Raw genomic sequence first — 144,179 nt, 5'->3', positions numbered from 1 at the left:
GGATATCAGTCTTACATAAACTCACCAACTAGAGAAAATTTGAATAACTCCACGACTCTAGATCACATATTTGTTAAATCACACAAACACTTTAAAACAACATCTTCAACTCTAATAACAAACATTACTGATCATTACCCAACATTTTACGGACACAACATCTTAACTGCAAATTCAAAAAAAAATTCTGAAACAGTTGAAAAAAATAATATTAATTACCTCACATTAAATAATCTACTTCTTTTGGAAAATTGGGATCAAATTCTATCAATTTCAAACCCATATTCAGCATTAGAATCGTTTTATAAAACTCTCCAAGAATATATTTCAAAAAGTACTAATAAAATTGTTATATCTAAGAGAAAATATAAAAAAATTAAACCTTGGATAACTGTAGGAATAATAGTCTCCATTAAACAAAGAGATAAACTATATAGAGAGATGCTAAATTATCAAAGAGCCTGTCAAAAAAACAATGTCAGAACAATGTCCTTCATGAAAACAAAATATTTACTGTATAGAAATTTACTAAATAGGTTAATAAGAAGTTGTAAAAAAAAATACTATGGTGAACAAATTGATAATGCAAATAATGATACCAAAAAAACGTGGAATATTATTAACGAAATAACGAATAAAAAAAGAATAGCATCAACTGAGGTTAAGGAGATTAAAATAAATAACAATATTATAACTGACAAATCTGACATTGCAAATAACTTTAACAACTTCTTCACAAATGTCGTAGACCAAGTACTTGAATCATCCAGTAATATTGCTAATACAGCGCCCGTTGACTCATCTCTGCTTTTGGTACCAACAAACAATTCAATTAACTCATTAGATTATTTTACACCTATCACAACTAATGAAATTGAAAAACACATTGACAGCCTAAAACCAACAAATTCTTCAGCAATTGATAATTTATCAGGTAATACACTAAAAAAAATAAAACAATATATTTTAACTCCTTTGCAACATATTTATAATATATCCCTAAAAGAAGGGTATTTCCCAGAACAATTTAAAATCTCCACTATAATACCAGTTCACAAATCGGGTGACACGCACATATTAGACAATTACAGACCTATCTCCTTAGTTTCAAACCTTTCAAAAATATTTGAAAAATGTATCAAAAATAGAGTTATGAAATACCTAGAACAAAACAATATTCTGTCCGAAAATCAATATGGCTTCAGAAGTAAATTAAGCACTGAAGATGCAATATTCGATCTGACAAAAAATTTATACACATCTGTTGATCAAAATAAAAAAAGTCTAGCTATATTTTTAGACTTAAGAAAAGCGTTTGATACTGTAAATCACAATCTACTCATAAAGAAAATTAATCAAATAGGTTTCAAAAAAGATGCACTAAAAATTCTCACTCACTATCTCAAAGACAGATTACAAAAAACAAAAATAGGGAACTTTTATAGCACAGAAACAGTGATAAAAAATGGAGTACCACAGGGGACTGTGCTTGGCCCAATTCTGTTTCTAATATATATTAATGATTTATGTAATGTTGTAATCCCTGGTAAAATTGTATCTTACGCTGATGATACAGCAATAATAGTAAATGGAAAATCCTGGCCTGAAACTTTTTTAAATGCAACAAAATGTATTTCATATGTCTTATCATGGCTAACTTGTAATAGACTTTTCTTAAACTATAGTAAAACATTTTACCTAACTTTTTATAAAAACAGTAAAAACAAACCTCCCAATAACCTTAAAATTAGACTACATAATGCTAACTGTAATAAAGTAATATGCACCTCTTGCTTTGAAATTGGAAAAATTGAAAAGATCAAATATTTGGGTATATATATTGACACAAATTTAAACTGGCAACCACAAATTAATAACACCGTTTCTAAATTAAGATATCTGACGTACATATTTTATAGACTTAAGGAAGTACTCAATGTTGACAAATTGAAAATGATTTATTTTTCTCTAGTGCAATCCTCAATTATGTACGGTATATTAGGATGGGGTGGCGCACTAGATACATTTATAAAACCACTACAAATAGTACAAAATCATATTATCAAGGTTATATATAATAAAAAGAGGACATTTTCGACTGATCAATTGTACAAGGAATCTCAACTATTCAATCTCCGTAAACTATTTTTACTTCAAAGCCTGAAATACGTCATGAAAAACCAAAATAAATTTCAAAAATATGAAACCAAAATCAACTTTAGAAGAAATCATGTATTTTATACCCCACAAACCAATACCAAACTAATGCAAACTCACAGTAGCTTTATTGGACCTCGCACTTTTAATCTACTACCAAAAAAAATTCAAATAACAACTAAACTAGCGCAATACCAAAAAGAATTAAAGTTGTGGCTGTACAATGCAAATGTTGAAGCATTATTCATTTAATTTTTTCTATTTTGTTTCTGTATAGTTATTATTATTTTATTTTGTGTTCTTTTAATTCATATATATTATCTTACAATCTTTATTTTTACTTTGATTTATTTTTAATATGCTCCTCTTGCACAATCTTTTAGAATAACTTTAATTATAATCCTACCGTTTTTCTTTATTATGCTTACTGTTTTTTATTTTATTTTTACTGTTATATATTTTTAGGTACAAAAATCTAATGTATTAAATTATATTACCCACGCACAGGCTGCGCCTTAGTGGGTTCCCTTTCATATTATTAAAAAACTTGTATTGTGAAATATGTAAATTGGGAAAAAATAAAGGAAATAAAAAAAAAAATAAATAAAAAAAAAATTATTTTAAAAAAAACTGTGTATCTAACTTAAAAGGTCACCTAACCAATATATTAAATCTATCATTAGCATCTGGCCTTTTCCCACACAAATGGAAGACCAGTTTCCTTAGTTCGATCTATAAAAAAGGCGATAAAACGGATGCTTCTAATTACAGACCTATTTGCATACAATCAGCAATACCTAAATTGTTTGAATACGTATTTCTATCAAAATTTATGTTGCAGGCTCGTAAAATCATTTCCCCTCACCAACATGGATTTATATCCGTTAGATCTACACTTACAAATTTAATTATATTCGAAAAATATATATCAGATAATCTAAATTCAAAATTGCAAACGGATGCAGTTTACACAGATTTCAGCAGAGCGTTCGATAAAGTTTCTATAAAAATCTTATAGAACAAACTAGAAGTATATGGAATAAAAGGAAATCTACTCAAATGGCTTGAGACCTATTTGACATCTAGAAAACTGTACGTTAAACTATCTAACCATATTTCACACGAAATTGAAGCTTCAAGTGGGGTGGCTCAAGGTTCTCATCTAGGTCCGATTCTTTTTTTGCTATTTATCAATGACATTGTTACAATATTTGAAGGTATCCATTTCCTATTGTTTGCTGATGACCTGAAAATTTACACTATTATAAGAAATTTAATGGACTGTCTTGTATTGCAAAAAAACTTGGATCGATTATATAACTGGTGTAACATAAATGATTTATTTTTAAACATTAACAAATGTCATTCTATTAGTTTTTCTCGAAATAAAAATCCAATACTCTTTCAATATCATATTAACAATGTGAATCTTTCTACAGTAACATTAATAAAAGATCTGGGTGTCGTTTTTGATAACAAGATGACATTCGTCCCCCACATCGATGCAATCACGAATAAAGCACTTAAATGTCTCGGATTTGTATTAAGAACGTCCAAAGATCTAATGTATACTAATACACTCAAAACATTGTACATTACACTTGTCAGAAGCATTCTTGAGTATAATTCCTCTCTCTGGTCGCCTCTATACAATGTACACTCACACAAAATTGAAAGAATACAACACAAATTTTTAAGGCATATAAATTACAAATTACATATTCTATTAGAAAATTTAAATTATAATTATTTAATGCACTTGCTTAAACTGCCTGAATTATCACAGCGAAAAAAATCTGTGATGCTTTATTATTATTTAAAATTATCAACGGTTATTTGGACAGCCCTGAACTAGTGAATATGATAAATTATCAAGTTCCCAATAAGTACAACACTAGACTTCATGCTCCATTCAATATAGTTGCTTCTCGCACTAATTTTATGTTCAACTCTTGTCTTCAGAGATTGCATCGTGTGGGGAATGAAACATGCTCTGTTGATATATTTTTTAATAAAAACATCGCTTCCTTTAAAAAGCGTATATGTATGCAGATATTAAGCCTCAGCATATGCTGTTTGGAATTGCGATTTGGGTAGCACCCACCTTTTTTAGTTTTCACAACTGCGCATAGGGTTTTGATTGTCGCTAAGATAGCAATTTTAGATATTTTACTTCTTGCGTTTGCTACATCTGTTGATATTATTGAGAACTAAAATTAATTTTACCAAAAGTTGGACATACTTTCCAAATTCGCCGTGCATTTAACGGCAACACGTAGTAAGGGTCGACAGGAGTCCGCCGATCGTTAGGTATTTGGTACTTGATAAACTTGATCACTTTTAACAATACTCTTGAACGAAGTGGTCGACTGTAAAATCGTTGTTAATTTAATGTTTATTTGGGCTTATAAAAGTGATCAATTCCACAAAAAGTTGTTGCGTAATTAATTATTTCACTTGTATATTGTACATCGTAAGTGATCGTGTGATTTCGTTGACTCTACAGAGTGCTACAATTCATTGTTTCATAACCTTGACAGTTCAGTACCTATTCATAATGTCTGTTCTACCTACTAAAGCGGGTACTAAGTCAAAACGTAATGTTGCCGTAGAGAGCCCCGCTGCTGAGGCTGGTTCAGAGCCAGACTTTGGTAATTTACTAATTTTGTTTAAGGACGAAATTAAAGAAGAAATTAATAAAGTGTTTATGCAATTAAAAACAATGAATGATGCGCTAAGAGAGTGTCACTCCAAAATTAATAACCTCGAAGTCAAAAACAATGAACTTCAAACTAATTATAATCTGGTATTGTCCAAATTAAACCGTCTTGAGCAAACCTCATTAAAAAATAACGTGGAAATTATTGGCATACCGGAAAAAAGAAATGAAAATTTAATAGATATCATAAAATTGCTAGGAGCCAAGGCAGGTGTTGATGTTCTCCCAAATGATATTGATGGAATCTCTCGTACAAGGGTCAAGGAATTACCCAGAGAAAATCCTAAATTTACTCGTCCAATTGTAGTAAAGTTCACAGCCAGCCGCAGTAGAGATAACTTTCTTGCTGCTATAAGGAAGAAAGGCAGTCTCAACTCAAGTGATTTGAAGCTTCCCGGGGACTCCAAAATTTATGTCAACGAGCATCTGACTGCTGCAATCCGTGCGCTCTTCAAGACAGTGAGAGACTTAAGCAAGGATAAAAACTTTAAATTCAGATGGATCAAATACGGAAAAATATTTATACGCAAAAATGAAACTAGTCCCATTATTCAGGTGACATTGGAATCTGACGTGACTCAGGTTTTTTGCTGATAATCTTCTTAGATTTAGCATCGTCTCGTGTGACTATAAGCTATTATCAATTTATTTTTCCTATATACCTTATCTTTTTTCCTACTTTAAAATATCATCCTTTGTACTGGTTTTTCTTTATTTGTATAATATTAACAACTAACTCTTTTAATACTACCAACTTTAATCCAAATCATCCTACAATTACTCTGCTTGCGTTACTACAACACCACTCTAATATTTATAATTTACTAGAACATGCTTACAACTATTTTATCAATCTTATATTTTATATATTTTATCAACTAAATGTACTAAAATGTTGAATGTATATTATCAAAATGTGACTGGACTGCGTTCTAAGACTGATAGATTTTATTTTAATGTTAACAATAACAACTATGATATTATTATGATAACTGAAACTTGGCTTGTAGACAGTATTGCTAGTGAAGAGCTATTTGACAACCGTTACCTAGTATTTAGGCGTGATCGCAATGAGCAAAAAAGAGGAGGTGGAGTAATGATTGCGTTGAAGAAGCACCTCATAGCTCATGAACGTAAGGATTTGAACACGAATGCTGAAGACATCTGGGTGACTGTTACGATTAATAATTTCATAAAAATTCATTTATGCTGTGTTTACATACCTCCAGGAGTCAATCACTCACAAAATAAAAATGAATTCATGGATAAATTATGTGAACTTCGAGGACTACATTACGATGATCATTTTGTCATATCGGGTGATTTCAACTTACCTCAAATTAACTGGTCTTTAAGTAATGGTAATAGTATGCAAATTACGAATGGCTCTATATCTGAAATTATTTCCAAACTATCTGACACCCTTTCATTTACTGATCTATCACAGTACTGCACCTTTCCAAATAATAATCATACATACCTAGACCTTGTTTTTAGCTCGATCCCTGTAATTGTATCAAATACTGACCAGTATCTCATCCCTGAATGTAAACATCATAAAAGCATTCTTGTTGACATTAACATATCTCTGGAAACTCCTATGGTGGACAACAAACGAACAATCAATCTTTTTAGGAAAGCTAACTATGAAACAATAAATAACGTCCTTAGTAGTATTGATTGGGATGCAGAATTTTTAAACCTATCAACCAATACTGCTATTGACCGCTTTTATACAATTTTATATGAAATCATTCGATTAAACGTCCCGTCAAAGGAAGTTCATATTCATAATTCTTATCCCTATTGGTTTAGTCCAGCCCTAATAAAACTGACTAAGGAAAAATATAAAGTGTTTAAAATGTGGAAAAGGTGGTCCAATCCTTTAGACTACCATGAATTCTGTATCCTTAGATCAAGGCAAAAGAAATTGTCTAGAGAATGTCTTAAACAATTTATAACAAACGCTGAACTTAATATATCTCGTGACCCTAAAAACTTTTGGTCTTATGTTAAAGGAAAAAGAAATAATTCTGGTTTGCCTCATGTTATGAAACTGGGCGAAGTGACTGCTGAAAATCCTTTCGCAATATGTAACCTGTTCTCACAGCATTTCGTCTCCACCTTTAATTACAACACTATTTCCGATGTACACTCTACCAACTATCATTTTGACAATCAAGTTAATATCTCCTCGGTATCAGTTTCAAAACAAAAAATAGAAAAAATAATCGATACTATTTCTAGCTCACTGGGTGCGGGTAGTGATAAAATTCCGGCTTTCTTTATCAAAATGTGTAGCAAGGTAATCTCGAAGCCCCTATTATTGCTCTTTCAATCCTCATTGAAAGAAGGTATCTTTCCTGATCTTTGGAAGAGTGCTCTCATCACACCTGTTTTTAAGTCTGGGGCTAAAAATGATGTCCAGAACTATCGACCGATATCTAAATTACCAATCTTTAGTAAAATTTTTGAAAAAATTGTTCATGAACAGCTATATAACTGCATCGAGTCTGTAATACTCGTGAACCAACATGGCTTTATGAAAAAAAGATCGGTTGTATCTAATCTTGCCATTTTCATTGAAAATATTACTAAATCAATGGATGATCAAATCCAAGTTGACGTAATCTATACAGACTTCTCAAAAGCGTTTGATAAAATTGACCACAGCCTTCTTTTGTCCAAATTACTAGCTTTGGGAATTCATGGGGATTTATATAGATGGTTAGTCTCCTATCTTAATGGGCGCACTCAGGGAGTAACAATAAATGGCTTCATCTCTGAGATTGTAAATATACCCTCAGGTGTGCCCCAAGGATCTCACCTGGGACCGTTACTGTTTACAATTTTCATCAACGACATTATAAAATGCTTTAATTATGCAAATGTTCTACTTTTCGCTGATGATATGAAAATATTCCTGCCTATTAATTCTATAATTGACTGCTTTAAACTACAAGAAGATCTGTATAGGCTTAATGATTATTGTATCCGCAATCGTCTCAACATGAACACTTCTAAATGTTATGTAATTACCTTCACTAGAAATAAAATTAAGTTTGACCATAATTATCATATAGCTGGCCAACTACTCAAAAAAGTTACACAAATTCGTGATCTAGGTGTTATACTTGACAGTAAACTTACATTTGAGGCTCATATTGATATGATTGTTAAGAAAGCCCTTAGAATGCTAGGATTCTTATTCCGTATTGGAAAAGAATTTAATAATATCATAACACTTAAAATATTGTATTTTTCTTATGTTCGCAGTCATCTTGAATTCGCTTCTCCCATATGGAATCCTCAATATAATATTTACATAAATCGCATTGAAGCCATCCAAAGAAAATTTGTCCATCATTTAAATTTCAAACTAAATTCAAACCTTGACATAAACAGCTCGATGGACCTTTATGGACTTAAGCCATTAAAAACTAGAAGAGACTCCGCAGATATAATATATCTCCATAAAATTATCAATGGCTTTATTGATTGTTCTCCCCTTCTGTCTGAAATTAATTTTAGAGTCCCGAGCGTTAGAACTAGAGAAAAATCACTTTTTCATCTCCATAAATGTTCTACTAATATAAGACAAAATGCGTTTATATTCAGAGCCTGTAGTATATTTAATAAGAATTTTAATGATATGGACATATTCTCAAGTAATTTAGGAACCTTTAAAAGATATGTAATAACTAACATTAAATAATTTTAAATATTCTACTTGAAGTTATCATGTTATTGCTTTGAATCCTTTCCAGTTACTTACCTTCCAATTTATACTCATGTGTTCAATTTAGTTGTAGGTATACATTTATTATATTGTTATTATTGCTATTGTGTAGTGCTTTTATTGATTGCTGCTGTGTTGAAATTTTACAATACATTTTGTTTTGAATTTTAGTTGGTTATTAGTATATCAGTTAAATTTAAATTTTTGAAATTTAGCTGGTTATTAGTATATTATTTGTGTTCCTAGATCTGTTATTATTTTTTATTTATTATTTACAATTTTGTATTTTTTGTAAATTTCTAAAAAAATAGTATTTTTTGTAAATTTCTAAAAAAGGCCACGGGTACAGAACCCTTAGTTTCTTGTTTTAATATTTTTTATTATTATTATAATTTTAAGTGAAAATCTGTTATTGGATTTTATCTTTATTATTTAGTTTATTCTTATATATGTAAATAATCTGTTGATTTTCCCAAATAAATAAAATAAAAAATAAAAATAAATAAACTTTTATATATTGAAGACAATATTAGTGATTTCTAAACGAAAATCTGAAACAGAAAAATCAGAAAAGGAAACGGTCACATCTGGGACTCGAACCCAGGACCCTTGTCTTTTCGGGACAGTGCTCTACCGACTGAGCTAATGGGACCCTATTCCCCTCGGTCACTTTTAACTGTATCATACTTCGAATAAGAACCACTAACATTGTCTTCATTTTTTCACCGCACATTTTTTATTGGCAACTATCTTTATGTACGATCGCAAGATTCAACCCGAACTAAATGCAATCCAGACAGCGTCTTTTTAGATAAACCTATCTTATTTTTTTATTTTTAATGTGCGACATCTGTTGACTTTTCTGCAAGTCTAGAATAAATATTTATTTTTCGGAATAACTTTATTGAGTAAAACCTCAAATTGTAATATTTAAATATTGAAGACAATATTAGTGATTTCTAAACGAAAATCTGAAACAGAAAAATCAGAAAAGGAAACGGTCACATCTGGGACTCGAACCCAGGACCCTTGTCTTTCCGGGACAGTGCTCTACCGACTGAGCTAATGGGACCCTATTCCCCTCGGTCACTTTGAACTGTATCATACTTCGAATAAGAACCACTAACATTGTCTTCATTTTTTCACCGCACATTTTTATTGGCAACTATCTTTATGTATGATCGCAAGATTCAACCCGAACTAAATGCAATCCAGACAGCGTGTTTTTAGATAAACCTATCTTATTTTTTTTATTTTTAATGTGCGACATCTGTTGACTTTTCTGCAAGTCTAGAATAAATATTTATTTTTCGGAATAACTTTATTGAGTAAAACCTCAAATTGTAATATTTAAATATTGAAGACAATATTCGAGTCCCAGAGTGACCGACCGAGTGACCGACCCAGATGTGACCGTTTCCTTTTCTGATTTTTCTGTTTCAGATTTTCGTTTAGAAATCACTAATATTGTCTTCAATATTTAAATATTACAATTTGAGGTTTTACTCAATAAAGTTATTCCGAAAAATAAATAAACTTTTATTTCGGTGGACAAATACTTTTTTTATTTTTTTATTTATTGATTTTATTTTAGTAATTTGTACATTTAAGTTTACAAATGACTAATTAATTGTTACATATAAATATACTGTGTTTTTTTTTCTTGCTTGATGTGGCTCCTACACAACATCTTGAACTTTTCAATTGGGGCAGACTTAAGGTTTTCCGGCAGCGCGTTATAGTATTTCATCCCTTTATATAATATACTATTCTGGGTATTCGCTTTGTCCTTCTTTGGTAGCCTGATTTCATTGCACGTCCTAGTTTTATGTTTGTGTACGTCCTTGTTGTATACAATTTTATTCGAAAAATATTTGGGTAGAAGGTTGTTTTCTATTTTGTGTAAAAATATCATCGTGTTCAAGGTCAACATCTGTTTCACCGTTAGCCAATTTAGTTCGTTTAATATTTTATTTACTTTTGAATATCTATTTCGTCTGAGTATTGTTCTCATAGCCCTATTTTGGAGAATTTGAAATTTATTTTGCTCTCGGTCGTTACACAGGAAAAAGATAGTTGAGCAGTAATTAAAATGTGGAGCAATAATGGAGTTATAAATGGTGATTGCAGTTTTTTCGGACAGTTTTTGGCGAATTCTTCCCAAAAAAGATATCTTTTTTCCAATTTTCTTTTGGGTATATTCAGCATGTTTGTTAAAGTTGAGTTTGGAATCTATTATAACTCCTAAGTATTTTACATCGGTAAAATTTTCAATAATTTCACCATCAATTTTGATTTTGCTTTCACTGGATGTCTTCTTATAACCAATTACTATACATTTTGTTTTTTTTTGTATTTAATTTAAGCTTATTTATTTTTAGCCATCTTGATACATTATCTAGTTCATTATTTAAAATATGTATCAGTTCTTCATAGTTTTCTCCAATTTTATATATAAGTGTGTCATCGGCAAATAGTCGTACTTTGCATTTTGAAAATATTTTCACCATGTCATTAATATAGAGTATGAACAATAGAGGTCCAAGTACTGATCCCTGTGGTACTCCTAATTTATTTTCCATTGGTTTTGAAAATTGATTATTAATTTTTCTTACCTGTATTCGGTCTTTCAAATACTCTTTTATTAATTTAATGGCTAGAGTTGAGAAACCAATTTCTTTAAGCTTTCTTATCAATATTTCTCGATCTATGGTTTCGAATGCCCTTTGAAAATCCAAGAATATTGCTAAGATAAATTTATTACTATTCATTCCTTCTTTCCATTCTTCAACGATTACATTTAACGCTGTTTCACAAGAATTATTACATATGAATCCCGATTGTTCTTGGTATAAAATATTGTGTTCATCTAAGTATTGTAACATTTGTTCTTTTATTATCACTTCAAGTATCTGTTCATATTTCGGTAAGGTGTTTATTGGTCGAAATTCTTCACATTTTCTGGTATTTTTAACCTTTGGTACCGGTATAATGGTAGATAGTTTCCATGACTGTGGAAATGTTCCCTCTTCAATTGTCTGATTAATAATATTTAATAGAGTAGATCCAATTGCTGGAAAAGCATCTTTTATCAGACTAATAGTTAATCCATCTGAACTATTTTTTGATTTAATTTTGTTTAAAGTGTTAAATAAATATTCTGCAGTTATTTTTCTGAAGACCAATAATTCTTTGTTTGAGTTGTTATTATCATTTGTGGGGTTGAAAACAATGTTAGGTATTAATTTGTTAATTTAAGTGATGCTTTCTATAAAATATTTATTAAAGCTATTAGCCATGTTTTCTTCGTTTATATCTTTTGGGAAGTTTACTATTTTTATGTCGTTTTTGTTATCGCCATGTACTAATTCTTTAATGCTTTTCCAATTTTTTTTGGGATCCCCTTCTTCCGAGTTTATTTTATTTTTTATGTACTCATTATGCGTTCTTTTTATGTCTTTAAAGTATTTATTTCTCATTTTTTTGTAGTTATTTCAATCCATAATACTATTAGTAAGGCGTGATCTCTTGTAAAATGTATCTCTATCGTGCTGCATTGTGCGTAGTTCTTTTGTGAACCATTTATTATTGTTTCATTTACGTATCTTCTGTTCTGGAACTACTTCATCAATGGATTTTTTAATGTTTAATATCATCTGGTCAGCTTTTTTGTTATATTCCATTTGATTTATTTCATTCCAATCAATAGTCTGTAAGGTCTGAATGAAGAGTTCTTTATTGTATCTTTTGTAATTTTTAAATGTTATTACTTGTGTTTCTTTACTGGAGTTGTAGTTTTCTCTGTCATTTATTAGAATTTGAATCATATTATGGTCGGTAATTTTAGGTTTATCTAATACATTAACACATAGGTTAAATTTATTTTAGCTAACCAGATCAATCAATATTTTAGAGGTATTAGTAATTCGTGTGAAATCTTTAACTAATTGTTTCATACCTGCAGTTTGAATAATAGATTTCAGTTTTTTTGTGTATATGTCTGCATTTGCTTTAACATTTATATTGAAATCTCCAACTATAATTTTAATATTTCCATCTTGCAAATTTTCCATGCTCCATCTTTGAAAATATGTTAACAAGTCGCATTTACTTGTGTTCGGTGATCTATGAATAACAGTATATACACCTTTCTTGATTCCTGATTTAATGCTGATGGCTAAAATCCAACATTGTTTTTCATGTTGGTGATTTGATATCACTTCATATGGAACTTTATTACTTAAGAGAATTATCACTCCTCCTGTATGTCTGCTATGCGAGTCACAACGGATGGTATTATAGTGATCAAATATAATTTCACTATCTTGGATATCTTCAGTCACATGTATTTCACTCATCATAAGCATAAAAGGTTTCTTCTCTTCTAAAAGTATTTTGACCTCTTCGTAATGTGCTATGATGCTTTGTATGTTTAAGTATATAATTTCATCTTTCTCGTAACTTTTGTGAAATTCTGTTACATTTTCGCTTCTAGTTTTCTTTTATAAATTGGGCATTCCTTACTCATGGCTGAGTGACTACAATTTAGTTTCAGTCCTAATCTTTTATTTGTCACTATACAATTGATGCACTGAATATCCTCATCCATGCAATCTTTTACGTCATGATTTTTTGCGCATTTTGGACAAGATTTTAGGTTTCTGCAATCTATAGCCTTGTGGTTGAACCCATTACATTTAAAACATCTCATGATATTTAAATTGTCAAAGACCCTGCATCTGTCCAATCCAATATTTATTTTTTCTGCATTTAATATTCTGTCGTAAGTCTTTCCGTCGACGTCGGTATATATAGTAAAAGTTGTTTGATTTCTTCGGTTTTTTAGTTCTTTCATATATGTCACCTTTATTTTTGAGCTTTGTTCACATATGGTCTCATTTTGAGTTTTTTTTTTCTCTGTATTTCTTCAAAACTGTATTTTTCAGATAAACCAATAATTTTGACGGATGGGTTTTTTGTTTGAGGAATTTTTACCTCATATTTATCTCCCAGTTTGGCTATCACCTAATCATGAACCTTGTTAATATCTGTGGCATTTTTAAATTCTACTATAACCCCTCCATCCTTAAAATTTCTCATGCCGGTAACTCCAAAATTTGCTGGGTCAATATTGTCTTTTATTTCACTCTTTGTTTCATTATTTTCCTGATCCTTCTTTTTTGGTTTTATGATAACAACTGGTTGGTGTTTTTTTTACCTTTTCTGCATAGGTTTCAGGTAAGATAATTTTTCTAATATCATGTTTAATGTTTTCTAAATTACTGATATATTTTCTGTCATTGTTGATTATATTTTCTTGTAATCTGATGATTTTGTCTTGTAATGTAAGATTTTCTGATTTAATTGCATCTTCTAACTTCGTTATTATGAGTTCTATAGTATTTTTTGTTTTTTAATCCTTGACTGTTTGAATTTTGGAAACTTCATTTTTAAGTTCATCTAGATAGTCCGCTACCGTCATCGTAGTATTTTTGTTTGCACGGTTTTGTAGAATTAAATCGGACGTATTGTGCACATTTCTCACTAGATGGCGTTATACGTTGAAAGTTAGCGAGTTGGTCGTCTTATTATAATTTAATAAAAAAATAATAATAATTGCTTTCACTGAGAAGCGAACTCAGCTCCTTGTGAACGGGCGACGCTATCGACTTTATTCTCCAGGCTACGGCCCACTTATCAGCGAGAGTGATAATGTTCGTATATTAAGTGCTACCAGCTTTTAAACTGACAGGTATAGTATTCTGTTAGTTATTTTGCGACAATAACTAGCATTGATCACTGCACAGATTTTAAAATCACTTAAAAAGAGTATTTCGAGAGCGTTTTAGATTAATTATAGTAGTAGAAAGTACACTACTCTTTTACATTTTTATATTATTCGATATCTTTGTGATTATTTCGATTTATAAACTATGAATTTAAAAGATTTTAGTGGAGCGATTTTTTGGCGTGAACACGTACAGTAATTTAACTTAACTAGAAAAAACTAGGTAACTTCGTAGACAAAAAAAATAATACTAGCGACGTTACTTGACCTGGACGCGCGCGGGACTTAAAACGCCTACAATTCTCAAACTAAGGATATTACAGATTTAATTAATTAATTCTTTTTTATATTAAATTATTACATATTTTTAAAATATTTTTTATTGTTTTAAGCTTTTTTATATCAACAGGGTTTGAACTCTAGGTTCCTCCTAAGGACTTGTAAAACAGAAAACTTTTTGTAATTATTTATTTATTCATTTAAACAGTACAATAATTTTAAATAATTATATACTATGTTTGCATTATAACATTATGAACTACAATCTACCATATTTTACCCCATTACGACGTATATGTGCTGACGGAAAATCGGCTCTACTCGGAAATAAAATCAACAGAACTTGGACTTAAGGCAAAGCTCAATTAATGCTAAATAGTGATTTTCCATTAATCTTTATAACGAATTTGTTTACATTATGAATACCAAATTAAATGCTTTATATAAATTGATGCTTTTCTTATCTTTTCCCTTGAGGATAATTCAAATAAAAAAATTATTTACTCCATATTAAATATAAATGTAAGCTACTAAAAAATGTATTTATTCAATAAAAATGTATGAATGCACAAATGAATCAACTTTTAAAAAATAACATATTATGGTTAAGATTATCTGTGACAGTTTCCTTTGATTATTTTTTTGCGTACTTATAAATTTTTGTACAAATTAAATAAAAAAACACTTTTGCGCATGAAATGGAGTGTTTCTTGACTCCATTTCCAAGCGATTTTAACGCCTATTACCTGTGTTTTTGTCACGAAATAAGGCAAACAAAGAATATACATATTTTCGGCTTGTAGCTTCCTCTTAAGACGCGGCATTCTGCATTTCGAATTGTAGATGGGCGACGCCCACCACTTTTACTTGTCATAGAGTTCGTATATAGGGTTACCAATCTATTGTGTTTTTTCCTATAGAACAATATTTTTCCATAGAAAAATATTTATTTATCCTTTAGTTTATTAACTTTCTTACCTGAAATCGACTTTAAAGCGTTGGAATTTCGAAAATTAACATCTTATTTTTTACTTGTATAATCACGCAGAATTACCTGCATCCTGTGTGGAGTTACGTAACAAAAACATCATCATCATTTAGGCCAATACAAAACAAACTTACTAGGTTTTTACAGTTATCAATGCATTAAATATGTCTTCAAATGGACGCAATCTAAAAAATAATATAAAGTATAAAATTATAAAAACAACTTGAAAAAGTTGAATATGTTTTGTAATACAGAGCTGTCCCTTGAGGATAATTTCTAATACTCGATTTTTTGCTTTACTTCACTTTTTTCTTTTTTAAATAAAAATTGAATTTCATAAAGATATTTTTAAATTTTATTAAAGTATACGTGATAGAAACATTTGAATTAAATATGTTATTTAAAGTTTTTTTTTTGTTTTAAACCACTTTATTTTGCTATATACGTCGACCGGTTTCGATTTCTAATGCTTCTAAATTATTAAGGCGTATTCCTATTTTATTTTTATTTATAATTTTGACTCCTGTATTTTTATTAAAAGTATAGTAAGTATTAATTAAATGTTCGGCAAAGTCTGAATAACCAGTATTTGTTAAACACCTGACATGTTTTACTCTCATATTTCCAGAGTGGCAAAAAACGACTGCGGAATTCATTCAAGAAATAATCTCACAGTTTTAGAAAAATCAGCTTCCATTGCCCTGTGGCAAAAGAATTTTTGGCGAATCGTAAAAAAATGGTATACTTTTGTACAGAAGCCACGGCCTTTGGAGATTTCATTTATGTTTGTTAATTATTTCTCATTTTTGAAAAACAATATTTTTTAACCGATAAATGAAATATTCACGTTAAATAAGATATTCAAATATTTGAAATTAAATATTATTTACAATAAATAACGTTTTTAATTAATAATTAATTAATTAATTAATAATTTAACATCTACACTCGAGACCTCCCTCACACTGAAGGCAGAAAATTTGCTTACGCAGATGACATCGCCGTCACAGCTCAAGCCAAAACCCTTAAAGCAGCAGAAGATATCCTCAATTCTGACCTAAAGGCTTTGGAAGAATATTTCCTCAATTGGCGACTAAAGCCAAATGGGTCGAAAACAGTTGCGACAGCTTTTCATCTTAGCAATTCACAAGCGGATGCCAAACTCTGTGTTCAGTTTGATGGAAAAAATATTTACCATGACCCCCACCCCCGCTATCTCGGAGTTACTTTGGACAGGAGCTTGAACTACCGGCAACACATGGAAACAGTGGGTAAAAAAACCAGGACAAGGCTTAACTTAGTTAATAAGCTAGCTGTAACTAGCTGGGGATGCGACGCCAACACGCTCAGAACAGCATCCATTGCCCTGGTTTTCTCAACGGCTGAATACTGTGCTCCAGTATGGGCTAGAAGCGCCCACACTTCTATGGTAGACGTTCAGCTTAATGCCACAATGCGAACCATCAGCGGGACTTTAAAATCTACTCCCCTCCCTTGGCTCCCCGTACTTGCAAACATAACCCCGCCAAACATCAGGCGAGAAATTGCAACACTGAGGGAATACAAGAAGGCGCTGCAAAAAAGCGCAATACCTCTACACGAAGATGTCGTCTCCCACCCGGCATGCCGCTTGAAGTCCCGAAAGCCCTTCTGGGCGGAAGGAGAGAGGCTCCTCCGACTACCTCTCACCCCAGAAGATAGGTGGAAACTTGAGTGGCAAACGGCCAACGTGGGAAATGCCCATCTCATACAGGACCCCACCGAGAGACAGCCTGGGTTCTCACTGCCTCGCAATAGGTGCTTCCATAGCCGCTGTGCCCACATGATGCACAGATGGGGCCTTAAAGAGTCGGCGATGTGTGAATGTGGTGCGGTGCAGACTACCGAACATGTGGTCAACGAATGCCCGCTCCATTCATTCCCCGGCGGGATTGATGAGGTCCACATGGCGACGCCTGAGGCCCTAAAATGGCTCGCAGATATAGATGTCCCCCTCTGACCCCCCACCATACGAAAGAAGAAGAAGAATAACGTAATTTTAGATGCCAAAAATTCTGACACACGTCCACTATGCCTGCCGACTGCGCGGGGACTGACGAATGTTTGAAATGGTCTTATTTAAATCCTAAAGCAGGGTACTCACCTAACCGTGTAACATGTAACGTAACTGATACTGTATCAAGTGAGTACGTAGGCGCGAGCCTACTGCGAGCCGCTCGCGGGTGGAGCGCAGTGTGTTTGCAGCGACCCGCCGACGGCGGTTTCACTGCGAGCACACTGCGAGCACTAAAGGCGGATCCGGGAGCTCTTAGCTGGATACGCGATTAGCGTGGACGAGCCGTACCCACTTGCAGATTGATACAGTATCAGTTACGTTACATGCTACACTCTTGGTGAGTACCCTGCTTAATGTTAGAGAGAGCGCGCTAATATTTAACGCGATTGAAATGAACAGACGTAAGCCACTGCTGTGAAAATATTTAATAAAACACGACACATTTAAAATAGAGCAAAAATCTCTCGTTATAGTTTTATTTGCATTTAAACATACACTCTAAATTTTTTTCATTCCTTTCACATATTAAATAACAGAAAAAACGTGTTTTTAATAAGTTTCGGAGCTTACTTTGAGATTTTTTTCTATCGAGGGAATTTCATATAGTTAACGTTTCGGCAAAACCAATGTATAGATATAATCTTCAAAAATAACATTTATTTTTTTGGAACTTCAAGACTTAAGGAGTTAGCGAGAAACTGCTTATAAATCGGTAGAAATTGAAAATGCCGGGTCTTAAGCAAAAATCCTGTTAATTGTTAACAATAACAAACTTAATACTCTGTAACTATTTTCATAATACCTAATTCTTTTTGTATGTAATTGTTGTGTACCTTTTATTTTTGTCTTAATAATAACAAACTTACGTACATAACAAATCATATAGGTATTTTAAATTACAAGAATATTACCTACTTTTATAAATCGCTAGAAAATGTTTTACACCACTGCCAACCGGTATGCTTCGAGTAATTATGTTTTGTGTAATATTGTGACAATTATAATTGCTGAATGTACTGTAGCCTGAACCCAAATAAGTATTTGCTTGTTGAACTCCTTTATACAGTAAACAATTTACTTATCGTATACTAATATCTACCTGTGTTGTGCCTACTTATGTCTTTCATGCTCAGCTTTTTATTTTATTTACTATGTTACACTTCTTATGATGCTATATACTTGTTATAATGCTCCTGTATGATTTACCTTGCATGTAAAAGCCGTCAAGGCGTGAACAAACAAATAAATAAATAAATAAATTTTGTCATGTATCACATTTAGCCATTCACATGTAATTTTGTAATTGTTGACATACCTACTAGTTTATTTATTTTTTATTGCAATGAATTAACTCTACCTTAACTTATCTATTCACCTACCTACCTTTCATATTATGTTTACTTTTATTTTTATTTTTATTTTTATAGTCTTCTTTTTCCATTTAAAAATGTTTCTGTATGTAAAAGCTTGTTATGTAAAAAACTTGTTATGTAAAAGCCCACCAGGGCGTTAAAATTAATAAAATTAAATTTAAAAAATCTCTTATCCGCGAAATAATTCAATATATACTAGTGTTTCATTCAACAATTACTGCTTGTTACATTTTTCATGTATCTTTTATCAGGAGATTTTTCAATGTGAATGCGTGTTTCAGGCTAATAATTATTTCTTACAAATAATTGTTACCCTTTGTGCTATGCATAAAAAATCTTGTCTTAAACATTAGTTTACCAAAAAAATAATAATTAAAATGTTTTATTATAGTTTAAGAAAAGTCTATTACAAGTTAGCTATGATAAGACATATGAAATACATTTTGTTCCATTTAAAAAAGTTTCAGGCCAGGATTTTCCATTTACTATTATTGCTGTATCATCAGCGTAAGATACAATTTTACCAGGGATTACAACATTACATAAATCATTAATATATATTAGAAACAGAATTGGGCCAAGCACAGTCCTTTGTGGTACTCCATTGTTTATCACTGTTTCTTTGCTATAAAAGTTCCCTATTTTTGTTTTTTGTAATCTGTCTTTGAGATAGTGAGTGAGAATTTTTAGTGCATCTTTTTTGAAACCTATTTGATTAATTTTGTTTATGAGTAGATTGTGATTTACAGTATCAAACGCTTTTCTTAGTCTAAAAATATAGCTAGACTTTTTTATTTTGATGAACAGATGTGTATAATTTTTTTGTCAGATCGAATATTGCATCTTCAGTGCTTAATTTACTTCTGAAGCTTTTCATTTTGTTGTATTCTAACATCTTTGGGAAGAGCTGAATTCTTTTAAGTACATCCTTTCATCGAATATACTAATAAATATATAACAGTCGAACAAAGGTGAACGATTTGGGTAATATTTTAGGTATTTATCATATATATTTATTTATTTAAATATTTTTATTTTTATTTACAAGCTTTAATGATTGTGGATACATTTTGTTTTTATTTATTTTTAAAAATAAGTTCTTTATTTTTGAATTTTATTATACATGGTGTCCGGAATATCGAAATATATTTTTTTATATTTGAGCTATCGTTTTCGTAAATCGAGCAAGGCTAAGATCCTGGGTTCAATTCTTAGTGTATTCCTTTCTTTTTCTAATTTTACTGTTTAAAATTTACGTTTGAGAATCGCGAATATTGTCTTCAATAATTAAATTTTAAAATTTAATGTTTTACTCATAAAGTTATTCAAACAAAATATACTCATCCTAGATTTACAGAAAAGTCAATAGATGTCGCACATTAAAATAAAAATAGATACATCTATTCTAGACACTATGAAGATTGCATTTAGTTTGTGAAGAATCTTGCGATTATACATAAAGATAGCAGCCAATAAAATGTGCGTTAAAAAATGAAGATGATGTTGGTAGTTTTTAGTCAAAGTATGATACAGTTAAATATGTGCAAAGTATATTGGGTCGGATTAATTATGTGGTAGAGCAGAGCCCCGGCAAGGCTAGAGTCCTAGGTTGAATTCCTAGATTCCCAAATTTTTGTTTGAGAATGGCTAATATTGTCTTCAACCATTAAACATTACAATTTGAGGTTTTACACATTAGGTTTTTTTTCCAAAAAATCATTGTAGGCTTCCAGAAAAGTCAATAGATGTCGCACATTAAAGTAAAAATGGATATATTTATCCAAGACACTATATAGATTGCATTTAGTTCGGGAAGAATCTTGCGATCATACATAAAGATAGCAGCCAATAAGTATCTGCGTTAAGAAAATGAAGATGATGTTTGTAGTTCTTAGTCAAAGTATGACAAAGTTATATATGAGCGATATATTTATGATATATTAATGATAGCATCCAATAAAAATACGTGTTAAGAAAATGAAAATAATGTTATAAAATAAAATACTTTTTTGTTTTAAAACAGTTATAATTTGTACCTACCCTGGAGATGCTTGAGAAAAGCGAAAGCGGTCGGTTCTAAAAATTATTAAAAACTCGTGGTTTTAAAACAAAAAGTATTTGTTTTATTAAATATGTCAAACACAAAGTGATTGCTGTCTACAATAATGTTGTTATTGCAAAAACATTATTAACGTCATTAGGGTCAATTAGCCCATCGACATAATAATAGGTTCAATTAGCCCATCGATATAATAATAACAATTCTATGGATTATTCCAAATTATTGTGGGCCCGATTTGATTTTGTCACATTTTTCGATACTCGGCTATTTCTTGGTATAGAATTTAAAATTTTAACTTACCTTTGCCATTGTTTTTTAAAAATGAAAATGTGTTTGTTGGATTTATACTGATATTCACTGATCTTTATTATTATTAATCCATAAAAACTAAATGCCTGTGTTGATTTCATATCTCGGTGGATTTTGTGAGATATTATGATAAAAAGAAAAGGTGCTTCTCAAAGGTGGATTCAGATTACGGCGTAGATTTCGAATATTTTTGATATTTTTTTTTGTTTTGTTAAGTGGCTCTAAAATAGTTTAAATAAAATAAGCATGGGAATTATAAGATTTACTACAGATTTTGAAAGCAGTTAACATGGTCAGAAATAAAGATTTCGTAAATTTTGTAATGCACAAACTCATATTTCTTTACTGGTGTATGTACAAAACAAGTTTTTATTCGGATCTATAGAACCGCTACTTTAAAATATTCACTTTTATTTTGATATCTGGAGGTAAAAATCCGGTTTTACCCGAACTTCAATATTCTTACCGCAATACAGCACAAGAATCCCAAGCTGTTCCTTACCGTGCGTGAGCCAGTGAGACTGTAGCATCTTCGATTGGGGTATGATGTGAGGCTAAAGGTAGATGGGAATGTGCCTGGCTACTACTAGACACTAGACCTGGTTACTAAACACGGCTAAAGTCATTTCAAGCAAATTTTCAATTCTGAATGGTGGCCTTTTACCAGGGTGATAATAAGATTATGAACACAAGGCATAATCAAAATACTTATCTTTATCTAAGAATAATTTTTTTCAAATTTTATCAATTTTTTTTAAATCTAAAAATTATCAAAAATATTCAAGAATTTTAGATTGAATAAAAAAACTTTAAACTTCCAAAAGAGTCGATATTTGTTATTTTTTAATTATTTCTTTTATTTATCCGTAAATCTTGCGAGTTTCTTATTTATTGTCTCATATTTTCATTAAAATATTTTCTACCTACTTATAAGACTTTTTTATTTATTATTAATACCCCAAACTAGACAAATGCCCGTATTATGGTGGTAAAAAATAAAATATAAACACAATGTCGTACAGCTATCGTAATTTATTATTTGAGCATGAATTCCCTCACTAAACACAAGAGCCTTGTCTCTTTATTGTGAGTATTATATTTTTTTGATACACTGTGTAAAAATAATTTCCTAAATTTAATATCATTTTTATATAAAATCAACATGAATAAAAAAATTATCATCAACATGCATATAAGACTATTTAAAATAATTCTAAAAAACCTTCAGTTTACTCGACTCGTGAATTATTTCAAGAATTTAAAGTTTTAAAATTAAACAGAATCTATCAAAAAAATGCATTACTTCAAATCCACAAAAATAAACTTATAATAGAGTCATTGAACCGAGAACCACAGGACAAATAATAATCCCTAAACTCAATACAACAACGGCACAACACCATTACACATACTCAGCAATTAAGAACGGGTTGTTTCGGAGAATTTGAACAATTCATCACATTTCAACGTTCATTTTCGGGATCTGTGAAAGTTCTATTCAAATTCTGATATTATATCATTATAAGCTAGTTGCTTGACAGAACTGAAATAAAAACTGAACTTGAAAAAATCCTTCACAGAACTTGAAAATCAACATTGAAATTTGATAAATTGTTCAAATTCTCCGAAACAACCCGACTAAATGTTTTAACAAACTCCCTAAAGAAATACAAGCAGAAAAAATATTATTAATTATATTGTATAGAAAAATCAGCGTTGAAAATATTTTTATACATATATACGGGAATTAAAAAAAATTTGTATATTATTATATTTTCTGTAAAATATTGTTATTTTTAATATATTTATTTTTGCAATATTTACGGTTATTTTTTTTTTTATTTTGTACAGAATGATTTTAAAGTTTATACGTATGGTAGTATTCCCAAAATGAAGATACTCCCTCCCTTAATACGAGTTATTCTCAATTAGGAAGTAAGGAGTTAGTTAGGAGAAGGTAGGAGTTAATTAAATTTAAATAAAATAAAAAAATAATAAACAAAAAATAAAAATCAACAAATATAAAAATAAAAATCAACGTAAAAAAATTTAAAAAAATTATGTTTCTTTGTTTTTACCTTATAGACCCAAAAACTACTGGCCTGATTTCGCTTAAAATGAAGTTTGTTCTTATTAGTTTGAGGAGTCTTTAGAGAGTGTTAGAATGATAGAAGAAGACGAGGACGCCCGGAGAACACTTGTCGCATCATCTCTGCAGAGGAATGAGATACGTGGTCTTATTAAAATCAATATAATATAATTATAATATAATTAACAATATAATTTAGATTCAGACTTTTCGTTTAAAAGTCAAATAAATAGGACTGTAAGCACCGGTTTTTTTCACCTAAGACAACTCAAGTCTGTCCGAAGAAACCTTCCTACAGAAGCAACAAAACTACTTATCAACTGTTACGTAGTCTCACGTCTCGATTACTGCAACGGCATTTATGCCAGCCTTCCAAAATATCAAATTGACAAACTTCAATCAGTGTTTAATGCAGCAGCACGGCTCATAACCGGGGTTTCAAAATATTCGCACATTTCAGAACACCTTCGTAACCTTCACTGGCTCAAGTGCCCTGAAAGAATCCAGTACAAATTGTGCTGGATGGTGTTTAAATCCATCAATGAAATGGCCCCACCCTACATCTCTGAACTATGCGTCCCGGAAAACACTGGTCTGAGGAAGTCAACTCTTAGATCAGAAACATCATCAGCTGTAGGCAGACTGATAGAACCTAGGCGCAAGCCAAATACTAAGTTTGGTTATCGCGCTTTCGGAGTATCTGGGCCGAAGGCTTGGAATAAACTCCCTCCGGAACTAAGATCCATAACAAGTCCAACAGAATTCAGGTCTAAACTAAAAACTTACCTTTTTAAGCTGTCGTACCCTTAAATTAAATATACCATTCCTAAGAGAAAGTCCAGTTATATTCAATTTTTCAATTAAGTCCTAAATCCTGTATCTAAATTTCGCCAATAAACAATCAGATAATGTTAATTAAGTGTTAATCTCAAGTGATCTACCAGGTAAGTATTGTTCTGTATATTTTCTCCATAAATAGTTAAGTTATAACATAGATCACTGTAGAAATGTATTATAAGTTTGTACAGCGCCCTTGAGGTGATTTTGCACAAAAACGGCGCTATAGAAGTCATCCAATTATTATTATTATTATGTAATTTGTTTAATAGTGGCAATATTGTGTACGTTAGTGAATAGTTGACAAATCCGGGGACACCCGAGGAAGGCTCAGCACGATCAAATAAATCAAAAACTTGTATGGTAAAATGTAGAGTATGTGATAAAGAACGAAAGGGGTGTGAGGAGAATGCAAAGCGTGAAAGGGAAAGATAGAAGTCGAGGACGCTCAAGGCAGTATAAATAGTAGGCTTATTATTGTTACCATAGTAAAATGCACCCAGTTTTCAGGTACACTAGAATTCACAACCTCAAAAATTTACTCCAAAACTTTCATATCCCCGAGCAACGCTGGGTACAGGCCAACTAGTATTAACTAAATAAAAGAAGAAGAAGAAAACGTATATTGTGGGAGACAAACAAAAAACTTTGAGAACCATATGGCAAATGAGAGATTATTTTAATCCACTCATTTGATTCCTATGACTTATCTTCTTACATGGGTTAATTTATTATCCTGATTAAATTTTGCCGTTGATAGTCTTACGTGACTTTTACTATTTCTTGGACGGTAGATAGTGAAAAAAATATATACAGGACGATTCTTATGCCAGGAAAAAACTTTATTACATCATAAAGTTAAATATGTAGAGGACGATTCTTATGCCAAGGAAAAAACTTTATTACATCTTAAATTCAAATACATATATACAGGACGATTCTTATGCCAAGGAAAAAACTTTATTACGCAATAAAGTTAAATATATGGAGGACGATTCTTATGCCAAGGAAAAACCTTTATTACATCTTAAATTCAAATATATACAGGACGATTCTTATGCCAAGGAAAAAACTTTATTACACAATAAAGTTAAATATATGGAGGACGGTTCTTATGCCAAGGAAAAACCTTTATTACATCTTAAATTCAAATATATACAGGACGATTCTTATGCCAAGGAAAAAAGTTTATTACATCATAAAGTTAAATATATGGAGGACGGTTCTTATGCCAAGGAAAAACCTTTATTACATCTTAAATTCAAATATATACAGGACGATTCTTATGCCAAGGAAAAAAGTTTATTACATCATAGAGTTAAATATACACAAAACGATTCTTATGCAAAGGATAAAAGTTTATTTCAATATAATGTTATATATAAACAGCACGATTCCGATAATTAATCTTTATAACGAATTGGTGTACATTATGAATACCAAAAAATATGCCTTAGATAAATTATTGAAGGTTTTCCTATCGTTTCGCTTGAGTAGAATACATATAAAAAAATATATTACTAAATAGAGTAGAGTAAAAGAAAAGTCAATAGATGTCGCACATTAAAATAAAAATAAGATATGTTTATCTAAAGACACTGTCTAGATTGCATTTAGTTCGGGTTGAATCTTGCGATCATAAATAAAGATAGGTTGCCAATAAAAATGTACGGTGAGAAAAATGAACACATTGTTGGTAGTTCTTATTCGAAGTACGATACGGTTAAATATGACCGAAGGAGATAGGGTCCCATTAGCTCAGTTGATAGAGCGGTGCCCCGGCAAGGCAAGGGTCCTGAGTTCGAGTCCTAGATGTGACCGTATTGATTTTACTGTTTTCAGATTTTTTGTTTAGGAATCGCTAATATTGTCTTCAATAATTAAATACAATTCTGGTTAGAATCACCGATACATGCATTTTCTGAGTCAAAAGTCTAGATGCTTCTGCCACCTTAACATTTCAAATCTGCATTTCTTCAGTTATAAACCAAGTCTCCTGATTTCATGTTTATCCGATTACCCTATTTTAAAGTGTAAACAATGCTATTTACTCGAAACCAGAATTTAGAAATCAACTCTTCTTCTAATTGTGATCCTTGGTTCCTTGGAATAACTGGTTCCTTGGCGAATTGTACCATTAAAATATTATCAAAATGTAAAAAATAAATGTCAAAAATCATAAACCATTAAAATTTCTCATGCGTTCTTATCTTCCAATTTTTTTTTACTTCATTAAAAGTACCTGCTAAATTGCCGAAGCAATTTGTCAGTCGGTCAATTTTGCAATACTAATTTTAACACTAAAGCACACACATAACGAGAAGCCACAATATAGAAAATAAATATATAAGAATAACATTTCAAGTGACTACAAAGTCATTCAAGTACATAGACAGATAGGTATATATCAAAGGTACAGGACGTACTTAAACACGCTTATAGGTGTAGTACTACAATAACGTTCATACAATCAATGGATACTAATGTATTTATAAAAAATATCGTTTTTTTTTTTGGAAAACCAATAGATTTAATCTTTATCTATAAATATTAAACTTATAACAATATAAATAAAATCTAGTGACATATTTTCACATAAACATCAAATTGTAACAAAAACTAAGGGTTCAGTACCCGTGGGCTAAAATATGTACAAAAATTCAAAATGGTAAATATTAGATAAATAATTAAATAAGAATACAAATAAATAACAATATATAAAAACAAATTATTCTTTCTCTACCAACAACAACAGTAATCACTAATATATATAATGAATAAATGTTTATAAATTGAATGGTATGTACCAGATCAGAATTCAGTCTGTCTGTTATTGTTTTTTTTTAGCTTTTTTAGAGTTCATTTATTACATATAGAAGATACCAGATAAGTGAGTACAAGATTCAAGATAGTAAGGAAACATTAAAATAACAAGGGTTATTTCTTGGAAGGGTGAAATGAATATTTTTTTATTAATTTTCGGGAAATCAACAGTTCACACTTATTTCAGTTTGTACATAAGTATTAAATAGCCAAAATAAAACCAATTATGGATTTCTTCCTTGTGACTTTACCTTTACTGAGACAACATAATATGGAATAAATCAATTAAATATGTAAGAAATGAATTCAAAAATTTACAAAACAAAACATTTATCAATACCCATAACCATGGAGAGAGGTTGTAGATATAAATCAAATCATAATAGAAATATAAACAATAGAGACATAACATTATTTACAAACCATCAGAGAAATATTATTTTATTGACCTCTTATATTTGGTAAGTTCGCAACTGAAAATATCCACCTTGGATAGTAAGCATTTGCAATCAATCCCTTTTTACCTATTTTAAATAGCTCTTTTAAATCTCAGTTGGTTTTATTGATACTAAAACAATTTTACTTTCATTTGCATCATTTGTTTGATCATTTTCTTCACACAATTTTTGGTCAAAATATCTTTTTTTTATACATCACTTATGTTTATATTCTCTTGCATATCAATTTAGATTAGTTTCATCTTTCAGAAGGATTAGTATAACATACTGATTAAAAATGTTTTTTGCCATCGAGATAAGATCAAAAATTCCAAAGCAGAAGAGTTTTAGTCTCGTCTGGTTCAAGTATGTTAAAGACGTGTTTTTGTGTTGATTTGAAATCCTTGAGTATTACATATTACTGCGCTGTTAAAGAAAGTGTCAGGTCTGAAATTTTACCAAAGTTCATTTGAACTGTCAATTCTTTCGGAAAAGTTCATGAAATCAACAGTAAAAATGTCTGTCTTTCAGAAGATTACTCTTATTTTTTTATTGGTTCTATCAGTGCAATTGATAAGTGGAGAAGGGATCAGTTATGAAGATAGAGTGATTACAGTGTTTAATAATGGTGTACTTGGGGCGATGGGTGGACGATGCCTTGAACTCGATTTATTGGCAGTTAAAAAATATGAAGACTTTTTAACGGTTTTTCAAAAACCCGATGGTGCAACAGATTTCTTCGCGACCTCCTTGGAGGATATTAATGAATACTGCATAGAAAGTCCTGGCCCTTTTCTCGCTTCTACTGATAATGAGGTTCGTGTATTAGTGTACACTAGCGGCATAGGAGATCCGAATATTTTCCGTTTGTCGGTAAATGACATAACTAACTCCGAGTGGTTGACAGATTTTGAAGAAGAGAAATATGATGATAATTGGACCTACGCAACAATCAAAATAAAACAGAATTCCAGTTATAAAGTAAGTGTTTGTTTGTTGAATTCATATATCATATTATAACATTCCAGCAATAGTTGACGAGTTTATTTTATCGCTGTGATTTATAAGGTCGTGTCGTTATGATATGAAAATACATCATACTAGCCAAATAATTGTTTTTTTGTAAATAATAGAATGTGTTTCTTTTTAAAAGAAGCGTCAACCAGGTATGCAATAAGAAATTCGATGAGAATATGACGTTTTTGTTAATGTTCAGTTACTATTTAGTTGCTAACATATCATTGTAGTTTATTTAAACATATAAAAAAGACAAAACTCAAGTTCAACATTGTGTAAAGGATTTCTACTGTTTATCTTTATTTTTCATAAAAATAACCTAAAATAATACAATAGGCCAAAAAACTGATGTAATTTTCGGTTTCTTACAGATTCGATTGGAATATACGAAAGTCAGTGAAGATGTTAATAATGTTTTTGCAATTGACAAATTTATATTAAGAACTCCAATATTGACCACAACGATAGATCCCACTGATAGCTCAACACCTACTGATGTAGCAACGACAGATACCACCGATAGCTCAACAGTTACTGATGCTCCATTGACAGATCCCAGTGATATCTCAACACCTACTGATGCAGCAACGACAGATACCACCGACAGTTCAACACCTACTGATGCAGCAACGACAGATACCACTGACAGTTCAACACCTACTGATGCAGCAACGACTGATACTGATGCTCCATTGACTGATCCCAGTGATATCTCAACACCTACTGATGCTCCATTGACTGATCCCAGTGATATCTCAACACCTACTGATGCTCCATTGACTGATCCCAGTGATATCTCAACACCTACTGATGCTCCAACGACAGATCCCAACGATAGTTCAACACCTACAGATGCACCCACGACAGATCCCAACAACCCAATAATCGTATTACCGCAAACAGATAAATGGAAGATCGTTTCCATAGTCGCCCTTACGGTCTGTTGTTGTTTTATAGTTTTCACAATTTTCCTGACTTATTTTTTCTTTTCCACGAGGTCAAAGTCATTCCAAAGTAACAAAAATATCATGGAACCGGTTGACCGCATTCCTAGAGCAGCCCAAAGAAAAACTGGGGCAAGATCAGATACTTCTGCAATATATGACATGCGACATGACTAAACTCCAGTTACAAATTCCAACAACAAATAAACTAAACAGAAAAATATATTAGATTATATAATATATTATATGGAACTTGCCTCCTCCTCGAGTCAGGCTTGTATTTATTTATTGTGGACAAAAAAACATTAGCTACAAATAATATATCCTACGCGTATTTTTAATGTTTCTTTCCAACTTTCTGTGGATAACTTAGTGTTGGGAGTGGAACACATTAATTAAACGCGATGTGACCTGATAACATAATTGAATGCATTCAATCCTTATTAAGTCTGAAATTTAATAGTTTACTGAAATTGGGGTTGCTAGGATCGTTAAAAAGTTTTAAATGGTAACATCAAGGTGGTTCATAGGAAAACTAGAGTAACTTTGTAAAAGCGCAATTGTACACGGAAAAAACATACCGATATAAAGTATTGCTAATTTATTAAAAATTAATTCAAATTGTTCGTGAGATCCTGTTAAAAACGGGACTGCAGGAACTTACCAAAATAATCAATAGGTTTCATATTAAACTTTTAGTGAAAAAGAAAGTATTAAAGCGACGTCGGAACACATGTTCAAAATCATAATATTTTTGCATTTAGTCAATATATATTAACAGGGCAAACGCAAGTGCATGAACACGTGTTCTGATGTATTCGGAAATAATCATTTTATTATGAAGCGACCTGCTGTCCCGTTTTTAACAGGATTTTGTACCATTACATTTTTTTGCTTTAACCAAACGTTTTGTAGGTATTTATAAATTAATGGCACTTTCTGAAAGGAGACGATTGTACTTCATATTCTAAGACTTAGGTATGTGCTTACCTTTTTTATTATTTAAGGCTTTGCAAAGAAGATTGAGAGGAGAGGAAAGATTTTTGGTGTCTCTGAAATTTCTGTATCATAACATCCATTTCTCAAAGACCAAAAATATTAATTTAAAAACGTGAAAACCAAGTTATATAGTTGTTGGGAAGTAAGACCTCCACAGATGCACTCATAGAGGGCAGTGCATAGAGCTTGCGTGGAACTCCGTAAGATGGCAGCAAGTGGCCAGTAGTCGTCAGGGCCAGTGAAAATGTTCCCAGACAAACTTACTGTTCTCAGATCTCAATTAGCCAGCTTCTAGTTAGGTCGACTATCGAGTCACCATTGTAATACGCGAAGTATTAATAAATCCCTGATTTATCCCAAAGAACCAATTATTTATAATCTCCTTCCACGACGAGTTGGAGAACTGTTTGTGGGAATACAACAATAGTTTTCCGTATTTGTTTAAAACTAACTGTCAAACACGAACGTGAAGAACAAATTTCAGAGACAAAGTGAGTAGCTTGATGTCGATATAGTTATGAAAAAAATTTTACTTACCAAATTTAATAAATACTTAGAATATTATGACAAGCTGTACCTATCTGTTTTATTTTACTATTATAAACTGGTGAAACGAATCTTAACTATCTTTGTATTCTATTTCAACTTTAAATAAACTTTAAAATATTGAAAATACATCAAAATAACAGTGAATTTTCTTCTTATCGAAACATTGTATGAAGCAAACAATTAGTATTATTCCTTGGGTGAAAAATGTTTATTCAAACATCAGTAAAAACATCGGTTTTCTGATTGAAATAAAATTGCACCGCAACTTTTGAAATCAATGATTCAATCCAATATTGTATTTTTACGCCTCTCTTGAAAAAAAATGTTTATACTGACAAAACTATTTAAACATATTTATTTTGCGTATGTATGCAATGGTGATTTTTTATAAAATAATTAAAATAACACCATATATGGAACATTGGGGTATTAAAAACTTAATATTTTAGTTCTAAATTTTAATTTAATATTGTACTAGTCTTAGTAAAAAAAATTGTCAATATAATACTAAATTATAGTAGATTTAGTTATGCATTGCACAAACTTAAGCTACGACTAAACATATTGATAAAGTGAGCAAATTTACACACGAAATAAAGATTTTGATATCTGATGAAAGTTGTCGAACAATAATGGCAAAAAAATTGTAAAGCACAAATACAAAATTGTGTCTCAACTTTCCATCTATCTTTTTATCTATGTTTATATTTTAATATTTTAAATTTAACATTTTAATCTCTACTCTTAATCTTATTATAAAACACACAAGGTGCTTTTTAGTAAGCCTTTATTTTACGTCGTATTTTATCACTAATTAATCGCTTTACTATCTAATTAATCTTATATAATATTGTATCTTTTTTTTTCTTTTTTTATTTTTTTTTTTATTTTTTGTTTATAATATTGATTACATTTTATGATTTTGACTGTCTAACTAGGAAGGATTTCCGTTTCAGGACAGTCAATATCTCTTTATATATTTTTCACAATACATGTAGTTTTTACAGTTAAATAATAAGAGGGAGTATGTGCCAGAACAAGGAAACAATTTTTTAACGTAAGCCAAAAATTTTCTATTTATTTAAGCTCTTTAAGTCTTTTGCATAATATTTATTTATTTATGTATATACGCCTAAAAAGGCTTTTGCATAAAAGTGATCCATGATGCAGTGTACATAGGAGAATATCTGTATTATACAGGAGATACTGACAGTAAATAGATGTAATCCATTGTAAAATAGGTACAAAATACACAATTGTAAAATTGTGATTACAAGTATAATGAGAAAATATGAAGCAATATTAGTAAAAAGTAAGAGTAACATAAAGTAAAAAAGAAATTACAACAACACTACATATAAGACAAATCATTAAAACTAATTTACCAACGCTACTCTAATTTGTAGGATTCGACAAAGTGTTGGTATATGATTTAAGATTTTCACGGCCAAAAGTATTTTTGTTATTTGTTTTTGGGGTATTATGCCGTGTTGCGCTAACTCCTTCTTTAGCCAACGTTTCGGACAGCATTGCAGTGTCCATCATCAGGGCAGATGTCTTATTTGAGGTTGTGTTAAAATGTGAGCTTAAGTATGAGGTTGTGATACCGTGTTGCCAGCTCCAACCCTCTGAGCTAACATTAACGTATCATTTTTTTTTATTTAAAGTGGTTTTCTTCGTTTAGCTCTGGTGTATCCGTCAATTACCGGATACCAAGAACTATTAAGCTTAGCTCCATCGTCTCTATTGATGTTTACGGGATTTTTATGAATTTCAATGGCCTCCGTAATCAGCCGTGCTCTATAAGTTTTCGGTCTCCCCAGGATTTCAGGAACAAATCCAAAGTAATGCCCGGTGTCAATCAAATGTTCGGCAATTGCCGATTTGTCAGGGTGGCTGAGTTTACAAGCTCTGAAGTGTTCCGAAATTCTTTTGGAGATAGTCCGCTCTGTCTGGCCTACATAGACCTTGTCACATCCGGAACAGCTGAGTTTATACACTCCATCTGTTTCCAGAGGAAACTTAGTCTTTGCAGACCTCAGTAAGTCCTGTATCTTTGTTGTTGTTCCGAAGACAGTCTTGATATTTTCCTTTCTCAAAAGCTTGGCAATTTTGTCTGTCACATTGTGCACATAAGGCAGGAAGGCACAGCCTTTCGACTCTTGTTCAACTCTGTCTTCGTTTGGTGCAGATTTGGCTCTTATGATTTGCCTTGTCTGACTTGCTGGGTAGCCGTTACGCTCCAGTGCATCGGTCAGCTTCGTAAGTTCCGCTCCGATTTTATGTTCTTCGCATATTCTGGTCGCTCGGGTCACCAATGTATGGATAAGTCCTCTCTTCTGCGCTGGGTGGTGGTGCGAATCAGCGTGTAAGTACCGATTCGTATGGGTTGGTTTCCTATATACAGTATGCCCTAGGCTACCATCGTGTTTCCGCATCACCTCCACATCTAGAAAGGGCAGGATTTTATCTTTGTTTTCCAGTTCCATTGTGAATTTAATTTTGGTGTGGAGAGAATTAAGATGGTCCAGGAATTCGTTTAGTTTCTCCGTTCCATGAGGCCAAATGGCGAAGACATCGTCGACGTAGCGCCACCATACCTTAGGGACAGCCGAAGCTGTGTCGAGTACCACTTCTTCAAACTTCTCCATAAAAAAGTTGGCTAGTACTGGCGATAACGGACTGCCCATCGCAACTCCCTCCAATTGCTCAAATAGTTCACCCTGAAATGCAAAGTATCCCGTTTTGAAAAACAAAACCGACCGATGCACTGGAGCGTAACGGCTACCCAGCAAGTCAGACAAGGCAAATCATAAGAGCCAAATCTGCACCAAACGAAGACAGAGTTGAACAAGAGTCGAAAGGCTGTGCCTTCCTGCCTTATGTGCACAATGTGACAGACAAAATTGCCAAGCTTTTGAGAAAGGAAAATATCAAGACTGTCTTCGGAACAACAACAAAGATACAGGACTTACTGAGGTCTGCAAAGACTAAGTTTCCTCTGGAAACAGATGGAGTGTATAAACTCAGCTGTTCCGGATGTGACAAGGTCTATGTAGGCCAGACAGAGCGGACTATCTCCAAAAGAATTTCGGAACACTTCAGAGCTTGTAAACTCGGCCACCCTGACAAATCGGCAATTGCCGAACATTTGATTGACACCGGGCATTACTTTGGATTTGTTCCTGAAATCCTGGGGAGACCGAAAACTTATAGAGCACGGCTGATTACGGAGGCCATTGAAATTCATAAAAATCCCGTAAACATCAATAGAGACGATGGAGCTAAGCTTAATAGTTCTTGGTATCCGGTAATTGACGGATACACCAGAGCTAAACGAAGAAAACCACTTTAAATAAAAAAAAAATGATACGTTAATGTTAGCTCAGAGGGTTGGAGCTGGCAACACGGTATCACAACCTCATACTTAAGCTCACATTTTAACACAACCTCAAATAAGACATCTGCCCTGATGATGGACACTGCAATGCTGTCCGAAACGTTGGCTAAAGAAGGAGTTAGCGCAACACGGCATAATACCCCAAAAACAAATAACAAAAAAAAAAAAGTGTTGGTATAGATTATGCTTAATTCTATAAATGGAGTCAATAAATAAATCAATAGCACCCCCATAATTGTTGCCCAGATCATGCATCCTATTGGTCAGTGAATGTGTCTGATAGTTGGTCGTGTATGTATTGCAGAAGAATTTTTTATTTTGTCTTGTATTCCTAGTCGGCACATGGAATTTAATAGTGGCAACGATAGCAGGACTATCAATTAAGTTGTTAATGACTCTGTGTAACACAACCAGGTCTGGAATAATTCTCCTGTCAGACAGTGTTATTAGATGCAATTGATACTAATAAATATAAATAATAAAGATACAATATTAAGTAAAATAAAAATATGAAGTGATGTAGTTTGTTCTCAGTCTTCCTCACTAGGTATTCCTGTTCCGAGGCGGACTGTAGGTTGTTGTATGTATGTTGATCATGATTTTCTCATCTTCTAATTTGTTGGTTCCCATAAAATATAAAATAAATTAAGCAAAAAGTATTTATGATTGTTGTCTGTAGGTTGCGTTGGGGTTTCTTCATAAATTTAATGATTTCCTCATCTTCATGGTTAGTTAGCCATAATTAGATGTCTTTTTAAATTTTTCTATATCCATGGTGTTTTTAATTTCAATAGGAAGGGCATTATATAACTTTATAGCATGGAAATAGTAGTTTTCCTGGCCGAAAGATGTATTTAATTTTGGAATTTTTAGTAGATTTGAGGATTTCGTCCTTGTAGCGTAGGTGTGTTGTTCAGCAAGGTACTCATATTTTTCTTTAAAATTGAGTAGTGCATTTTTTTAGTACAGTTTTATAATGCTGAACACGTTAAATTAAAAAAAAACTCTTTTGATGGAGTCCATATGGAGTGAACTTTATATAAAGGGGACCAAATAGGTGAATTATACTCTAATTGACTTCTGACTAATGAAATATAGAGGGTTAGGTTATTAATTTTTTTTTTTTTTTTGAATATCATTATTAATTTATTTCCTTTTCTGGCACTAACATCCTTTTGTATTCACGAAATTTTATTACGTATTTCAATATATATATTACTTATTATTAATTAATCGACGAAGGCGATAAACTGATAGACTATAAGGTTATTATTATAATCCTAACAAGATATAAGACTTGTGTATGCGAACAAAACGTAATTATGTTTTAGTTTTAAAATTAAATATGTTTAAAATTGCTAGCGAAATAAATAAATAAAAATAACGCTATATTATGAATAACTCCTACGAATGAAGGATTGTTTGTTTTTAATATACCATATATAATATAAAAAGTATTAAATAAACTACCAATATCCATAAATATTATTGTTTATTTTCACTGCCTAACTAAAGAGTAACTTTTTTTATTTTGTCGTTTTAAAATGTAGCATTTTTGATTTGTTACAAAATTTTTTGTTCGTGAATATGGCGGAGTTGACGTCACGCCGTCCGACGTTGGTAACAGCCATCTTACACGTCATGAAGATGTTGTAGCCAGTTTAAATCGTTTTTAGTAGCAATCAACGTTTATTTTATTATAATACATGGTATGGTAAAAAATATGTCCCGCAAATTTTTTACATTATTCATAGTTCAAGAAAATACTCAATTCCATTTATTTTTTACATATAATATAAGAATATACCCGTGTGTTGCTAATTTAAAATCACATTAAGACTTATAATTTATTTCTACCTCATGTATGTATCTATATCTTTTTGTATTAAAACTTTACACTAGTTGGATGTTTTTTTCCTTCGTAAAAGGTACACTTAATTGATAATTAATCTGCTCTTTCATAGATGGCGCTAATTTAATTATTTCAGAGAAGAACACTTTTGCAAGTTATGCTTTATAGTACTAACCCTTCAAGAGAATTAGTTCGCTTTTGGGAACAACTCGTTTGGTCTCAATAAAATCGTTGTGTCTTCCTTACTCTTTTGGTGATAAATATGATCTTAACGGTGTTAGAAAGAGAAAGTACCACGCTTTATATTCAAATCTAAAATTTGACCACAGAAAAAAATATGGACACCTCTACGAAACCAAAGATTCCGACCGCAATTTGATAAAAATTACGAAACTTTGTGATTTTTTTAAATATATTATTTTTACATGAAACCACAAAAAGCGAGGTAACAATTATGTTTATAAGTTTACGTTTGCCTTTCTAATTTTCTTTTAACTAACGCCATCTATGAACACTTAGAATTTAATGAACGTCACGTTTAACCTTAACATGATAATTTTACTCTAATGTACTACCAAATCTAGATATGTATTTAGATAATAGGTATGAATGTATCGAATATTTTCTCTATTTTCTGTTATCTTGAATGTAAATCTGTAACTGTTTTTATCATAAATATATTATTACAGATCATAAATTTATTATTACATAAATATGTACCATAATATATATTAAATATTGTCAATATGTAACTGCTGATAAACTACAAAAGATGATTGGCAATTTTGAAATGTAAATAAAGAAGGAAAAAAAATTGCGTTTCTTTTTTCACAGAAGATAGGTAGGCCCATAGAAAAATAAAGGATAAGTTGACTGAATGATGAAGAAATAAAATCCCTGAGGCGTATGCGTGGTAAAAATTGGAGATTCGCAAAGAATGCAAGGCTGTTGTAAGCATATTGGAAAGGGAAAAAAAAAAAAAAAATTAGATTGTTTGGGCATATACATAGAGCGAATGAACGAAGAAAGGAGTGTTAAGAAAATATATGTCCCAAACGTGAATGACAGAAGAAAACGGCGTGGTGATTAGTTAGTTAGATATGGAACTTTCCGACATTCGCCAAGCTACGACCAAACTGCACGGACTATTGAAGCAGAGCAGCCAATAATCCCACATTTTGTTTATTGAAGCAGAGCAGCCAATAATCCCACATTTTATTTATTGAAGCAGAGCAGCCAATAATCCCACATTTTATTTATTGAAGCAGCGCAGCCAATAATCCCACATTTTATCTATTGAAGCAGCGCAGCCAATAATCCCACATTTTATCTATTGAAGCAGCGCAGCCAATAATCCCACATTTTATTTATTTATGCTCTAGTGGGCGTTTACATGAGGTAAATATAAATGTCAGTAATACAGTTGTGCTAACAAGGTATTTTTTGTACATTGTCATAATGCTAAAGCAAGTACATGGTGTTAATTTATAATAGTTACAAAACGTTTAAGGTTGAAATGATATAGAAAACTCACTTCTTTAAAATGAGGAATAAGATTAACAAATCAAATAAAATAGTGCAAATTGAAACCAAATATAAAAGTATTTAAAAAATGAATATATAAAAATAAAAAAATATAGGAAAAGGTGTATTCAATACGTCTGTCTCGACACAGGTATCCTTGTGAGACAGATATCGAAAAAACTTTAAATGAATAATAATTTATTTTTTTAATTCTAGATAAAAGAAAATTACATTTTCACTTATTTAACTAGAAATAACATATATATTACACATAATTATTATTACACACTGATATTATTCATTTTCATTGTTTTGTTGATTGAGCATAAAACTGAACAATTTTTTTTTAAATGTACCTTTACTTTTTTCATTTTTAATTTCGTCTGGGAGGCAATTATATATGTTGCTTCCCTCGTAACCAATGGATTGCTTGCCATAATGAGTAGGTATATATTATGGTGTTTAAATGTATTTTATCGTGTTGCCGTGTAAAGTGTGTGTGTACTTGGGACGTTTTAATGAGTTCTGTATTTGTATGTGTGAGTTTATATTATTAAAATTTATTTATATTAAAAATAATATTCACCAAATATTGGTAAACTTGAACAATTCGGAAAAGTAATTATGAAGATTTCGTTTCATCACTAATACAGAATTTTTTAACAAGTCTGCAACATTCCCGAATTTATTAACAAAATTATGCAGTCGATTTATAGGTGACACTTTGTTTTAAAATTGTCACAGAAAGGGTAGCACTTGGAAGTCTTGTATTTCTGGTATGATATATAATTTTGTTTTGGTCAGAATTTTAGGGCTTTATATTTCATCTCTAAATTTTATAAAATAAAGTCTGTCTGTTTGTGCGCTTAGTTCAAAACTAGGCAACGGATTTTGGTAGAGTATTCACTATCATTCATAGAATTTATTCCGAAATGTTTATATATTTAATACATGCTTATCAGATTTTTAAAAAATGGAGTAAAATCGATGTGTTGTCATCAAGTCGTAAAAATACATTTTCTTACAATGCTAACGCTGTCTAAACTTTGGTAGATGCATAAAAATAATGTACTACCATAGACATATGAATATTAGTAGACCTGCCCTAAGTGATTAAAAGCGTATTATCCCCACTCCCCATACCGGTTCCATTGGAGCCGGCTGTGCTCGCGTATGGCCTCAAGTGAATTTTGTAAACGTGACGTCATCATTCTTGTGCGAACTATGGTCGAGGCATCATCGGTTCATTTTACGAAATAACACGGCAAAATGTTGACTTGTACTATGAAAACTTGTAAAAATAGATATGAAAAAGAGAATAAACCCAATTGTCGTATTACATTCCATATATAAGCATTATTTTACTTTATTTTAAGCATATTCACATCGTATAATATAGATCAGTTTTAGAAACATATACTATCACATCGAGAAACGTCTGGACGCGAAACACAAAGCTGGTTGGTTGCTGGGAAGTAAATTATGAACATTTATAAAAGTGTCTTAACTAAATACTTAAACGAAATATTCGACTCTGAAAATAGAACCGAATTTTTTTGCAGAATTTGGACTTCGCAAATTTGTTCATAACGTGGCGAGTAATTTGCGCTCCCATGTAAAAATGTCTATTCATTCAAAAGCAGATTTTACTTTTAAGAAGTAAATGGTGATATTATAATGCGAGATGCCTATTTACTGTCAGATTGATTTATTGACGAATCACAGTCAGCTTCACTCCCTTCGTTCTTCAACAGTTGATTTCTCGTCTATTAATTCCTATGTCTGTGTGTACTACGGAAAAGGCCCACATAAAAGTACATGGTAGTATATATCTATCTTCTAAGAATAACCATCAGCAACGCTGGGTACAAGCAAAACCTCCTAGATCATAAGGCCGGGACACTGAATCAAATCATCTTCCTAATTTGTATGGGAACCTTCAAAAAATGTCATTTTATTTATTTTTTTAAGTGAACGAAAACATTTTAAGATGTATTAATAAAGAAAAATAAATTGAAAAAAAATAGAAACGAATATTTTTGTAAAATACAATGTAAGTTAGGAGGCTGCTTTGAATGAGTGTCCCGGCCTTGTGATCTAGGAGGTTTGGGTACACGTCAGCTAGTATTTTAATAATTGTGTTTAAGGCGATGCACTACGTCGTGTAATGTTTTAAATTGAGCCGCTATCAATAACAGCCCTTAGGTAGATGGCGATAAGGTTTAAATTCCCACTTAACACCATCCGCCTGTTTTGATTTATACAAGAAAAAAACATGGCCAAAAAGGGCCTTTTATTTTATTTTGTGGATGTTCAGGCATAAATATTTAATTTTTTTTCGATCATTTTAGAAATAACTTAATTTGCCACATTATACAATAAAATCATAACCAAAAATAGGTAGGAGATTTTGAACTTTAAAGCAGTTTTCATAGGCCTTATACATTATTAAAAACACCCGATTATTTCAAAGGCCAAGATGTATTCTACTCGCAGTATTTAATTAAAGCATCTGAAACATTTCTAGGCGACCAAATTTTCAAACCAAAAACACATGATTTTGCATTACTACGTATGGCATCGCCTTGATAGTTCAAGATCAGAAATAATCGATCTGCAATTAGGCTTGTTAATTAATTAATGTTTAATTTGAGTTAAATGATGAAAGATCAGAACGATAGAGTAAATGTTTTGAATTGGAATATTCAGCTTTATGTTAATAAATCTAAGAAATTTGTGCTGTACCCTTTCTATATTGTTAGAATGCTTTTTTATAATATAGATCAAATACTCTATCTGACTTCTTACTAAAGAGGTGTATAGTGTTTTCAAGCATTCTAGTGACTTAAGTCTCTTGCAGTTCTGCATATGAAACCAATAATTTTAATTGCTTTATTGGTTATTATATTTACGTGTAGAATAAGTGTTAAATCGTCAACGTTACACTCAACTTCCTGATTTGAGTGACTGAGTGTGTAAATTTTACATTATTTAAAAATTACTTGTAAATTGATAATTACTTTGGATTAAAAACGAATCACTTAGCCTTAATATTCAAGAGCGTCAAGTGATTCGTTTTTTTTTTAAATCCAAAGTAATTAAAAATTACTTGTAAATTGGTAATTACTTTGGATGTAACAAAAACGAATCACTTGACGCTCTTAAATATTAAGGCGAAGCAATGCTAAATCACTATTTTGATTAATCTTTATAACGAATTGGTGTACATTATGAATACCAAAAAATAATATAGATAAATTGAAGGTTTTCCTATCGCGTCTCTTGATTAGATTACAAATAAAAAAAACATATAAATGTAAACTACTTGAAAAAAATATTTTTCAATAGAATGTATGAAACAACTTTTAAAAAATACAGTATTATATCTAAAATTATCTGTGACAGTTTCACTTGATTAACTTTTTTGCTTTCTTTTAAAATTATTTACAACATTTATAAAAACCAGTTTTGTGCTTGAAACCAAACGTTTCTAGACTCCGTTCGTCAAGCGATTTTAATTTCTATTACCTACAATATAAGGTAAATCAAGAATATACACATTTTTGGCTTATAGCTTCCTCTTAAGAAATAAAGAGTTAATAATACACCAACTGCAACTGCAACGATACAGTAAATCTTAATTAAATTTTAATATATTATAATCATCTACATCTAGCATCATTTTGAATATTTTCAAATCGTCAGCGAAGAGTAAAATTTCGTCATCTAAATACACCATCAGTGGCCTCGAAAATTTATGATTCTGCTGAAAAAAAATATATATATGTATCAAAAGTGACTTAAAACCAAGTGTTTTTGTTTAATTTGTTTACTAGCTCATTTCATTTCAGCATTTCCTCAGATTTAGTACAGTGCACTTTTGCTTCTTTAACAACCACTTCATTGCCAATATCGAAGGACCAGTCAATATTCGGTAGATTGTAATCGCCTACAATTATAAATTTACCTTTATAATATCGATCTAGTTATCATTAAAGTTCTTATTTATCATCTAGTTATCACTAAATATGAAACAATTTTAGTAAAGCTTAAGAGTAACACAAAATAAAATAGAAATTATAGCAACACATCATATAAGACAAAACATTAAAACTACGTTTCCAACGCTACTCTAATTTGTAGGATTTAACAAAGTGCTGGTGTGGATTATGCTTATTTCTATAAATTTAGTCAGTAAATATATCAATAGTAACCCCCATAGTTATTGCCCAGATCATGCATCCTATTGGTTAATGGGTGTGTCTGATAGTTGGTTGTGTATGCATTGCAGAAGAATGTTATATTTTGTTATATTTTGCGAGGCTAATGGCCGGAGACATCAGCTAGTAATTTATACATTACATCAACTAGTTTTGGATATATGGTATCCTTCGTCTGAACAGTATAAATAACCAGTCGAGTGCTCGCGTCAATAGCTGGAATATGAATTGAATGATTGGCGTTCGCATTGGAAATTTCTAACCCTCATTTAAAAAAATAAACATACCTCTGAATTTTAATACGGAGACGTATAAACTGATTACAGTGCTATATAGCCAATGAATTCATCAATCTTTTACCGTTAATCCTATATTTTTAGGATTGTTAAAAAATCGTAAAACGCGAATTCTGCCTGTCAATAATGGCATATTATGGCGTGCGATCACTCAAGACGTTTTTCAAACTCTGCATAAAATGCCGAAAATCGTACCTGGCATTGCCCGGGCTTTACGCAGAGTTTTTTAAAATCATAAATATTAAGTAATTTAACTCTTATTTTGATAGTCTTGGGTGCAAAATTTCATCATGTATCAATATTCTGGGTTAAGGGCTGAGGAAATCATCACTGTGGACAGTGACTTTCCTCTTGTTTTCAAAATTCAGCTTTAGAATAAAACTGTAAATTTGTGTAAAACACAAAGTCACACCGCCATATTGAAATTTCTTATTTAAGAGGTTGGAATATAACCTCGCGATTTACAAAACATCCTAATCATTGTTGCCGTCGAGATGTTGATTAAGACTCTCGAATTGCTGACGATGAATTTATTGCGGAGCTCGCGGTGTAACGACGGGGACAGTCAAAGATATTAGAAGAACCTTTGGGGGCAGTAGTCAGCTGCGTACTGCGTGGTTAGGATGCTAGATGCAGAATGAATTATGTTAGTCACGGTTATCCACCACTGTGTAGCAGTGATACCAGTGGTATAAAATATTGTCAAATTTATTTATTTATTTATTTATTGCATCTCACTATACATAAAACACTTTTTTTTCATAAAAATCAACCTCACTAGGACTAAGACTGTATCGAGGTTAACAATTTACATTACAGTGAAACAAACATAAGAGTAATCACAAACATAAATTAATTCTACACACAAACACAAAATATTTCAAAATTAAAGAAAAAATTAAGTATTACATGTGTTACCAGATGGGTAATTTGACAGTATATTGTAACAATATTTGAAGCATAACTAATCATTAATCATTATTCAAAAGAAGAAGCAAAGTAGACAGATAGGGTGACATTCAGTTTTTAGTAAATGGAACTTATATAAAATCTTATTATTTAAGAAAGGACAAGGATGAAAAAATATTAAGACAATTGTCTGTCAATATAAAAATCTTAATTAAATTTTTAAATTTAACTAAAGAATTGGTAGACTTAATATGATTTGGAAGAATATTAAACATAAGTGGTGCCTGATATAAATAATTTCTTTGACCAAAAGAAGTTTTAGTATGTACAGCCACAAAGTTCAATGTAGAGATAATTCTAGTTGTCCGCATTTTTTGTGTTCTTTCAGCAAATTTAATATTGATAAAAAATCGACAAAGTATTTGAGTGATATATAGCTGTTTTATACACATAACATTACATTCCTTATAAAGTAGGTTGGATGGATAACAGATTTTTTTTCAACATTGGACTTTAGACATGATCCCCAGCATACTATGTTATAAGAAAGTCGAGATTGGACTAAGGCAAAATAGACAGTTTTTAATTTCTCTTTGTCCAATATGTGTCGCAGTTCTTTAAAAATAAATGTAAGTATTCTGATATTTTTTGTTAACATATCGATATGGTCATTCCATTTTAAAAATTTATCAATCTTTACACCTAGATACATGATACAATCTAGCAGTCCTTCTACAATATTTTCCCTCAGGGCCTGAGTCCGCCTACGTCATCTTTGGGGATGTTGTGTGGAGTGTCTTTTTAAAGAGAGGAAGAAGAAAATATTAGTCTTGAAAAGACTCTAATTATATGAGGGAGGAAACACAGAGGCCGGCAAATCGTTCCACGGCTTTCATGTGACAAATATCAATCGTGTACATATGTTGGGCGCGGACTATAGTATATCTATGCTAGCTGAAGTTCCCGTTGTCCTTGTATGAAGTAATTAGCCTTCCTCTCGTTTTGAGGGTCAAGTGTGTGCAAAATTTCATCGGTCTCGGATTAAAACTGTAGATTTGAATAAAAGTGTTCAGTAAAATATTTTCTTACATTAGATACAATGAGGAGGTTCTGAGAAAAAAAAATCCCCCAGGGCCTATGTCAACGTTGAGGATGCTGTGTGTAGGGTATTTTTATGGAGAGGGATTAGGGAAAGTTCTTGGAAGGAAAAACGTATGATGGGTGTGTAAGAACCTTTGGGTCAATACGTCCAGGAGTAACAGACGTACGAATCGATCCCTCCAACTGTGGAGCAATGCGACGAGTCGAGAGAGTCCGGCTGGAGGGGTCAAGAGGTATCTCTCAACAGTATCTTTCGATAGGACCCGTCACGCAGCAGGTGGTCAAAAACCTAGACGAACCTCACCCCATGAACCCGGGCAACCCTGTTAAACCACCAAACATATCGAACCACTTGAAGTGACCTATGGCAGAGGTGTTGGTTATTCAAAAAATGGTTCCCGGGGCGGCAGTACTCACACCCGCCACTCAATTTTGATGTGAATTCACCAATTTACCGTTTGTACCACGAGTTTACGCGCCTCGTGTATATTTTTAAGTTATGTAAATTGTTGATGATTATTGTTTCCTCTGTCTTGTAATGTGATAAAGGTATCTTTTATATCTGTGTATAATATACAATAAGTGTGTAATTTTAAGAGATACCTCTAATATCTAGAATACGTGAGTAGATATTAGAGATACCTCTAATATCGATACACTTAGAACAACGTTATATATTAGAGATATCTTTTAACGTTTCTTTTAACAAATTGTATAATTCCTTATCTGAAAATATAAAAAAACATATGGTTTTTAATTTATTTATATATTTTTTGTTTCAATAAATGTAATTTTTAAATCTGGATCTAAAACTGGTGACCCCTAAGCCCAGAGTGAAGCAGATTACCGCACCTTTAACGCTGACGTAATTAAATGTTTTTGTTTTTGTTTTTATCAAAGACTTCAAGGTTCAAATTTTTGCAGATTTGAAGAATTGACGCAATAAAAGATAAGCAACCATAAATTTTATTTCAAATATAATTAATTACACTAGTTTAAGTACCAGGATTCACTGGGGAATTTTATGAACTGTCATCATTGTTGGAAATATGATTTTGCACTTTTGAAATTGGTTACATAGTCATGGAATGTGGTTTATTTGGGGCACGCTGCAGAGAAAAAGTCACTCTTGGGGGGTATTTCACTATGTCGGGCTAAATATCTGACTAGCTAGCCGTTGGCTGGCTTTAAAGATCAGAATGGCTTTGTTATTCAACGGCGACCGTTTCACCATTGTTGCCGAGCTTCCGGATAGATAACACTCGAAATAGTCTGGCAACATCGCAAAATGTTTGCAGTTACCCCATCTACTGCCACGCCTGTCATGTTTTGCCGCAATGTCTATGGAATGCTAGCGTCAACGCCAATTGATCTGTGGTCAACGCCGTCATCCAGTTTCCCGCCACAGTCCGCACACCGCAAAGTGTGCATTTTTTTGGTTACGTTATGTTGATTATCAGGTCATTTTAGATAAATTCGTGTCGAATTAATACACTTTTTCTTATTTTGAACACAATCAAATAATTCAGTTTGGATCATACAAGCATTCAAATTCATTCGAGCTCTTAAAACTCGCGGCCTTCGCATCGCCGCCCTTTCACCTGCTTCTGTAAATCAAAAACCTCGGTATCCATAATAATTCGCAACAAAATTCGACTCACTTCTCCGCTGTCAAACTCGGAATGTTTTGACGCCATCTTTGATTCGAGGAATAGTGCCTAACGTGAGGTTCGAGCACTGATTAGTCAAATAGAACTCCCGAGCGTTAGCGTTATTCAGATATAGTTAAAACGAAAAAATGACTAATCCGCGGATTAGTGCTTAGTCAGAACATAATCAGAGATAGTGAAATACCCCCTTAGTGTATCGCAATGATGAAAGGCCACAATCGAAACGTTGCTTTAAATGGCTTTATCCTTGTTTGGTGACCAGATCTGAGTAGTCGGGCATTTCGCAACCTTCACATTCTCCATCCCTTATCTAGTTCCGAACAATTGGCAGCAGTTGTAATTCTTCAAACAAATCTCATGATAACATTTTTGTTATTAATAATTATTATTATAATAAGTGCTTTTTTATCTTCTTTTTGTGACAAACAAAGATAATGATATCCTCACTGGAATCTCCCGTGCTAAGGTTTCATTACAATACTATTAAGTTTTACTAGTATGGACAGTATAATTTTTTTTTAATATTTATAGAAATATTAAATGGTGTTTTTTGTTCAGTTGTGTGGTTTCAGTCTGTATTTTGTGTCAGTATATTATCTATTTCTGATCTCCCTATGTTTTGTATCCAGCTTTTTATTTAAGATTGAAATGTTAAAATAATGTTATTAGTTTTGAATGAGAGTGGGATTTTATTGTTGATTTTAGTACCTTTTTCGCCCAAATATTGTATTTGTAGTTGCTTTTTGGACATATTTTTAACCCTGCGATCTCGTGTTTCTAATATATGTGTTAGTTGTTATGTCAATAATGCAAAGGAGTAATGTTTTAGAATAGAGTTGTTTAAATGGCATTGTTAATCTTCTGACCGAGATTCACAGATATTTATATTAAAGGTACACGGTTTGGTGCTGATTATGTTATATTGTAACAACGAATATTTTACAGAGTTTAGTATCTAACTAGAGCTGTGGACAAAGAGAGACAAACTACCTACAAAGGTGTTTCTACCTCCCTCATCTTCTGTCTCTCTCACATATACTACTGAAGTCAAAACAGACTCTAAAACCTTTCTCACATCCTGCCCTACTTAATTTAACTTCCTCTCCCTATCTACATATTTCATGTACAATCTTACAAGATTAAAATTACACAATATAACACACAATAATTTTTTCTTGAATGTCCTTTTCTCTTTCTTATCTTCTCCTCTCCTCTCCCTTCACCCCTTCCGGATCTGTGGAGAGCCGATCACCTCGGATGCAGACGTCCTTGTCATGGGTTGGATCTGAAACACGGAGAACAAGAATCAGAGACACTCATATTGCGTAAGATCCCTGAAAGGTTCAACTCGTCCGCTGACAGTGTTCCTGTATCAGACGCGTTAGAACTCGGGCATTTTTCTTCCTGCCAACAAAAATGCAATTTCTTTATTTGGTCTAAGTGTCTTTTCTAAACCATATCAGAATTATTAATCTTAATGAAATATATTTTGTTGCCCTTCTTATCAACAATTTTGCCAGGGACCCATAACCTTCTGACCTATGACAAAACCTAATTTTTTTCTACCTTTATATTGTTTTTTCTGATTGACTCGTATTGACATTTTTCAAGAAGACCTTTTCTTGGGAAGAACCGGAATTATTCTTCCCTTCCCCAATTTTCCTTGGAATTAAAGAGTCAAATACTGTTCTAATCTTTCTTCCCAATAATAATACTGATGGTTTGAACCCTGCTGTTGCCTGAACCGTGTATCTGTAATCTGTCAAAAAATCACCTAACTTTTCTTTGTAATCCGATGGAAGCTTATTCTGCAAACAAATTTTTTTTTTTTTTTTTTAAGAAAATTTTAAAATGTCTTTACAGCATTTTCTGCTTGACCGTTGCTACTAGGATGGTTTACTGGCGTAGTAATATGTTCAATTCCGTTTTTCTTACAAAATTCCTGAAATTCTTCAGAACAAAAACATGTACCATTATCACTAACTAAAGTTGCTGGAAACCCAAATTGACAAAACAACTTATGAAAAACCTCAATGCTTTCTTTTGAAGAGTGTTTACTTCGATACATTCGATCCATTTTGAAGAAGAATCTACAATCACCAAGAAATTCTTGTTATACAAACTACCATGGTCAATGTGGACTCTAAACCATACTTTAGGTTCATATGGCCACACTGTTAACAAACTTTGTGATTCTGGCTTTACTTCCAAACAAACTTTACAATTTGCTTTAAACGCTCTAAATTTTATTGTTATTTATAACACATCTGCCCTGATGATGGACACTGCAATGCTGTCCGAAAAGTTGGTTAAAGAAGGAGTTAGCGCAACACGGCATAACACCCCAAAAACAAATAACAATAATACTTTTGGCCGTGAAAATCTTAAATCATATTCGCTCTAAATCTTGATTAATTTTCGTCCACCAAACGCAACTTTTCGCGATGCCTTTGGTTTTAAAAACCCCTAAATGAGATCTATGTAACATTTTTAAAACTTCTTCTTTTAAAGACTCTGGCACAACAACTCTATGTTGATATAATATGGTTCCATGATAACTCAACACAGTGACAATTCAACACACTTTTAAAATGTGATATAAAGTCATTAGAAACGATGAAAAAAATTATTTTTTTTACCCAACCTAACTTAACCTACATAACCCAGTTAATAAAGTTTTTGTTTCATCACTTTTTATGACTTTATATAACTTTTTAAAGATGTGATGAATTATCATTGTGATGATTTATCCGGTTACCATATAATATACATCCATTTAATAACGATAATTCAAATCTCTTGGCCCAAAAAATCTTAAAACAATTACTGTTTTGTGCATTCCTTGCTGATGCTGGCAAACCTTCGATAAGATATTTCCTAATCTGACATAACATATTTTATTTTTCAGTCTCTATTATTATATTGGAGGTACTGCTAAAAACCAGCTGCATTCCCGTAGAGATCCGGAATGGAAAGCTGAGCAGTGACCTTTTATTCAATAGAATTTATTTTTAAATAAATGTAAAATTTATCTATTGGCAAATAAATGTTTTATTATTATTATTATTATTATTATAATCTTCGATATATCGATGCCCATAATGTGACGAATAAACACGACATGTCCGAGGGCTGATGCAATAGCTCAGTGGTAAGAGCGACACCCGGATAGAGAAAAGTACCGAACATCATAACCATTTCAGTGCATCTGCTAAATAGGTTGTACATCACTAGTCTAAAACATATGATTTGAATATAATTATTTTGATTAATTCATAAAATCTCCACTGATAAAATTGAGATAGATTATTCTGAGATAAACAAATTGCATAAACATTATATTTGTTTTTATCAGTGATGAATAACCTTTTTAGCAAGAATTTGAAAATGCACTTATCCAAATGGGCAGCATGCAACTCTTCAATATTGTGGGTATATAATAAGTGTTAAGGGAGTTACATGAACAAAAAGGTAAATAATAAATAAAAAAGTAAGATGTACCATTATTTTTAATATTACTATTTTTTTCATAATTCTTAATAGACTTGAAATCCAAGCATCATTTCGGCGAGCTGGAGAAAAATCACGTAACCATATTTTTGGCACCACTCATGGTTCAATCAAAACATTATCGAACCATAAGGTTAATAATATATGACATCAGTCGTACGTTTAACGCCGTAGATCTCACATTGAAATATCCAGACTCTGCGCAGAAAAGTAAAGTTCGCAACGGGATGCAGAGCAGTCCATTGTGAGACTTTTCTGCGCAGAATCGGAATGTTGGTAAAAACGGTTAAAAAACCGAACCGGCTTTAAACCGGGTTGCGTGAGGTGGGCAAATTAAATCACATAATTTTTAACAAAACATTCAGTTTTGAATACATGGGATTTGTAGTAAATTCCACGCATTTCGAATTTGTACCGATTAACGATTAGCGTACTTTTGAACACATCTTTACAAAGACAATATTTATACATTTGTAGAGCTGAAACGGTAATTACACAAAATTCCCTCGATACTCTGAAAACTATTATAAACACATGTTGTTATGTTATTTAATATGTTATAGGTATAAAAAAAACAGTGAATCTTTAAATGCAAACTAGGCATTTGTTGAGAGATTTTTGCTCTAGCTTAATTTGCCATTGGTGACGTAAGCTTCAGTGAGGCTGGCTTTACACTCATAAAGTAAAATATACGACTTATGTAAGTATTTGATAAGTTACTCTCGGGAGCGTTTACATATGCATCCAACTTATGGTAATTAATGCTTACGGAAGTTTAACTTCCGTAAGTGCTCACGACGACCGCTACACCCGCAATTTTATTTGCGGAAAGATGGTTTCCTGTAAACAACGATTTGCTGCTGTCAAATTTACGCGAATTCGTCAATAAAGACGAAAGTGCCCAAATAAAGTATTGGAATAGAAGTTGACCTGAAAGAAACAATTCTTAAATGGAATTCTTTAATTTTATACGAATGACAGCAACCGACTTAGAGTTTAAATACGTCATGGTATAAATAGCAACATTTAGATTAGATAAAATTGGACAGATTCATTAAAAAGAAGGATGCTTATTTTCAGAAAGTTTTTTTCCATCCTAAAAACAAATTATATCTCTTCGCTTTTTGGAATCAGTAAATTTTCTTTCCGTATACATTCGTTTTCGTGGGTAGCTTGTGCTTATTTGAGTTCCAAATAATGTTTTTTTTTATATTGTCTTCGGGAGGAAATAATGTACTTATCAACTTATTCTAATCAGGTTTTAGTTCGTACAATAAAAAAAACTAGTTATTATTAGAAAAAATAACAAGCCTTAATTTTTGACATATCATGTTGGCGCGTTTGGGTGCAATTTCTTACGGTAAGCGTCTCAATTTATCAAACTGATTTCATAGGATATTTTCTCAATCACTTCATGGTAGTATAACCTCTTATGCCGACGATGCAGTAATCATTGAAAGTGACAATACATGGGAATTAATAAAACTAAAAACAAGACATAAATACTGGTTTGACATAAACTTACCATATCTAAATAGCGAAAAAACTCATGTTATAACATTTGCAAAAAAATTAAATGACGTTCCACAAAATTTTGACATAATTATACATGTTAATTTAAAAAAACATAGTAAATAAGATGTGAGAAGGCTAGAAGTTCGCATGGACACGATTAGACCTGTCAAAAACTTACGTCTCTTACGACTTCTGTAACTTGCCATAATTTACGATAAGCGACTTATGGTGTCATTTACATTGGTAATTTTGCAATAAGTCACTTACGTAAGCAATGTACGAGAAAAAACTTACGAGTTTAAAGGCAGCCTTAGACCGGGTGGTTCGAAAATGTTGAATAACTTTTTTACCCGCTATCGAATTGAGTTGTGATTTCGTGAACTTTCCTCATTGCGCATTCCCCACCGTCAGACCACGGGTCTCGGAGTTTTGATATCAACCTGGTGCGTGACACCTGGGTCACTGCGTAAGTCATAGTTTAATTTTTTAAAAAATTATAAGTTTTTTTGTTTTTGGTTTAATGTTAATAGTAAGATTAAATCGTCACACTATCTTCGTTCTGCTTCCCATTCAATTACAGAGCCAGCATTCAACTGTTCTTTGCATCCGCGCATTATTGTACGAATAATCGCCGCCAGCGCCAGCTTTCACACCACATGAGAATTTGACGTATAAAGTGCTCCATTTTACATATCAAAAGTTGCATATCAGTAACTACTGATATAAAACGCCATAATCATCGCAAGTATTGATCGCCGTGTTTGTGCAGTGATTGTGTTAACATGATTAATGTTTTAAGTGTGACATTATCAAAATGCGGGCCCGACTTTCATCCACATACATAAAGATAATCAAACCTGCGGGTGAGTACAATCTTGCATTTTTTTACTCTGTGAGTGGTTTGGGGCAGCGCGATCCTATCGGGATCACAAATCTCATTAGGCAGAGAGAAGATAGAATCCTTTTTATCTGACCAACATTGACTTGCTAACATTGCAAGAAATATCTGTGTCTAGAGGACGTAATGCCAACATGCACTAGCTGCTTGGCTCTTGAAAAAGTCTAATTTTCCAGGAGAATTTAATATATTTTTGGTTCGAATGATAGCCTTTTTGCTTGTTGTTTGTAGTTCCTAGTATCATAAGACTGACAAAGGCTGATTTAGCTATAAAATAATAGCATAAAAACTTAATAATTTTCTTGTGTTTAGAACACAAAGTATATAAGTGTACCGATTTATAAACGAGATGTGATTTATGATGTATCTTTGTTTTATTGTCAAAAAGATATCTTTTTAATACAGGGTTTTCCAATAAAAGGATTTTTTTATTTTGATATTCAATCGTAAAAGATCAATGGTTTTGTTGCTTGTGTGGCACGTAGCGCCGTTTTGTTGAAATTAAACGTTGTCCAGATCAAAACCATCCAAGTCCGGCCATAAAAAATCATTAATCGTCTCTCGATAGCGCAATCCATTCACCGTAACTGTTGCTCCAACCTCATTTTCGAAAAAGTAAGGTTCAATGACTCCGCCAGACCATAAAGCGCACAAAACAGTCACACGTTGAGGATAGAGAGGCTTTTCAACAATAACTCTTAGGTTTTTCGAGCCCCAGATGCGACAATTTTGCTTGTTGACGAAGCCACCGAGGTGGAAATGGGCCTCGTCACTCAAGATGATTTGCATTTGATTCACTCAACTGAATTTTAATAATTTCAGTGCATTGTTGAAACGTGTATCGTTTCATTTTTATTAATGGCGTAGTTTCTACTTGTCAAATGTCAAAAAATGACAGATTCAAAAGTAACATCTACCGAAATAGCGGGCTATTCAAAATAACACTTCTTATTGGAAAACTCTGTATTTGACCAAGTAGCATAAAGAATTGCTAATTAGGAAAATCGTAGGTTGAAAAACCTGGTGCGCAGGACCGCCAAACGAAGTCGAATTCATGTCCCAAACGGCGCTTTAAAGGAGTCGTGTTTTATTTAATATTTATTATTAACAATTATTGAGGTTTTTAAATTGACGCCATACCTCTAACATTCGTATTTACATATCTCCCTTTCAAACCATATACTTTTCCTATTTGAATACTGACTACGAAAACTATTTTTTTGAATTTATGAATAATTCTGTGTGTATTTAGGAAGTATGTTTACGAGAAATGGGAAGGCTGACAGAGATATTGATAGAAGTGTAAATGCAGGTAATTGTCCAAAGAAGCGAAGTTAGCAGTCCACAATGGAGTGCTGGTACCTTCCCTAATGTATGGAAGTGAGGCAATGGAACTGGTAGAGAAAGGATGAAATTAGACTAAATGGTATTGAAATGAGATCCGTGAGGCGTATTTGTGGTAAAACCATGTATGATTGTGCGAGAAATGTAGATCCGCAAAGAGTGCAAGGCTGGTGTAAGCGTAATGAGTAAGATTAAGAAAGGGACGCTTTGATCGTTTTGGCATTTAGTGTATAAAGGAGTGTAAGGAGAATATATGATGCTAATATGAGTGGTAGCAGAAGTCGGGGACGCCCGAGGAAGATATGGCACGATCAAGTGAATCAGATACTCGAGTCGGGCCATGTCAAGAGTCACAATAACAGAGGAGTATGTATGAATGAGAATGAGGCAACAAGTGTGTGCCAAGACCGAGTTGTTTGGCGTTCCGTCCGCTCTTCCTATCACTGCTGAAAAAACGCCGTGATGGTTAGTTAGTTATTACTTTAATAAATGTGTATTCGTTTAGTTCAAATGCTTGACAGATGTTTAGATGAAGTAATAGAGTGAAGATACGTTACTGAGACAACTAGGTCCAATGGAAAAACTTTTGCGGCCCGTTCATATACATTTTTTTAATGGATATCCTTTTTCATAAGCAGTGCTACGTTTTTTTATTAGTATAAAATGACGTGTCTCATATTATTATAATGTAATTGGATAGAGGTCGTAATTTTTCATGCTTACCAACAATCGATATGTCAATTTCTTCCTTCGAAACGCAATTATCCTGTTTATTTTATATTAATACTTCACAAACCCTACAATTATAACATCTAATGATTTTTCACGAGTCTGCGCATGTCATTAATATTCGACGGCTTATACGGAAATCCGAAAAGGCTATTGTTAACAAAAAGGTTTTGGAAACAAAAAGGGTATTTGTAACAAAAGGGGTATTGGTAACAAAAAGGGTATAGGTATCAAAAAGGGTATTGTTAACACCAATAATTTTAAATTAAAGGCTTTTCATTACTCACAGGTAACAACAATAATAGATTTTTTTATACAGTTTTGTATAAATTTTTATATAATTTAATACAATTTTGTGCAGTAAATACAAGATGTCCGGGGGTACAGTGCACAAACTATTCTAAATGATGATATAAGTAAAAAAGATAAATAACTTACTAGCGAAATTCCACCAAAATAGTGCGTACCTAATTCGTATGGACACAATGGTTATAACGTTTCTTCTAGCCACGCGTGTAGTATCAGAAATACAAACATAAGAATGTATGGTTGACAGAAATGATTGGAAATTTTCGTCATCCAATACAACGAAAGCGAATTTTCATTTTTAATTAATTAAAAACTATAATGTTAAAATTTGAAATTTCCCAAGTGCAAATACTTGACTATTATTTTAATTAAGGTGAATCAAAAGTATTTCATTTCTAATAATAGTTCTAAGTGTGGCCAGCGATCCCGAATATTTACCAAAACCTTAAACTTTCCTTTGAAGAATATTACTTTAAAACTTCACTTTAAAATATTTAATTTTATAACTTACCGCAATAATGAGTTTAATTAAGTTTAAATAAATAATATCGTATAGATGATTGTTTCTATCATGAACTCATATTTAAATAAAGTCTTTGGAGTCTATTTTAATTAAGTGCAAATATATAATGTCGTATAGATGATTGTTTCTATCATGAACTCATCTTTAAATAAAGTCTTTGAGACTATTTTATTTAAGTGTAAATTAAAAATGTTGTATAGATGATTGTTTCTATCGTGAACTCATCTTTAAATAAAGTCTTTGGAGTCTATTTTAATTAGGTGCAAATATATAATGTCGTATAGATGATTGTTTCTTAATCACTCTGTAACATTTTACTTTGTAACTTTTCACTTTGCCTTAAAAATGATCACCTTATAACATTACTTTAAAAATCTTAATGTTATAAGTTTACATCATAATATACATGTCTAACAAATATGCATGTCTAAATTTTCGCTTAACTTCATTCACTTTGCAACCTTTTTAACTCAAAACTATTTTTACTTTTCACTATAAACTTTAAACATCGCTTTGAAAATTCTCACTTTGTAATTTGACTCTTAAACTTTAATTTTATAACTTTACATAATAATATACATGTCTAACTAATATGCACGTATAACTTTTTCACTTAACTTTATTCACTTTGCAACCTTTCACTTTAAAACCTCACTTTTTCACTTTTCACTATAAACTTTAAACTTCGCTTTGAAAATAATGAATTCCCTTAACAGATCATATACAGGGTTTTCCAATGAGAGGTGTTATTTTGAATAGCCCGCTATTTCGGTAGATGTTACTATTAAAGCTGTCATTTTTTGACATTTGACAACTAAAAACTACGTCATTAATTAAAATGGAACGATTCACGCTTCAACAACGCATTGAAATTATTAAAATTCACTTGAGTGAATCAAATGCAAATCATCTTGAGTGATGAGGCCCATTTCCACCTTGGTGGCTTCGTCAACAAGCAAAATTGTCACATCTGGGGCTCGGAAAACCCAAGAGTTATTGTTGAAAAGCCTCTCTATCCTCAACGTGTGACTTTTGGTGCGGTTTATGGTCCGGCGGAGTCAATGGACCTTACTTTTTTGAAAATGAGGCTGCAGCAACAGTTACCGTGAATGGATTACGCTATCGAGAGTTGATTTATGATTTTGTATGGCCAAAATTAGATGGTATTGATCTGGACAACGTTTACTTTTAACAAGACAACACACAAGCAACGAAACCATTGATCTTTAACGATTGAATATCAAAATAACACCTCTTATTGGAAAAGCCTGTAGTAGGAAGCTAGTTGCTGACACCTGTTTTAGAATAGCGGAATTGTTTCAGAAAAACATAGATAACAGATAGTTGAATTCCAGGATTATCAGCGTTTTCGTTATCTTTTGTCAACTTGGTGCGAGACTGATTTAAATACCTGTATTATTACACAGGTATTTACATCAATATAAATAAATATGTACTTTGTACGACTAAATTTAGAACACAGTCACGTATACTCATATACGTGCTAATTTAATAATTAATCACAAGGATGTTGTCAACGGGAGCTTAGTGAAATTAGTTATTTTTTTTAATTAATTAATAAATAATGCACATCAAAAAATAAAATAATATGTACGTAACAAGCCGTGGAAACAATCAATATTGACATAAATGTATAGATCCATTGGGACAAATACGACTTACGAAATACTTCAAATACTTTTTTACGACTCGTTTTTGTGTAAGTCGGCTCGTATGTGGAACGAGCTACCGGCATTTGTTTTTCCTCCCTCCTATAATCCGAGCCTCTTCAAGGCCCGCATTAACAAATCCCTTCCTACAGCCCCTACCTTATTCCGCCTCACAACGCCGCCCAGCCGGGTGGTGACATAGTTCCCCTGTCTGTACACTGCACAGGCAGGGACACTCTTGTGAGGTGTCACATAAAAAAAAAAAAAAAAAAAAAAACGACTACTCAAAGATACAACCCTTCAGGCGAATTTTTTCGCTTTTGTGAAAAATTCACATGATCTGACAGAAATCGTTGTGTCTTTCTTGATGTTGTGGTGAGAAATATGATCTAAACTGCGTTAGAAATATTAAGTTATATATAGAGTCTACATTCCGTGTAATATCAGTGTGGAATATTGTTGAAAGCAGGAACGGGGGTGTGGCGGCTGTCGGTGTCGCCCGAATCCTTCCGCCTGCGAACGAACTTAACGAACGATCTGAAGGTGACCGACAGCCGTGCAAATTTTATACAAGTTTTTAACATTAATAAGTCAATTCACACTCCTACTGATTATGTTAAAACCTTACTTACCGATGAGAGGTTATATTGCTTGCATTGCTTTCCCTATATTTTCCAGTACAGCTTGTACAATATCTCAGCCAAAACTGGCTCTATAATATATATAATAACTCAATAGTTAGAAAGAGAAAACACCACGCTTTATATTAAAATCTAGAATTTAACCACAATAGAAGTAAAATGGTCAACTTAATCAAACCATATGTTCCCACCGCAATATGAAAGTTATTTTTTTATTAATTATTTTTATATGAAACGACAAAAAATAAGTTACATTAACGGTTTTAGTACGTTTATTTCTAAAAATAAAATTTTAAGGCATTTTTTATCTCCTTTCAAAAACAGTTTTCAGTTTTGGGTAAGTTCAGAAATATTCCATTTATTTGGATTTTAAATGCTCGGACCTTCTGACAGAATATGTCCGAGACCAGAAGAGTTAATAAGTGTAGCTCAGAAGCAAAAATGCTACTTTTTAACACATATTGCACCAGGACGTACAGAACAATAACTTGTAGCAAATGATTTTTGGGTTGTCTAAAACGGATCATCAGTTATAGAAAACGCTCTAGTGATGGCAGCAGGACTATTGGCAGGGTCCCATTTACATAATAGAGTCAATTCCTTATGTCATTTTTTTTTCTGGTTCATTATTATTTTGTATTAATTTTCATAGAGTTACAATTAGAGGCGCTACTGCGTTCGAATATCTTGTCGAAACTTGTTCCACTATTAGAAAACGATAAGCAGTACGCGTAAACCCGATTTGGTAGTTTTAGAGCAATTGGAGAGTTGGAGGTAAAAAAGCGTAACCTAATGTTTCGCTTCGTGTCTCATCTAAATATAAGTTATTTATTATTATTTTTCTTATCTTGTATTCTATTTATTATATGGTACTCAAGGACTGCAATGATGTATTTTTTTCAAGAAAAAACATAGAAAATCAGTAGGAATTGAACAGATAAGCTAGATGAGAGTGGTTTGGCGGTTTTTCGACTGAGTTACCTGTGACACAAGTGAAGAAATTTTTTTTTTTTTATTGAAAAACTTATTAAAAAAAATAAAAAAAAGTAACCGGAATTTTTCATAAACATTTTTTACTCGAAAATAATCTCAGGAATCACTGATTAAATTAAGTCAAGTGCGTCTGTTTCACACCTGTGTAATATAATTCATTGAGCTAATAAAATAGATAAAGATTTTTACGTCATTTGATGATAGCATTGATTAATATTATTTGACCGATCGGTGACTTCGCGCGTCTTCATGGGTTTAGATTTTCATTTTCTAGATTCTTATATTCCATGAAGTGGTGAATCATTTAAATTTACTGAATAAGTTAATGTTCCTTATACAAGGGGTGACAAAAGTAATCACCTTATTGGAAAACGCTATAACTTTGAGAAATTGCGCCAAATGTCAAAACCGAATTGAAACAAACGCAGAACACAAATCGACAAAACATGTAAGGCAAAAGTAATCACCCTATTGAAAAAACGCTATTACTTTTGCAATTGGTGCCAAATGTCAATTCAGTTTTGACATTTGTGAAGTAAACAAACGCAGAATACAAATCGACAAGACGGTTTTATGCTAACTCAACACAGTGACTATTCATCACACCTTTAAAAAGTGATATAAAGACATTAAAAATGATGAAAACCTAAAATTTTTACCTAACCTAACCTAACCTACTTAACCCAGTTGATAATGTTTTTGTTTTATCACTTTTCATGACTTTATATTTTTTTTAAAGATGTGATGAAATATCATTTTGATGATTTATCCGGTGACTATCTGACAAGGCATGTGGAACAAAAGTAATCACCTTATTGTAAAATGCTATAACTTTTGCAAATTGCTCCGAATGTCATTTCGGTTTTGACATTTGTGAAGTAAACAAACGCAGAATACAAATCGATAAGACATGTGGGGCAAAAGTAATCACCTTATTGGAAAATACTATAACTTTTGCAAATGACGCCAAATGTCAATTTGGTTTTGACATTTATGAAGTTAACAAACGCAGAATACAAATCGACAATACATATAGCAGGATATTTTAAAATATTGTCAGGTTATTTATTTCCTTATTTTCACACGGAGAAAATTTCCTGATAAAAAAGAATGGTAATTTATTAAAAATATCTTCATATTCCGGTTAAAAACGGGATTGTAAGCTATTAAATAATTAATTGATAGGTGACTTAAAAAACTTTAAGTAAAAACCAATGTTATGTTCAACAGGTGATAAACACAGGTGTTAAACACAGGAGTTGGATTATCAGGAGGCGGCTTACAGTCCCGTTTTCAACAGGATGACTTATAATTTGAAGAGATTGTAAGACCACCATTCTGAATTTAAATTTTGCTTGAAATTACGTCTATGGTTAACTGTAGTGCTAAGATCTGAAATTTCCGCGTCCCTTATAAACTAGCCGAAAAATTAATAGGAGTTGTTTAAAGCCACAATAAATAGATTTAAATTAAAGTTTAAACCTTCTACGTTTTGTGGGATCAAAAGTTTTAGTTAAGATTTCAAAGTGTGAGTGATTTTTGCGCAAAAACTAATTAAAGTAAAAAAATATTAAATGTCAAGTTGAGTGACTTTGTCTATGCAATAAAACAAATATTAAATAGTGATTGCCACCATCAATTTTTCATCAAGCATAATTAAAGAGGGGCATTTGTGAACTTACTAAAATAGTGATGTCTAGCACACGTGGCAAAACCCCAATAATTTCGGAAGATAAATTGAACATGGATAAGATTATTGAATACATTGATAAAAAATTTGAAACCCTGAAAAAAGATATATTTACAAAAATTGATTTACAAACTACAGAAACTACAAAAAGTATTGATTTTATCAGTGCTCAATACGATGAGATGTTAAAAAAAATTGAGGTCTCAAATAATTTAAATCGAGCGATTCAAACAGATTTTGAAAATATAAAAAAAGACCAAATGGAAAAAAATATGATTATTAAAAAACTTGAAATCCGACTTTCTGATTTGGAAACGTTATCAAAATCTAATAGTTTGGAAATAGTAGGAATTCCACAACAAAACCGCGAACAACCTGTGGAAATTGTTAAAAAAGTTGCTGCCGCAGCAGGAATCCACCTCTTACACACTGATATAACTGACGTCACGAGAGTCTCAGACAGACGAAATGAAGCCCCTCCTAAACTTCTTGTGACCTTTTCCGATAAAAGAAAAAGAGATTCCCTCCTTGATAAGAAAAAGGAAATAAATTATAATGAAATCAAGGATCTGGCGACATCTCGAATCTTCATCGGGGAAGAATTAAGCCCGTATCATAAAGAAATCCTATGGAAAACAAAACAATTATCAAAAGAAAAAAATTACCAATATGTATGGTACAAACAGGGTAAAGTTATGATACGCAAAAAACAAGATGATAAAATTATCTACATTAAGCACCTTGATGATATGGTGAAAATAATTTAGTGAATAATATGAACAACATTACTTAATCCACTTAATAATTTAAATTGAGAAAATGAATAACGCACTAACAACAAACATACCAAACATATCATCCATAAACAATAATTTTAACATAATGCACCAGAATATTAGAAGTATCAATAAAAACTTTGATGAACTACAAATATTGATGAAAAGCTTAAATTTAAAATGGGATATTATTATTCTTACTGAATGTTGGCTAACTGATAAATACTACCCCCTACAAATTGGGAATTATGTCCCTTACTCTACAATAATGAACAACACAAAAAATGATGGTGTCATCGTATATATTAAAGAAGATATAGAAGCTGATGTCAGAGAGATCTGTATCAATAATGCAAACTGTCTAAGTATATCAATCGGTAATGACACAACAATACTCGCAATTTATAGATCTCCTTCTACACAAAATCTAGAACCATTCCTCAACTCCTTATCTAATCAACTAAGTCTACTAAAAAGAACTAAAGATGTATTTATCATCGGTGATATAAATATTGATATTCTTGAAAATGGCCATCCAAAAAAATTTGATTATATGCAAACACTAGCATACCATGGATATAAAAGCCTAATTGATGAACCAACACGTGTATATAATGAAAGCAAAACTTGCATTGATCATATCTTTTGTAAAACTAATAGAAAAACTCAAGCCATTATTTGTACTACCACACTGACAGACCATTATACAATAATTCTATCTATTACAAAAAAAAATACATATGTAAACCAAAAAAAGAAATCACTCCTAACGAAATCTGAAACAAATTGGGAAAACGTCAAATGCGAGTTAACAGTGAATGACTGGACAAGCCTTCTGGAAAAAGATGATACTGATACTGCTTGGAGTTATTTTATAGAAGTTTTACAGAACATTATCCTATCAAACACCAAAACCATAGAAAAAAAGTTATCTCATAAAAATTTACACATTAAACCTTGGATTAGTCAGAATATTATCAGAACTCAATCAGAAAAAGAGATGAACTGCACAAAAAAGTCAAAAACAACCCTTATGATATCCTAACACTTCGATTCTACAAAAGATATCGTAATACATGTAAAAATGTAATACGTTATGCTAAAGAAACATTCTATAAAAACAAGATTGATGAATGTAATAATGATTCACGTAAACTCTGGCAGATCATAAATGAAATAACTAATGCTAAAGCCTCACATAATGACAATAGCATTAAGGAATTAAACATTGATGAGATTCCCACATCTTTTACAGAACACCCGGACAAACTTCTTGACTTTATAAACAACTATTTTTGCAATATAGGCTCAGACTTAGCAAATAAAATTAAACAAAATTCAATTAGTACTATCGAAAATACAGTGAGGATTGACGATGTAAATCAAGAAAACAGCCTCAATATTGTCAAGATAACAAGTGATGAAATAAGAAATATTATAGCCTCCCTAAATATAAATACTTCATCGGGAAATGAACTGATATCAAGCAAATCAATTAAATATCTACAAAATGAGTTAATCCACCCACTGACGTATCTTATAAATCTGTCAATATCAAATGGTATTTTTCCTGCTTGTCTTAAAATTGCTACGATCATTCCAATATATAAAAACGGTCCCAAAAATGATGTATCAAACTATCGACCAATTAGTATTTTAACTACACTATCAAAAATATTAGAAAAAGTTATAAAAAAACAAATGCTTACATTTTTGGATTCTAATAAAATATTATCATCTACGCAGTATGGTTTTAGGGAAAACCTGGGTACTGGTGACGCTATAGCTAATGTAACAAATACAATTATTAGAAAATTGGATGAAGGCAAAAAATGCCTAGCAGTTTTCATTGATCTTCAAAAAGCTTTCGATACCATTGACCACGAAATACTGTATTTAAAACTAAAAAAAATGGAATAACCGAAACAACCCTAAACCTACTTAGAAGTTACTTAACGGGAAGAGAACAATTTGTACAAATTGGTAAAAGAAGGAGCAAAACTCTACCAATTAAGTACGGTGTCCCCCAGGGAAGCGTATTAGGACCTATACTATTTCTAATTTACATAAATGACCTTATGAATCTTCCCATCAAAGGAAACATAATGAGCTTTGCAGATGACACTGTAATTTTATTCCATGAACAAGATTGGACAAGCACATATAAGGAGGCTGAACATGGCCTAACTGTTCTTCAAAACTGGCTTAAAGCAAACTCCCTTACATTAAATGTGAATAAAACCAAATATTTAATTTTCTCCAAAAACAAAAGAGGACAACCAATGAATGAGCATATACTCAAACTACATGAATGTCAAAAAAAAATTCCTCAATGTTCCTGCTCGATTATAACTCAAACCAAAAGCATAAAATATCTTGGTATTGAAATTGACGATAAACTACACTGGGATTCACACATTGATCGTACTTCAAAAAAGTTAACTAAACTCATCTACTTCTTCAAAAAATTACGGAACATTTTGTCAGCTAGGGATTTAAAGAGAGTTTACTATGCTTTATGCCACTCCAAATTGGAATATGGAATAATAGGATGGGGCTCAGCAGTATCAAAACATATAAAACAGCTGAAGGTAACTCAGAATTGCATCATAAAGACCATACTAAAGGTTCCCATAAGGACATCAACAACAGAAATTTTTAAACAATTTGACGTTCCAAGCATACAGAAAATCTATGCCAAAAACATTTTGGTACAACACCTCAAAAATAATTCTCAGGAAAACACCTCACATACTCATAATACCAGAGCCAAACAAACAGAGATACTAACTATACCAAAGTGTAACTCTACCTTTGGACAAAGAAGCTCTGAATTTTTAGCAGTAAAGGTATATAACAAACTCCCACTTAGTATCAAACAAATCAAAACAAAAAACAACTGCATTAAGAACATTAAATCTTGGCTTAAGGAATTACCGGAAAAAGAACTTACTAGCATATTTAAAACATCGTCGTAGAAGTTTCTGGAAACCCTTACCCAAAACATGAAGTCGAACCATAGAAGTCGCTGAAAAATTATTCAAAACCTAGTCCCCCTCAGCACAGGATCTCCTAGTGAGGAGGACTATAAAAATCTATATCAATTAATCATATAAATATATATAATTCTTATAAAAATGTTTAAAAAAATGTAATATAGTAACTAAATAAAAAATAAATAAAAAAAAAAAAAAAAAAAAAATTGCTTTAGCCGTGTTTGGTGACCAGATCTGAATAGCCAGGTACTTTCCCACCTCCCCCACTCTATCTCCTTCCCCTCCCCATAACCACAATTGGGGATGCCATAGTCTTATAAAAATAAAAAAAAACCAAGAATGTTTGTCATACTTACAAATAAAAAAACTACAACTTCTAAATATAGCGACAAAAAAATTGGGGAATACTGACTTTGTGGATTATTTATAAGTACATCTAATTAGATTTCAGTTTTGTTTTCGTGAATAAATTAAGTGGAATCTTGTAAGTGGAAATTAACCTACTTCCCGAAATCCGATCGAGCTGAAACTCGGCAGATATACTCGTTGTCGAAGACAATGCATTCTATCATTTTTTTTATGTGACACCTTACAAGAGCGTCCCTGCATGTGCAGTGTACAGACAGGGGAACTATGTCACCACCCGGTTGGGCGGCGTTGTGAGGCGGAATAAGGTAGGGGCTGTAGAAAGGGATTTTTTAATACGGGCCTTGAAGAGGCTTGTATTATAGGAGGGAGGAAAAACAGATGCCGGTAGCTCGTTCCACATACGAGCCGACTTACACAAAAACGAGCCGTAAAAACGGCCCGTTCTCATGAAGCCAACGTCAACCGTGAACGAGTGTTCAGTTCGTGTCCGTCGAGTTTCGCGCACGTGCACCGGTGCATCAGGAATCAATGCTGCTAGCTCCTTGGAGCAGGCTCCATTCAAATACCTTTAGAGCATGCCTACATTGCGTCTATGCATTAGAGAAGGCAATCGGTCCGTTAAAAACGGATTGTCAATCAGGCGGATCGCTCTCCTTTGCACAGACTCAAGCAGGTTTATTAAGTATTTTGGGGCACCAGCCCAAAGGTGGCTCCCAAATTCAATAGTTGGGTGGACTTGAGACTTGTACAGGGTCAGCAGCTGGTCACTGTTGAAGAATCTCCTAGCCCTGTACAAGACGCCTAACTTCTTGGAGGCCTGATTTACTCGGGATTCTATGGATCCCCGATACTTGAGCCGGTCTGATATAGTAACTCCAAGCATTTCAATGGAGTCTTTATTGGGGAGAGTGCTCCCATCAAATTGCACAAGACAGTCATTGATCTCCCTCTTTGCCGAAATCAGACACGCTTGGGTTTTTGAGACGTTGAAACTGACCAAGTTGGCCTCACCCCAGGCACGAACCATCTCGAGGTGGTGGTCAATTTTTTGCTTCAAAACTTCCCGAGCTGTTCGGACATCATAGGTGGAAGGGGGCCTGTCAAAAAGATAACCCTCGTGAACGGTGCTGTTATCAGCGTAGCAGGGAATTGGTGCACATTCAACGAGATCGTTGATGTGCAATAAAAACAGCGTCGGAGACAGCACAGATCCTTGTGGCACCCCCGCATTGATTTGGTGCGGTGAGGAAGAAGAGCCGTCAACCATGGTTTGAATTGTTCTTCCCCTCAGAAAGTCCGCAATCCAACTATGCAGGGTTGGGTGGATCTCATACGATGGTAACTTCCCGATATGCGCCCGGTGCCAGACTCTGTCAAAGGCTTTGGAGATATCCAACCCAACGGTTTGAGTTTCACCAAAACGTTCCATGTACCGCCCCTAAATATGCGTCACATATCCGAGTAGATTGCCACACGATCGGTTTCGACGAAATCCACATTGCCAATCGCTTAGGATATTGTTATTCTCGAGATATGTGAGCAATTTTTTGTGAACCACCCTTTCTAATACCTTCGAAAGTATGGAAGTGATAGCTATGGGGCGGTAGTTAGAAGGGTTGGAGCGGTCCCCCTTTTTTGGGATTGGGTGGACGATTGCCTTTTTCCAAAGATCTGGCACCTTTCCACCTTTGAGAGAGATCCTAAATAATTTCGTGAGCACTGGAGTCATTTCAACACCTCTTGAGGACCAGTACAGGTATTCCGTCCGGCCCACTGGCTTTTTCGACTTTCAGCTCGTTCAAGACTCGGAGAACCTCTCTGTTCCGGATCTTCGGTTCCTCCATTTGAAAACCGCAGTGCGGAATGGAAGGGGGAGTCTCTCCGTTATCTTGAAGAGTTGAGTTTTCCGCGAAAATTTTGCCTAATAATTCAGCTTTCTCGCGGGCCGAGTTAGCAAGCCGACCATCAGGCTTGGTCAGAGGTGGCAAAGTAGTTCTGTAGAAATTTCTTCCGATCGAGCTAGCGAGTGACCAGAAAGCACGGCTACCAGTGGGGCAGTCAGCCAGCTTTTTTTACAATTCTGGTCGTGATCGCTCTTAGCTCTATTTAGAACTCTTTTACAATCCCTTGCCCGTTTTCGGTATTCCGAAAGGTTATTCATGGAGCTAATCTTCCAAAGTGCATTAAATGCGGTATTTTTTTAGTCTGACAGCCTCAGCACAGCGATGGTCAAACCACGGTTTTGTGCCCGCTCCAGAGGATTTGACGGAGAAGGGAATGTAGCAATCCATTGCTGATGTGATTAATTCTCCTACCTCGCGTGCACAAATTGATGGGTCCTCGGAGCTAAAGCATACAGTACTCCAAGGAAAGGCGCCCATTTTGCTGCCCTGTATTGTCATACCTTCCTCTTTACATGTTTGTCAGTTTGACGGTTCATTGAGGATGGGACAGAGTTGGTAATCAGGCAGTGGTCAGATGATCCTAAGGGCGCTGTCACCTCCACTCTGTACCCGAGTGGCTCACTAGTGAGAAACAGATCGAGTAGGTTGGCTCGATGTGATGGGATATCTGGTATTCTGGTCGGGGATTCTATGAGTTGGCTTAGTCCATGTATAAGAGCAAAGGATTCCGCTGATCTACCGGCAGAGTTCGTAGGGCCCGAGAACTTCAGCCATTGTTCATTATGAACATTGAAGTCCCCCAGGATTACAAACTCGGCCGATGGGTAACGGGGCACGAGAATATGTACAGTGTCACTCAAGTATTTAAACAACTCAACAGTGTCTGATTCGGCAAGGTTTGGTGAGCGATATAGGCACGCATAAATTCTCATCATACCGGTGAGATCCACACGTACCCATAACACTTCGTGTTTTGCGCTCTCGATATTTGCGAGACGAGCGCAGCTGATGTCAGCACGGTTGTCAAGGCAGACACCTCCTTTTGGCCTGAAAAGGCTTTCCAGAAATGGAAATATCATTTCGGTGGCAATCGCGTACAAAAACGCGGAGATATACTCATTTCACTGAAATCGGACGACAATAATATACGAAATAACCTATAACTAACCGATCGGCAATTGGCGAGGTTGTTAGCGCGGTTGACTTCAGTCTCTGAGAAAGAAGGTACAATCCTCAGTCAAACTACAAACAAATTTAGTAAAGAACCCTTTCAACCCCAGGATTAATTCAAATTAACAAGAATAATGTGATTTTTTTACCATAACTGTAGAGATTTACAAAAGTCCGATTTTAGTTTTCTTTTATTTTGCAGTCTTTTTTTTTCGCTAGGTTGCAATCCTTATACCCTTCACAAAAACGATCAATATTTTGACAGCTACAGATTTTAGATTCCATCGAATTTCTGCCGTCATCGATTACTTAATTTAAGGTGACATTTCAATATTTTCAACTACTCGCATTATATATATTTTAAGGCATAAAAATATGTTCTATAATAATAACATCAGTTAAATTCACTGTTCATAGTTATTTGCCAGAATTTCTTAATTTCTGAATGAATTTTCGTTACAAGCGTTTTTGTTTAAAACTTTAGAGATTATCATTACATTGTAAATATGATTTTGGACATTTGCGTAAAAAGTTTATTTTCCCTCACTATTTAAAAAATATCCTCTGACGTCCAACGTTAAGTTAAATTAACCTACATTATTTTGTGGAGAATTATTTTTTTCTAACTATTATCAAGCATTACATAATTTATATATGTGGAAACAATAATGCGGGTGTGAAAGGGTTAATGCCATAGAATTCAATCTTGAATGGACCAAAAAAACAATTTCATTATATTGTTGGCTCATGATGTATCATACAATAACCTTACCAGAACAACAAATTCCGAACGCAGTTCAAGATTACGTATCAATTCAGTGGAGCTCAATCATTTGAAACTTCTTTTTTGGGATTGTCTCACCTGCTCCAAATCAGTAGGATTATAATATTTCAAAGCAATTTTTGTTGATTCATTCAGGTACATAAATAATTATACAAAACATAAACAGTAACAAAAAAAAATCCCACAAAGGCGAAGCCTGTGCGTGGGCATTATTAGTTATGTATTCAAAACAGAAGTGGTTAAATAAAGAAAAAAATATAGTACCTATAGATAGATTAATATGATTTTACTGGAGTTTTTGCGTATTTAATAAAAAAATTAAGGTTGAAGTTAATTTTTGTTTTCTTTAAATGTAGACTGTAATGGCATATTTAAGGCATTACAAATTATAGAAAAAATTCTCTCACTTCCAGATTTTTTCTTACCCACCTTTTAACATTTATTTTATAAAAGTTTAGGTTTTGGCACATCTTGATGGAACTCGCAAGGAATTGAAAATTTTTGGGCCAATATAGTTAATGTGTCTTTGGGCTAGCCTAGTTTTGCAGTGAGGCACTGTGTACACGCTTATGTTGTGTCTCTGGCTAGAACGATTTGAGTTTTTACCGAAATTATATGGACGAGTGTAGATATATAAATTTAAGACATTGGACATAGTAGATCCGCCTTAGTTCCATAATGTCAGTTTCCTGAAACAATTGGTCGGTGGGATATGTCTTGGTCTTCTGGTGCATTATCTTAATGATAGACTTCTGAACAATTTCTAGAGGTTTCACATGATTATTATGTTCCACCCCATGCAATCGCATGGGTAGAAAATGGATGAAAGTACCAATGTATCATAAACAAACCTCATGGTTCTTATGTTAACAATATTGCTCATGCGTTTTAATATGTAAATTAGGTACCTCAGTTTATTGACAGTTTTTTCTATGTGATAAGTCCATTTGAGTTGACAGTCAATAGTTACTCCTGGGTATTTGATACAATTTCTTAATTTTACATCTTTTGCAGTTTAAGCATGTCGCAGGGATGCAATTAAAATTATGGACTTTCAGGTTAAGATTATATTTAGGGGATGACTTTTGGGTATTATAGAAGGGAATAAAAACGGTTTTATCATAATTTAGACCAAGAAGATTTATGTCTAGCCAATCTTTTACTGTTACAATGCATTTGTTGACTTTACTTATTGTATCTTCCCATTTTTTACCTTGTACTGTTATAACAGTATCATCGGCAAATGAGAGAATTTTACCTGGTATTACTATGTTACTTAGGTCATTGATTTGGATTAGGAAAAGTATTCTGTATGATGATCGATTTTAGAGGTTGTTTTTCAATATTGTTACAGGCAAATCATTTTAAAGAGGACCCTTTTCAATGCCTTTGTGAACAACGATCATCAAAAGTTTCAAAAATAATTTGGATACTCGCACAGGCCCCTTTTACTAATTCTCACAATACTGTGTGCGCAGCGACGTTCATAGATCATCATTTTAAATTTGGACTCACAGTTCAATTCGACATACCAGCAAAAACACATTGAGAAATTAAAACAGATTCAAAAAAAATCCTTAGAACTATTTATGAGAGTGCATTGAAAGTACCCGCGTTTCATGCATCACTAAGATTTGATCGATGAATCGCGCTAGAGGAGTGTGGCCTATAAGTCGATTATTACTACTAAAATCTGAAGGAGTCTTTCATCCGTTTCACACAATTATCATAATTCAGGTTTTAGATAGATTCTTTTTTCTATTGATACTACTATTACATTAAAATCATTTGCTTGTGGATGGAAGAGGAACGTACATTTGCGAAAAAATATTGACATTGTAATATAATGCATTATTTTGTAAAATAATAAACCTATTTTAAATTAATGATTAATTTATTTATTTATTTATTACACGCCCTAGTTTAATAAATAAATAATTTCTTTAAAAAAATACAAGCATTTTGTATCAGAGTAAACACTTAAAAATTAATACAATAAAGAAGAATGTGAACATAATGGCAAAAATGAATCCTCACGCATTTAATTGAGTTTAAAAGATTCGACAAAACAAAATAGTAGATGCGGAGAAGTTATATGGGTACATAGGTCTATTTGTGTCTAGAAGAATAAAAGTGATAGAATATACAACATTTGTACTGATTAGTTTTCAAATGAAATATATCACCCAGATCAGAATATTTGTTATTGAAGGGTGTTATTGAAGTAAAAAGGTAAGAAATGTCGGCATGATTTTTTGGGAACATGGATATTGATTGATACATTAAAGTAATTCGGGACAGTCAATTTTAAAATGTAGTATTCTTTGTAACAGTATTAAATCTGTGCTTATTCTTCTTTCTGAAAGTTTCAATAGAGACATTTTATCCAAGAGGTAATTGTAATTTATGTTTTGTATAGGAGTATGCAATTTATAATTTACAAACCTTAGAAACTTTCGTTGAATCTTTTCAATGTTAACTGAATGAATATTGAAAAATGGAGACCATAACGTAGAGTTATACTCAAGTTGGCATCTGACAAGGGTTTTATATAACATAATAAATGTTCCTAAATTATTGAAATCTTTTGCAGCTCTCAAAACAAAGCCAAGAGATTTTAGGGCCTTGTTGATAATATTATTAATATGACATACAAAGGTGAGTTTACTGTCGAACATAATGCCTAGATCAATAATTTTACGAACACAAATTAAATTTTCATCATTTAATGAATATTGAAAAAAAATAGGATTACTTATTTTGGAAAAATGAATGAACTGCCATTTATTTATGTTTAGTGCTAATTTGTTGATTAAGCACCATTCAAAAAGATATCTCAAGTTAGTTTGAAGTGTAATACAATCATTAATGTGGTTAATCTCTTTATAAAGTTTCATGTCATCGGCAAACAGTAGAACGTTTATATCAGTAAATACATCAACAATGTCGTTTATGAATACTATAAATACATTAATGTTTTTATTTTTTTATTTTATTTTATTGATTTATTGTGAAAAACAGTATAATCCATTTACATTTCACAAATAACAGTTTATAAATTACAGTTTATAAATTAAGTAAGTACATACATTTATTTGCATGGGTAAGTACATCAATACTATCTGATTAACCAGATTTGTTAAATAGTATGCCTATTGCCGTCTTAAATTCTCTTTGGTGGTGGAAGAAATGTGATTTAACAAAGTAGTTATTCTCCCCAAAGACATGATCATTGGTAGGTTGGTCCTGCCCCTTGGAAAAATAAATAATCTGTGCTGCCTAGCTCTGATGAAATTATCAGGGACGTAAAAAGAAATTCGTTCCAGAATATCTGGATTTCAAATGAGCCCATTGTGCGCCACTAACACCATTGCAATATTTCTCCTAACGTCTAGACGTTCTATCCCCAGCATTCCGGCAAGAAAAACAGAGGGATACAATAAGAGGTAATATCCGAACTCTCGCATGTAGAGGTATCGCATAAACACTAAGGTTATGTGTGGTACTCGGTACCTACCTACGGGCCGCGAGGTGCGGGGAGCACTTCGGCGGTAGTCTGTATTGCCATTCGGTATTCTGTAGTCTCACAGTTAACAAGCAATAAACGATCTCTGTAATTATTTAACCAGCCTTACGTATTATAATCAATCCTGAACCCTAGCCCTCTTTTAAGGTGAATCTACAGGATACTACAGTGGCGACGAGGAAACTAAGTCATTATTAAAACAGTGGCGAAGTTTAAAAGAATTTACGCGGCAAACGTGTTGTTAAAATTCAAGAAATTCGGAGAGTATTCACGTAATGGCGGTGCTTTTTTAAATGTGACGGACGGGGAGTCTCGCTACATTAATAGAACAGGATCGTTGAATCTTTGTAAGATAAGATTGAAAATAATTCAGCGGGGAGCTGAATTACGAAACCAGAATCAAATAAAAAAAAAAATTAAAAAAAGTTCCAGATAATCACGCGGGAGCGGAGTTATCGTGAAGAGCATAAATATTCAGCGGGGAGCTGTATATATATATTTCAAACCATAAGAAGCCGGGGGCTGAACAACAGCAGCACAGCTGGGAGCTGTATTGAAGCAAGGAGCAGCTGAGAGCGGATCCTTGGGAACTATCGGTCGAGAGCTATTCTTGGAGTACAGCCGAGGTTAAGAAGGAAGATCTGCAACAGGAGGGAGTAGATGACCAGAACCAGAGCTTCAACATCATTAGCCTTAAGTTAAGTCCATAGTTTAAGTTTTGTATTGATAATTTTTTTTTTAATATTGTTGTAATTTTGTTGTAAAATCATGGCTCAAATCAAACCATTAGAGACATTCAGTCACAAGTCAGATTGTTTCGGGGTTTTCAAAGCAAGATTGGAGAATTACTTCATATTATATGATGAGAAAATTTCTGCCGAAAAGAAACGAGCTATATTCTTGAACGCTTTGGAGGAGGAAACTTTTAAATTATTGATTGAGTTGGTTACTCCTAAAAAAATAAATGATGTCACAGTAGAAATTTTGTGTGAATTTTTGGGTAATTATTGTGAAAATGTTACTTCGTTGTTTGAAGAAAGATCAAAATTTTATAATGTAGTTAATGAATCAGGAGAAAGTATAAAAGAATTTGCGGCACGGTTAAAAAGTTTATCCATAAATTGTAAATTCGGTACTAGATTTGAAGATAATTTAAAAGATTTATTCATTTGTAAAGTAAGAAACCCTAGAATTAGAGAACGGTTATTCAGTGAGGGCGAAAAAAATTCGTTTGAGAAATTAATTTCAATCGCAGCGTGTTTAGAGGCTTCAGAAGCAAATTTTAAAGATGAAAAAGTGTGTTATCAAGTAGCTAGTTCACGTTCACGATCAAAAAGTCCGAAAAATAATCCATCAGTATCGAAACATCGAAGTGTTTATTTAAATTCGAGGCATAGTAGAAGTTCATCGCGCGATAGTAATAATTTTAAACCGAAATTGAAGCATCTAGATTCGGAACAGAAAAAGTGTTTTAATTGTAATAAATTCGGGCACTTTAAATCAGAGTGCAAGGTTGTGAATAATAAATTTTCGAAGTGTTTTAAATGCGGTCAAAAAGGTCACATTGCTAAATTTTGTAGAAATATTTCTTGCATTAAAAAAAAGATTTTTGTATCAAGTATTAATAAGAGGATTGAACCGTATGTAATTAAATTGAAAATAAATGATATTTCATTCGAGGCAATGATAGATTCAGGAGCGGGAATTAGTGCCATACCCGAACGTATCTATAAATTATATTTTAAACATGTTAATTTAATGCAATTTAATTTACACTTAGCGAGTTACGATAACAAGCCGCTAAAAGCGAGCGGTAAAATAAATTTATTTGTCACATGTAATAATAATCAACAAAATTTTGAATTTGTGGTTATTGAAAATGGGTCGGATTTAATTTTAGGTAGGGATTTTATGGAATTATTTGGGATTAGCATTAGTTTTTTGAATAATTGCACGGTAGTAAATAATTTTGGTGCTAATGAAGAAAGCAATTTAGATGTCGATAAGTTGAAAACACAATTTGGAGACGTATTAACGAATAAATTAGGGAAATTTAATAAATATAGCGTTGAGCTGGAATTAATAGAGGGATTTCAGTCAAAAATGTGCAATGCAAGGCAAATACCTTTAGCTATTAAAGATAAAGTCGAACATGAAATTAATAGACTAGTTTCAGAGGGAATATTACAATCAGTAGAAACGAGTAGATATGCATCTCCCATTGTTCCAATAATTAAGAAAGATGGATCAGTTAGGATCTGTGGAGATTATAAATTAACAGTTAATCCAGGTTTGGTTGTAAATAAATTTCCAGTACCCGTAATTACGGATTTATTGACACAAATCAGTGGAGCGGTAATGTTTTCTAAATTAGATTTAAAAATGGCATATTCACAATTACAGTTAAGTGAAGGTAGTAGAGATATAACTACCATAGCTACACATATAGGTTTATATAGATATACTCGACTGGTGTATGGTTTGAATGCAGCACCAGGTATATTTATGCGGGTTATGTTTAATTCATTGCAAGGTTTAAACGGAACAATTATATTTTACGATGATATTTTGATTACGGGCAAATCAGTTGCGGAACATAATAAAAATTTATTAGCAGTTTTGAATAGATTGAAACTTTGTGGTCTCACGGTAAATGAAGAAAAGTGTGAATTTTTCAAAACAAGTATTGAATACTTGGGGTACTTTATTTCGAAGGAAGGTTTTAGACCATTAGAAAGTAAAGTTAAAGCAATAATGGAGTCTAGTAGCCCATGTAATATTAACCAGTTAAGAAGTTTCTTAGGTTTAGTTAACTATTATAGAAATTTTATTCCGAATATATCTAGTTTGTTAGGACCTCTATATAAATTATTAAAAAAAGATTCGGAGTGGATTTGGTCAAAGGACTGTGAAAATGCAGTTTTAGAACTTAAAAGAGAAATTTCTTCTGATTGCGTGTTAGTACATTTTGATCCACGTTTACCAGTAAAATTAGTAACGGATGCATCCTTAGAGGGATTGGGTGCGACAATTTTACATACTTATTCAAATGGTAGTAGTAGACCTATAGCGTTTGCATCAAGGAAATTGACAGACACAGAGAGTAAATATAGTATTTTAGATTTAGAAGCAACAGCGATAGTGTTTGCATTAAAAAAATTCTTTGTATATTTATACGGTAGGAAATTCAAATTAGAATGCGACAATCAAGCGTTAGTACGAATTTTGTCAGAAAAGAAGGGCATTCCTGTATTGAGTGCTAATAGATTGCAACGTTACAGTTTAATTTTGGCGGGGTTTAACTATGAAATTGAATATGTAGCATCAGAAAAAAATTGTTCAGATTTTTTATCAAGATTACCAATAGAAGAGACAAATAAATCGGAGGATTTATATATTGAGAAGCTGAGTTCCATTAATTTTCAGGATATTGAAAAAGAGTTGTTATTTTATGTTAGTGATAACTCTCAGGTTCCATTAAATGTTGATAATTTAAAAGAAACCACTATTAAAGATGACGTATTATCATTGGTAAAACAATATTTAAGGCAGGGTTGGCCAAGGAAAATTCCAAAAGATAGTGAGTTATGGGCTTTTTGGAAAATTAGAGATGAGTTGTCTTTAGTAGAAGATTGTATTTTTTGGGGACATAAAGCCATCATTCCAAATTCTATGAGAGGGGAATTGTTAAATATGTTACATCGTTCACATTTAGGTATAGCTAAAACTAAAGGGTTAGCAAGAGGATATTTTTGGTGGCCAAAAATGGGCAAAGATATAGAAAATTTAGTTAGATCATGTAAAGAGTGTTTGGAAAATCAGGCGAATCCACCAAAAACGCCTTTACAACATTGGCCAATTGAGGAAAAGCCGTGGGCAAGGATACATATTGATTTTTTTGGTCCGATGGCTAATACAAATTTTTTAATTATAGTAGATGCAAGTACCAAGTGGATAGAATGCATTAATTTAAAACAAGCTAATACGGATAATACTTTAAGGGAATTAAAGAGGATGTTTGCTCAATTTGGTACTGTAGAAACTATTGTATCGGATAACGGGTCTGTTTTCTGTTCAGAAGAATTTAAGCGTTTTTGTAAAGATAGAAAAATCCAGCACATCACTTCTCCTGTGAATCATCCGCAGAGTAATGGGTTAGCTGAAAACGGAGTTAAAACGTGTAAAAATTTTTTAAAAAAGATTTTACATAATGGGGGGTTACCGAGAGACGTCGATGATAGGTTAACAAAATTCCTAATTGATTATAGGAATACCCCAAATATCACGACTGGTGTAGAACCAGCGGTGGCTATGTTAGGACGACGATTAAGGTCCGTGTTTGATTTCATTTCTCCAGTGATTGCGGAAAGGAGGGGGGAGAGATGTATGTCGGATAAAGTAAAGAGTAAAATATTAGTTAGTAGAGAAAATCAGAAAAAGAGTTATAAATCTAAGAAAAGAAATATGAATATATTTGTGGTGGGGAAAAAGGTGATGACTAAGGATTTTAGAGGAAAAAAAGGTTGGGTGGTAGGTATCATTAAAAAAAGAATTGGATTTAATACCTACTTAATTTTCATAAAAGACACAAGGCAAATCTGGAAAAGACATGAGGATCAACTGACACCAATGAGTGTAAGGTGGAATCCCAAAGAGTGTGAAAAAGTGTATAGTGACGATCTAGGCTCTGATATGAGAGTATCAGACCTAGACCTTTCCCATTATTTTCGGAAAGGGGCTAATGGGTCTTCTCCTCTGTTTCAGGAACCACCGTGGCAGTCTCCTTGGACTGGAAGGCTGCGGCATAGAAAAAACTAATGTGTACAACCTATAGATAATCTATTACTATTATTATTACTCTACCCGATATGATAACTCTATAAATATGTTGTAAACAGGCTCAGGTAAGATGTAAACCTGGTAGGAGTTCTCCTCTTAAGTGGGGGAGAATGTGGTACTCGGTACCTACCTACGGGCCGCGAGGTGCGGGGAGCACTTCGGCGGTAGTCTGTATTGCCATTCGGTATTCTGTAGTCTCACAGTTAACAAGCAATAAACGATCTCTGTAATTATTTAACCAGCCTTACGTATTATAATCAATCCTGAACCCTAGCCCTCTTTTAAGGTGAATCTACAGGATACTACATTATGGTTACAAAGTAAAAAATAAATACGAAATTCAAATCCATACAAATTGTTGTATTTGGAAAGAAGAAAAAAATATTATGGAGGATGAGGTGACCGGATAAATCATCACAATGATAATTCATCACATCTTTAAAAAGTTATAAAAAGTTATGGAAAGTGATGAAACAAAAACCATATTAACTGGGTTAATTAAGTAGGTTAGGTTAGTTAGATAAAAAAAATTCATCGTTTCTAATGACTTTATATCACTTTTTAAAAGTGTGTTGAATTGTCACTGTGTTGAGTTATCATGGAACCGAGAATTAGAAGTGACCAATATCGAGTTCAACGGTTGTTTATCCGCAGCAATTGGATAACGCCGTTCATTTTTCACATTGGAGAAAAGTAAATAATGATTTCTTTGTCACTCAATCACTGCGAAGCCACTCGCATCCGCTCAACCGGAAAACAGCAAGTATTACGCGTGACTTCAGAACCCCTCATCCCACTGATGGAAGCATGGCTTTGACCATGTGACGCTATCCAGCGAAGATAAAAACCATTCCCTGATGCTTTTCTCCATTACAATCAACGCGGTGTACATAATCAGTGATTTGTAGAATAGGCTATCTACCAAGACGGTCCATTTGTGAGTCATCTAATAACCCATTGTATTTTATGATCTATTGTAACTTTACTACCTTTGATAACAATGTTCTAACTGATTCAATATATATATATTTTTTTAATTTGCCGGTAACCCGGGCGTTTATTGACATCAATATTTGTTTACAAATTATGTGCGCTACCCGACTCACTAGACAATATCTGTTCTGAGCCGGGTAGCAGTATCTACCATTACATATATCAATAATAATAAAAGTGAATAAAAATACAAAGTAAATAAATAAAAATACAAAATACAGGAAAAAGAAACGTAATTAAAAAATAAAAGATTACCTAGATAAAATAATCTTAATATAAATTATTACATACATATGTAACAGTAATTGAACATTTTTTTTTTTAGTGTGAATCAAATAATCAAATAATTGAACATTTTTTGGTGTGAAAGTTACTATTATTTTTTTATTTTTTTTAATATGTCATATAAAAATTAGCATGGAAGGTTTGCAAGTAGCTTGTTAATGCAATTTCTTTTTTTGTTCATTAGCCACGTATTAAAGTATTTATATGTACATTTGCTGTTGATTTGAGTTGTATTTTGTGTTTCTTTTAAGAAAATATTGAATATGGAAGGTGCGAGGTAAGATTCATGTTTTTTAGCAAGAGTGGATTTAATTTTTGGCACTTGTAAATGATTGTTAGATTTAGCTCTAGTGTTCTGGGAGTGAGATATGTGTGAAGGTGACGATTTTATGCAATTTGTATGGATAATTTTTTTTATGAATAGCTTCCTGATATCAAGTATTTTATTTTTAATTAAAAGATTTTCATTGGGATAAAGATATGGTTTTTTGAACATAGTTCTAATAAGTGCTTTATGAGCTGTATTAAGTAGCTTGATGTATGTGTCTGCGGCACCACCCCATGCCGATATACCATAAATTAAAATGCTTTGACAAAGGGAAAAGTAGACATTTTTTAGTAGTTTAAGTGACATAATGTTTCTAATCGTTTTAAAAATGTATATTTGTTTCCGGATTCTCATTGCAAGTGAAATTATGTGAAGTTCCCATTTTAGTTTGCAATCCACTGTTAAACCAAGATACTTAATATTATCCGAATGTTCAATTTTTTCGCAGTCGCAGTTTTTGGTTTGTGATGTAGTCCATGGATACAGGTGTAAAAGCGGGACGGTTTTTGGTTGCCCAATATTTGTTTTACTGAATGTTAGAAATTTGGTTTTCGAGGTGTTTAGGGTAAGAAGATTTTTGTCGAGCCATTTTTTTATCTCCCTCATACCAAATTCGGCGCTCTTAAATGCCTTTTCCCAAGATTGCTCTTTAAAAAGAAGTACAGTGTCATCTGCGTAGCTGATCACATTATAGCAGAGTGTTGGAATTTTAATATCAGTGAGACCATTAATATAGATAAGAAAAAGAATAGGGCCTAAGACACTACCCTGAGGCACTCCGTACTTTATTTCTGCTGTGTCACTCAAGCATTTATTAAGTTCAACTATTTGTTTCCTATTTTTTGTATAACTGATGAACCATTTGAGCGGTTTTCCATTGATGCCAATATTTTTAAGTTTTTCGTATAGCATATCATGAGAGATGGTGTCAAAGGCTTTAGCCAGATCTAGAAAAACTCCAATTACTTTAGATCCCTTATCTACGTGTTTTACAATGAAGTTGGTTAATTCAGAAATTGCCTGTTCTGTGCCCATTTTTGCCCGAAAACCGAATTGATGACTTGATAGTAAGTTGTGTTTATCGAGGTAGGATAGCAGTCTTTTTTTCATTGCTTTTTCTAGGAGTTTTGATAGAGAGTTAAGTAGTGAAATAGGTCTGTGGTTGGAGATTAACGTTTTGTCTCCAGATTTATGGATCGGGGTAGTACTGGCAATTTTAAGTTTGTCAGGTACAACACATTGGAAGAAACTTTGATTAAATATATGTAGGAGAGGTATACCGATATATTCTCGTAGATTAATCAGGATTTGGTTAGATATGTTGTCCGGGCCAGGTGCACAATGAGTTTTGAGAGAAAGAATGAGTTCGTATTTTTTCCGCTAAAACTAAGCCAACGTTGGAAAAATGATAATTAATGTGATTTGCAATTTTTTTGGGTTCGTTTTGTGTTAAACAGATTTCCCCATCGACTAACAATTTATTAATAGAAGTACTGTTCTTAGGTTTTAAATAAGCGGCATCTTTGATAATTTTCCATATCTTTTTTGTGTCTCCTCCGGCATTATCTATTACTTTCCTGTAGAACTCATGTTTCGCCTGCTTTACTAGTCTATTACATAGGTTTCTATATAATAAATAATTGTGTTTTAGTTTACTGTCCATTGGGTTTTTGTTTACTCTTGCATGCATTATATTCCGTTTGTGTATACTTTTTACTAGCCCTGCTGTAATCCATGGTTTAATTTGAAGTGTTTTGTGAGTAGTTTTTTTACGTGTTTTTATTATAGTGTGTTTAGTGGTAAACGTATTCAGGGTTAATAGAAATTCATTTAGCGTTTTATTTGGATCCGTTTCTTTTAGAGTTGTAATCCAAGATTCGTGACTTATATCAGAGCTAAGTGCTTTGAAATCTATGATATGCTGTGACATATTTGTATATATTTTACGTTTTATTTCATTTTTTAATCGCATACCAAGTGTGGTGGTGAAATGGTCAGTAACGGTGGAATGAATAGTGGATGAGATGGTTTTATTTTTTGTTTTAACAAAAATATGATCAATACAGAATTTTGACTCTAGTGAGGTTCTTGTCGAAGAATTTATAGTTGACTGAAGGCCATAGTGAGGTAGTAGACTTAGATATTCGTTAGTTTTGGGTTTACAGTTAAGAAGGTTTATATTTATGTCTCCTGCTAAGATGAGTTGTTGAGTATTTTTATTGTTTTCCATGAGTTGTTGTAAAGAGTTTAGGAAAGGTGATATAATTTTGTAGCATGGGGGCCTATAAATAGCAAAAATAGATAAATCTGATCCTAGAGATATTTTGACGCAATTTGCTTCTGTTAATTTTATTTCCGATAGAGAAGAGTTCAGCGAGTCCTTAATAAAGATAACGATCCCATCATTTTGGTTCAGTTTAGTAGTTGTGTGGAAAGTCGTATATCCTAATATGTTAATGTCAGTGAAAGTTTCGTCTATCCAACATTCGCTTAAAATGATAATATCGAAATGAGTGTTAAGGTCTTGTAAAAATACTGCAAAATTGTCAAAGTTTTTTTGAATGCTTTTAATATTTTGAGAAATTTTGTTCAGGTAGTTATTTTCGGCGACGGTTGCTTTAAAATCTGTAGTATTGGTGAAAGTGTGTTCTACGTTACATGATATTTCAAAATCAATATTCAGTGTTGAAGCCATTTTAGAGGATGAATATTGCGTTCTATATGTATCCATTGTTTTCTTTACATGCATAATCGTACTGATAATAGTACGATTTGCTTAACCATGCCCACGCTCCGGGAATTCTGTTTGATTCCCTGCTTTTCACGGACATAATTTGGCAAGGAATTGCAGATTTTGGCGTAAAATCCATGGTAAGGCGAGAAATCTACTCCTTACTATAAGTCCATTCTACATTAGCACCCAAATATGAATCGATTTGAATCTACCTTATCAAGTTTACACGTATGTAAATGTTGTAAAATTATTGGGAAAAAATAAAGAATGAAATTAGTTGCTTCTATTTCTCAAAAATAAAACATATATTATTTAATCATCTTCTCTATAACAGTGTTCCAAAACCTTTTCTCACCTAAGACACACCAAAATTCTTCCTAGAGTTACGCGGCACACCAAAAACTAAAATATATAGGTATTAAATTGATACAATTTTTTTTGTTTTTTATTTGAAAAGTATACATACATATAACTATAGCATATTTATTAATTATAATAAAATAATAATAATTAACTAATGTGATACCTGCGCTTGTTTCAATGAACCGAAAGTTTTTTATTCGGCTCGATTTTTGACAGCACGACTTTTAAGCATGACCGCTTATCATTTTTAACAAACGTTGAAAAACTTTGCTCACATAAATATGTGGTTGAAAATGGAAGTAGTGTTAAAATTACTTTGTCCAAAATGCAAGGATATTCGTAAAAGATAACGTAAATCCAGAAAACATCTAATGGAACTTCGGAGAAGGCAGTGCTTCGGTAAAATTTGTTGCATTGGTTGCACAAGGATTTCGAATCCAATCGTATTGTTCCGTATTAACGTAATAAAAATACAGATCAAATTTCTGCTGAAGCATACTTGAATGTTGTTGGGCCAGATCCACAATTAATTGTTTGTATTCAATTGTACTTTGGTACATTTCCAAACATCCTTTTTGCGACTCTTTCTGCCAAACTCGATATTTTTTTTCAACCGTTGTAATTTGTATTTTGCATTTTTTTTATTAAATTCATTCAAATGCTCGAATATATGAGCCATGTATACAAGTTTAATCAATCAGTAATCATCATCGAGGCGCTGATATAGTTCGTGCATATTTTGATTTAAACTAAACTCAAACACCTCGTGTCGAAGTTCAAACAATCTAGCCAAAACTTTTCCTCGGGATAGCCAACAAATTTCAGTATAAAACAATAGGGATTCATATTCGGCTCCCATTTCAGCACAGAATATTACAAAAATTCTATACTACATTTTGAAAAGTATTTATAAAAAGTATTTAATACATAATGAAATATTGTAAAATGTGAAATACATCGAATTTTACCGCGGCACACTTGTATCCGGCTTACATACCGGTGTGCCACGGCACACCGGTTGCGGAGCACTGCTCTATAAGACTAATATAAGGTTGCTATCCGCGTCTGTCTGTGCGTATAGTTCTTCTAAACTGCGCAACGGATTTTTATAGGGTTTTCATTTTTTTTTTTAATTTTTTTTTTTTATGTGACACCTCACAAGAGTGTCCCTGCCTGCGCAGTGTACAGACAGGGGAACTATGTCACTACCCGGTTGGGCGGCGTTGTGAGGCGGAATAAGGTAGGGGCTGTAGGAAGGGATTTTTGTTAATTCGGGCCTTGAAGAGGCTCGGATTATAGGAGGGAGGAAAAACAAATGCCGGTAGCTCGTTCCACATACGAGCCGACTTACACAAAAACGAGTCGTAAAAACGGCCCGTTCTCATGAAGCCAACGTCAACCGTGAACGGGTGTTCAGTTCGTGTCCGTCGAGTTTTGCGCACGTGCACCGGTGCATCAGGAATCAATGCTGCTTGCTCCTTGGAGCAGGCTCCATTGAAATACCTGTAGAACAGACACAGCATGCCTACATTGCGTCTATGCATTAGAGAAGGCAATCGGTCTGTTAACAAAGGATTGTCAATCAGACGGATCGCTCTCCTTTGCACAGATTCAAGCAGGTTTATCAAGTATTCACCACAAATATCTGAAGATTTCTGTAACGAAAGCCTTGGTATGATCACTGTTTCGCCCTTAACGATATTAGTCAAGTGTAAGAATTCGAGAACCAATAAGGGATCAGGTCCTGATGGTATCCCGCCAATATTTTTGAAAATGTGCAGAGATGTTCTTGCCAGACCACTTAGCCTTCTTTATAACATATCAATTCACCAACATGAAAAACATTGTTGGATTTTAGCCATCAGCATTAAATCAGGAATCAAGAAAGGTGTATATACTGTTATTTATAGATCACCAAACACAAGTAAATGCGACTTCTTAACATATTTTCAAAGATGGAGCATGGAAAATTTGCAAGATGAAAATATTAACATTATAGTTGGATATTTCAATATAAATGTTAAAGCAAATGCAGACAAATACACAAAAAAACTGAAATCTATTATTCAAACTGCAGGTATGAAACAATTAATTAAAGATTTCACACAAATTACTAATATCTCTAAAACATTGATTGATCTGGTAATCTCAAATAAATTTAACCTATGTGTTAATGTATTAGATAAGCCTAAAATTACTGACCATAATATGATTCAAATTCTAATAAATGACAGAGAAAACTACAACTCCAGTAAAAAAACACAAGTAATAACATTTAAAAATTACAGAAGATACAATAAGGAACTCTTCATTCAGACCTTAGAGACAATTGATTGGAATGACATAAATCAAATGGAATATAACAAAAAAGCTGACCAGATGATATTAAACATTAAAAAATCCATTGATGAAGTAGTTCCAGAACAGAAGATACGCAAAGGAAACAATAATAAATGGTTCACAAAAGAACTACACACAATGCAGCACGATAGAGATACATTTTACAAGAGAGCACGCCTTACTAATAGTACTATGGATTGGAATAAGTAACAAAAAATTGAGAAATAAATACTCTAAAGACATAAAAAGAACGCATAATGAGAACATAAAAAATAAAATAAACTCGGAAGAAGGGGATCCCAAAAAAATTTGGAAAATCATTAAAGAATTAGTACATGGAGATAACAAAAACGACATAAAAATAGTAAACTTCCCAGAAGATATAAACGAAGAAAACATAACTAATAGCTTTAATAAATATTTCATAGAAAGCATCACTCAAATTAACAAATTAATACCTAACATTGTTTTCAACCCCACAAATGATAATAACAACTCAAACAAAGAATTATTGGTCTTCAGAAAAATAACTGCAGAATATTTATTTAACATTTTAAACAAAATTAAATCAAAAAATAGTTCAGATGGATTAACTATTAGTTTAATAAAAGATGCTTTTCCAGTAATTGGATCTACTCTATTAAATATTATTAATCAGACATTTGAAGAGGGAAAATTTCCACAGTCATGGAAACTATCTACTATTATACCGTTCCCAAAGGTTAAAAATACCTTACCGAAATATGAACAGATACTTGAAGTGATAATAAAAGAACAAATATTGCAATACTTAGATGAACACAATATTTTATACCAAGAACAATCGGGATTCAGATGTAAAAATTCTTGTGAAACAGCGTTAAATGTAATTGTTGAAGAGTGAAAAGAAGGAATGAATAATAATAAATTTATCTTAGCAATATTCTTGGATTTTCAAAGGGCATTCGAAACTATAGATCGAGAAATATTGATAAGAAAGCTTAAAGAAATTGGTTTCTCAACTGTAGCCATAAAATTAATAAAAAGAGTATTTGAAAGACCGAATACAGGTAACAAAAATTAATAATCAATTTTCAAAAGCAATGGAAAATAAATTAGGAGTACCACAGGCATCAGTCCTTGGACCTCTACTATTCATACTCTATATTAATGACATGGTGAAAATATTTTGAAAATGCAAAGTACGACTATTTGCCGATGATACACTAATATATATAATCGGAGAAAACTATGAAGAGCTAATAAATATTTTAAATAATGCACTAGATAATGTATCAAGATGGCTAAAAATAAATAAGCTTAAATTAAATACAAAAAAAAACAAAATGTATGGTAATTGGTTATAAGAAGACATCCAGTGAAAGCAAAATCAAAATTGATGGTGAAATTATTGAAAATTTTACCGATATAAAATACTTAGGAGTTGTAATAGATTCCAAACTCAACTTTAACAAACATGCTGAATATACCCAAAAGAAAATTGGAAAAAAGATATCTTTTTTGGGAAGAATTCGCCAAAAACTGTCCGAAAAAACTGCAATCACCATTTATAACTCCATTATTGCTCCACATTTTAATTACTGCTCAACTATCCTTTTTCTGTGTAACGACCGAGAACAAAATAAATTTCAAATTCTCCAAAATAGGGCAATGAGAATAATACTCATACGAAATAGATATTCAAAAGTAAATAAAATGTTAAACGAACTAAATTGGCTAACGGTGAAACAGATGTTGACCTTGAACACGATGATATTTGTACACAAAATAGTAAACAACCTGCTACCGAAATATTTTAAAAATAAAATTGTATACAACAAGGACATACACAAACATAAAACTAGGACGTGCAATGAAATCAGGCTACCAAAAAAGGACAAGGCGAATACACAGAACAGTATATTCTATAAAGGGATGAAATACTATAACGCGCTGCCGGAAAACCTAAAGACTGCCCCAATTGAAAAATTCAAGATGTTGTGTAGGAGCCACATAAAACAAGAAAAAACATAGAATATTAAAATGTAAAAATTAATTAGTCATTTGTAAACTTTAATGTAAAAATTACTATAATAAAATTAATAAATAAATAACAAATCATTACAAGATGGTGTTTTTCCAGTCAAATGGAAAACGGCTTTCTTAACACCTATATTTTAGAAAGATTGTAAGAGCGATATAAAAAATTATAGACCTATCTCTAAACTTGACTGCATAGGAAAGTTGTTTGATTCAATAATATATGACTGTCTATTAGCTCATGTAAGTAAATATATTATCATTGAGCAACACGGGTTTTTCCCTCGGCGTTCCACAACAACTAACCTTCTCGAATACTCCCAGTACATCCGCGATAGCATCGAAAAACGTTTACAAGTAGATACCATCTACACGGATTTTTGCAAAGCATTTGACCAGTTGAATCAATCATTACTCATCAAGAAGCTGGAAAAGTTTGGCATAAATGGAAATACTTTGAAATGGTTCGAAAGTTACATTACAGAAAGAAAACTGCAAGTGGTTGTAGGAGGGTACTCCGCGGATCTTTTTACTGCAACGTCGGGAATTCCACAGGGCTCGCATCTTGGACCTTCGCTATTTTTAATCTTTATAAACGACATATTTTTAAGAATAAAAACATCAAAATATCTCCTGTTTGCCGATAACCTTAAGTTGTGCAAAAAAATTACTTCATTAGAAGATTGCACCGATTTGCAAAAAGATTTATCATCACTTCATGAATGGTGTACACTGTGCACCAAATGATTTATATTTTAATGAAAACAAATGTGCCGTAATTTCATTCACAAAGAACATTAATAAATTCTCAAACACATATCACATTAACAATATCCCTTTACTAAACACAACTTCAATCAAAGACTTAGGCGTGACATTTGACTCGTCACTTAGCTTCAATAAACATGTAGATACAATTTCAAAAAGTGCATCACAAGTATTAGGATTAACGCCAAGAATCACAAATTGTTTTAAAAGTACAGAATTAACTTTGACATTATATAAATCAATTGTGCGAAGTATTCTCGAATATGAATCAATAATTTGGTCTCCCAATTATGAAATTCATAATTATAGGATTGAATCCATACAAAGGAAACTAACTCGTTGTAATTGCTTATCGTGAAGGTTTATCTGATCAATTTGGAACTTATAATGACCGAATTTTGCACTACAAACTACACTCACTGACGGTCAGACGTAAACTTTCTGACGTACTGCTCCTACACAAAATTAAACATGCATCAGTTGATACACCAAACATTTTATCCCAAATTAACATCAATGTTCCATCAAGAAAATCAACGAGGAGGATGAACGACATTTTCTATCTTAAAGCCTACCACACAAATACAGGATATTTTTCCCCTGTACCGCGAACATTAAGAAATTATAACATTATACATGGCTCTAATAATGTAATAGACATTTTTAATGACCAATTTAAACACTTCAAAAAAAATGTATTACCTTTAATCATATTAAGCTGATATTGTGATGAAACCCTTTATTTAATGAGAAGCAACATTGTACCTACCTAATCAGTGTCTCACCAGTACATGTGTGACAATAACAAATCGTTTATGAACATATTTGTATTTACCTTTTACCCATTCTTATTTGTTATTTACTTCTGCATATTTAGCTTATTCATTTTGTTACTATTTTTGTTGTTATTATGTATTTAAACATCCATGTATGTAAATTCTTGGGCATCATGCCTGTTTTATGTACTTACAGACCAGACAGTCATTGATCTCCCTCTTTGCCAAAATCAGACACGCTTGGGTTTTTGAGACGTTGCAACTGACCATTATCATTCAGAGAATTTTTTCCGGAAGGTTTATATATATAATACATGCATATTATATAGGTTTTTCCAATTAGAGGTGTTATTTTGATATTCAAAGAAAAATACATTTTTTTAATATAAATGCTCAAATGTTTATTTCATTATAAAGAAGAAAAATGACCACCACGACCACGCCTACAGAACCATATCCTTTTCGTGAAATTTTTCATAACCAAATCGCAAAGTGGCTGCCTTATGTCCTCGATAGCCTCACGAATTCCATCTTTGAGGTCTTGAATTGACGCTGGGCTGTTGGCGTAGACCTTTTCTTTCCCGTGGCCCCAAAGGAAGAAGTCGCAATGTGTTAAATCACAAGATCTCGGTGGCCAATTGTGACCACCTCTTCGAGAGATAACACGGTCCGGAAACTTTTCCCGTAAAAGATCAATGGTTTCGTTGCTTGTGTGGCACGTAGCGCCGTTTTGTTGAAAGTAAATGTTGTCCAGATCAATACCATCCAATTCCGGCCATAAAAAAACATTTTACGGCCGGAATTAAATACACATAACGCCTCTTATTGGAAAACCCTATACTTATATAAAGTAGAGAAAATTCAAGCAACGACAGGTACACGTCAGCTAGTTTATTTCTAAAGGTTTGAAAATGAGGTTCTTTGACGCTTATCGGATATGCTCTGTTTTATTATTCCTAAATGAATTAATTGATTTCAAATTTAATATCAATTATTTGAGATACGTAAATCAAATGCATTTGCGAAATATGGTTATCATTTTTTCATAGATTTATAGATATGATAATAATAATTTTCATATGAAACGACGGAAAAATTAATTTATTTTTATCAGCATGATAAGCTACCTAGGTAATTAATACACGAAGGTTTCAGTAGTGAATTTACTCGGTCTCTGGTGGAAAGAGTGTTCAATTAAAAAATAATAAAAGTTCTACCAGTTAATTTTGTGAATATTATTTAGTGTTAAAAAATATAAGTGCTTCATTAAAACTTAGATCTATTAATTGACACTTGAAATAATCGGAGTAATTCAAAATGAACGGGATAAAGTTAGTTTTTCTTACAACCTTTTTCATACTTCTATCGGCTCAATTGACTTGTGGAGTAGAGACAATAATTGCTAATTTTAATGGTGGAGGAATGTCTCCAATGAATTTGAAGTGTGAAGAAAGCTCAGTTTATTGGGATGTTGAATTATACAATGACCCAATTTTTGATAAATTTGACGGGAAATTTGAAGCACCCGAGGATGCAAACGAATACTTCATGACATTAACCGAGACGGAAAAAGATGAAAACTATTGTATTGGTAGTGCTGCTACTTATGAAGTTCCTGATGATGATTGTCTTCTGAAATTATTAGTGTACACCAGCAATGAAGATAAAGACACAAGCGTATTCAGTTGGGTAGCAATTGATACGGAAGATAACGAGTTGGAACCAGATGAAGATTTAATTGATGATGGCAAAACCTGGACCGACTCGGTCATAAAGTTGACAAAGGATTCCAAATATAACGTAAATAAATAATTTATTTTAAATAATATAGATGTATAGTATGTCACTCCCGGTTATAAAAACTAGCACAAACACGTGATGTATGAATTCTGCACAAATCAGTTAAAACTGTAAAAACGATTTTATATTTTTTTTGTTCATAAAATTACATTACAGTTATGCATTTTATGGCTTGTCTGAATTTTTCGCACAATCAGTTCTAATTTTGAAAATTAATCTTTTATTCGAAGCAAAATTTGAGTTAATTTAATACAAGTCCTTATTATTTCATATTCTAGCTTGGCGGATGAAATAATACAAAAAATTTATCCACTGTAAATATGCTTTTTTTAATGAATAAATATAAATTTAAAAAAGATTTACGCAGGACGCAGACAGCTGAAATTAGTATTTTTGTAGATATGATGATGATTTTTCTTTCAAAAAGTCCTATCTACCATATATTTTACGAGTTACAGTTACATGCACTGAAACATTGCTTTAAATGGCTTTGGCTATGTTTGGTGTTTGGTTATAGCCATATCTTCCTCTTCCTCGTCTCCCCCCCCCACTAGCCTAATAACATACCACAATTGGGGATGCCATAGTCTCACTGGTTCCATACGGTTTGGAGCAGTTGGGACTCTTCTGCGGATTCACATTTAAAAATATATAAATTTGCATGGAAATGACACCAAAAAAATGTATTGAATATAAAAATTGTTTTACTGTGAAAAAGAGTAAGCACATTTGTAAAGCTCATTACACACGGTGAAAACAATTTATATTTATATTAGGTACGCCATATCTCATGATATTGCTCACCCTGCAATTCCCTTATCCATCGGATCACAGTAATATATTACACATTTATATATTCACGGTAGTATAATATACCACCAGTTAAAAACCCGCTTTGCGTTATTATAATATACTATATTCACGGGGTTTTTGCTGCTAGGCCCTGCGGGCGTCACATATTTGGGCTTCGCTCAGTTTAAGTGATACTAACAACAGTAAACCTATAATAACCCAACCTAACCTAACCTAACCTATAATTTTATTTTACATATAAGTACATGTACATTTTATTACACATATAAGTGCATGTCAGATTAGAGATTTTTTGGCTAATTATACAATCCACGAAGCGTTTCTAGCTTCCGATTGTTTTTCATGTTTTTTTTATTGGGTTGGCAGTGCGTACACTTCCTACGAACAAACGCGTACTATGCGCGAGCTTTGTATCGGTGTTCTGTCAAAATGGTGCGAAATTATTATTTATTTAAATTATATTAAATATCAATATTTTTTAAAATTGTAAATGCAAAGAGTTGGTGTTTATTGTCATTAAGTTGAATCAAATGATTGTTTTATTTTCGTATTAAAATGTGTAGTTTGGTAGTTTGAATAGATGAAATTCGCTGTTATGCCGCCAGAGGTGCGCTCTGTCGGCCAATAGGGAAACTACGCCAGCGGCCGGTAAAGAAGGGATTGACATTTTCAAGGAACAAATGTGTGATAATTTGCGCGAACGCTATGCGGAATTTACCCGAAACATAAGATTTGAATTTGACCAATCAGAGGGCTGAAACCGTTCAGACGTTGGCGTATTAATACTATCAGATATTTGCATTTGGTCGTGGCCTATCAAGATTTGCACTCATTCATTACCGGATACAAAAAAGTTAAATTCAAATAGGTTTATTAAAAAAATAGCAATTAGTATTCGATTCCCGAAAAAACTAGGGTAAAAAGTAGCTCCCAACCTTTATACCCTACTTTCATCTATTCCTTCTTCCCGATCCTTGAAAAATATCATTATGTCTTTTATGACTAACTGACGTGGATTGGCCTATTTCAGCATTGGTAGTGTATGAGAGGTTTTAAATTGTTCCATGATATTTCATCAAAATTAAAATTCAATACACATTTAAAAAGTGATATAGAGTCATTAAAAGTGATGAAACAGAAACTAGGTTTAATAGTTATCTGTGTAACCTATTTAAAATAGTTTTTGTTTCATCACTTTTCATGACTTTATATCACTTTTTATAGGTGTGTTGAATTGTCATTTTGATGAGATACCCGGTCACCGTTTTAAATATATCGAAAAGTTCTGCATATATATTTTCAATTCGGTGAATTCGCGCTAGTAGGGTTTGATATGAATAGTTGGTGCTAACAGTTGAAGACAGTCCGTGTAGTTATTCAGTAAGTTTATAAGTATAAAAATATTACAGATATAAGTTTTAGATCAGGCATTAATGTTTTATATCAGATATCAATCACAGGTTGTCTTAACTTGTACAGAATATTATTGGTTTGATAAAAAATAAAGCAAATACATATAACATTCTTTGTGTGTAAAGTGCTTGAATGGGGTGACAAATTACGCTATAAGTTCAAAGCGATTTATATAACGTATTGCTCGCCATACAAACCTGTCCCACCTAAAAACATGGTGTGTTTTATGTATGGGTATGGCCACGATATGCGCTGTGATATGCTAGCCAGGCTATATTCGAAAATTATGCGACAATCTCTCCTACCTACGGCGGGAGAAGGGGTCGGAACAAATGACGGAGCGCCGTAATTACGCGGCTGTCATCTGTCAAAGTGACAGATCCCATACAAAGAAATGATATTCCGTGGCAGTCCCCCAATTGATATGAACCCCTCTCATGAGGATGATTATAGCGTAATGTGTCAGCCCAACATATAATATGCACGTCATGTCACGCCCACTTTATGCGCGCATAAAATAGCGTAATGTGTCAATGGTTTATTGGGAATGACAGGGAGGCCGTCTTCATAGAAATCTTAAATTTTGGGTTTTAAGCCTAAATACCTTATAAAAAAAATTTTTAATCCAAAGTATTGCAAGTATCTAGTACATTAGTTCTATTATAAAATATAGGCCATTAAAGAATTTCATTTGTCATGATTTACGGCAACTATTATTTGTGAGTTAATTAATGATGATTATTTAAAAAAATATACTTTGGTGCGTTTGCTTTACTTATATGATGAAATAAAAATGAATATGAATTTTTAAAAAAACATTTTGCTGGGCGTAAATTTAAATACACAAATAACCGATTTACGATGAAACACAATTTTTGGGATATAAATTAAAATGTCTACCCAAACAACACCATTTTTATCAAGTTATTTTTTAATTTTTTTTTCATTGCATTAACTCTGTAAATATCTAGGTATTATATTTTTTTAATAAATTAAATTAACTACTAAATTAAATTTCAATGTTGTATCTAAAATCACGCAAAATCAAATTCTTTAATGGCCTATATTTCAATATTTTAAATACAAATAATTAAAATAGCACGTAGTATTCATTTCCTAAATCTTTGGATAAAAACGAATATTTTTCAGTTTGCTTGGGTATAATGGCCTCAAATACAAAGTTTTGTATGAATAAGGCCACACAGCCGTTGCTCTTAATGCGTTGAAGTATTTTAAATGTTCCTACAAAATATCAGTTTTTGCCGACTGTTAGCTATGACGTATAATTATGCCGCCAGACGAAAGCCAATATAGATTTTTCTACTAAAATATTTACGAAACGCTAAAACGTCACGTAAAAAACAAAACAGAATTCATACCTAATAATATATAAGTGCCCAATAAACAACAAGTACAGACCATTTAAATGGTGACCGGATAACTCATCAAAATGATAATTCATCACATCTTTAAAAAGTTTTAAAAAGTCATGGAAAGTGATGAAACAAAAACTTTATTAACTGGGTTAATTAGGTTAGGTTTAATTTTTTTTTCAAAGTTTCTAATGATTTTATATCACTTTTCAAAAGTGTGTTGAATTGTCATTGTGTTGATTTATCATGGAACCATTAATAATACCTCCAACTTCTGACATTTCCCATACGTTCTGATGGCAACATCTTACACCAGCGCCTCCTAGCGTCGTGAGTTGTGAAAATACTTCACTGGAGTTGGACGCATAGTTCATTTTATAGAGTATTTAATATAACTGATATGTTTCTGTATCATGTTTGTGAAACATTAAGTTTTTATCGAACTGATGTTATTATTGGTATGTTATTTACATATGTATATTGTATGTAAATTTATTCTGATTTTTCTGTTTCAAATTTTCGATGTCCCTGCATACCCAATTTCTACCGATTTATAACAAGTTTCTCATTAACTCTTTATTTTTTCAAATGCCAAAATATATATTTATCTTATTTTTTAAGATAGAATCTATACATATGTTATGCCGAAACGTTACTTATATGAAATTCCCTCGATAGAAAAAAAATCGCAAATTAGGCTCCGAAAATTATTAAAAACAGGATTTTTGCTCTATTTCAAAAGAGTCGTTTTTTATTAAATATTTTCGCCATTTTAGCTGAATTACTATCGTTTTTTTTTTAATATTAGCGCGCTCCCTCTAACATTCGTATTTATATATCTCCCTTTGAAACCATCTTTGAACGCTTACTACGGGGCCCTAAGTGCAGTTTTAACATAAAATAATTACGTTGTTTATATTAAGATTAATCACTTTGTAAATAGATGTTTCGTGGGAAATTTACATCACTTAATTCATCTAGAAAAAATAAAAAGTAAATATTCACATTATTTTCTTGCTATTATTTTATAGTTAACCTGGATATTCTTATAAATTTAATTTTCCAATTGCACTTAACACATATGTGCCCAAGGCCATCGATATTGTCTTCAATGATAATCACAGTATTTATTCTTCAATTCCCAGAATTCATCGACTTGCAAATGAATTTCGTATTGACGAATTCGTGGGTTAAGCAATTAATTTCATTACTGATTTTATCTGATAATAATTAACTTAATTTTCTTATCTCTTATACAGGGTATATCAGGACGTATCTGACAGACTTCAAACAGTTAATTTCAAGTGTAGCTAAACTTCATTTTTCTGGCTGCGAATGAATTATTACTTTTGGATATTTTTTACAACCCTGTTTTAGTGAAACATTACCTCAAGGGCGCAGTAATAATAAAATGTTTAAAGAGAGTGATAAATTTGTTCCGGCAGCACCGTAAAGACAAGACGTAGTTCGTACCACGTAACCCAAGGGTGTGTCCAGTATCCAGTAGCGACGTGTTTTTTTATTTAAAAAAAACGTCACTGTACAGCAATATGCCTGCTACATTTTTCTGAGGTCTAGGACGGACGATCGATAAGGCTCTATGTCAATACGATAATAACTAAATCCGTCTTCTATGGTAATTTAGCGATATTTGCGAACACGGTCAGAATATGATTCCGATAGTAGACAAAAGCCGCTGCTTTTAGCGCGTCCTCCAAGGTGTCGGATAAGCTGTCAACATGCACAACTTTTTGAGTCATGTCTTTCGTTATGCAAAATAACTGGCTTATTAATGAATGGATGTGAACTAACTAAGCTCTAAGAATCGAAAGAAATGGTATACACGATCCATAGACCTTAATTCATCTAAGACGTGATCAATTGATTCCGTTAGTAAATCCCTTCCTACAGCCCCTACCTTAACCCAAAGCTGCCCAACAGGATGACGATATAATTCCCCTATCTTTTATCTTTAAACTGAACAGACAAGGGCGCTCCTGTGAAGTGTCACTTAAAAAAATGTATTTCTGATATACCTCCTCATTGGCAAAAAACTTATTTTACTTTCTATTTCTTGCAGATACACCTTCGATACAAAACAAGTGCGGATAGTAAGGAAAACAAAGCATTTTTTGCAATAGACAAAATTGTTCTAACATGTCCAGACACTACAACTACTGGTGAAACAACGACAGCAACCACACCAACTAGTACTGAAAAGACGACAGAATCCACAACAATTACTGAAACAACGACAGTAACCATACCAACTATTGCTGAAACGACGACAGAACTCACAACAAGTATTGAAACAACAACAGAAACCACACCAACTAATGCTGAAACGACGTCAGAACCCACAACAATTACTGAAACAACGACAGTAACCATACCAACTATTGCTGAAACGACGACAGAACTCACAACAAGTATTGAAACAACAACAGAAACCACACCAACTAATGCTGAAACGACGTCAGAACCCACAACAATTACTGAAACAACGACAGTAACCATACCAACTAGTGCTAAAACGACGGCAGAACTCACAACAAGTATTGAAACAACAACAGAAACCACACCAACTAATGCTGAAACGACGTCAGAACCCACAACAAGTACTGATGAAACGACAGATTCCACAACAACTATCGACCCAGTAATCACACCAGAATCCGATGAATGGAAAATCATTGCCATTGTTTTTATTACAATCAGTAGCTGTTTCATAGTTTTCACATTTTTCTTAACATATTTCTACTTTTCCAAAAAGCCAACGAAAGAAGCAAATAGTATAAAAGATACCGAAAGTGTAGAGACTAGTATACCTAGGCTCGCGCCAAAAAAGGCACCGGGAAATTACGGTGGATCAGTGTATGACATGAGTAACAATTATTAGGATTATATTTCGTTGGATCAGTATATGACATGAGCAACAACCATTAGAATTACGTTTAGGTTGATCAGAGTATGACATGAGTATCAACCATTAGGATTATATTTCGTTGGATCAGAGTATGACATGAGTAACAACCATTAGGATTATTTTTGTTGGATCAGGGTATGACATGAGCAACAACCATTTGGATTATATTTCATTGGATCAGTATATGACATGAGCAACAATCATTAGAATTACGTTTCGGTGGATCATAGTATTACATGAGTAACAACTATTAGGGTTACATTTTGGGGCACATTAGCTTTTAAAATTGCGTAATTTTTTTTTCAAAACTATGTATTTTACCTAATCTATAATTTATCATCAACTCTCAGTTCTTTGCGGGGTTTCGAGATGTTGTTGGGAGATTCAATTTTGAATGGACTCAAGATTTCTCAAAAAATTTGCGATAGTAATTGGATGATTTGTCTAGCGCCGTTTTTGTCAAAAACCACCTCAAAGATGCTGTACAAATAAATAATGTATTTCTACAATTCTTTATCTTATTACTTACAATAGACTAGAAAAACTAGTATCAACTTATAGCATTAATACAAAACTATATATTTATGTACAATTCATTTGATCAATGAACGTGATGCTGCGTTTGAATGTACATATATTATTATTTATTTATATTATATATATATAGGCAAATAATATACAGGACCGTGCATTGCCATTTTTATACCTATTTTGGCTGTTTAAATGTAAATCTATGGTAATTCGGGATAATTCCCATAGGTTCTTTGTTTTAACCACCGTTAATGGAAAAGCATGGCAATTGTTTTTATTACAATCAGTTGCTCTTTCATATTTTTCACATTTTTCTTGGCATGTTTCTACTTTTCCAGGAAGCCAACGAAAGTAGCAAATAACATAAAAGACACCGAAACTGCAGAGACCAGTATACCTAGACTCATGCGGAGAGCTCTGTATAATCTTAAAGGCGTCATCTTAATCTGAGCACAGCCACCCCAAATGATGATACCGTATGCTAATATGGATTGGCAGATAACATAATATACTGATTTAAGTATTGTAGGATTAAGGATATTTCTAATAGTTAGAAATACATAAGATAGCTTGAGAATGCGGGGAGTTAGGCTGACTATGTGCTGATCCCAACGTGGATGTTGATCAATCACGACTCCCAGATATTTTATATTGGTGACCTGCGCCATATTCGGGCAATTACAGGAAGAATCAAATCTTGGACTGGAGTGAATTATTATTTTTTATTGTTAGTAGGTTGGGTAGTAGAGGACAGACTGAAGGTTATAAACAAAAATTTTCCAGCATTGAGAGTAAAGAGATTGTCATCAAACCAATTCTTTAAAAGACCTATGTCTAATAATATATATTCTAAAACATTAATATCAGGAGACATAGACTGTGTGTACGCAAATCTGAATGTATATACTTAAACTAAGATCAAATGAATCATGTGTACTTGAAAAACAATTAGATATTTTTTGTAAAAATTATTAGTTAACATTTTATTTCCTTTAGCCTGATTGCAAATTTTAGCTGTAAAATTTTGTCATGATCAGTATATTTACACTGTATAATTGTTTTGTAATCTTTTTTTATATTTTTATTCTGTATTTATTATGTACTTGTAAGGAAAATAAATAACTTCCTAAGCAGTCAGCAGTTTTGGTATGATCAAAACGACAACTGATTTTAATACGAGTGTGGTCAGAATAATTATGGATCTATTTCACCAAAATAGATCCTGAGATATTTAGGCCTAGAGTTGAAAACCGTTTGGTAGATGTTTTTATTTACACATAACCTAATCTAATTGAATTTAGTTTGAAAAATTAGTAATTTAAGGCCTCATTAATATTGTAATAGATTTACCTGCCCACGTTCAACAAATTTTGATTATTGGTATGAAAACGTTAGGATTTATATTAAGAAAAAATATTATTAAAAACCTTGTATCGTTAAAAATCATACAACGGTTTTAAATGCCCCTAGTTTTAAGCCTAATAGAACATCACTCATAGTTTGATCGCCGGTCTACAAAATGCGTAATGAACAAAAAATTCAAAGAATATTTCTGCTCTTTACATATTTAGAAAACAGACAAAAATAAAGGACCTAAAATTTTATCGAGATTTATTTTTGAGGTAGTATGCCGTTTTGCGTTATCTCCTTCTTTAGTCAACGTTTCGGACAACATTACATTCTCCATTGTCAGGGCAGATGTGTAATCGATATGGTAAAGTGTGGGTTCATGTATATATATGTGATACCGTATTGTTCACTCCAATCCTCTAAGAGCTGGTGTTACAAAATAATTTAAAGTGGTTTTCTATCTTTAGTTTTGGTGTAGACCTTAATTACCGGATACCAAAAATGTTTGAGCGCAGCCCTGTCGTCTGTTTAGGGTCTTCCAAAGACTTCGGGAACAAATCCAAAGTAATGGCTGGATTCAAATATTCAGCAATTGCCGATTTGTCAAGGCCAAGTTTACATGCTCGAAAGTGTTTTGATACCATTTTGGGGATCGTCCGTTCTGTATGGCATAGTCTAATAGCCTAAATTCTCGAGAGGAGACTTGGTTTTTGCAGGCCTCAGCACTTATATATTTATATTTTATATCACTTATATATTTTTATCTTCGTTTCTAAGACAGTCTTGATGCTTTCTTTTCTAAGTATTTTCACAATTCTGTCAGTCAAATTGTGAACATAAGGCAAGAATGCGCAGCCTTTTGGCTCTTTTTCAAGTCTTCGTTTGGGGTAAATTTGGCTGTTATGATTTTTTCACATTTGTATTATTACTATCGACAATTTAGAGGACATTGGCAGATAATATATTTATTTTCATAATGAATTTATTTTTATTAACTCTTGTGTATTTATTACCTTTTTATTTATTTTTTCTTTTAGAGATGTACTTTATTTTATGTGAAATCAGAAATAAGAAAAATAAATAAATAAAAATAAAAAGTGTTGAATTCAATCAATTGTCAACAATTCCCACAATTCTCCAAAAAAAAATGTCCTCGTTTATTTAAATGATCATTAGACATTGTTCCGTTCCTTCTCACCTTTTTAAAATTCATGAGATTGACTCCTCAGATTGTACATTCTGTAGTCTAGAAGCGAGAACTATAGAATACATATTTTTAGCTGTCCCTCTCTAAACAAATATCCGCTATTCTATCAAGGCTTATTTAAAATTGGTTTTCGTTCCTTTCTTCTAAGTCTGAATTGGTCCCCAATATTCCATATAATTTTGAATTTTGCCAATTTAAACAAAACGAAATTGAGAGAAAGAAAGAGAGAGTACGAAATATAAATATAGTGCAATATAGCTGAGAATGAGGAATACTTCGAGCAGGTGGATGAGTTTGTGTATTTAGGAAGTATGTTCTAGAGAGATGGGAAGGCTGACAGAGATATTGAAAGAAGGGTAAATGCAGGTTACTCATTTAATGGAGGACTTTAGGAATTGAGGAATGAATGAGGAATTTAGTACCTACCCTGATGTATGGAAGTGAGGCATGGAACTGACAGAGAAATGATGAAAGTAGACGGAATGCTGTTTAAATGAGATCCCTGAGGCGCATGTGTGGTAAAACCATGTATGATCGTGTGAGAAATTTGGAGACCCGCAAAGAGTGCAAGGCTAATGTTAGCGTAATGAGTAAGATTACAAAAGGGACACTTAGACGTTTTGGGCATGTAGGGCGAATAAGCGAAGAAAGGAGTGTAAGAAGAATACATGATGCGAATGCTAATGGTAGCAGAAGTCTCGGACGCCCGAGGATGACATGGCACGATCAAGTGAATAAGATACTCGAGTCGGGCCATGTCAAGAGTCTGAATAATAGAAGAGTATGTATTAGACGATGTATGAATGTGAATGAGGCAAGAAGTGTGCACAAATACCGTTTTTTTTAAATGTACGTCCTCTCTGCCTACTCCTGCGGGGAAACGGCGTGATGGTTAGTTAGTTAGTTAGAATTTATAAATTTACCTTCCCTCTCTCCACAATAAATAGTAAAACGCCAGTGAAAACCGGAAACATTTGTTCGTTAAATTCACTATTATTGTGAAAAAATTCGTCATTAAAATGTTCAAAAAATTCATAGCACGAAAAACATGTTTTAGTGAATTAATCATAATATATGCGGCTTCATAATTATCAGCATCTCCCTTACTATTGTCATATAATATATGCGGCTTCATCAGCTTCAGTCTCTCCCGATCTGGCACGCCACGCAGTTGGTGGACAAGCACATTCTGAACACACCTCACCCGAAGAACCCGGGCACCTCTGCTAAATTACTAAATTAAACGAACCACTTGGAGTGACCCATGGCAGAGGTGTAGGTTTTTCAATAAATGGTTCCCGGGGCGGCGGTAACCAAACCCGCCTCCTAAATGTTTTTATAAAAAATTTATTTTGTTTCAAAATTATCAAAGTCATACCATTTTGAGGTAGGTAGTGCACTATTTTCATGTAACATTGCAAAAAGTGGAACATATTTTTAATATAAAATTTTTGCAGATAAAATATAAATTAAATTTTTATTTATTTATTTATTTAATAAGTATTATTTCTCTTACTGCTAAGGGTAGGCTTCAAAAAATCATAATGTGCTCTTTCATATTGCATTTAATTATTTTTAGAAAAAAAACCTTTTTGTAAGCTATGCTTTCAAATATTAAAATAAATTATTTGTTTGAGCTCATATATATATATAAGCAATATGAATATAAATAAAAGTTTTGTCCGTTTGGTGTACACACTCAATTTTTTCAAGAGAAGCATACAAATTCAATATTGTACATTATATAGTAGCGGTAATTCAATCCATCTTTAAATAATGAACGAGAATCTGTTTATTTTTATGAATTATCTGAATATTTTTTAATTGTTTGTTTGGGGGTTGTACAAGTTCATACGTTATATGAATAATGACCGCATAAAAACGGACAAAATCGATTCTTTCAAGAAACGAATACAAATAATATATTGATGACTCAATCCAAAATTGGATCTGAATTCGTTTCTTGTTATTATGCGTAAGAACATTTTTTTCATATTCCACATGTACGCCCGCCAACAAACAATTCTGTACAACGTGCAAAAATGTTTTTGTAACATATTTAAATTTGCGCCATCTATGAGAGCGAAGATTATGAATTTTCGTACGTTTTATATAATAATTTTGAAAATAACATCAATAATAATAATGGATACTGAAAATATTAAAAACGAAAAATACAAAGGAAATAAATAAAGGATTAGGTTGCGATCTAATCCAAAACCTCCTAGATCACAAGGCCGGGACACTCATTCAAAGCAGCCTCCTAACTTGAATGGGATTTTACAAATTTTTTCGTTATAATTTATTTTTTTAAATTTTTATTTTAACATCTTAGAATGTTTTGATTCATTTAAAAAATTAAGAAAAATACATTTTCTGTAGTTTCCCATAAAAGTTAGGAGGCTGATTTGATTCAGTGTCCCGGCCTTACGATCTAGTAGGTTTTGCCCAATCTCAAACTCCCAAATATAATATTCCCAAGAGTAACTTCTATGCCGATTAAACTACAAAGACCTTTTTGACTTTTGTCACTTTTAGAAATAAAAAAATTATTTTTCTGAAAGTGCATATTTTCCGTACGTGCATATTTGTTATAACTACAAACTACCGCACTCTGTTGAAGAAAGTAAGAATTATTTTTTTACACTGTCGTACATTATTGATAAGAGAAAAATGAAATCAAATGCTTACGAAAAAAATAATAGTGGTACCTGTAATTAATACAAAGTGTGATTTCTATTTATGATTATGACTTTTTATGAAAATTAATTTATTGATCGCACAAACGATTTTTCCAGGTTTTGCGATCACCAATCTATTCTATTCAATTCAATTCAATTCAATTCAACTGGTGTCATATGTCTGTGCCGCTTGGAGAAAAATGAGTATGGATGATTTAATAAAATACTGTTAGAAATTTGACTGCATGCCCACTTTCTAATAAAATACCAGTCTTTCGACCACCATAACACGGGCATGTGCCTAGCATGGTTGTCGAAAAATCCTCAATGCTTGTAACAAACAATGAATAAAGAAACTTAAAAAAAAAAAATCAGAATACATCTGAATCCGTGTTTACGCTGGTGGCCTTGTCCTAATAAATAATACGTCCTAATAAATTATCAGAAAAACGAATAATTTGACCAGATTCTTAATATTTTTTTTTCTTTTATTTTATTATTTTTTAAATAATTTAAATTTTTTATACTTTATATAGCAAATGATTTCACCGTTTTTCAACAGATGTCACTCATCTCTCTACAATACATTCATATAATCAAAATAATGTCAGTTGCCAGATATTTTTCTCATCGTGATTTGCCGTATGGTTAAAAATCCTGTGATCAGTGGCGGCTTTTCTTAAAAGGTCATTTGGAGAATGACCTCCCAAAAATATGCTGCAATAGTATTAATATGTATAATAAAAACGGTTCAACAAACTACCCGATTATTAATTTAGTTTTTATTCGTGCAGATTCGTACATTTTTCGATTTGTTCCAGTTCCATCTAGCGTCCATCTAGAGAAGCTATTGCATGTCGTAGCATGGGTCACTTTAAATTTTGTCTCAAACCAATCTCCTTTCTAACTGTATCATACTTCGAATAAGAACACTAACATTGTCTTCATTTTTTCACCGCACATTTTTATTGGCAACTATCTTTATGTGTGATCGCAAGATTCAACCCGAACTAAATGCAATCCAGACAGCGTCTTTTTTTTTAGATAAACCTATCTTATTTTTTTATTTTTAATGTGCGACATCTGTTGACTTTTCTGCAAGTCTAGAATGAATATTTATTTTTCGGAATAACTGTATTGAGTAAAACCTCAAATTGTAATATTTAAATATTGAAGACAATATTAGTGATTTCTAAACGAAAATCTGAAACAGAAAAATCAAAAAAGGAAACGGTCACATCAGTTAAAAGTGACCGAGGGGAATAGGGTCCCGCTAGCTCAGTCGGTAGAGCACTTTCCCGGAAATTTCCTTTTTTTCTTTGCTATAGAAACAAAGGAGGTAAACACTATCATGTCTGACGTGTGCTTAGTACATACAAAAAACATTTTTAAGGAGTTATCGGAATGACCGCGGTGAGATAGATATACCTACGACCTAGGATCATTAAGTTATCGCTACGTAGTCATTTAAAATCATGTGTTTTTGGTTTGAAAATTTGGTCGCCTAGAAATGTTTCAGATGCTTTAATTAAATAACGCGAGTAGAATACATCCTGGTCTAAAACAATCGAGTATTTTTTAGAAAAATCTTTTTATAAGCCCAGAAAAATAATAATGTATAGGCCTTTGAAAACTGCTTTAAAGTTCAAAATCTCCTGCTTTCGAACCCATTTTCGGTTATTGTTTTATTGTATAATGTGGAAAAATAAGTTATTTATAAAATGATCGAAAAACATTTAAATATTTGTGCCTGAACAACCACAAAATAAAATAAAAGTTTTTGGCCATGTTTTTTTCTTGCATAAATCAAAACAGGTTGATGGTGTGAGGCGGGAATTTAAGCCTTATCGCCATCTACGTAAGGTGTGTTATTGATAGCGGCTCGATTCAAAATATTACACTACGTAGTGCATCGCTTTTAGAGGGAGATGTGAAAAAATGTCAGTCTAAATTTTATTGTGTGTTAAACGATAGCCATCTTCAACTTGAATATTAGTTAGCGATATTATTCATTTGTCATTTTGATGTATTTGCATGGAATAATTTAAAATGTCAACTTCTGTTTACACCGTATTGAAAGAATTCGCAAACAATTCATTGAATCATTCCAAACTTATTCATTTAAAGTGACAATTAGTTTATGTTACAAGAGAGAAAAATAAAGAGGTTAAAAACGATATTTTAAAACGAAAAGTTATATTTTTTGTCATTAGTTTTGCGGGTGCAATAAAATTTTTGAAGGCCAGAAGAACAAATTTTGTCGGAACTTAAAAGAATAAAGATTGTCGTGGAAATAAACTTACTGTTCGAGTTTTATCATCTTCATGAGTTCTTGAATAGTAAGTACCGCATGACCTAGACTCTTTTTCGGCGTTTTGGAAACGTCAAACAGAAACCTCCAGGATAAGGTATCCTGGCAATGACTTTCTTCAGTTTTTATAATGAGGAATAATTCGCTATGATATTAGAGGATTTTGATTCCACACTAAAAACGGCAGGTTTAGGTGGTTACTGGTTAGTGGCCTAGCCGAAGGCCAATCCTCGCCTGGATTACAAAATCACGGCGGACCCGAAAGCCATGATAGTTATAGGTTTGAACGACTACATATATTTTGTCACGCCTTCATAACCTAGTTGGTTTGCGTCATAAATTTTACGAAAATACAATGACTTTCTAGGTTCGTATGGTAATATCCTAGAATTGGTAAGTATTGCAGCAGTGGAACGAAACTGTTCCACCTGGAGAGGGTTTGGATTCGTACTTTGGTGTCCCTGTTTACGTTCAATTTCCAAAGTTCCTGGAGAATCCTTTTTGCAGTAAAGATTACAGGAGACAGAAACCACCCTAGCAGTTCGTATATCCGTGCAAGGGTTGACGATATATCCCGCTTCGAATATACTGCCGAAGTTGGTATGGAGATGTGATAAGAAAAATAATCCACTTCAGGATTCCAATACACGCCCACATTAAAAAATTGCTGTTGATATTCAGAATCACGCTCGGGTACAGCTGTATATCCTAATCCATTTAATGGAATCTTATATTTCCTGACAGATAATCCTAGCATTTTGGCACAACTCCGCGTGATAAGAGAACTGTCGATGTCAATGATAATACGTATAGGTAAGTATACATATACCACCCTAAATACTCAATTATTATATTCTCAATTATAGGGAGGTATTAATTAACAGTTTGGAACATGTTTTATATACTTACCCTTATGCAGATAATTTTAAATACCATACTGTTGTACACCGTCATTATAGGGTTGTAATAAAAAATCCCACTTCGAATTCTGAGAGAAGCCCAAAATCCCATGGAGATGAGGCATGCATCATTTAATAATTAAAAAATAAAAGGTCAGGTATGCACCGAACTTTTTTACATGTAAACAATAGCCGTACCCAAAAGAACATTGGACGCTTTGTTCACATTTTCGTTTGACCTTGAAGTCATCGCAGTCAATGACGTGCTTGTCATTGTTTCACTCCTTGAGGGTGTTTTCAAAATGTCACAGAATTGTGTCACTTGATACAGCTTTTACTGATTGATTATGATTGACGTTCACCAAATCTATATAATTTATGACATTTAAAGCAGCGATTTCATTGTTTCATCCGATCTTTCCTTACAACAGGAGACATTTCTAGAAATTTTTCACACTTATATATTGCGTGATTTTCATGATTATAGCACATAAATCTGAGCTGGGATTTGTAGCTACTAAATATTTTCCCGGAATCGACGCTTTTTGTTTCGGTATATGTGTAGCAAGTTGGGTTTATGAAATCATAATTTGATTATTTGAAAATTAAAATAATTGAGATGCATCCGGTAATTGTGTTCTTGTAAGTAACGTTTCGAATTGCCGCCTCGTGTGTTGATCCAAACAACGCAGGATTGTGTGGACAGCGAATTTATTAAATAAGTCTTCGTGTTTCATTGCATTCAATGCAGACAAATATTCATGGAAAGAATTTAAGAGATGTTTTAAACAATATATAGGTATCCGTTTAAAATTAGGAAAAATATATCTACAGTCCTCATACTTTTGCAATGGAATATTCCAAGCCATAAGATAATTCTCTGGAATCAAATGTAGTGTTTTGACCAGATTCAATGTTTTTCCCCGCAGTAATGTAATTAAATGGTGGAATTTCTCTTTAAATGTATACATTTTGTTATTATTTACCATGTTTGTCCACAATTTTATTGGCTGCTATCTTTGTGTATGATCGCAAGATTCATCTCGAACTAAATGCAATCTAGATAGTGTCTTAGATAAATATATCTTATTTTAATTTTAATGTGCGACTCCTCTTGATCTATTGATCTGTTGTATCTTTTCAGATTTTTCTGTTTAAAATTTTCGTTTAAGAATCGCTAATATTGACTTCAATAATTAAATATTACAATTTTAGGTTTTACTCATTAAAATTAAAAATAATAATTTCAAAAATTAAAAAAATAATATTTAGTAATCTGAGCCTCACTGGGTGCTTTTCCCGTGCTGGGGCCCCCATCTGTATGGCAGGCAGCTTCGGACTCTTAATAAAATAATAACTCTTATAAAAATCTGGTTCGAACTTAGTGTTTGCATTCTCATGCCTTCTGGCTGAACAAATATCGAAATATTTCAAATCTAAATCTTCCGAAACTGTCCGTGCATTCACTTGCCCTATTTGAATCAATCAATAAGTCTTCTAAGTCATTGTGTAGCAATTAAAAAATCAGTATGCTGTCTTACAAAACATAATCTCCAAACAAGATGAAAAAATTGATCGACTGGAGTATCAAAGCCTTCTCTGTAACATCGATATAAGAGGCGTTCCTGAGACAATACGAGCCGGTTTAACTGTAAAATTATTGTAATTGACATCATATTAATACTGTCAATGTTTTGCTTTTCTTTCTGTTTTGCAATGAAATTGTTAAAATCAGCTATGGTTTTCGCACAATAATTAGATGTTGTGAAAAAAAACATTGTAGAACATGGCTGATAAAAAGATTGCTGTTCTCAAAAGTCGTAGAAATTGTTTTTCAGCGGGAATTCAAATAACACATAAATTAATTCCGTTTTTAAACACAAAGGAGAAAATAACTATAATCCTTTGTTAGCCATTGATTGAATATTTCAGAGTCGATAAAATTGATAAAATTCATTTTTTTATTTTATTTTATTAATACAAGTCTAATAGGGTACATATGGTTTTTTTGATATTTCACCCTCCATGCTAGGGATGACCCTGTTATGGAGGGTGAATTTTACAGGTCTTGAGAGAATAACATTAATTAAACAAGTAAGTACACATAGAAGATCTACAATCGTAATGGTTATTAAATACAATGAATGTATGAGATTTATTTGTTTGATTATAACTATGTAGATAATTATAATGGTGGAATGGATTACATGTATAATCAGAGTTACGCAAGTAAGGAACGTAAGCGTTGGTGTCGAGGGTAAGTGGTGTACAAATGACTTGTTGTGGTTATGAGCACTGATGTGTGAGGGTGTAGCAGTTATTTGTAGCCCGCTACAGAGTCATAGCAACAATCAGTTCCCATCTCTGATTTACGGCTGCTTTGCCACATGGCAACTTCAAGAGGAAACGGGAGACGGGGCTGGCGTTCAGGACGAGCACTTCGACGCGTCAGTATTCAACAGGCTGCGGTACCGGAACGTTGTGGAGCAGTTAAGACACGAGCCACCTCATGGGCCGACATATTATTACGAGCTACGATGACGACGCAGTTAGCTATGTTTACCTTGGTCATCCAACGCTCTACACATTAAATTTTAGCTTTGCCGGATGGCACTACTTGGCGCCCTTTTTTACGTTTATCAGGTCAGTTGAATTTTAATGTCACCAACCTTATTGTCAATCTCTCAATGTAATTTTAAAATTTCCAACCGTGCATTCAATCCTTCGGATGATGCACACCCCTGAGATATTTGCTATTGATTTAAAGAGTTCTTATGTTATTTAAAGTGGTAGAAATAAATATTGTGTCTTGGAATCATTTCCTCCATTCTTTTATTATCTATACTATGTTACCACATAACTTGTTACAAAGGCGAAAAAGTGCCTTGCACCCAATATTCTTTATTGTTACAAGGGGTTAGTTTCACTTGAGGTTATAGCTATGATGTTTTTGTATTTATGGATGAACCTGGTAAAATGATATGAATTATTTGAGTAAGTGGTGCCATAAGTGTTTAAAGATGATAATGGTAGTGATAAATTTTTATAGTATCTATACATAGTTCTGTCATAATATAGTTCAATGACTTTTTTATTGGTGTAGGTGGTGACTTTCTGGTACTTAAGGTCAAATTCAATTGTATATAAATAATATTTTGGTATTGCAGGGTAATAAGCAATGTTTACATAAAGACTGTTGTAATAGAAAGATATAATCATTAAGTATTATTTAGAGAGAAAGTAAGAATTGTGGCTGTAGTATGCTGTTTATGTATATTTATAGATAATGAGAGTGGTGTGATTGAAGAAGATTACGATGTTGGCAAGACTAGGAAAAAATAAGCCTGGATAATTTGGATTTAGTAAGTTACAGTTACGTGTAATGACAGTAATGCTATTGTTAATTAAAATATGTTTTTATTGTTTAAAAAGGTATAGAGTGGCGGTACTTGGAAATGTGTGCATGATGTCATTAAATATAGGCATACCGTGAATCGTTAGTCATATAAGTTGGCGTTTCACTCGTTCAATATCTCCTTCATTGTGTATTGATATTATGTTCGAGTCTTCGGTCTGTCTAAGTAAGATACGGCCAGATTTTACCCATGTGTATTTGAAGTGATGATCTGTAGCAAATTTTTTTTTCTGGGCCAGTAGAAATTTTCCTTTTGGAGTTATGTGTTCCGAGAGGTAGATTTGAATTCTTTCCTGCGAGAATCCAAGATCTACTGTGTTAAGCTTGTTAAGATTGCTATAAGTCGATTTTATATATGATTTAATCTTGTCTAAAAAGGTGTCTCGTGCTTGGGTGTTATTGAATGTCGCTATAATGGATCTCGTGGTTTTTTCGGATGTTTTTTGTCCCAGCCTGCAGATTTTTATGATTTCGGTATTCAGAGGAGAAGAGGTTTTATTGTGGTTAATAATTTTTGACATTTTCTTCATTAATTCCATTTTGTTTTCAGCGGTTGTCTCGGGAACGCCTCTTATATCGATGTTACAGAGAAGGCTTTCATACTCCAGTCGATCAATTTTTTCATCTTGTTTGGAGATTATGTTTTGTAAGACAGCATACTGATTTTTTAATTGCTACACAATGACTTAGAAGACTTATTGATTGATTCAAATAGGGCAAGTGAATGCACGGACCAAACAATGTAGACGCACATTGCATGCGAATCAATTTTGTGGCTGTAATCAATATTTTCTTAACCTCTTGAATTGACACCACTACTTGGAAAGCGGGTTAATATTTTGTTAGAATTGGGAATTGTGGTCATGTGAACTTTTTTCTATATTGGTCCAATGGTCACTTACAACATGAACACTAAACAGCTTATCTTAATAGATTGACAAGGTATAGATAAAATGTTGCAATTATCTTTCAGATGGGTAATTCAAACTATCAGATAGGTTCAGGTAATTGAATAAGGAAATGCAGAGGAGGTATGCAGGAACATATTTACTGGGAGATGCACGGTTACATCAATAGATTCGTTTATTGTTTTTTACTGAGCAGACTTTCACCACAGAGTCATCGAGTAAACGGCGAAAAACCATTATTCCATTACTCTCGTGTCTAGGATGAACGAAGTATGCATGAAAAATGAGTTAATGATGAATGTAAGTAAGTCTAAAGTAATGGTGTTTGAAAGAGAAAGTACGAAAACAGTGTGCAATATAATTGTGAATGAGGAATACTTGGAGCAGGTGGATGAGTTTGTGTATTTAGGAAGTATGTTTACGAGAGATGGGAAGGCTGACAGAGATATTGAAAGAAGGGTAAATGCAGGTAATTCCGTTAATGGAGGACTGAACGCAGTTGGCGCTAACAAAAAATTGTCCAAAGAAGCGAAGTTGGCAGTCCACAATGGAGTGCTGGTACCTACCTTGATGTATAGAAGTGAGGCATGGAACTGGCAAAGAAAGGATGAAAGTAGATTAAATGGTGATGAAATGAGATCCCTGAGGCGTATGTGTGGTAAAACCATGTTTGATCGTGTGAGGAATGTGGAGATCCGCAAAGAGTGCAAGGCTGATGTAAGCGTAATGAGTAAGATTAAGAAAGGGACGCTTAGATGGTTTGGGCATGTAGAGCGAATGAGCGAAGATAGGAGCGTAAGGAGGATATATGATGCAAATGCGAATGGTAGCAGAAGTCGGGGACGCCCGAGGAAGACATGGCACGATCAAGTGAATCAGATACTCGAGTCGGGCCAGGTCAAGAGTCAGAATAATAGAAGAGTATGTATGAGACGATGTATGAATGTGAATGAGGCAAGAAGTGTGTGCCAAGACCGTGCTGTTTAGCGGTCCGTCCTCTCTGCCTACCCCTGCGGGGAAAGGGCGTGATGGTTAGTCAGTTAGTTTATTAGTTTTTTTTCCGTTATTTGATTGGATCATTATTAACATCATATCTACAAATCTACAAAATAATGATAACTTTATTTTGCAAGAGCATTTGATTTGTGTATCTAAAATCTCAGAATATCTCAGATCTTATATTTCAATTCAATAAATTCATTTCGCAATAATACATCCAAGGTTGCACATCTGTCTTATTAATTAAATATTTATAAGGATTCATAATGTGTATTTTTGAATTTTCGAATATTACGTACATCACATCCGAAATTATATTATTTAACTAGCCGTCCCTACAGGAGAGAAACAATAGCGCGTGTTGATTTGACGAACTATGACGATGTTTTTCAAAAAAAATAATGTTATTCCAACAGATGACATCTATATAATTTGACCGGTGAGTGGCAGAGTAGACATCGCGTTTGGGTCCCACCCAGGGGTAGTGTGTTCATTCCCTCGGCTGGCTAAGTGCTCCATCACAACACAAACAACATTTTCGCGCTTATTGTGCTGGTAGTAAGAGATTTTCAATTATTTTCCGGTTATTCTTTACCCGGAAATGTTTGTATTTCTTTTTTAAAAAAATTATAATAATATAGATGTACAAAAACACACGCGTATTTGAATGCAAAGTTGTGTAAAAATATCATCAAATCAAAGAAGACTTAATATTTTGAAAAATCGAACACTTACATTTTTATTTACATAGATAATTAAAAATAGGTTACAATTTTTTTTTAATCGTCGTTACACTAATCACTGACATAAGAGTCAGATCAACCATCTGAAGCCAGTGAGACTATGGCATCCTCAATTGAGGTATGTTGTTAGAATAGAGGTATGAGGAGGGGAAGGATATGGAGAAGAGTATTTTGGGGAATTACCTGGCTATTCAGATATGGTCACCAAATACGGCTAAATATATATTTATTTATTTTCCTACATTCGTTCCCAATATTTTTTAAAAACATTTTTAGATAAAAAAATACATTTTAAATTTTAATTTTTAAGTTAAGAACCCAAAAAAGTGCTACTTTTGCGTGGTTTATATAAAAATACTAATTAAATAAGAATAGAAATAAACTTATTAAACAAAATAAAATTCTATATACCTACTATATTTCTTATAGTATTCTATAACATTAAGCCAGTTGTAATGTAAATTTAAAGGTACGGTTGTGAAGAAGAGAAACATAAAGTTTTAATTTTTAGTTTTTTATTTTTTATTTATTATTACCTAATTAAGATTAAGTATCATGGCTTGCTGTAAATAAACATAATTATGTTGAAGTATCATGGCTTGCTGTAAATAAACATAACTATGTTGAAGTATCATGGCTTGCTGTGAATAAACATAATTATGTTGAAGTATCATGGCTTGCTGTAAACAAACCTAATTATGATGAAGTATCGTGACTTGCTCTAAATAACCCTAACTACGACGAAATATTATGTCTTGCTCTAAATAAACATAATTACTATGAAGTATCACGGCTTGCTGTAAATAAACATAATTATGTTGAAGTGTCATGGCTTGTTGTAAATAAACATAATTATGTTGAAGTATCATGGCTTGCTGTAAATAAACATAATTATGTTGAAGTATCATGGCTTGCTGTGAATAAACATAATTATGTTGAAGTATCATGGCTTGCTGTAAACAAACCTAATTATGATGAAGTATCGTGACTTGCTCTAAATAACCCTAACTACGACGAAATATTATGTCTTGCTCTAATAAAACAAATTACGATGAAGTATCATGACTTGCTGTAAATAAACCTAATTACGATGACGTATCATGATACTAATAAAGCGACTTACGTACTCGTGATGATCTTGGCTCCATCTGTTTTATTTTGGTAGGGAGACGAAAGCGCCTCTGTGGCTCCGTCCGTCTAGAGCCAGTGAGACTATTTCATCCCCAGTTGAAGTATGTTGTGAAGGTAATAGGAAGGGGCAGAAGATGGGGCAGAGGAAGGTCGGGAAGTACCTGGCTATTCAGCCCTGTTCACCAAACGTGGCTAAAGTCGACTTTTCAATTTCAATTTCAAGCGACGATTCAATTCTGAATGGCGGTCTTATACCGAAGCGATGCTGAAAGTATCTTTCCTTTGGAACATGTCGCAAATATAACTATTATTTTAAATTGCAAAATAACACAAACTAATCAAATAAAATATTTATCTGCCGGAGCCGGAAAGGAAAAAAGAATGAATGAAATTAATGAAAACCCACTGTAGTGAAAAATTAAATGCTTTATTCAGACTATTAAGCATGGGAGACGAGAAATACAATATTTCGCATGTAATCAGTTCGGTCTGTAAATGTTTTTGCAACATTTCTGTGAAATATTTTAAAAATAATGGACAAAATACCAAAATACAAACAAAATTAGCAGCTGGAACATTACAAGCACCAAACACAATAAGAGTACAAAAAAAAATTAGCTATTTGACAAATTACATTAAGGAGCCAAATGCTTTATTCAGAGTAACGGTCACAAGAAAAACAGCATTTTAAATGTAATTTTACACAATTAATGAAGGAAAGATCAGGACGCATAGGTACTAAACAAACACAACAGAACGAATAGGTACTACATACATTCTTGTACCAAAATAGGAACATGTGTAAGGAAATTTAATGATATAACGAGTTGTCGTTCCAGTGAACGTCGTCGTCGCACAGTGGGCTGAAAATTGCCTTTCATAGACATAGAGACTTGAATATTCGAGGGTATTTTTTTTGGCTAGAAATGGATTGTGCTGATGAGATGATTGATGATTGAGGCTATCTCTGGAATCATAAGGTTGGCCATTATATCCTTACACACAGATATACTACTATTTATTTGTATTCTTTCGACATACTTCGAATTGTGGCGCAACATGCGATTTTTTTTTTAAATCCTTTAAGTTGAAAAAAACTTTTTTATGTTGATGCATTTTAATGCTTAAATGCTTTACATATGAGTATGCTTTGTCTAGTTTACAATATTTTATTGACACTATAAACCAAAACAGTCTAAGAAATAACAAAAGTTTTTTTAACAATGTGGCGATGTATCTACTATTCATAGTAGGTATTTAGAACTTTTAATTGTATCGGTTTGTATGATTAAAAAACATTTGCACACACACATTTGATTTGTATTAAAAAAAATAATTAAAAATTAAATCAGTAACTAAATAACAAATATTAAATACTGAATTGTAGAAAAAAGGAAAAAATACAATATTTAAGAATCAATAAACAATAAAAGTTAAACTTATTTTAAACTTCTTCGTCACCGTCAGAATCCACTTCAGAATCAGGCTCTACAATTAAAATTACATCTGAGAACTCTATCGGAGCTTCCTGATCCTGAAGTTTAAGCATGTGTTAAGTTTCCTTAAAGTATGTCTGCCTCTTATGGAAGTCGAAACAGCTGTAACTATAATACAAAATAAAATACTTGCAGAACTTGAAAATAACTTTAATAAAATAATAATTTATTAAATTTAATTTTAATTAATTTTTTCAAAAATAAATGGAGTTCTACGAATTAAACACAAAAACAACAAATAAAAAACTAGCTTTTTTGATTTCTTAAACTGTTTTGGCTTGCAGTGTAAATAAAATATTATAAGTAAACTAGACAATGCACACTCATATATGTAAAGCATTAAAATGAATCATCAACATAAAAAAGTTTTTTTAAACTTTGAGGATGCGCCACAATACGAAGTATGTCAAAAAAATACAAATAAATAGTAGTATATCTGTGTGTAAGGATATAATGGCTAACTTTATGATTCCAGAGATAGCCTCATTTTTAATTTCAGTGCCATACAAATTTTTCATAAAAATGATAACTCCTTCATTTGTACACGCAATTGCTTCATACGAAATTTTATAGAATAGTAATGATCAGCAGAATCCATTTCTAGCCAAAAAAAAAGACCCTTTAAAATTCATGTCTCTATGTCTATGGAAGGCGATTTCCAGCCCACTGTGCGTCGTAAAGTTTGGAAAAACTATGAAGAGGAACTGTCCTCTTCTAATATCGTATGGATCTTGCAAGCGCTGAACAATTTGTGATTCCAGACTAAAATCTTCGTCGCTAATAAGGAACAACAGTCATTTTTTTTATATTATCAATGTCCGCATTCAAACATACATACCAGTATTTTTTATTTTTTTTTTAATATAAGAAACAAACAGTACATAACATATCGGACAATAGTTACAAATTTATACAAGTTAATACAATAATTGGTACCAATTACATGTCGCTGACATATATACATATGTGGTATATTATACCTACACTTTACGGTTAAGATACATTTTTAAGTTAAGTTAGTTAGTGTGCTGGGGAAGGAGAGAGGTGTGTGTGTGTGTTAGGGTGTGTGTAAGTGTGCAATGTGCATGTGTGTTAAATATGTTATAATGTTATAAATGAAACGTCAGAGCTCGGCATGAATGTCAGAGCTTGTCGTGAGAAATGATCCGCCGTCATTACGTTCCACGGGCGCGATTCTGAGGATTGTGCATGAACAAAGGAAAGCCGTGGTCACGTTCGGCCACGGCCCGAAATTACCGGCCGAGCGGCGGTAAAATGACCGGCGGGGCGCCGCCATCGCGTTACAACACGGCTCTTGATTCCAAGAATCAAAGAGAAAACGAGAGCCGTGTGAGCGTGGAACCACTGCCGGCGGCCTATAAAACGGGCAGAAGCCCCTCAGAAAGGCAGATAGCCAGCAACCATCACCAGCTCTACAACTCTCTCTCTGCTCTGCCTTCTACCTCGCTCCGACTTCTGCCTCTACTCGCCTTCTCTACTTCTAACCCTCGCCTCACCCCGGACTACGGACCTCTCTGCCTCTACGGACCAGACCCGGACTCAGCGACAAGGACGAGAATCAACATTCGGACCAACTCTACAACGGCTACAGAGACGGCCCGTTCTACTCCTCTACGACACTGAAGGACGACATCTTCCGCCTCCACGGATTAGGATCACCGGCCCATTACAGTCTTGTGTATCTCACTTCTGTCTGATACAAACATGTACAATCATAAATTAATACCTGAGTATGGAACGTATCGGGAGAATCTCCTAACCTTATTCTATATTCCTCTTCCTCTCCCCTTTACCTACTTATGAAATCTAATCTCTAAGCAGCTTAAGCGCGGGAAACTTTTTTGACTTAACTTTACCAACGTCATATATACGAGGATGTATAATAGATCTTTACGATATTTGTATTATATTAGCTATTAGTGTTTTCACCTTTTTCAAATTGACTGGACTGCCCAGATTATAATTTCTATGGTCTGTAATTAGGATCCTTAGATCACGTTTTTTTCTTAATGTCCCTCTCTTAAAGGGTATGAATAACCTATTTTCTATCAAGCCTCCCCTACAATCAACATTACTTCTCTTTTCAGTCTAAACTCGGCACCAATTTCCTGATATTTTTCTAATTACCCATACTCACTCCGTGATCGCTTGCGAGTAAATGTTATTTCACAATTTACTCAATTAAATTAATATATAGTATGTTTGCGGATCGTTCAAGAGTGGATAAAACTCTCAGTACCGCCCTGGTGTAAGACCACCATTCAGAATTGTAACGTTGGTTAAATTGGATTTGACTCATAGACTAATATTAATCAATGCTTTGGCTATGTTTGGTGACCAGATCTGAATAGTCAGGCACTTCCCCACCTTACTCTTCCTTATCTCCTTACCTTCCCTATTACCTTCAGCCTCATAACATACCCCAAATGGGGATAGCATTTTCTCATTAGCTCTAGATGGGTTGCAAACATTTTAAATTATGTAGAAACATAAATTTTCCTTCCCTTTCTCTGTTAATTGAAATGATTGCCAAAAACACACTTAAAGGATGAAAGCCAGAAACATTGGTAAAAAGAAAGACAATTACAAAAATAACTCTAATTTGCAGAAAGGGGAATGCTTACAAAAACCATCATTTAACTTTTCCTGACCTGTTAGGATCGTTCAGAAAAGTTCTAAGCTAATGTTAGGTAATAATAATTATCTTTTGTTGTTAATGGGGTCTTTAATATGTATATATATATTATTTAGGCACAAAGAAAAATTTTCTAGATCGTTTCAAAGATAAATGAGGACAAAAAGATTTTCGAGTTTTATGGATGATTGATGTGCTATTTTATTTAATTCATTGATTGAACACATTTTAGATTTATCAATGGAATTAGTATGAAATTTCGACATATATTCACTGATTATTAATTTAATAACATCATGATACTGGTAAAATAAATTAAAAATATGTTATCAGTATGATAAGCCGCATAGAGATATTTAACGGTATAAGTATTGATTTATTCTGACATTTTGCTTAAAACGTCTCAATTAATCGGCCGAACCGCGTCTTTCGTAATGCTTTAAAATATATTTTTTAGTGAATTTTAAAAATACTTGTGATTATATTGAAGTGATTCAAATATTTTTAAAATGATTGCGATAAAGTTAATATTTCTTATTTCGCTAACAGCTCTGTCTGTACAATTTGCAAGTGGACAATATATAGAAGCACTAATTACAGAGTTCAAAGATGGTTTACTCGGACCGGTGAATGCTACGTGTTTTGGACACGAAGTGTTGAAAGTTGAGAAATATGAAGACTTTGAAGGGTTTTTCTCGAAACCCTTCGGTTCTAACGAATATTTCATAACATCTACTGAGGGCGTATACGAATATTGCATGGAAACTGTTGGAACTTTTTTAGTTAGTGATTATGGCTACGAGTTGTATATAACAGTCTATACCAGCAATACTGGAGGTGGTCTTCGCACTTTCCAGTGGTCAGCAATAGACATAAAGAATTTCGGAGAGACGACCACTATTGTAGATATAGATAACAGCAGAACATGGACCAATTCAACCATAAAAATTTTGTACCCGTCCAGTTATAAAGTAATTATGACACACTTTATTTTTTAAAGACTTAATTTGCAATGGCCACTCAATAGTAAATTGGTTTTGAATATAACAGTTGTTCAACTAGGATAACGCTTCTTATTAGAGAATTTCAATATGATCAAATCAAATATTTAAATTATGATAATATTAATATTTTTCTTTGAAAATAGTATGAATAATTCTCAATAAATATATGCAAACCACCATATTGGTATTATTTTCCATAATTATTACACAATGAAGTGTAAAAAATCTTCAACAATTTAATCATCATTTTAATATACTTATTTTATTTTAGATACGTTTGGAATACACGAGCAACGGCAAAGAAGACTTTTTTTTCGCGATTGACAAGTTTGTACTGAAATATCCAGATGACGACTGGGTATCCACGACGGTAACAGAAGAACTCACCACAGTAACAGAAGATACCACGCCATTACCAGAAGAAAGTACAACAGTAACAGAAGATACAACATCGGTACCAGAAGAAACCACCACAGTAACAGAAGATACCACGCCAGTACCAGAAGAAAGCACCACAGTAACAGATTATACCACGTCAGTACCAGAAGAAACCACCACAATAACAGAAGATACCACGTCAGTACCAGAAGAAACCACCACAATAACAGAAGATACCACGCCAGTACCAGAAGAATCCACAACAGTAACAGAACAAAATACTACAGTTTCAGAAGATACCACGCCAGCACCTGAATATACCACGCCAGTAACAGAAGACACTACGGCAGTAACAAATGAACCTACGGTTACTCCGGAACCTACGCCACCTGATGCTTGTACTTGCAACTGTAACTGCAACTACTATTGTGAAGCTCCTTAGGTAGTTTTTCTTCTTTGTAAAAAATACATTAAAGGATTGTGGAAACGAATTAGATACGCTATATACGATACAATAATAATTCAAGCGAATATTTAAGTCATCAGTCAAAAAAATTTTTGCAATATTGCATAAACACTATCATATAACTGTTTCATGTAATAACAGAATGATTTATTAAATACACATTACACCAACGTATTTTTTTTATTTAACCTACATAACGATAATATATATTTTGTTTTTAATAAAAAAAAATCGTAGAAAAAAACTTAGAATCTATACATATAAGTACAATTATTTAGCATTATTAGTTTAAATTATAACTAAAGATAAAAAATTACAGTTAATAAATGCAGATAACAAAAACAACATAAAACCAGAAAAAAGTACAAAGTGCAGGGAAAATCGGAGAGAAACATAAATCAGTACAAAAAGTACTTTTCTCTCTTTTGCAGCATTCTGAAAATTAATTAACAATTTTTTTATCGAGTTAAGTAAACATGATGTAAATTTTAGTGAATTAGGTTCTTTAGGTTAGTTGGTTTTGTATTATGAGCATATTCACTATTTTATCATATTTAGATTGAGATATGTGAACGAAAATTCGATTTTTTGTATGAAGATTTTCAGGAAATTTCAGTTAAGCCGTACGTATTTCCTGAAAATCTTCATACAAAAAATCGAATTTTTGAAAAAAAAAAAAAAAAAACGTTTTCAGCTTCAACAACATCAATAATGCTATTTTTGGAAATATTGACAATCTAGAACACCCAAAAGTCACGAGCCGCCACTGCCAACAGGTGTATAGGTTTCAATCTCACTGTGTTTAGCACCTTTGTAGATAGGTTTGATGATGTTACATTTGAGGTCTTCAGGTATAATTGCACCCTTTAAAATCAAATTAATTAATAGTGTTAAGATTGGTCCTAAGATCTTAAAATGTTTCTAATCAGACATTCTAATAATATTTATCCCAGCGATTGACTATTTTAAAATACTTTTACAACTTTTTCAATATCACGTAGTTTTGCTTATGTTTAGCATGGTGGGTGAAAGTCTTTGCATTCAGATATTAATTGCTTTCTTGTCACATTTATTTAATAATTATCTAAAAAAAAGAAGCTAAAGAATTTGGCAAAATTTTAAAATTGCTCAACCCACCGATTTAAAGAAATATATTTTGAGATTACTTGGGAGTGACCAAGTAATCTCAAAATATCTTGGTCTTTCTTCCTAAAATATGTTTATTTCATGCCATCATTTAAAATGCTCGTTTTAATTGGAAAAAATGTTAAATAACTATTTGTACAAACACGGTTTTGAATATATGGTTCTCATTTTATAAATTAGTTTAAATTGGCCTGTTAAAATAAAATAAATAAAAATATTATTTTAAACAAATAACCCTTCAGGTTGTTAAATATTTTTACCAACAATTCCCAAAGACATTGTGAATTGTTTTGGAATTTTGGAATGCTCCGGAGGAATCTAAAATGTACTTATTTTAGTTGTCGTTAAGAAAATTATTTTAGAAACTAGATCAAATTGTTTTGCATTGCTATTTGCATTTGAAAAAAAACATTGACTTTTCTAAAAAATACATTTTTAATACCAAACAAGAAAATATTAACAAAAACTTACCAGGACATTTTGACTCGGAACGTCCATAATTTTCAAAAAATTATTTATTTATAATACATATTCCTTTTGTGTAGGTAATTATTAATAAAACTGTCACTTTACTTTTTATGCCGTTTATACAATAAAAAATATAAATAATTTTTAACTGTCAATGAAAAAATGGCGCCAAATCGTAATCATGCAATTTGAAATTAATTTTTAAATTTTATCCATGTAATAATGTATAAATATTTTATACAAACTGTTATGAATAATTATTTATCTTTCCAATGACAGACAAAACACATATTTACGCATTATATAAAAAAAGATAAAAATACTTTTATATTGTATTGACACCCCGGTGAGATCTGTCCTTCAGAGGCTATAATGGAATACGATGTTTGTGGCTAGTAATGTCCTTCCGAGGCCCGAAGAGTTAATAACAAAACAATTAACTAAAACCTTTTTAATCATATTAATAAATATTTAAAGATATGACATTGGTACAGTAAAAAAATTTTCCCTCATTTTTTCATAAAAAAATAATATGATGATTTCCTTATTTCAAGTATCATTTTAAACATTTTAGCGGAACATTATATCATAATTATTGATATAAGCGCATTTATTTTCATATTAACCCTTGAAATGCTGACCTCCCGCAATCTTGTATCTACTTCCTAGTGTGCCTGGGTAAAATGCCAATATCCCACCGTACACCGGCTGACACTATTTTCATAATAACTTACTTCTTTTAGCAAATTTATGTTATTGTAAAACTAAAAAACTAACTAACCATCACGCCGTTTCCCCACAGGGGTAGGCAGAGAGGACGGACCGCCAAACAGCTCGGTCTTGGCACACACTTCTTGCCTCATTCACATTCATACATCGTCTCATACATACTCTTCTATTATTCTGACTCTTGACATGGCCCGACTCGAGTATCTGATTCACTTGATCGTGCCATGTCTTCCTCGGGCGTCCCCGACTTCTGCTACCATTCGCATTTGCATCATATATCCTCCTTACACTCCTATCTTCCTTCATTCACTCTACATGCCCAAACCATCTAAGCGTCCCTTTCTTAATCTTACTCATTACGCTTACATCAGCCTTACACTCTTTGCGGATCTCCACATTCCTCACACGATTATACATGGTTTTACCACACATACGCCTCAGGGATCTCATTTCAACAGCATTTAATCTACTTTCATCCTTTCTTTGCCAGTTCCATGCCTAACTTCCATACATCAAGGTAGGTACCAGCACTCCGTTGTGGACTTTGATTATTGTATATTGTACCGTACAGATATTTTTAAATGTGCCTATATATCTGTCTTATCTCTTTTCAGGACAGCCACTTATATTCAGACATAGTCTTTTTTCTCTCTAATGTCTTAAAAAAAGCAAATAAAATATTTATAGGGGCTAGTTGTTATCTTTCTGGTGGCTAGAGAACTCAGAGAGAATAGTGTACCCAGAATATTTTTGGAATTGCATCACTATCTACGTCACTATTGAGTGAAAAACTCGAACATGTGAACTTACATAAAACAGGTTAATTTTTCACGAATCTTCAACAAAGGTTTATGTGGTGCTTGTGTTAAGGTGTATAAGTGCAAGCGAGATTCTATAAAAGGAAATGCATGCAAGTAGAGTGTCTCTTTTTGTTACAAGCAGCTCCCTAATAAATACCCGTACTTGATTACGTATATACTTTACTGTGTACTATCCGACACGCCTCAATAAAGACACGACACTACACACGGGAGTCCTGTACATTACATGGACAAGTTCGTACACCACAGTTTATTTAAAATAGGCATTAAAATAATATAGGTAAATAGATTAGTTGTTTTTTACAAATAATCTTTAAAGGTTCATTTAAAAGTGTGGGCTAAAAATAATCTACGTAAAAAAAATATTTTTTTATGAATATTTAACAAAGGTTTATTTAAAAATAGAAAGAAATGATGTAGTTACTTAGGTATATATTTTTCTATAACATCCAGAACAAGGAGGAATCTTTCCTCCGTGAGCCGTACTGTCCGACTCGTGGTCTGAAATCATACCGTGTGCATTTTGTGTGGATTTTTTTTTCTTTCGTAAAGAATTCCAGTACATTTTTTATCAATGTTTATTGTCTAACTTAATCAGGTATTTTAAATATCTAAATATCATGCCGAAATTAATTGTTAACGCTAGAATTTGTCATTCTCGCCAAAACATAGCCAGACAAAGCCTGTACTGTAAAGTCTACACGGTACCTATTGTCACTAATATTTTCATTGCTTTCACGTAAATTTGGAATGATTTCCCACTTATTCATTTTTACAAAAATTTTAAATTGGCATGTAGGTGTTTTTAGTTGCGGTCCACTAATCGTTTGAGTTGCATTATATTATGAAATAGCTTCAATTACCGCTAAGATGTAAGTTAAAACAATCGATAAAACAAAAAAGACAAACACAAATCATCTCAAAAACTTAGGTCAACATACCTAATTACACAATTCAAAACTTTATGACTCGGGGATAAACGGAAAAATTATGCTAAATGACGATCGGCGATAACGTCATATTGTGATATAACACCTAGACCTCAAAAATCATACGGATTAAAAACAGATTTTTTTATCTGTTATTATTTATAACACAATGTACTTTCACAATACTGTAGATGTCGCCAATAAGACAGAATTGAATCGGTATGTCAAATTGGATGATTGATTTATATATCATTTAAAATCTAATCAAAGAAAACAATTACAAATCAACGAATTCCGTGCAATATAACGTTCCCATTTCTATTTCCCTATCTTAGATTTGATAATGTTATTATTGCCCCTAAAACTAATTTAACTCTTATCGGCCGGATGAGCGATTAAGAAGATAAATTAATGGAGTATAAGAACTGATTTCAATGATAGACTAAAATATAATAGAAGACTCATTTAACTCGCCACACCGTGTGTTGCAAGTCTGAGCGAACTGCTCAAGTAATTGAAGAGTTCCATGGGAATATTTTTAAAATGATTTCATTCAAGTTCTTAGTTTTTATTTCAATTTTAACAGTAATATCAGTTCAATCGACTAGTGGACAATGGATCGAGTCTGTCATTACAGAGTTTAGAGGTGGTGCCCTGGGAGGGATGGGTGGACGTTGCCTTGAACGAGATTTGTTGGCAGTTAAAAAATATGAAGACTTTGAATCGGTTTTTGAAAAACCTGATGGGGCAAACGATTTCTTCGCAACCTCCTCGGAGGGCATCAATGAATATTGCATAGAAAGTGGCTTATTTCAAGCTGATGTCGACAATTTGGCGATTGTGTCAGGTTACACCAGCGGAGATCCTGGTGTTATCATTCTGTCGGTAATAGATCCAGAGAATCATCACACATTGTCAACTAGAGTAAGGACAAATGACAAAAAGTGGACTATTACAGACATTAGATTGAGCAGACGTTCCAATTATAAAGTAAGTGATTTTTGTTTGTTGGATGTTTTGTATCATCAATCGTTCTGCATGTTCTATTTATTTATTTATTTATTGCATCTCACTATCCATAAAACACTTTTTTTTTCGCATAAAAATCAACCTCACTAGGACTGAGCCTGTATCGAGGTTAACAATTTACACTATAGTGAAGCAAACATAAGAGTAATCACAAACATAAATTAATTCTACATACAAACACAAAATATTTCAAAATTAAAGAAAAAAATAAGTATTAGATGTGTTACCAGATGGGTAATTTTACAGTATATTGTAACAATATTTGAACCATAACTAATCATTATTCAAAAGAAGAAGCAAAGTGGATAATAAAGACAGATAGGGTGACATTCAGTTTTTAGTAAATGGGACTTATATAAAATCTTATTATTTAAGAAAGGACAAGGATGAAAAAATATTAGACAATTGTCTGTCAATACAAAAATCTTAATTAATTTTTTAAATTTAACTAAGGAATTGGTAGACTTAATATGATTTGGAAGAATATTAAACATAATTGGTGCCTGATGTAAATAATTTCTTTGACCAAAAGAAGTTTTAGTATGCACAGCCACAAAGTTCAATGTAGAGCTAATTCTAGTTGTCCGCATTTGTTGTGTTCTTTCAGCAAATTTAATATTGATAAAAAATCGACAAAGTATTTGAGTGATATATAGCTGTTTTATACACATAACATTACATTCCTTATAAAGTAGTTTGGATGGATAACAGAATTTTTTTTTGTACATTACTTTAAGGATCAATTTTTGAGTAATATTTAGTGGTTCAATATTGGACTTTAGACATGATCCCCAGCATACTATTTTATAAGAAAGTCGAGATTGGACTAAGGCAAAATAGACAGTTTTTAATTTCTCTTTGTCCAATATGTGTCGCAGTTCTTTAAAAATAAATGTAAGTCTCCTGATATTTTTTGTTAACATATCGATATGGTCATTCCATCTTAAAAATTTATCAATCTTTACACCTAGATACATGATACAATCTACACTTTCCAAGGGTTGGCAATTACAATTTAGCAGACAATTATGTATAATTAGATTATGAGTGCCAGAAGGCTGACTTTTTGATGATATACTAAATGTCACATATTTAGTTTTTATTGTATTCAAAGTTAAGATGTTATTATTCAGCCAACTCTTTACTGCTCTTAATCCTAAGTCACATTTGTTAAAAGCATCTCTCCAGGTTTTACCCTCAAATATTAAAGCAGTATCGTCTGCAAAACTAACAATGTTACCTGGAATATCTAAATTACACAAATCATTAATGTAGATTAAAAACAATATTGGTCCAAGCACACTACCTTGCGGAACCCCAAAAGAGATTGGTTTGCTATTGCTTAAATGATTATTTATCTCTACTTGTTGCGTTCTATCACTTAGATAGGATGTGAACCAGCCTAGTGCTGTATTATGAATGCCAAGAGAAGATAATTTTTTGAGGAGTAATCCATGGGACACCGTATCAAATGCCTTTGATAGATCTAAGAACACAGCCAAAGCTTTGTTTCCATAGTCTAACGCACTAATGACTTTGGACAATACCCTCAACACTGCATCACTTGTTCCTATATTCTCTCTGAAACCAAACTGATTGCTAGAGAGTATATTATATGTTTCTAAGAATGATACCAATCTCGACTTAGCCAATCTCTCTATTACTTTTGAAAGAGTATTGAGTAAGGATATAGGTCTGTAATTATTGACATCTAGACGATCTCCACCTTTAAAAAGGGGAATTACTTTAGCTTTCTATCTTTGGATGGCAACTTTATTTCGATTGCTGTGCTGATCAGTAGAGGTAGATAAATATCAGAATGTTATTCTTTGTTGGTATTTATTGTTCATGTTCGAGAGGCCAAGTAGATAATGGGACGACATTCCCATTTCCGAGTTACCAGTACCGTGGCTCCGGGACCATTTATTGGATAACCAATATCTCTGACATAATTCACCCCAAGTGGATCGCTAGGGGTGCCCGGCTTCATCGGGTGAGGTGTGTTCACGAAGTGCCTGCCCACCAACTGGGTGGGTTACCGAATCGGGAGAGGCTGGTTTGGTGAGACCCATGACTTCTCCAACTAGTCTCGCAACCCATCGACTTACGCTGTAGTAGGAGGGATATATTCATATGTCCGTCACTCCTGAACACTATGATTCCTAGATTCCTACCCAATCCTCATATTTTTTACCTTCCCAGAATTTCCTCACCTTTCTTTCCTTAAAAAGACAAAAAATAACATTGGCTGTGTGGGGTAAATGTAAAAAAATATATATTCATTAGCTAATGTGTGGGTAATATTTATGGGTAACGAAAGTAAATTATTTAAGAAATTATAACGTCATGAAAGTATAGTCTCTTAGGATATATGAAATTACAGTGAAACAGGAATTTCGAACTAAAGTAGTCCGTACAAAGTAGATTTTTGTGAAAATAAAGAATACATATTTTCTTAAAATTTGCAAATTCACTTCGTGGCATCATTTTATTAATAAAATAATTAAATCACTTTGTTTTTACCACGATAATCTTTATTTTTTTATATAAAGTCAACATGTTTCGAGAACGATGTTCTCTTCATCAGGACAATTAATGTACTAAAAACTAAATTGGTAATAATAAATTGAAAAATTATATTCTAAATAACAAGGACAAAGACTCAAAAATGAAAAAATCCGGAGTTTAACAATTGAATTGCAATGATTGTTACCATTTTTACATAGGTAAAACATGCAGAAATTTTGAAACAAGGATTAAGGAACATTTGAGATGTCTAAATAGCAATAATTATTCGGAATTTGCTAACCATCTAATTGAATTCAACCATTCATTTGACATAAATACTGGTTTTAAAATTTTACACACTAATGTTAGTAGTTTTCAGTTAGACCTTTTAGAAATATTAGAAATTAGGAAAAATGTCAATAGAAATTTAAATATTATTAATAATCAAACTAATTTTGTGAATAACCCTGTCTTAAACATATTTCCATTGTAATTTTTTGTCTTTGATCTTCTAAGCACCTCCCTTTTCCACCTCTCACCCCTCCCCTCAACCCCCCCCCCCACACTACTTCCTTTTCTACCCACACCTGTCTCTATATACTTGACAATTTAGTTTTTAGTACATTAATTGTCCTGCATAACATACATGTACTAAATTCAACTTACATACATAACATACTCGTACCTGTACTAAATTCAACTTATATAAATAACATACATGTATTAACTTCAACTTACATGCATAACATACATGTACTAACATTAAACTACTTTATTCCTCAATGGCTTTATTTTTTTTAACCAAAACACGTAATTATTTTCCATCTCATCTTATTTTGACGCCTTAGGTGGTCGAGGGGTAAGGCTCTCGACTAGCAAGCTGGAGGTCGCGGGTTCAAATCCCGGCATGGCTTTTGCCAGTTTGGTGACCAGATCTGAATAGACATGAACTTTCCCACCTCCCCATTTTTAAGCCTCACATAGTCTTTATAGGTTTAATTTTCCAAAGACAGAGCTGGCAATATCGTATGAAATGGGTACTTAATAAAATGCAACAATAATAAACGCATACTAATAAAATAAATCAACACTCCTGGGACAATATATTTCGAAGCTCATGTAATAATTTTGAATGATAGGTAAAAATATATAAATCGTTTTTTTTATATTATATTATTTTTATATTTATTAATTACCTTTAGGTTCATAACACGATTCAATCAATCAAATTAAAAATGGGTTCATATAATCAATTACGTGAGAGATTTATCGATTGAAATTATAACTTATGATTACTGTTGGGTTTATCTAAAATTTGTTTGATTTTTGATTTGAAAGCATTATAATTTTTTTCAGTTTATATTTATTCAAAAATTTTATACCTTGATAGGTATAATGGTGTTGATAATCACTAATTTTACATTTAGAGATTTCTAAGTTACCACGTGATCTTGATCGGTTACTTATTTTAGTAGAAATTGTTGAATTGAAATGGTATCTGTAAATTTTTAACAGTGCATTATTTTTGAAAATTTTGTTTAATGCCAAATCACTTTTTTGATTAACCTTTATAACGAATTGGTGTAGATTACGAACACCAAAAAATATCCTGTGTATAAATTGAAGGTTTTCCTATCGTTTCAATTGAGTAGAATACAAATTAAAAATAAATAAATCTATAAAAATATAAATTAAAACTAAGAAAAAGTTTTTTTCAATAGAAATGTATGAACGCATAAAGGAAACAACTTTTAAAAAATGCAGTATTATAGCTAAAATTATCTGTGACAGTTTCTGTTATAAAGTTATTTACAAAATAAATAAAAACCAGTTTTGTGCTTGAAATCGAACGTTTATAGACTCCGTTTGTCAGGCGATTTTAATGTCTCTTACCTACAATACAAGGTATACCTTGGCTTGTAGCTTCCTCGTAAACTAAGAACCTCAAAAAAGGTAAACAGCTGCGTGGTTGGAAATTTCCATATTTTTTATTTGCTTGTTCCATTTTAATTGTCTATTAACTATACACCCACATGCCTAATGCTATTTTTGTCCGTAAGATAACTGAAGATTTTGAGTTTTATATTTGTCAAATTGAATGCGTGTTGGAGCTTTAAGAAATATTTGTTGGTACATTTAATAAGGTCATTAACTCATTATCTTTTTAGCGGTAAAATTTCAAGAGTTTCAGTAGTCATTTAAAAAATTCATTTTATAGGAAAAAAACTTATGAAGAAATGTAATAATATCAAAAAAAAATCGACTTGCATTTTTTCGTTACCTATTTATTAGTTTTGTAGTATATTCAATTTAATTATAGCGTAAACGCTGTGGGTTTATTATAGGATTTAAAGGTCAAGTTTCAGTGTTCAATTTTTCGGACAAGTTAACCAATTTCAAATAACATACTAGATATTAGGAAACTATTTATTAAAAAGATCATTCAAATAAACTGCATAAAATCCTCACCATGCCACGTAACTCACCCACATAATACAAGGGCAAAATCACAGAATCAACTTCAAGTGCCAAAAATTAATTCAACCTTTGGAAAAAGCACAAATCCTTCCTAGCACCTTTCATCTTCAACACCTTCCTAAAAGAAACCACTTACTGCAACACTCATAAACACCCAAACAGTTTGCTTAAAAATTTCAACACATGGTTACTACACAAAAAAGGGCACGCATCAGCAAGTTACTTAATATCCCTTCTTAGTCTAATTCTCATTCCTTATTTACATACATGTGTAATTTACATTTATAGTGATTTACTCTTTCTCATTAAAACTGCTTATGTTTTACGCATGCCTAGTTTATCAATACCTATATCAATACTGTTGTTTAAACTATTTTTTGATATGTTATTATTGTGAGATTTAGACGCTCCCATTTATGTAAATTTAAAGTTCCTACGAAATTCCAGGTTTTATGTCACTATACATGGAAATTTTTTTTTTTTTTTTAAAAAGAAAGACAAACATTCCCAGGTTACGAATAACCCAACAATGTTTGAAAATCTCCTACTACCACCACAGAAAGCCGAAAATGTTGCTTGTGTTGTGATGGAGGACTTAGCCAGCCGAGGAATCGAACACGCGACGCTCGGGTGAGACCCAAGCGCTATGCCCACTCAACCACTGACCGGTCTGCTTCATGTATATATTTATATATATATATATATATATATATTTGTATGTGTAAGCATATATATGTACCCACCTCAGAACAGAAATCTTCTAGTGAGGCGGGTTACTTTCATGTTTGTAATTTTGATCATGTTATTGTAATAAACGCGCAGGTTGCCGGCAATTAAAAAAAAATTATGTCCGTGTTTGTTAAGAAAGTGTCCTATAGATCTGCAGTTCCCGTACTTATTGGACCGCGGAATCCTCAAATGCCGCTTGGATGTTGCCGGAACCCAGATCCCTCTCAAAAAAGTCTTCCTATTGATCTTCATTGGGATTAGCTTTTCCAAAAAATGGATATGTAGGGATTTTAGCAAACAAATACATTAAAAACTTCCAGATCTTAGTTGTATTATTCAAAATGATAATATATATTCTTATGAAAATCTTATTTCATTATTATAACTCGGAGTTTATCCGCATCTGTATTGGTTTACAACTGACATCTAGAGATTTGGTAGTGATGAAAACTAATTGTATTCGAATCTGCCAGTAATTAAAATGTTTCTCCGTAAGTCTTTGGAGAAATCTCAACAAAAATGCTTGGGGTTTCTTCGAAATATTTTGTTCGTTTATAAAAACGCAGTTTCGATATAAACCGGTTCAACAGATTAACACTGTCGGGCGTTCTAGTAACTGCTAAATCAATATTGTGATAATCATTTAGGACATATTTTTCTCACAGTCTCCAAATCACCTTCCAAAGGAGAGAAAACTAATGTAACTTTCGGTTTCTTACAGGTAAGATTGGAGTACATCAAACCCAATGACGATTCCTTTTTCGCAATAGATAAATTTGCATTAAGAATTCCAACAACACCCACGACAGCGCCACCGACACTTCCCACAGAAACCACACCGCCTACTGAAGCACCAACAACTGAAACCACGGAAGCCATTCCGCCTACTGAAGCACCAACAACTGAAACCACGGAAGCCATTCCGCCTACTGAAGCACCAACAACTGAAACCACGGAAGCCATTCCGCCTACTGAAGCACCAACAACTGAAACCACGGAAGCCATTCCGCCTACTGAAGCACCAACAACTGAAACCACGGAAGCCATCCCGCCTACTGAAGCACCAACAACTGAAATCACGGAAACCATTCCGCCTACTGAAGCACCAACAACTGAAACCACGGAAACCATTCCGCCTACTGAAGCACCAACAACTGAAACCACGGAAGCCATTCCGCCTACTGAAGCACCAACAACTACCACGGAGACCATTCCGTCTACTGATGCACCAACAACTGATGCCACTTTGCCTACTGAAGCTCCACCATCGAATCCTTGCAAACAATGCATATGTAACTGTAACTTCTATTGCAATCGCAAAACCATTTTTCCATGAGTAAATGTTAAATGAAAACAAATAAAATTTCTTTGTGATGTAAAATCATTTTTGTACCCATTATTACACTTTATAACTAATACTGTTACGATTTCTTCCATACGATCACAATCCCATATTTAATCTCTTAATTTTGACACTGGTACAAATGTTTTCTTTTTTATATGCATAATAAAGATCTCAACAAATAAATAGACAAGTTGTTTTTTTGACAAATTACATCTCATCCTAGTTAGGAATAGTCCAAAAATCCTTAAAATGCCTAGTTCAAATGCCATCAAAAGACCCTAATTTACAAATTCGAAAAAATATTTTAAAAAAATCAAAACGCACTGAAATAAAATATTTTCTACTTATACAGTTGGTTAAAATCTTAAAAAATCCGTCTATTTTTGTATGAGAAAATAAGGGAATACAAAAAATCGATATTGCGGATTTTATTTCGTTATAATCATCCTGAGCTGCAGTTGTCCCTCTTGTTCAATAATCAGGGAGTAACAGCGATAGTGTCAGCAACAGTTTTGTAATATATGTATATCTTTAATTCAAATTTCTCGGTGACTGCATTTCCTTTTAAGGCGAATCTAATAACGGGGATTTGTACGAGGCTCGCATTTTATTTATAACGATAACAAATTTATTTTTTAGAGCGCTTCCTACTGATGTAGGTTATTTATATTTAAGATTAATAAAAACAGTACCTTACTTTCAAAATATTTTATAAATAATAATAATAATAATAAGATTTTATTCCAGAATGTATGCAGGGGTAGTGCAATACAATACATTCCATATTTTGAAATAATATACAATTAAAATAAGAAAAATAATAATAAACAGGCAAGGCACAACAAATGCGGAATTTAAGTGAAAAAAATAAACACAAAAATGTGTGTTCGCAGCCATTTATAGAGGATATTTGGATATCTCCCGTCTCCAGAGAGCCATCAGTGGGGACACCATCCAGACAACCATGGCACTGATGATTTTGTTACTTGATTGGCGTAGTCTGCGCCATAAGCTTCCCATGTGGTGGCGGAGAAGCGCTCTGAATGATGTACTCATCCCTCCAGGAACATTTCCGTGGCGCTGCAGTATCTCGGTAGGCGGAATAGTTATTAAGGAGAAAATACAGACACAGACAGTAACTAAAATATAATTTTTCATGAGAAACAATTACTTTGTCGTTAGACATTATATTTTTTTTAAATAAAACAAACACTTTGTATTTAACAACGAATATTTATTATTTTACACATCGACCGGTTTCGCTTCAACCAAGCTTCATCAGAATATAATATAACTTTTAGTTTAGTTGAGTTTTTTTAGTTTTTTTTTATTTTTTTTTTTTATTTTTTTTTTTTTATTTATTAATAAAAAAGAACACGAATTACATTACATAATATAATAAAGTTTTTAATTACATAATGTAATATGATATAATATAAGTATTTGATGTACCCCCGTAAATAATCAAGGCTTATGCCCCCATAAATTATATCCTGATGAAGCTTGCTTAAAGCGAAACCGGTCGATGTGTTAAATAATAAATATTTGTGGTTAAATACAATGTGTTTGTTTTATTTTAAAAAATTAAAATATAGTTTTATAAAATAATAACTTGAGAATTCACCTGCATCCTAACTATTTTTCACGGATTGACTTAGTAGATAACAATTTAAAAATATTTTTTACATGTAAATAGGGAAAAAGTATTTAAGAAAATTAATTTGTCTATAGACAATGCTCAATGTCAAATAAAAGTGTACACATATTTTGTATACATGTTTAGAGATAATCATAATTAATAAATTCTTAAAGAGTATAGTGAATGAAATATGTACAAATTTTCTTTTTTTTTGGAAAACAGACTTCAATTTCCTACCAAAGGTACCACATGTATCAAAAAATATGTTGGAATCCTTCAAGTTTTGGTTTTTATTATACAATTCGCACATTCTTCTGATTGGATCCCTGACACCAGCATTTGTGTGCGTCCGGCTAATATGGAATAAGTCGTTTAGCCTAGTCATACTGACTGGGCATACTGGGCATACTGACTAAATGCTGGCGTCCCACAGGGATCGGCTCTGTCTCCGACTTTGTTTTTGTTGCACATCAATGACCTTTTGACATGTGCACCGATTCATTGTTACGCGGATGACAGTACAGTTCATGATAGCTTTTTGTTTGACAAGCCCCCAAAGGGCACACAAACTCCAACGGCTCGGAGGGCTTTGAAGCAGAGAATGGACGGTTATCTCGAGAGTATTTCCTCCTGGGGTAAAAATAATCTCGTCGAATTTAATGTTTCAAAGACCCAATCCTGTCTGATTACGTCTAAAAGGGATCCAAATGATAATCTAGTCTCCTTCAACGGAAGCAATCTTCCGAACAGGCCTTCCATTGATATGCTTGGTGTAACTATAAGTGACCAGCTCAGGTACGGGGGCTCCATCGAAGCCAGAGTAAAGTTGGCCTCTCAGAAGCTGGGCGTACTGTACAGGGCCCGCAGATACTTTAATAGTACACAACTGCTCACCCTGTACAAATCGCAAGTGCGCCCTACTGTCGAATTTGGCAGCCATCTCTGGTCTGGAGCCCCAAAATACCTGAAAAAAACCCTTGACTCTGTGCAGAAACGGGCGGTCCGTTTGATAGATTCCCCAATCTTAACAAACGGACTGCAATCTTTAGAGCACAGGCGTCAGGTAGGTATGCTGTCCTTGTTCTATCGGTATTACAATGGAAGATGCTCTGAGGAACTAGCGTCATTGATCCCTTCGGCACCGGTGCGTAGTCGGGATACACGCCAAACGCGCGCCCAACATTTGTACACAGTTGACACTTGTCACATGAGAACAGGTCGCTTCTACGATTCGTTCTTAAGTTCAACAGCTCGGCTGTGGAACGAACTGCCGGCCTCTGTGTTTCCTCCCTCCTACAACATGGGACTCTTCAAGACCCATGTTCACTCCTTCCTCTCCACAAAAAGACCCTCCACACAGCATTCCCAAAGATGACATAGGCCCTGAGGAAAATTATTTTCTTCAGGGCTTCCTGTGTGGAGTAAATATAAAAAAAAAAAAAAAAAAATACTGGATGTATTTTAAAGTTTATTAGTTTAGTAAACCAGGACAGTCTATAAAGTTGATTTTGTACAAGGTCATTAGGTCAAGGTAAGTTCGCCGGTTAGTAAGAGTGGAGACGTTATATCTCGAGAGCATATTTGTGTATCCCCGTTTAGGTGCGCTCATTCTGTGATTGAGGTAACGTAGAAATTTCTTCTGGATACTTTCAATGTTTTCTTTATAGATACCGTAAAGTGGAGTCCATATGGAGGTGCAGTATTCAACTTGAGAACGGACTAGCGTGTAGCAAAGCAGAAGGTGGGTTTCAGGATTTCAAAATACACGGCTGTTTCTGATAACAAAGCCTAGCATGCAGTAAGCTTTATTCACAATGTTTTTAATGTGCGCATTGAATGAAGTTTGGAATCAAAAAGTACGCCAAGATCTCTTATACAATATACGCGCTCTATTGAATAGTTACGAATATAATAATTGTGTATGATAACGTTATGATTTTTAGTAAAGTTTATTTGTTTACATTTGTTGTAACTTAGGTAAATTTTTTTTTCATTGCAAAACGCTTCGAACCTTACTAAGTCTCGTTGGATGAGTAGACAATAATTTAAATTCCTAACAATGGCAAATATTCTAATGTCATCGGCGTACAAGAGAAATAAACAATGCATGAAACATTCAGTACCAGTATTAAATTTATATATATATATATTATTGTTTTATAAAAAGTTTAAATAACAGCGACCTAGGATGATCCCTGTAGTACGACAGAAGTAACTGGTTCCCATACGGAAGTATGTCCTCGTAGCGATACAGCTTGCTGTCGTTTTGTTAAGTATGAGATGAATCAACGTAATAAATTTCCCCTTATTCCGTTACATATAATTTTTTAATATGAATAAGGTGGTCAACCTTATCAAAGCTTTTTTGAAATTGCAGTAAATTGCATCTACCCGATGGCCTCGATCCATGCTCGTAAACAAGAAATTAGAGTAAATAAGTAAATTACTCACGGTACATTTGCCTTTGACAAACCCGTGTTGTTGGTCTGTAATTTTGGCGGCAACTGGGGATATATATTGGCATGGACAAGTCTTTCCAACAGTTTAGGGATCGCCGAGAGAGTGGATATTGGCCAGTAGTTTTCCACTCGTTGACGCGAATCACCCTTGTGGACCGATATGATATAGGCCAACTTCCACGTGCCAGGGATCACTCAGACTTTGTTTATGTCTAGCGACTTTAAACTTGATTGCACTTCTTGTTTTGTTAGTTCAATCGCGTGAATATGCGCAAGTCCAGAGTCGTGAAGTCTGATTCAAGTTGGTCGATGTCGATGAGTTTTGGTGATATGCTTTTCCCAATTTGATTTACTGTCAAAAGTAATTCCGAGGTATTTTATTTTTTTCCAAGGGATGTTTTCTCCGAATAGGTAGGTGGTCTTTTAGGGCGTCTACGGGAGAAACCACAGGCGGCGCTTTTGGAGGGATTTATACAAATTCGCCATTTTTTGATAAATGATTCTAGGTATTACATTACACATTCATACGTATGTATGTATGTGTACGTGTAAGCATATATATATGTGTACCCACCTCAGAACAGAAATCTTCTAATGAGGCGGGTTACTTCCTGTTTGTAAATGATATTTTGATGTTATTTCAATAAACGCCCGGGTTGTCGGCAATTAAAAAATAAAATAAAATAAAAAAAGTTCTTATCCGTGGTCTTGAACGCGTCGTCAATAACATCAATAATAATACGCTGAATGCATAGCTATCATAGAAGCTCTTCAACTTGTCAAATCATTAAATATTAAAAACGCACTCATCCTTTCAGACTCGCTTAGCTCACTACAAAAAATAAGCGCATCCCCACTCAATTCCAGTAGCGACTCTCTAATCTGCTCGATCAGGGACCTACTGCATTCCATGTCACTAGTTCATGCATCAGTGGTCCTAGCCTGGATACCGGGACACCTCGGTATTACTGGAAATGACATGGATGATTATATTGCTAAGGAAGCCACTGCCCATGGTCCGTTAAGTGATATCCCTATTCCGGTTAGAGACCATTTCCCTATTCTAAAAACTAAGTACCAACTCCAGTGGTCTTCTGAATGGAAAAAAATCTTCTCTGATAACAGGCCACCAGTACTCATTAATTCAACCTTCTATTCCTGTTAAGCCCTGGTTTCACAAATACACTACCATGCCTAAAAAATATATTTCTTCCTTAACCCGAATGCGGCTGGGTCACACTTGTTGTCTTAGCCATCTTGCCAGGTTCCACATAGTCAGTTCGCCGTACTGTGATTGTGGGTCAGAGGATACTCTGGACCATAATTTTTTTCAGTGTTCCATCAATGACCAATTTCCAAACTTCATGCATGAATTGGTAAAACTTGATATTAAATTGCCTACCAGTATACCCTGCCTTCTTAGTTTAAACACTTCTGAATTTTACCATTTGTTGGCAAAATTTATTTATAAAAATGGCCTTAATATCTGACCATAATAATAAATATAAACCAAATTTCTTTCACTTTCATTTGTATTCATTTGTTCAGGTTCCTATTTTCATCTTTATTTTCATCTATTTTTACTAATCCCAACTCTCATATTTTGACTGAGTTAAAACACTATTCTTTATGCATTTGTATATTTTTCTTGATTATTTTATTGTATTTGTTTATATTCATTTCATAGTACTGTTTTTTAAAAAAAAAATGCCACTAATTTTGGAAAAATCTGTTCTTTTAAATAACAAAAAATCCCCCTACTATTGTGCACAGGTTCCAATTTTTATAATTTTGTAATTACCTATTATTACCAGCTCTGAATTGTTTTTGTTAAGTTATGTTTATGTTACACCCATGTTATGTTTATGGTAGGTTTATGCTTATGATATGTTATGTTCACGTTATGTGCATGTTATGATAATGATATGTTTATGTTATGTTCATGGTATGTTTGTGTTATGTTTATCTTTATGTTTTATAATCACATTTGTTTACTCCCATATGCTGTGTTTGTTTATAAGATTGTCAATTTCATAATTCTGTTTAAAAACAATGCTACTAATTTTAGAAAAATCTTTGGTTAAATAACGAAAAGCGCCCACTTATATTGTACACAGATTCCTATTTTTATAATTTTGCGATAATCTACTGTTACCAGCTCTGTACCGTTTATGTTAAGTATGTTATGTTATGTTTATGTCATGTTATGTTATGTTATGTTATGTTATGTCATGTCATGTCAAGTTATGTTATGTTATGTTATGTTATGTTATGTTATGTTATGTTATGTTATGTTATGTTATGTTATGTTATGTTATGTTGTGTTGTGTTGTGTTGTGTTGTGTTGTGTTGTGTTGTGTTGTGTTGTGTTGTGTTGTGTTGTGTTGTGTTGTGTTGTGTTGTGTTGTGTTGTGTTGTGTTGTGTTGTGTTGTGTTGTGTTGTGTTGTGTTGTGTTGTGTTGTGTTGTGTTGTGTTGTGTTGTGTTGTGTTGTGTTGTGTTGTGTTGTGTTGTGTTGTGTTGTGTTGTGTTGTGTTGTATTGTGTTGTGTTGTGTTGTGTTGTGTTGTGTTGTGTTGTGTTGTGTTGTGTTGTGTTGTGTTGTGTTGTGTTGTGTTGTGTTGTGTTGTGTTGTGTTGTGTTGTGTTGTGTTGTGTTGTGATCACCGCCGGTGATCACCTAGAGGCTGACCAATCCCTGCTGCATTGATGCCGACAACCTAGATTTTGACAAATACCTGCTGGCTACCGACTGAACTGCCCACTGCCGGTGATCACCTAGAGGCTGGCCAATTCCTGCTGCATTGATGCCGACAACCTAGATTCTGATGAATTCCTCCTTGCTACCGACTGAACCAGCCACAGATGCTGACAACCTAAAGGCTGACGAATACCTGCTGGCTACCGACTGAACTGCACACCGCCGGTGATCACCTAGAGGCTGACCAATCCCTGCTGCATTGATGCCGACAACCTAGATTTTGACAAATACCTGCTGGCTACCGACTGAACTGCCCACTGCCGGTGATCACCTAGAGGCTGGCCAATTCCTGCTGCATTGATGCCGACAACCTAGATTCTGATGAATTCCTCCTTGCTACCGACTGAACCAGCCACAGATGCTGACAACCTAAAGGCTGACGAATACCTGCTGGCTACCGACTGAACTGCCCACTGCCGGTGATCACCTAGAGGCTGACCAATCCCTGCTGCATTGATGCCGACAACCTAGATTCTGATGAATTCCTCCTTGCTACCGACTGAACCAGCCACAGATGCTGACAACCTAAAGGCTGACGAATACCTGCTGGCTACCGACTGAACTGCCCACTGCCGGTGATCACCTAGAGGCTGACCAATCCCTGCTGCATTGATGCCGACAACCTAGATTCTGATGAATTCCTCCTTGCTACCGACTGAACCAGCCACAGATGCTGACAACCTAAAGGCTGACGAATACCTGCTGGCTACCGACTGAACTGCCCACTGCCGGTGATCACCTAGAGGCTGACCAATCCCTGCTGCATTGATGCCGACAACCTAGATTCTGATGAATTCCTCCTTGCTACCGACTGAACCAGCCACAGATGCTGACAACCTAAAGGCTGACGAATACCTGCTGGCTACCGACTGAACTGCCCACTGCCGGTGATCACCTAGAGGCTGACCAATCCCTGCTGCATTGATGCCGACAACCTAGATTCTGATGAATTCCTCCTTGCTACCGACTGAACCAGCCACAGATGCTGACAACCTAAAGGCTGACGAATACCTGCTGGCTACCGACTGAACTGCCCACTGCCGGTGATCACCTAGAGGCTGGCCAATTCCTGCTGCATTGATGCCGACAACCTAGATTCTGATGAATTCCTCCTTGCTACCGACTGAACCAGCCACAGATGCTGACAACCTAAAGGCTGACGAATACCTGCTGGCTACCGACTGAACTGCCCACTGCCGGTGATCACCTAGAGGCTGGCCAATTCCTGCTGCATTGATGCCGACAACCTAGATTCTGATGAATTCCTCCTTGCTACCGACTGAACCAGCCACAGATGCTGACAACCTAAAGGCTGACGAATACCTGCTGGCTACCGACTGAACTGCCCACTGCCGGTGATCACCTAGAGGCTGGCCAATTCCTGCTGCATTGATGCCGACAACCTAGATTCTGATGAATTCCTCCTTGCTACCGACTGAACCAGCCACAGATGCTGACAACCTAAAGGCTGACGAATACCTGCTGGCTACCGACTGAACTGCCCACTGCCGGTGATCACCTAGAGGCTGGCCAATTCCTGCTGCATTGATGCCGACAACCTAGATTCTGATGAATTCCTCCTTGCTACCGACTGAACCAGCCACAGATGCTGACAACCTAAAGGCTGACGAATACCTGCTGGCTACCGACTGAACTGCCCACTGCCGGTGATCACCTAGAGGCTGGCCAATTCCTGCTGCATTGATGCCGACAACCTAGATTCTGATGAATTCCTCCTTGCTACCGACTGAACCAGCCACAGATGCTGACAACCTAAAGGCTGACGAATACCTGCTGGCTACCGACTGAACTGCCCACTGCCGGTGATCACCTAGAGGCTGGCCAATCCCTGCTGCATTGATGCCGACAACCTAGATTTTGACAAATACCTGCTGGCTACCGACTGAACTGCCCACTGCCGGTGATCACCTAGAGGCTGGCCAATCCCTGCTGCATTGATGCCGACAACCTAGATTCTGATGAATTCCTCCTGGCTACCAACTGAATAAGCCATTGATGCTGAAAACCTAGAAGCCAGCCAATTCTTCCTGGCTACCAACTGAATTAGCCATTGATGCGGAAAACCTAGAAGCCGGCCAATTCTTCCTGGCTACCAACTAAATTGGCCATTGATGCTGATAACCTAGAGGCTGACCAATTCTTCTTGGCTACCAACTAAATTGGCCATTGATGCTGAAAACCTAGAAACCGGCCAATTCTTCCTGGCTACCAACTAAATTAGCCATTGATGCTGAAAACCTAGAAACCGGCCAATTCTTCCTGGCTACCAACTGAATTAGCCATTGATGCTGAAACCCTATAAGCCGGCCAATTCTTCCTGACTACCAACTGAATTAGCCATTGATGCTAAAACCCTAGAAGCCGGCCAATTCCTCCTGGCTGCCAACTAAATTAGCCATTGATGCTGAAAACCTAGAAGCCGGCCAATTCTTCCTGGCTACCAACTAAATTAGCCATTGATGCTGAAGCCCTAGAAGCCGGCCAATTCTTCCTGGCTACCAACGGAATTAGCCATTGATGCTGATAACCTAGAGGCTGACCAATTCTTCGTGGCTACCAAATAAATCGGTCATTGATGCTGAAAACCTAGAAGCCGGCCAATTCTTCCTGGCTACCAACTGAATTAGCCATTGATGCTGAACACCTAGAGGCTGGCCAATTCTTCCTGGCTACCGACTAAATTAGCCATTAATGATGACAACCTAGAAGCTGGCCGATTCCTGCTGGCTACCAATTGAACTGGCCACTGCTGCAGCAGTCGCCCACGCCATTTACTGTATCGTATGGCGCGATGATGCACAATGTGCTTCAATCTGAAATTATCGCTGAAAGGATTCCGGTTGTATCAGTTTTCTATCTGTGTTTTAAATCCCAGTTGTATTGAAATACATATAACTATTTCTTGTGAATTGGGCTGGCCGTAAAAAATAGGAAGTACCTATAAGCTACACCCCTTTGTACGTTCTGTATACCAAAACAATACTTGTAATTATAATGTGAATTTTGATTCGAATCGTCTTTCCTTCTTGATGGTTTGGATAAAACACCTCAGGGTGTTTTACTTCCAGGTTAAGGACTGATGTGTGCCGGTGCTTATTATTTACAGTCTTTTCTTGTGCAGGCAAACACGTCCCGTACAGTTTGGTTTATTTATGTTACGTTATGTTATGTTATGTTGTGTAATCAATTTTACCTTGTAATTTGTTGTATTTATTAATAAAAAAATGTTGTAATGTATGGGCAAGATCACTCTTAATGGGTGAAAGCCAATATAAAGAATAATAAAAAAAAACAGCACCTCACTATTAAAATATTTTATGGAAATCGCTTTGAAAATTTTATAAAACGTTTTTATTTCAAATAACATTTAAAAATTTTGTCCACACAAATGTCACTATGTCAATGACAATTCTTTTCAAAAATTCTTCAGCCGGTAGATAGGTTCCTACCATAAAAATATTGATTACTCCGATTTGATATATCTCAGTAGGGACCAGGATCATGCGAACTCTGGCGGTATAAAGAGGTGGTATCCAACACCGCGACCATCTTGAACCGGAGCCGGAACGTAACAAACAAGTACATGAACAGTTTTTTTTGTTTCTCCAGTAGTAAACTTGACTGTATTATAGTTAATTAATGGTGATTTTTATTAATTTTAAATAGTTTTTTAATCACTAATAGTGACGGTGTTTGCTTAGTGCGAAATTATTCATATCATTCACGACACAACCAATTTGGGAGTAAGGTTTGGGTACCGTAGCCCTGGCAACCATTTATTGTATAACCAACACCTCTCGCTACTTATTCATTTGTACACTTGCACTCGCTAATTTGTACACTTGCTAATAAATATTAGATTATGACATTATCCGTTTATTTCGATCCTACCCCACATATTGGTACTTAAGTTATAGATGGATTTAGTACAAATGATTACAATATCGCTTCATCGAGGCATTTTATTTTACACTGTAAGTTTCTCAATACATTTAATTAAAAATTTATTTTATATTTTTACAGTACACATGACATAATTTACATTTAATTAATATTTTGACAATTATTTATATTATTACTCATAATAGATAATACGGAGGGATAAGAAGTATATCCATATGTAAATACATAATACATTGATGTAACTATAAAAAACCCCCACTACGACCATCTTTTCATGCCTGCTCATAATCCAAAAATATATTAGAAACAAATATTCACTTTGAACACCTCACAAATTACTTGCAGTACTGAAACAAGATAATATAGTGTTAACTTACTACCAAAAGTTGGTAACTTACAAAAAACATCTTTTGAATTAAACTCAATTTTCAAGTTTGATCTTCATTATAAAGTCAGGGTTTTGGAAAATAATGTTGACATTTAATTTTTAAAAATATATCAGTGTTGTTTTTCAGGAAATTTCAGTTTGGTCGTATGTTGCACGGACTTCCTGAAAATCTTCATAAAAAAATATAATTTTCAAAAAAATAAAAAATTATTTTCAGCTGCAATTACACCAATATTATCATTTTTGTGATATTACCATTCTAGTACTCCCAAAAGTCACGAGCCGCCACTGCTCGCTACACTCTTACGGTCTTACAAAAATACGTGGTGAAATTATTATTCATTATTCAATTGATAAACGACCAAATGAAAACAATGTGAAAACAACGACTAAAATCAGAGAGACAGATCCCACGGATACACGCCACTTACTGAAGTACGGATAGACCGCACTAAACCCATAACAACATCATAACAAAGTGCATTAAGTATGAACAACAGAGAGTAACAATATTGATGACCTCGGACCCATCGGAAGTTCAGAATTTACTAGCCTCAACAGAGTTCTATGCCATATCAAGAATCATGAAATTTATTCGATCATGTAAATTGGAAAATATTTGAAAGTGTAATCTTGGACAAAAGGCACCTTTTAAAGAACTTATAAATTATAATTAAAATATTTTAATATTGTAATTTTAAAAACAGATGAGGCAAAAAATGACAGCATTATGTGAGTCAGAAGCCTCGTTAATAAATTAAAAATAAAAAAATAAAAATAAAAAAAATCATAATCTTTGTCAACAACAGATGTAATCAAACTAACTCCAGGATACCCTGCTTCTAGTCCTTGCAAAAATTGCATTTGTAACTGTAATTATTATTGCTAAACCATTTTCTTAAACTAAATTAGTAAACAACTCAAATAGTTTGAAATAATTCTGCGGTGAGGCAAATTTATATTAAGCATTTAAAATAAACCTGTAATTTTCAATCCGTGAAAAATTAACGTATTCATCAAAATTTATTTTATAAAAAAATAACGATCAGTGAAAGCATTAAGTTGGTTGGTCAAACGGTTTCTATCGACCATCTATTAATATATTCGCAAAGCGTTTTTAAAGAAATGAGTAGCAAATATCTTCCAGCCAGTACATTGCATTTGTGACGCAGAGAGACAGTGAATATTTTTGTTAAATATAAAAACAATTTTATATTTAAAAAAATCAAAGAGTGTTCCTTCAAATAAAGGAAGCCTATGTTATTGATTTTTTGTTATTTCTGTGGACACATTAACCACTTGACTGATATCTTTTTTCCTTTGATATCAATTTTAACAATATAACACAAGTTAAAAGAATGGAAATCATTCAGAACAGAGGTATGAGGTCTATATTGTGCTGCAGCAGATAAACTACCATAAAAACAATGCAACGCTAACTCAATATGCTAAGTGTGTGTGTGCAACGTTTGGTCTATAAAAAAGATTATTTATCCACTGGAGCGCTTTGCGACAATTTTTTGCAAGTATTGCGCAATATCTTAGTAGTACCTCTAGGTACATCCTAGAGTACTTATTAAGTCTAAAAATATGGAATAAACTGTGAAATCTAGGTGGATTCACTGGCTATAAATCGCAGTAATCATTTAATATTGTTTCTTTACTAATATTTTGAGGAATGATGTTAATTGTATCGAATGGCTTAATTGATTGCGCAACACGAAACGCTCCAGTGGAAGAATAATAATACATAAGCACGGAATTAAAACTACGCAAAAATAAATATTTCGACTTAATTTGTGTTACGCCGGTTCTCATTCTATCAAATGCGGATCCAGAGTTCCAGAGCCAAGTAACTTGCAGCTCTGTGACGTGGGTCAATTTAAAGAATATATGGTATACAATAATAAATTCTTTATTTAGCTGTAAAACTCACATAAACCGTGAAGTTAAAAAACCAATTCCAAAAACAGTCAAATTAACTCACCTGTTATCAATATTTTAAGTTGAGTAGCGCCCTTTGTGGCAGCTGGACGCGTCATGCCGTCTCCAACCGCTTTGTGTTTTTTTAGTATTTTCAAGGGAAACGAGGCAACATCCCTTTGAAGTTATTTAAAAAATCAGTGAATCAACATTTTAAATTAACTTACCAATTAGTAATCAGAACTTTATAGTAATGTGACTAGAGTGCAGTGTTTCAAAAATGAATAATCGAAAATTGTGCTAAAAACATTCTAAATTCGCTGAAGTTGAAGTTGAACTTGGGACGAGAATCGGTAACTGTTGTACGCCAGATGTTTTCAATGTTATTCTTGGAAACAGTGAAAGCCCTAACAAGTGCCCAAGGTGATTTATTATTCCGTCCGCCGCCTTTTATTTCGGAACAATGCACCACTAACATAATCACCAGAAACAAGTGTACAAGGAGATGGACTTGCCGAGCGTCACAAGGTTTGTTATCTATGTGAGGATACTGTGTCAGCGCTTAATTAGCAGCAGACACATACCTGGACGGATGACGAACCTCGTGCTGGCACTGTTGGTGGCGCGGTGCACTCTTTCGCTGCAGTAGCTGGTCCAGTTTCCTCACCACCTGGGATTCTTGCTGCAGAGTCTCCATCCTCTACCTTCGTCGAATGTCACAGCGGTGCTGCCAAGGTCTGGAATCCATGAGAGGACATTGTGTCAGCGCTCTATTAGCAGCAGACACATACCTGGAAGGATGACGAACCTCGTGCTGGCACTGTTGGTGGACGCGGTGGACTCTCTCGCTGCAGCAGCTGGTCCAGTTTCCTCACCACCTAGGATTCTTGCAGCAGACTCTCCATCTCCGTGTCACCTGTTTCTGTACTTCATTTTATTTAACTTAATTTCAATTTGTAATATTTATATTATTTTTTTTTGTAATATCTGCATTAACTGTACAGCGCCCCTGAGGTGATATTTCGCAAAAGCGGCGCTATAAAAATCATCCAATAAATAAATAAATAAATCGCTCTCGCTTTGTTAGAAACAAACTCCATTAATTTATAAATTTATTTTATTCAATATTTATTATGGTACAGTTGGCATAAAGATTAAAACATTATTTAATTGAGAATTTTTTTGATAAGGGAGCCAAGGCAGATATTTTCGTTTTTATTATTTGTAATACCCATAAAGACAATTTCCCTAACTTCTCTCAACGAACTAGAGACAATCTTGTAAATAAATAATATGTAATAATATTAAGTTTCAATTATTGTAAATACGATTGTACTACTGTCACAATTTTTACAAATCTTAACAATGAATAATGTATATATAAAAAATAAATTATAAACTAGAAAAGATTCTTAATTCTAGCAAGTAAAATGTCTGACCGAATCATTTTTGGTGTGTGATTGTTTATATAAGTATC

At 33.2% G+C, this 144,179-nt stretch overlaps 2 protein-coding genes across 3 annotated transcripts; both read left to right on the top strand.

Moving 5' to 3' along the window:
- The first annotated feature begins 88,351 nt into the window (after positions 1-88,351).
- LOC149426009 (uncharacterized) lies at positions 88,352-98,171 on the top strand. The gene is made up of 2 exons (XM_089644073.1): positions 88,352-88,729; positions 94,409-98,171. The coding sequence occupies exons 1-2, from the start codon at positions 88,352-88,354 to the stop codon at positions 95,225-95,227; spliced, it is 1,197 nt and encodes a 398-aa protein (XP_089500199.1). The 3' UTR covers positions 95,228-98,171.
- An 8,531-nt stretch (positions 98,172-106,702) lies between these two features.
- Positions 106,703-129,781, top strand: LOC149426008 (uncharacterized). 2 transcript variants are annotated; one of them, XM_089642840.1, is made up of 2 exons: positions 106,703-106,876; positions 128,988-129,781. In XM_089642840.1, exons 1-2 carry the CDS (start codon positions 106,841-106,843, stop codon positions 129,600-129,602), a joined length of 651 nt encoding a protein of 216 aa, XP_089498966.1. In that variant the 5' UTR covers positions 106,703-106,840; the 3' UTR covers positions 129,603-129,781. The 2 variants fall into 2 exon arrangements, with proteins under 2 accessions (XP_089498966.1, XP_089498958.1); XM_089642832.1 differs by lacking the exon at positions 106,703-106,876 and adding an exon at positions 121,988-122,512.
- The last annotated feature ends 14,398 nt before the right edge of the window (positions 129,782-144,179 follow it).

Source organism: Hesperophylax consimilis, chromosome 2, assembly GCF_061612785.1.
Source record: "Hesperophylax consimilis isolate HC1 chromosome 2, BYU_Hcon_1.0, whole genome shotgun sequence".
Classification (NCBI taxonomy): domain Eukaryota; kingdom Metazoa; phylum Arthropoda; class Insecta; order Trichoptera; family Limnephilidae; genus Hesperophylax; species Hesperophylax consimilis.
The sequence above is the reverse complement of the archived record's forward strand: the minus strand, read 5'-3'. Positions and strand labels throughout refer to the sequence as shown.

Excerpts from the sequence above, each read along its gene's own strand:
- LOC149426008 (XM_089642832.1), top strand. The coding sequence starts at position 122,066 with ATGATTTCATTCAAGTTCTTAGTTTTTATTTCAATTTTAACAGTAATA. Across the intron at positions 122,513-128,987 it reads GCAGACGTTCCAATTATAAA|GTAAGATTGGAGTACATCAA; the intron begins GTAAGTGATTTT and ends GGTTTCTTACAG.
- LOC149426009 (XM_089644073.1), top strand. The coding sequence starts at position 88,352 with ATGTCTCCAATGAATTTGAAGTGTGAAGAAAGCTCAGTTTATTGGGAT. Across the intron at positions 88,730-94,408 it reads CAAAGGATTCCAAATATAAC|ATACACCTTCGATACAAAAC; the intron begins GTAAATAAATAA and ends TATTTCTTGCAG.